Below are 121,896 nucleotides of genomic sequence, written 5' to 3'. Positions count from 1 at the left end.
TCTATGCTGACGATGCAGTCCTGCTGTCCCTCTCCAAAGCCGGGCTGCGTCTTCTTCTAGCCAAATTTCAAGACTACTGCTCCATCAACGATCTTAGCATAAATTGTTCCAAAACTAAAATAGTTGTTTTTTCTAAATCTAGCCCTCTATCCACTTGGACAGTTGGTACACAATCCTACCAACAAGTGCCAACCTTTAAATACCTCGGGCTCACTTTCCATTTCAAACTAAACTGGGCCTCACACAAAAAATCGGTCATTTCTACATCAACATCCCAACTCAATGCAATTTCTAAATTCCACTACTTCTCGGGCAACCAGTTTGTCCCAGCAGCCTTGCATATTTTCCAGTGCAAACTCCTATCCCACCTTTTTTATGGGGTCCCCATCTGGATAGAGGCTGTAAACCACGACATTGACTCCATTGCCGCTGTCTTCTTTAGAAAGATCTTAGGTGTTCCCAGTATGATTCGCCTCTCCACCATGGTACTTGAATTGGGAACCCACCTTCCTTCTACTCTTGCCTGGGTCTCCACTTTCAAATACTGGCTCCGTATTCATCTCCACTCTAATTCCAGTTCTCTTCTCTTTGACCTTCTTAGTGACTCCTACACTTCGAATTGGTTTAAACTGATTGACTCCAAACTTCTATCCCTAGGACTGGACTTAGAATCCCTTTTCGACCTGGGATTACAACAGGCCCATTCCTTGATCAAACACAAACTTTGGCAGCTTGAGTTTGAGTCACTTTCAGCTGACTTAAACCCCACTTGTTCTCCCCTTTTTTTCAGTCTTCCTCCTTCCCTAGGACGCCCTTCTAACTATTTCTCTTCACTGACCAACCCTGGTCAGAGAAGAGCATTTATGTTAGCTTGCCTCAATATCTTCCCTTCGGCGGTTCATGCAGGCCGATTCGCTAAGATCCCCCGTGCAAATAGGCTCTGCTTTTTCTGTCATACCCTCCCAGATTCCCTGGACCATATTTTATTTCATTGCCCGGCGCATTCATCTCTGAGAAAGCTGTTTCTCGAACCGTGGCTTTCTCTTTTGCCCAACTCCCTATCCTTTTTCCTGAATGATTCTTGCCCGCGGATTACATCTGCCGTTGCAAGATATCTTTTGGAAATTTCCAATTTAACCCATTACCTATGATACTATTTGTTGAGTGTATCTCCTATTTTACGTTTACTCTGATCATCGCTTGGCTTGTACCTATGTTTTGTTGTTGTCCGTTTATATGCCAATAAAGGTTTCGAAATCGAAATCGAACAGTCAATATGGTCTACAGGATACCCTCTGATACTCACTACTGTTCATACTTTTTTGAAAAACAGCCCTGAGAATTGCTTTGTTTGGATGAGAAGTGGTTAACAGATGAAAAAAGGAGCCAGCTTCTTAGATTTTCCCTTGCATTGAGTCTCTTTGTGAATGGTAGTGGTGCTGGGGGACTCCTGTTCAACACCTTGACCATTAGCCTGTGGAATGTCTCAGGCTTCCATGATTTCCCCTACTGTTTCACATATTCATGAAAACCTTGAAAGAGACTGTCCAGAATTTTGTGGTCTACTACCACCAGTGTGCTGATGACATTCAACTCCATCTGGTTTTTAAGATTTTCCATCAGGCTCTTCTGCCAGACTAATCTGATCTCATTTTTTGATTGGATAACCTCTCTGATAGACAGACGGAATGTTATAAACATAGTATATATTGACTTCAGCAAAGCCTTTGACAGAGTGCTCCATAATATTCTGATTAGCTGTATAATCAGCTCCCAGATGGCTGGGAAGCTCGTTGAAAGCAACAAGTCAAAATCTCTGGCTCGCATCCATGCTCCTGACTACCTTGTTCTCTGGACCCCTGGCTTTGGACTCTGACTCTGGACTATGTTGTGTGATTTTGCTTTGGACTATGACCCTGGACTACGTTGTGTGATTTGGCTTTGGACCCTGACCTCGGATTATGGTTTGTGATTTGGCTTTGGCATTTTGATATCGGCTCTGCATTCTCTGAACTTTTGACATTGGACTGGCTTATCGGACTCTGCTGTTGAAACCCCTGGGAATGTGACACTTGTACAATTATGCTAAAAAGAAAGATAAAAAGAAAAGCAGCAAATTAACCAGCATTACTGTAGTTCCTATTAGACCTTCACATCCTTCTTTAATCTATGCTTTCCAGACTATCTTTCTAGTTATGAAATTATTCCCTATATATCCACCAAACATAATAAAAGTCTCCTCCTGTGTTTTACATTTCTCACACTATTTAAAAACATTTTATATCTTTTTTAAAACTTTGTTGAGATTGTGTACCATCAGTAAATCATATCTCATCTATAAAACATTTTATTTGCATTTTCTTTAATCATTACTGATTTTTAAACATTAATATTCTTCTACCATTTTATACACATTATATCCTAAAGTCTTTAATCATTTTATTCATTTACTCCATTTTTATTGTTGAAGTTTTATTTCCTTGTGACATGGTTCGTCTTTGGCCGGGGGGGGGGGGTTGCATAGTAAAGGCGGGAAAAAGGCGAGGAGGCGAATCCATTTCTTGTGAAACAGCAACTTTATTTGCATGCACACTCAACTCAACCGGATCAAACGGATCCTTCAACACTTCATCCGTTAACAGGGTATATCTTTTTGGTCTAACAACTGGTGGGTTGGTCTCGTCCCCTACCAAGGGGCCGGGCTGAATCGTTCGCGGTCCATCAATGGTCTTAGGGGCGCACTCCGCACGGCACATATGGTCCCACAACAGGGATGGCAGGACCAATCCCCCTCTGGAGGCTTCTGTTGGAATTCTGGGCCCGGGCGGATAACCCTCCGGCCCCCACCATGGTAGCCCACTGGGAAAACCGAGACCCTCCATTCTAAGGGCTCATATGCCCTACCGCGTCCGCTGGGTAAAGAAGGCTCCGGCAACAGTCCTCCTCCTTTCTTTATACTTGGAAAGCCTTGAGCCAAGTCCGCCTGGCTCCTCACGTCTGTTAGCCAGTCAGTCTGCACCCCTCTATTATTGCATCTGCCCAGCTCGCCTTCCCCCAGCCAATTGAACTCCCGCGCATTTGATCCTTCCCCTTTCACCTCCTCCCACATGATCAGGTCCATTTCGGCTCCTCCCTCATCAACCAGGCACACTTCAGTAGGCCTCCTTTGTGGCTCTTCCTCGCATTCTATCTCCACTAAAATCCCTTTTGCACAACCACTCTCTTCTTTCGGGCTCTCTTCTTCTGAGGACGGCACACTTGGTCCTACTCCTTCACACGCCCCCCTCTCTGAGTGGGCCGTCCTCCAGGGAAGGTCCTCTTTTTCCCCTTCCTGTCGAGAGAAATAGTCGGCATTAGAGTGAGCCTTCCCTTTCCTATACTGTATCTGAAATGAGAAAGTTGTAGGCTAAGATACCACCTTGTTAAGCGGGCATTGGTATCCTTCATCCTATTGAGCCATTGGAGAGGTGCATGATCCGTCACCTATATGAAAGGGGCTCCTAACAGATAATACCTCAGAGCTTGCACTGCCCATTTCACCGCTAAGGCCTCTTTCTCAATTGTGGCATACTCTTGTTCCCAGCTGCTCAACTTTTTACTTAAGTACATTATAGGGTATTCCACCTCACCTTTCCTTTGAGACAGTACAGCGCCAATACCCCTATCAGAAGCGTCTGTTTGTACCAAAAAGGGTAAATTGAAATCCGGAGCGTACCTGGAGGGTAAGGCTGACAACGTTTCTTTAAGTTGTCTAAAAGCATGTTGTTCAGCCGCACCCCATATAATACCCTTTCCCTTCCTTTTCCGTGTCAAATCCATTAGGGGGGCCGCTACTTCTGCGAAATTGGGCACAAATTGTCTACAAATTGTACACAAATTGTATCCGGCCAACCCCAAAAATTGCTGGACTTCCTTCTTATTTCTGGGTACCGTCCAGGAGACTACCCTGTCCACTTTATCAGACACCGGTTGTATTTTTCCACCTTCCACCTGAAACCCTAAGAATTGCACACCCCTTCACGCGATCTTACACTTGTCGGGATTCACTTTCAATCCGGCCTTCTCGATTTCTCTAAGTACCCTCCTTATGTGTTCCAGATGTTCTCCCCAGGACTTGCTATATATCAAGATATCATCGATATAAGCCCCGCAAATTCTTTAACTGGGGCTAAGACTTGATCCATTAATCTTTGGAACGTTGCGGCTGCACCGTGCAACCCGAACGGCATTTTTTTGAATTGAAACAACCCCTTGGATGTTACAAAGGAAGTTTTCTCCTTGTCTTCCTCCCTCAAAGGTATTTGCCAATAACCTTTAGTGAGGTCAAGCGAGGTTAGATATACTGACCCACCCAACTTCTCTAACAGGTCATCCACCCTGGGCATGGGGTAAGCGTCAAATTTAGAAATTTCATTCAGTTGCCTTGAATGGGGCCTTGCCAAGTCCACACACAACCTCATCTTTCCATCTGCCTTTGGTACCATCATGGGATAGCTGTGCCAAGGACTACGCAAGGGTTCTATAATTCCCAACTGTAACATTTCTTCAACTTCTTTACTTATGGCATCCCTAAGATGGTATGGCCAAGTTCTGTTTCCAGACCTAGTAATTACCCCCGCTGGTGTATGTATCTCGTGTCGTATTAATTGAGTTTCGCCCGGGACTCCTGAAAACAAGTGTTGAAATTCTCTTTCCAGCCATACCAAATCTTGTTGTTGTGCAGCAGGTAAGGTCTCATCTATAGGTAACCTGCCTTCCGCCCATCCCCAGGAATTAACCTCTGGTCCAAATTCATGCTCCTCTACTTCCCCCCACAAAGCCTCTCGTTCTTTCCACTCCTTTAGTAGGTTAACATGGAAGATGCCCTTCTTCTTGGTCTTGTCTGGCATATATATCTCGTAATCAACATCACCTACTTTTTGTACCACTTCATAGGGGCCTTGCCAAGTAGCGAACAACTTGGCCTGCTCAGAGGGCATCAACAACAAGACCTTCTGGCATCGCACAAATTCCCGAACCTTAACCCTTTGGTCATATCTCCTCTTTTGCCCCGTTTGGGCTTGGCCAAGATTTTCCTTAGCCAGACCCACTGCCGTCCGGAGGTGTTCCCGCATTTCTATCACTTGCTGTATAGTTATCCGTGCTTCATCTGAACCTTCTTCCCACCTCTCCTTTACCAAGTCCAAAATGCCCCTAGGGTGCCACCCATACATCAGTTCAAACGGAGAAAACCCTGTAGAGGATTGTGGTACCTCCCTTATGGCAAACATTAATGGTGCCACCAACAGGTGCCATCGTCGGGGTTTCTCCATGACCAATTTCCGCAACATACCCTTTAGGGTTTTATTGAAGCGTTCCACCAAGCCATTACTCTGAGGATGATATACGGCTGTGTGGATAGGTTTTACCTCTAGAAGGCGCCATAATTCCTTTAAGGTTTGGCTCATGAAATTCGTCCCTTGGTCAGTGAGTATTTCCTTGGGAAACCCCAGCCTAGAGAATACCTGCATCAACTCCCGCGCTAGCACCTTGGCTGTGGTGGACCTAAGTGGGACAGCTTCGGGATACCGGGTGGCGTAATCTATGATCACCAAAATATGGGTATGTCCCCCTTGAGATTTAAGCAGCGGTCCCACAATGTCCAATCCGATCCTCTGGAAAGGGTGATCCATGAGAGGGAGTGGGATTAGCTCCGCTCCCGCAGGTGGTTTTCTTTGGGTTTTCTGACATTGAGGGCACGTTACACAGTATTCTTTCACCTCCCTCCTCAAGTCAGGCCACCAAAACCGCTGCTCAATTCTTGCCCTCATTTTTTCCTCCGCTAAATGTCCAGCCAGGGGAATATCATGAGCCAATTCCATAACCTTTAGTCTCCATTTGGAAGGTACCACTAACCTCCTGCTTCCATCATCATGCACGTAATATAGCAGATTATTATCCATCTCCCATCCCATTTGTCCTCTTACAATAGTTCCCGCTGGCTGAGCCGCCAACAAAGGCTCCTGCAGCGAAGCATCATCCTGCTGCATGGCTCTCACTTGCTCCCGCGACGCTCTCTGCAAAAAATCGGACTGGTCCTTATCATTCTCATCATCCCCTTGCAGCCCTTCCTTAATCGATCCCACATTGCGGGAGCCCACCCAATCCCGACCAAGCAACATTTCGCGAGTTAGTCCTGGCACGACCCCAATATTCATGCGCCTCTCGTCGTTCCCCACTTTCACCGTAGCCCACATGGTTTGGTACTTCTTAAGGTCCCCGTGAATACATCGTACGGACAGTCCTCCGTCCTTCTTGTCGCCTGGTAGATCTCTCACCAGGGTCGTCCCGCACCCCGTGTCTATAAGGGCTTTCTTTTTCACCCCATTCACCCACGCGTCTATTTCCCATCGCTCCGAGGACGGGCCCCTAGGCTCCACTGTTTGCGTTAATCGTCCCACCCACGAACAATCGGTCCCTGGGCAATTTTTCCTCACGTGGCCCGGAACCCCACAGGAAAAACAGATGATCCGCCCCTCTTTGCTGTCCTTCCCTACTGCTCCAGGGGTATAGATGGGGCGCCCGTCCTTGCCCTCTTTCCAGCCTGTGCCCGGCGCGTAAATCCGTTGGTCCACCGTAATAGGCCTGACGGGCTTCGGTGTAAATGGCTCAAACCCTTTCCCGCGTGATCTAGCAGGTCCGCTCATGTCCGTGCCCGCCTTCGCAGTAAAATTAGAAGTTGAAAGCGAAACTTCTCCTCTGCGTGGTCGTTGTTTCTCCGCCCAGGGGGCGGTCACTTCCTTGTTCGCTTCCTCTGTGTTGCTGTAGTCCTCCAACAGCGTAATCGCCCTCTCTAGCGTTTTGGGATTATTCTTCTGCACCCAATTCTTCGCGTTGGTCCCCAAGGATTGTACAAGCTGTTCTGGCACAACTGTATCCACCAGCTTTTCGCCATCATTCTCAGACGGTTTCAACCACCTCATTGCGTTGGCTCTCATCCTTTGCGCTACAGTACGTGGATGGGTCCCCGGTTTCCACTTCAATTCTCTCAGTCGCTTCCTATAGGTTTCTTCCGTTAGGTTTAGGGTGCTCAAGATAGCGTTTTTTACCGCGTCATATCGCGTCACCTCCTGAACTCCAAGGGTATCAACCACCTCTTGCAGCAGGCCAGTGAGGCATGGTATGAGCACTAAAGTCCACTGGTCTCGCGGCCATCCCGCCGCTGTGGCCACCCTCTCAAACGTATGCAAGTATGCTTCAGGGTCATCTGTGTTGGTCATCTTCTGCATTCTAATTGGTGCCGGCCCCGCTACTAGACTACCCCGCACGCTGGCAAGGTTCCTCGTAGCCCTTTCATCTTCGCTCTCTCTCGCGCGCATTTGCCTCGCCATCAAAATCTGTTGCTCGGTCAGGTTCTCTATAAGTCTAGCTTGTCTCTCCATGGCCTCTCGCAGTTTGGTCACCTCTTCGTTTTCTGCCAATTCCGTCCCCCCAGCCCCACGTTGGGCGCCACTGTGACAAGGTTCGTCTTTGGCCGGGGGGGGGGTTGTGTAGTAAAGGCGGGAAAAAGGCGAGGAGGCGAATCCATTTCTTGTGAAACAGCAACTTTATTTGCATGCACACTCAACCGGATCAAACGGATCCTTCAACACTTCATCCGTTAACAGGGTATATCTTTTTGGTCTAACAACTGGTGGGTTGGTCTCGTCCCCTACCAAGGGGCCGGGCTGAATCGTTCGCGGTCCGTCAACGGTCTTAGGGGTGCACTCCGCACGGCACATATGGTCCCACAACAGGGATGGCGGGACCAATCCCCCTCTGGAGGCTTCTGTTGGAATTCTGGGCCCGGGCGGATAACCCTCCGGCTCCCACCATGGTAGCCCACTGGGAAAACTGAGACCCTCCATTCTAAGGGCTCCTATGCCCTACCGTGTCCGCTGGGTAAAGAAGGCTTCGGCAACAGTCCTCCTCCTTTCTTTATACTTGGAAAGCCTTGAGCCAAGTCCGCCTGGCTCCTCTCGTCTGTTAGCCAGTCAGTCTGCACCCCTCTATTATTGCATCTGCCCAGCTCGCCTTCCCCCAGCCAACTGAACTCCCACGCATTTGATCCTTCCCCTTTCACCTCCTCCCACATGATCAGGTCCATTTCGGCTCCTCCCTCATCAACCAGGCACACTTCAGTAGGCCTCCTTTGTGGCTCTTCCTTGCATTCTATCTCCACTAAAATCCCTTCTGCACAACCACTCTCTTCTTTCGGGCTCTCTTCTTCTGAGGACGGCACACTTGGTCCTACTCCTTCACATTCCTCCTCCTGGATCCTCTTGTTTCTATAATGCAATTTGCTTTAGGGCTTCTTGCTTGCTCTTCTGCTCCAGTTGAGCTCCTTTCTGCCTCTAATCCTGATGGTCCACTCTCTTTTTGTTTCTCATCTCCTTTTTCCCTCCTTTTTTCTACCCAGACATTTCTCCTTTGTTTTCATAAAATATTCTGCCTTCAGTTTTGAGTTAATATAATAACTCTGTCCCTGGAATTCAAAGAGGACACCTTCAGGCATCAACCACTTATACATAATTGAGTTTGTTCTCAAGAGGGATATCAACTCCTCATATTGTTTCCTTTTCTGTCTTTTTTGCCACAGAATATGTTTCAAGATTAGTTTCTTTGTCTCTTCTTTTAGGTTCCTTGCCTTGTATATTTCTTAAGATTTTACCTTGAAAGATTTTTCTCATAAATTTAACATGAATTTCCCTGTGGAGATTTTTATTCCTGGTATATTCTGTATTAATTCTTCATGCTGTATTTATACTTTGTTGAACATCCTCTGGTTGCATCTCCATGAGCGATGCTAAAGAAGTAGCAATCACTTGGGCTGTGTCTTCTCCCTTTTGTTTTGGTACATTCTGGAATCTAAGTATGGCATTGGCTCTTTCCATTTGTAGATTTAACAGAGTAATTTCATCTTTCTTTCCTGTTTTAGTTCTCCCATCTCTGTATACAAGGTCTCCACTCTTGCTTCTTTTTGATGTCCCATCTATTCTGGCTATTTGTGTTTTATTTTCTATAATTTGATTTTTAATATCAGTGCATCCCTAAATCTTTCATTTGTACACATAGCTGAGCCATCCCTCCTTATAGTTGTTGTAGTCCTGTTGACAACATATCTTGAATACTCTGTTGCCAGTCCTTAAATTATTGCCCCAATATCCCATTGAGACTCTGTTCCTGTGCTGGTGAGCCTCTTTGAGTTCTCTCTTGTCCATCTTTTGTTGTCATATTTGGTTCCCCCCCCCCCAGCTCCTTCTTCTTAGGTTAAGTCAATAGGGGATGCTGTTTAAGTCTTCTGTCAGCAGCTGTTTTCTTTTTCTTTAAGGGGTGCTGTTTAAGTCTTCTGTCAGCAGATGTCACTGTAACCTTACTTTCCTTTCTCAGTCTTATGTACATGTCCAATCCAGGAGTGGGGTGAAGTGTCCCTCCAGGTAGAAAGTTCTCACAGTCACCAAGTCACAACAATAACAACTTAAAGGATCTGCAATGCTTTGAAGTAAATAGGATTTGATATCAATATTTCAGATAGTCATGGGAGCAAGGCTTTTATCTTGGATTGCTCTACTTTCATGACAAGGTAATTTTCTCCCCCTTCTCCCTTTGTCTCTTCTCTCCCCTTCTTCTCCTGACCCAAGCTGTGGGTGGGGAGGCTCACTTCTACCATAAGATTTTTTAAAAGGCAAAGTCTATTTTGCTGATACTTTATATTTGTCTGTTTTCTGTATAGTTATTTGGGTCCATGGAGATTTTCCTTACATAAACAGATATTTGAACTTAGAGTCTCTGGTTGAGATGTTTTCATCATTCTTTTGCACTCTCTCACTCTCTGCTTGGAGTGTTCCCACCTCTTTGCCAAGATGTCTTCCTCCTTGGTCCATGCACACAGATGTGACTTCGGAGGGGGAACCAGCCTTCACTGATCCAATTCCCCATTTTTGTCATCTCTGCTGCTTCAGATGTTGCTTCTGCTAGTGGACTGTCCTCCCCCTCTGGTTTGGGGGGGGGCTGGAACCGAGGGGTTCCGGTCATTTTCAGAAGCTTGCCTGAAACCTGATTGGTTCTCATCATGATGAAATCCCGCCTTCTGCACCGAGCATGTTCCAAATCGAGGATGATGGAAAGAGGGTTGGCAAAACAATAAGCTGATTGGGTGAAAATCTGAGACCATCCTAGGTAGAAAGGTGATGTCAGGATATAAGGTAACTTTATCTGGATGGAACTGGTGATATGAAGGATCAACACATAAGGCAGTGAGTTCATTAGCTTGATGAGCAGATTTGACTGCAATGAGGAAAAGCATCGTAAAAGAGGGAAGCTATTCATGGACCATAGCAAAAGATTCCAAAGGAAGTAAAGGTAGATGGTGAAGGAATAGCTGCAAAGAAGACCACTGTGCAGGTGGTGTTTTAAGTAGGGGATTCAGGTTCCTCAGTCCCCAAAGAAATCTCTTCAGCTTGGGATGAGAGAAGATTTTGGACAGTTCAGAAACTTGAGGTTGATTGGCTACTGTGGCTGGCACATAAATCTTAAGTGTGGAATGAGGCAGACCTTGTTTGAAGAGATGCAGGAGGAATGACAATAAGGCATCCACTGTGGTAGGTATGGCAGGAACTCTGTTAAATTGTGTGAAGTTGGAGAAGGCCCTCCATTTTTAAGAGTAAAGAAGAGACATGGAGGGCTTCCTGGCCTGAGAAAGAACAAAATCTATCAAGGGTGAATCCTTCAAGTGGGGAGGTGGAGAGGTTGGAGGTCTATGTACATGATGCTTCTGTTGCCCTGGGTAAATGAGGCAGAGGTGGGAGGTGAAGAAAGCCTGTTGCCATGTGGTGAACCATGGTTGGTGTGGCTACCATGGGAGTAGCTTGTGCCGTTGTCTTGACGAAGAATGATCACTGCTTTTTGTAAGAGTGGTATGGGCAGAAAGATGTACATGAGGCCTGGAAGCCTACTTTGTCATGAAGGTGTCTCCTCAGGCGTATGTGCCCAACCCTGCTCTGGAATAATAGTAGCAGCTGCATTTTGTGTTTGTAGAAGTGGCAAAGAGGTCCATGCAAGGGGTGGCCTATTTTTTGCACAGTTGGAGGAACGCATCTTTATTGAGCTTCCACTTGTGTGTCTGCCTGCATAACCTGCTCAGTCGGTCCACTATTTGTCTTCAGTGGTTATGTGGACTGATACTGGGAAGATGTGGTGGGCATAGTTCCACTTCCAAAGGTATATGGTGAGATATAGGAGGGACAGTGAGTGTGTTCCTCCTTGTTTGTTTATGTAGAAGAGGGTCATGGTGTTGTCCATGGTGATCTGGACTCCCTGACCTGTGATGAGTAGTTCAAATGCCTGGAAAGCTGCAATCAGCACGAGTAATTCTAGTTGGTTGATGTGCATTTGTCTTTCTGCGGGTGACCATAAGGTGTGTATCTGGTGACCTCCGCAGTGTGCACTCCAGCTAGCTGGACTGGCATCCATAGTCACTTGCTTAGTGAGGTGAAGAGGTCAGAAAGACAGTCCCACCACAAGTTTGGCCATGGTGTCCCTCCATATCAGTTGGGATGCCAGCTCTGGTGGTGAGATGGAGGAGTTTGGATGGGCTCTCATTGAAAAGTGTGAGGTACCAAGACTGCAGCAACCATATATTTAGTCGGGTATTTTGTATGACCAATGTAATGGATGCCACTAGTGGATGCCCCTACAACTGGGGCAGTGGAAAGGTCAAATGGGAGCACTTCTAACTTGAAAAAGTATCATGGAGATTGAACTGGAGATATTTTCAGTGGTTGGGGTGAATGGTGATGTGGAAATAAGCATCTTGAAGATGATATCCACAAACCAATCTCCCTCAAGGAGGAGTGGGATGACATTTTCCAGTGTGACCATTTGGAAGTGCTTAGGTGAGATGTCACCTAATACTCCAATACTTTGGCCGTCTCATGAGAAGAGAAGACTCCTTGGAAAAGACCCTGATGTTAGGAAAGTGTGGAGAAGGGGAAGACAGAGGACGAGATGGTTGGACAGTGTCATCAAAGCGACCAACATGAATTTGACCCAACTCCGGGAGGCAGTGGAAGACAGGAAGACTGGCATGCTCTGATCCATGGGGTCATGAAGAGTCGGACATGATTAAATGACTAAACAACAAAAATGAGATGTAGACGTTGAGATCATGGAGACTGAGGATCAGTCGAAGGCCACCATCCTTTTGGGGTGAATAAAATCCATTGCTGTGATTGCTGGTAGGCATCCTCTGAATGGCATCCTTCTGGAAAAGGGATGTAATTTCCTTGTCTAGAGCAGAGGATCAGGTTGTTTGTTTGAAGTATCCAGTGAGTGGAAGGGAACTGAATTCTATACTGTATCCAAATTGGATTGTTGTGAGGACCTAAGAGTCTTTTGTAGTGTGAACCCAATTTGAGTGGGAGAATGCAAGCCTTGTGATGGTTGGAGATGTGAGAAGAGGGTGAAGGGGACGGAAGAGTCAAAAGTGCTGTTTGTTCTTGCCTGAATGCCTGACTTGCGGGCTTGCGGTTTGTATGACTGCGGCTGATAGAACTGGGAGGAAGGCAAGGCAGCCGTGTTCCTCTGTCCACAGAGGGAGGTTTGAAAGGTTGGTATGTGAATGGGCAGTGCCATTGGATACAGGGTTGTCTAGAATATTGTTGAGTGGAATATGGTTGAGCAGTTTTTCTTAGCTTGTGCAAGTTATCCTTTACCTCATTAGTCTTGTCATTAAACAGCCTGATATCAAAGGGCAGGTCCTTGATACAGGACCAGGCATCTTCTGTGAGACCAGTGGACCAGAGCCAAGCATGTCACCAGAGGGCAATTGAAGTGGCCATATGTTTGTATGCCACATCTGCCATGTGTCAGGCTGTGATCTGCTCCTGGCAAGCAAGTGTGATGACCTCCTGATGGACATTGAGGGTGAGAGGGCGGTGATCTCCCTGTGAATTGGTAAGACTTGATTCCAAAGCTGCCTATGGTATGCATCCATAGCCACTTGGTAATTGGCTACTCTGATGATAAAGGAGGCAAGGGAGTACATTGTATGTCTCATGGCATCCAGGTTTTTGCCTTTGCAATTAGTAGGCACTACGTTGGAATGGTTCCTGGATCATGCCTGAGTAGTTTCCACAATGACAGAATTAGGAAGTTAATGTTTATCGAGGAAGGTAGTGTCATCCCTGTGGGTCTGGTACGAGGTTTCAACTTGCCTAGAGATCTGAGGAGGTGATGCCGGTTTAGACCAGGGCTCCTTAATATGTTTAAGCAGGGATGGGATTTTTAATGTGTCAGGACTGAGGCCTTGCTGGAACCTGGCAACCTTAGTGCAGGCAGGATCGGCCCGATACCTCTGGGGAGAACTACTCTAAGGATTGCAGGACTGGGTCAGGACAAGGCAGCTGTAGCCCAGCTCCTAAGGAGCGCCACCTGTGGAAGCTGAGGACTGGGCTAGATAAGAACAGGCCTTCCCCCACAGCCCCTTACCTTAGCAACAGTCTCTGGCTGTGTTGTGGTGGTATTCCTGCCTCGCCTGTCAACCTCCTTGTTCCTGCTTTGCCTGGTGATTCCTTGCCTGCCTGTTCCTGCCTTGCCTCTCCTGTATCCTTAGAACCTGCTGCCGGGATACGGTTCCTCCTGGCTTTGACCCCTGCACTGTCTGACCACGATTTGCATCATCCTTCCACCTGGCTGCTGTTTGGACTCAAAACCCCAGCCGGTTGGCCTCTGCTTTGGCTGTGGGGTTGGTTTCTACCTTGTTCCTGTGGTCTTTCTGTGGACTGGGTCCTGGTGCCTCTTCTACCAAACTCTGTCAGTATCACAGTTGACATGGAGGTAGTTTGTCCTGATTGATGTCATTGAACACAAGATCCGAGGTAGGTGGATTAAGTTGTTCCACTTCCAACTCTGAGGCTTTTGCTATTTGGAGGATAAAACCAGAATAAGAGCTAAAGTCCTCTGATGGAGGCAGGAAATTAGTGTTGGCTACATCGGAATCTAGAGTGGGGAGGATAGTTGTGATTTTTGGGAGGCATCTGAAAATGAGTTTTCAGTACCAGACTGGGGAGTAGTGGAGTCCCCTGGATATGAAGGGAAATCCGCAGTAGGAGGCTGGGGCAGACGCTTCAGCACCGAGTGTTGGGTCTCTCTCAGTGTGTGTTGTCAAGGAGGAAGGGGATGCTTGGTATCGAGGGGTACAGGAGGAAGACCTCAGTATGTTATTGTGACGTGCAGGGTGGATGCTGTAGCCTGCTGAAGGGTAGCCTGAGAGCATGCTGTTCCCAAAGTACCAGTCTTTGTTACCTTGTGGGCCGATTTCACAGTTGTTGGCTTGTCAGTGCTGTCATTTGCCAGGGTGGGCGTGTGCCTCTTCAGTGATGCCGGCGTTGCATGAAGGAGTCTTCAGTATATTGTGGCTCAGGGTAGGCCTTGGGATGGTATGGGTGAGATGTAAGATGAGTCCAAGAGATACCTACAGTGGTCCTGTTTTGGTTGCTTATAATACGTGACAGTAGGATAATAACTATAACGTTCATGGCACTGGTGAGATCGGTATGACCTGTGATTGGTGTCAGGCTCCACAGGGCAGTAGGATTCTGGCTGGTGTTGAGCAGGCAGGAGAGGGTGTATGTACCACATTTCTTGATATTGAGCAGAGGAACAATGAGCCTTGGTGCTCCTATCTGGGGAAGGTGATGTCTCATGAATAGTCAAGGCCAAGTTAGATAGCCGGACAGTTATGTCCTTCTCTGAAAATGCAAGCCTTGAATGTGCAGAAGCCAGGCTGGCAAGGAATGCAACTGAAATGTGACCATAGTCCAGTGACCTGCTGGACACTGGGGACTGCACATGGCCAGACACTGGCAGTGGGGCAGATTCACCCTCCAATCCAGAAGCGAGACATACAGGTTCTCCAGAGGCCTCTTCTGGGATAGGAGATGGTAGACATGGTGGCTTTGGCATGGGGGAGCCTTGGATGCGTTCTTCATCTTGGAAAACGATTTACCCTTTTTAGCTCCTGAAGATTCAGGGAGATTAGTGATTTTATTTTTATTTTTTAGAAGTGGATTCCCTCACACCTGAAGTTGAAGATGGTTTCAGCGTCATTGTCGAGGCTTTCAAGTTTGACTTTGATCTCCTAGATGTTTAGGGTCAGGCAGGGGCCATTTTTAGTGTTGATACCAGTGAATGTCAGTCCACTGAAACAGCATCCCTATGTGGGATCAAGGCTGGGCTGACCCTAAAGTCTTCACAGATCAATGCTGAAGGAGCATTGGTGAATGGTTTCAGGGACTGTTCCCCCAAACAAAATAGAATGTCCATATGATGGGTGACCTTTATTAGAGCAGGAGATGCACCTTCTGAAGGTGCTAAAAGAGGGCATAAATGGCAGGAAGAAAGGGAGGGGAAGTCCTAGGGAAAGTATTTGATTTTTTTAAATTCACAACAGGATCAAAGAGAATGGAAAGGAAGGATATTGAAGATTGCCCCCAAAACAGGTGAAGAATGAATGAACGCAGCTCTAGCATCGAGATGATCTAACCTCAGCGGCTGCAGAAAGGAACTGAGGGACTCTCAGAGATGGTTTGAGCCTATACACAAGCAGAATTGTGCTCCTGAACATGTGATTGAAACTCTAGTTCGGAGGACCTCTGCACAGGCACAGGCTTAACTCAGAGTGTGCATTCACAGAGACCACAAAGATGAACTGGGCATGTTTAGCCTTTAGAAAAGAAGACTGAAGGGAGATATGATAGCACTTTTCAAATACTTGAAAAGCTGTCATACAGAGGAGAGGCAGGATCTGTTCTTGATCATCCCAGAGTGCAGGGCATGCAACAATGGGCTCAAATTATAGGAAGCTAGATTTCAGTTGAATATCAGGAAAAAACCTCCTAAGTATTAGAGCAGTACAGCAATGAAACTGATTACCTCGAGAAGTAATGAGTGCTCCATCACTGGAGACTGTCACAATCAGCCTCCTCTAAAGGAATGCTTGACCGGTCAGACAGAGAGTAATTAGAAATCTGTGCACCCTTATACAGCTGGGGTGAGTCCTGGATGCCCTCAGCCAAGGCCTACCACAAACTTCTTCTTACAAGTCTGCCCTAGAAAGAATACCTGTTCAACCTTAGGCAAAATAAAAAAAAATTGCACATGAGCTTTGTAGTCCTTAGATCTATGTTGCCCAATAAAATAGGACTCAGTAGCTTAATGTGGCCTTGCTTTCTCCTTAGGGTATTGCTAAGACAGCTACACTGTTCAAGAGACCAAAAGATTTTATAATTATTATTTTATTAAAAAATATATATTTACAGAATAAAGTCGGTTTGATGCAAAAGCAAAGCATATTATCATTATCATTATGTTTGGCCAGGAAGGAATTAACTGCTTAATTTCAGAGTCTGTTCAGAGTGGAAGGGTCACACTTTCAATCCATTTAGAATTTTGGGAAGTAAGAGAAAGCCATAAACTCAGTGTGGGTTTTTTTTTTTTTGCTTCAAAAGTACTAATTGCTAAAGATCTGTTAGAGCCAAGAACGGGTTAATTTGTGTATAATTAAAGAAAAGCACACAGCGGGATACTTTTTCCCCGGGTATGCTAGTTTTCTCTCATCAATATATTTGATCTGTATTAAATTGGCCAGAGACTTCTGATCGCTTATTTCTGCACAGGGTAAATTAACAGTATTACTGTATTAAAAATCATAACTTGAACACTTTTTGCCCAAATGTCTCCAATCTTGGCACAGAGCAGGAGCAGACTGTCTTCTCCCACTGTACCAAATGTGGTGCTAATCTGACTCCCAGGCTTTTCATTAGAATTTTTTGTTTGGATTGCTGCTCTTTTTAGAGTTACTGGGGAGAATGTGCTTTTTTAAAGCTCTGCAAATATCATGACTGGGCTCTTATCCAGTCATAGTTTAATGTTTTCTATCAGTTCCTTGAAGCCTGCACATATTCAGATTTTAAATAAATGTGAAAAATATTGATATGCTTATTCAATGGAACAAGTGACTGTCTCAGCATCCTCTGGTAATGTTACCTGTTACATGAATTTAATTTTCACATACAAGACATCAACTAAGTAGATTTATTGAGAGGGTTACAGTAGAGTTCCCTCACAAGACCTGCAACAGGGTACAGTATTTCCTAGTAAAGGGAGGGAAGAGATTAGAAAGACAGCTGTACTGAAGAAGATGATGTACAGCTAGTTTTGTGGTTTAATAAAAAAGTAAGCCGAGTATGGACATTCAATCATTTCCCACAACATTTTTATCTGCATCATGATCCGCTTGTGGTCACCTGGCAAAACCAAAAGAAAAATAAAGAGAAAAATGTTATGGCACTGTAAAGATTCTCTGCTCTATTTTAATGTGAGCTTTCATGGACAAATAAGATGAAATGCCAACACATGACATCACTCCTGTCTGTCCATCATGAAAGTTCCAAAGGGAGGAGCCAATGATAGGGCAGGAGGGGTGGGGTCAAAAGGGACAGTTGAGTGAAAAAAGACCGTGAAGAGTTAGAAGCAGAAGATAGATAGTGATTTGGAGAGGAAGAGTTAGGAGAGTGAATTGAGAAGGTTAACACATAGATTGAACAGTTGGAATGATAAAGAGAATAGAGAAAGAGTTATAAGTAATAGAGAGTAGATAATTAGTAAAAGTATATTGTTGTTCTGAATAAAAGTACAATCAAACCAATGCATAAACAATTCTATTTAATGAATGATACCGAGCATCTGTGATTTACCCGTTGTGATTTACACATCTGTAATTTAAACCTCTGATTCTCAAACTCAAGAGTTCCATAAACCTTTTATAATTGGCAGCACACGTGACTGAAATGCATAATTGGTATTAGGTGAATAATACCTGGTGGCAGCGTGTAAATTGGAAACGCATCCAGAGGGTGAACCTATGTTTAAGGGAGATTAAACAGGGGCACTGGGTGGACGCGACAAAGTGGTGGCAGCGAGAAGAGAAAATTACGTGAATCTTTGTGAGGGCAAAATAAGCACGGGCCACAGCGACGAACGCCACAGACTACATGGCAAATCTTTATACATGGGATCATTGCCAGAAGTGAATGTATTTTCTAACAAAGAGAAGTGTCCCCCCCCCCATGCACAAGATGTTGATTGTTCAACATATTAACCTACAGGGGGAGCCAGAGGGCAATCTATCCATGGATTATTTTTGGCAGGGTTTTGTTTGTTTAACTGAAGACTAACAAACATTTCTATGATGTGCTTCAACATAAAAGATTGTATCACATTAGATTCTCTCCCCACCCTCAGTTCTAAGTTACTCTAAAGGCCCTGTAAATTCTCACTGCAGATGGTGACAGCAGCCCCGAAATTAAAAGGCGTCTGCTTCTTGGGAGGAAAGCGATGACAAACCTTGACAGCATCTTAAAAAGCAGAGACATCACCTTGCCAACAAAAGTCCGAATAGTTAAAGTTATGGTTTTTCTGTAGTGATATACGGAAGTGAGAGCTGGACCATGAAGAAAGCTGACCACTGAAGAATTGATGCTTTTGAGTTGTGGTGTTGGAGGAGGCTCTTGAGAGTCCCCTGGACAGCAAGGAGAACAAACGTATCCCTTCTAGAGCAAAACAACCCTGAGTGCTCATTGGAAGGACAGATTCTGAAGCTGAGGCTCCAATACTTTGGCCATCTCATGAGAAGAGAAGACTTCTTGGAAAAGACCTTGATGTTAGGAAAGTGTGAGGGCAAGAGGAGAAGGGGACGACAGAGGACGAGATGGTTAGACAGTGTCACCGAAGCTACCAACATGAATTTGAACCAACTCTGGGAGGCAGTGGAAGACAGGAGGGCCTGGCATGCTCTGGTCCATTGGGTCATGAAGAGTCGGGCAAGATTTAACAACTAGACAACAAGCACATATCAGCTCCTGCATCATAATGGCTATAATTTAAACAAAATGAAAATGCAACACGAGGGCCACCTTTAGGACAGACTGCCCATGTCAACTCCCGCATCATAAGTGCAAACTTTAGGACAGACTATTCATATCTACTCCTGCAACACGAGCGGAAAACCTGCCCATGTTAGCTCCTGCATCATAAGGGCCATCTTTTGGACAGATGACCATATCAGCTCCTGTATAATAAGTGTCAACATTTGGACAGAATCCCCCTGACAGCTCCTGCATCGTAAGGGCCAACTTTAGGGCAGACTGCCTATGTCAGCTCCTGCATCGTAAGGGCCAACTTTAGGGCAGACTGCCTGTGTCATCTCCAGGATCGTAAGAGCCAACGTTAGGGCAGCTACTACATTATAAGGGCCACATTTAGGGCAGACTGCCTATGTCGGGTCCTACATTATAAGGCCCACCTTTAGGGCAGACTGCCTATGTCATCTCCTGTATCTTAAGAGCCACCTTTAGGGCAGACTACCTATGCCAGCTCCTACATAATAAGGGCCACCTTTAGGGCAGACTGCCTATGTCAGCTCCTGCAACTTAAGGGCTACCTTGAGGGCTGACTTCCTACGTCAGCTTCTACAAGAAAAGGGCTACCTTTAGGGCAGACTGCCTATGTCAGCTACTACATTATACGGGCCACATTCAGGGCAGACTGCCTATGTCATCTCCTACATCATAAGGGCCACCTTTAGGGCAGACTGCCTATGTCAGCTCCTGCGACTTAAGGGCCACCATTTGGGCAGACTGCCTATGTCAGCGTCTATATTATAAGGGTTACATTTAGGGCAGACTGTCTATGTCAGCTTCTACATCAGAAGGGCAACCTTTAGGGCAGACTGCCTATGTTAGCTTCTACATCAGAAGGGCAACCTTTAGGGCAGACTGCCTATGTCAGCTCCTACATCATAAGGGCTACTTTTAGGGCAGACTGCCTATGTCAACTCCTACATCATAAGGGTTACCTTTAGGGCAGACTGCCTATATCACCTCCTGCAAATTAAGGGCTACCTTTAGGGCAGACTGCCTATGTCAGCTTCTACATCATAAGGGCTACCTTTAGGGCTGACTGCCTATGTCAGCTTCTACATCATAAGGGTTACCTTTAGGGCAGACTGCCTATGTCAGCTACTACATTATAAGGGCCACATTTAGGGCAGACTGCCTATGTCAGCTCCTACATCATTAGGGCTACCTTAAGGGCTGACTTCTTATGTCAGCTCCTACATCATAAGGGCCACCTTTAGGGCAGACTGCCTATGTCAGCTTTTACATCATAAGGGCCACCTTTAGGGCAGACTGCCTATGTCAGCTTCTACATCATAAGGGCTACCTTTAGGGCAGACTGCCTATGTCAGCTCCTACATCATAAGGGCTACCTTTAGGGCAGACTGCCTATGTCAGCTTTTACATCATAAGGGCCACCTTTAGGGCAGACTGCCTATGTCAGCTCCTACATCATGAGGGCCACCTTAAGGGCAGACTGCCTATGTCAGCTCCTACATCATAAGGGCCACCTTTAGGGCAGACTGCCTATGTCAGCTCCTACATCATAAGGGCCACCTTTAGGGCAGACTGCCTATGTCAGCTCCTACATCATAAGGGCTACCTTTAGGGCTGACTGCCTATGTCAGCTTCTACATCATAAGGGTTACCTTTAGGGCAGACTGCCTATGTCAGCTACTACATTATAAGGGCCACATTTAGGGCAGACTGCCTATGTCAGCTCCTACATCATTAGGGCTACCTTAAGGGCTGACTTCTTATGTCAGCTCCTACATCATAAGGGCCACCTTTAGGGCAGACTACCTATGTCAGCTTTTACATCATAAGGGCCACCTTTAGGGCAGACTGCCTATGTCAGCTTCTACATCATAAGGGCTACCTTTAGGGCAGACTGCCTATGTCAGCTCCTACATCATAAGGGCTACCTTTAGGGCAGACTGCCTATGTCAGCTTTTACATAATAAGGGCCACCTTTAGGGCAGACTGCCTATGTCAGCTCCTACATCATATGGGCTACCTTTAGGGCAGACTGCCTAGGTAAGCTCCTACATCATAAGGGCTTCCTTTAGGGCAGACTGCCTATGTCAGCTTCTACATCATAAGGGCCACCTTTAGGGCAGACTGCCTATGTCAGCTTCTACATCATAAGGGCCAACTTTTGGGCAAACTGCCTATGTCAGCTCCTACATCATAAGGTTTACCTTTAGGGCAGACTGCCTATGTCAGCTTCTACATCATAAGGGCTACCTTTAGGGCAGACTGCCTATGTCAGCTTTTACATCATAAGGGCCACCTTTTGGGCAGACTGCCTATGTCAGCTCCTACATCATAAGGGCCACATTTAGGGCAGACTGCCTATGTCAGCTCCTACATCATAAGGGCCACCTTTAGGGGAGACTGCCTATGTCAGCTCCTACATCATAAGGGCTTCCTTTAGGGCAGACTGCCTATGTCAGCTTCTACATCATAAGGGCCACATTTTGGGTAGACTGCCTATGTCAGCTCCAACATCATAAGGGCTACCTTTAGGGCAGACTGCCTATGTCAGCTCCTACATCATAAGGGCCACCTTTAGGGCAGACTGCCTATGTCAGCTCCTACATCATAAGGGCCACCTTTAGGGCAGACTGCCTATGTCAGCTCCTACATCATAAGGGCCACCTTTAGGGCAGACTGCCTATGTCAGCTCCTACGTCATATGGGCTACCTTTAGGGCAGACTGCCCATGTCAGCTCCTACATCATAAGGGCTTCCTTTAGGGCAGACTGCCTATGTCATCTCCAGCAACTGAAGGGCTACCTTTAGGGTAGACTGCCTATGTCAGATCCTTCATTATGAGGGCCACTTTTAGGGCAGACTACCTATTTCAGCACCTACATAATAAGGGCCATCTTTAGGGCAGACTGCTTGTGTCAGCTCCTCCACCTTAAGGGCTACCTTTACGGCAGACTGCCAATGTCAGATCCTACATCATGAGGGCTACCTTTAGGGCAGACTGCCTATGTATGCCCCTACATACTAAGGGCCACCTTTGGGGCAGACTGGCCACCTTTAGGGCAGACTGCCTATGTCAGCTCCTATATCACAAGGGCTACCTTTAGGGCAGACTGCCTATGTCTGCCCCTACATACTAAGGGCCACCTTTGGGGCAGACTGGCCACCTTTAGGGCAGACTGTCTATGTCAGCTCCTGCAAATTAAGGGCCACTTTTAGGGCAGACTGCCTATGTCAGCTCCTACATCACAAGGGGTACCTTTAGGGCAGACTGCCTATGCCAGTTTCTGCAATTTAAGGGCCAACTTTAGGGCAGACTGTCTATATCAGCTCCTGCATCTTAAGTGCCACCTTTAGGACAGACTACGTATGTGAGCTCCTACATAATTAGGGCCACCTTTAGGGCAGACAGCCTATGTCAGCTCCTACATCATAAGGGCTTCCTTTAGGGCAGACTGCCTATGTCATCTCCAGCAACTGAAGGGCTACCTTTAGGGTAGAATGCCTATGTCAGATCCTTCATTATGAGGGCCACTTTTAGGGCAGACTACCTATTTCAGCACCTACATAATAAGGGCCATCTTTAGGGCAGACTGCTTGTGTCAGCTACTACAGCATAAGGGCTACCTTTAGGGCAGACTGCCAATGTCAGATCCTACATCATGAGGGCTACCTTTAGGGCAGACTGCCTATGTCTGCCCCTACATACTAAGGGCCACCTTTGGGGCAGACTGCCTATGTCAGCTCCTGCAAATTAAGGGCCACTTTTAGGGCAGACTGCTTATGTCAGCTAGTGTATCTTAAGGGCCACCTTTAGGGCAGACTGGCCACCTTTAGGGCAGACTGCCTATGTGAGCTCATACATCATAAAGGCTACCTTTAGGGCAGACTACCTATGTCAGCTCCTATATAATTAGGGCCACCTTTAGGGCAGACTGCCTATGTCAGACCCTACATCATAAGGGCTACGTTTAGGGCTGACTGCCTATGTCAGCTCCTGCAATTTAAGGGCCAACTTTAGGGCAGACTGCGTATATCATCTCCTGCATCTTAAGGACCACCTTTAGGGCAGACTACCTATGTCAGCTCCTATATAATTAGGGCCACCTTTTGGGCAGACTGCCTATGTCAGAACCTACATCATAAAGCCTACCTTTAGGGTAGACTGCCTATGTCAGCTTCAGCAACTTTAGGGCTACCTTTAGGGCAGACTGTCTATGTCAGATCCTTCATCATGAGGGCCACCTTTAGGGTAGACTGCCTACTTCAGCTCCTACATAATAAGGGCTACCTTTAGGGTAGACTGCCTGTGTCAGCTCCTGCATCTTAAGGGCCACCTTTAGGGCAGACTGCATATGTCAGCTCCTGCATCTTTTTTTTTATTGAAGTACAACTCCCTGAAATCCTTTTTTTTCCTTTTTTCTTTTTTTTTTGGGAGATGCGATCAAATTTGTTTTTATTAATTTTATGTTCAAAACTATTGGGTAATGGGGAAGGAATACAAAAGGCAAAGGGCAGTGGGGGGATGGAAAAAGGGTTTTGAGAATAAGAAAACTTCAAATGCATAATCATTCAATCTTTCATATCAAATATATAAACATCTAATCTATTCATGTTCCAATAAAGGTTCATCTTTCTTCTTCTTTTTCTTCTTCTTCTTTTGACTATTTTGTCTATGTATTAACCTCTTTAGCTTTCAACTTATACGTGTAATACAGCTTAAATCTATGTTCCCACAGCATCAGAACACCAAGGCCAATTGTGAAATATATCCCCTCTTTCACCCTCCTTTTTTCTTGAGAATACACTCAACAGACCCAAAATAATATAAATTCTGCTCTCCCCTCCCCTTTCCTCCCTGTGCTTGTTTTGTTTCTGCGACTCTTTTTTCTTTCATATTTTAAAAGGGGGAACAATATCATTCAAAGTTTGCTTTTCAACCTCAATTTTCTTATCTGCTATCGCTACATCGCTTACTGGGTGGCCCTCCATCCTTTGTATATTATCTGATATCTTCATCAATACAGCTGGTTCTGAGATCTCTTTTTCGTGTAATTTAACCTCCGCTACCTTCCCTCCCCTAGAGCCTCCAATCACGTCTTCCATCTGGTCAATATAATAATTTACCTGCATGAATTTTTGCAACAGTGACATCTGAAAAGAGTTTTTCCAGTCTATCCACCGATCTGTAATTTTCTCAGGGGGAGGTTCCATTTTCTGTTTCCACTATTTTCACTTAAAATTCCCTCTCCCCTTTACCCCAATACACATCCAATATTTCTAATATTTCACCTTGCAACTATACAATATTAGCAATAAGATAGCAGGTACATTCAAGTAAGAGATGGAATCTAAAACATGAATCTCTCAAGTGTCTTTGTAGTCCAGTCCTTTTCCACGTCGCTGATAACTTTCAGACCGGTTGCTTCTTCTTTTCCCTTCTTTTCTCTTCTCCAAGTTTGTTTTAACCTTCACCCGGCAAGACTCTATTATTAGAATGTCATTTGTCAAGATCCCAGTTCAGTTCAAACCACATAGCTCCCAGTTCACAGCTCACAGTCCATTCTTCTCCCTTTTACTTCCAGAGGCTTCCTTCTCCTCCCCCAAAAAGGGAGGTCCAGCAATCAGGATCCTGGCAAATATATTATCCACGGAAAGCAGAGTCCCACACAGTCTAAAAATATATATCCAAAGAGGAAAAGGGTCCAAAGTGAACAGCTTGCAAAAGAATTTATTTTTTCAAAGCTTGTCAGTTGATTCTTCAAGAGTTATTTTTCCTCCTTTAATGGAGACACGAGCTATTTCTGCCTGGCTGTTCCTTTAGAAATGACTCGACCTTCAGCTTGAGTAAAAGCTGGTATGCTAAGAATGCCACTCCATATCTCATTTGGTCATAAATTTGCACACAATCACTTGTTCTTTATTTAATGAGGTTTTTCATAGAACAAGGGCTTCCACTTACTTTGATGTATACTTTCGCCGTGCTTCTGTTTTCTTATTCTCGGCAAACGGAGCTGTCTTTGGCTAGTTGCCAAAAATGGTGCCCGTCTTCGTCTGTGCTGATGTGAATTTCCAGAAGAAAGAAAAATCAAGTTGCTGCCCAATCTTCTGAATTCTGTGGCTCACCAACTGCTGCAGAAGGGTCTCTCCTGACTCTTCCTTGGTTCCCCCATTTCTGGGAGGGTCCCAGACCGAAGTGGTTCTAACTTTTCCCGGGAGCTATTCCCGAGAGCTGCTAGCTTCACCAAGACGAAGCACCTCCTTCCTGCTCCTGCATCTTAAGGGCCACCTTTAGGGGAAATAGCCTATGTCAGCTCCTACATCCTAAGTGCCAACTTCAGGGCAGACTGCCTATGTCAGCTTCTACACCACAAGGGCTACCTTTAGGGCAGACTGGCTATGTTAGCTCCTGCAACTTAAGGGCCACCTTTGGGGCAGACTACCTATCTCAGCTCCTGCAAGTTATGGGTCACCATTAGGGCACAGTACGTATGCCAGCTCCTACATAATAAGGGCCACATTTAGGGCAGACTACCTATGCTAGCTCCTACATCAGAAGGGCCACCTTTAGGGCAGACTGCCTATGTCAGCTCCTGCAATTTAAGGGCGACCTTTAGGGCAGACTGCCTATATCAGCTCTTGCATCTTAAGGGCCACCTTTAGGGCACACGGCCTATGTCAGCTCCTGCTGCGAGCAAACACGGTGTTCGAAAACAACCGCGTAAGCCTGGACAGAGAGCAATCAGGAGTTTGCACATGCTCAAATGGGCTGAGTGAGTCCAAGCTCAGCTAGCCATGCCACAACACTCCCTCTTACAAGTCTGCCCACATAAAAACACCCTTGTACTCTCAGATATTACTGTGAAAAGATCAAGTGGGCTTTGTAGTCCTTAGACTTAACTTGCACCACTGGCTGGACTCCTTAAGTATGCTAGGCCGAGGCAGCACTCTCAGATGACCCTAAGACAAGTGTACTGTTCAGGAAGCCAATTGAGTTTTATAATCTTTAATTTATTAAAGAATAAGCATGTTACTAGGTATCAAAACCAAACTAAGTTAAGGCAAGTAAATAAGCATTGTGTTAGTTATTTACAACTCTGTAGTGAGGCAAAGAAAACATGAAAAATATGCAAATGTCCAAAAACCTTACAAGAATACAAAAAGCCATTAAAAAGAATAAAAACAGTTCCAGTCCAGTATTTCAAGAAAAGAAGTTCATAAAGGTTACAGTCCATAGGAAATAGTCCATGCATAGTCCTTAGGAAAAAGCCTATCAGTCCAAGGGTAATCCAAAATAGTAAAGGTTAGTCCCATGTGTCACGAATGAATGAAGAGTCGGTCTTGAATGACAATGTCCATAGGCAAAAAGTTCCTTTTTCAAGAGTAACTGGCAAGGGCTTATCGCACCTTCCCACGATGTCATCCAATCAGAGTTCGTTACTAGGCACACAGTCCTGTTACATCACATGACTTCTTTCCCATACACAGCAGATGTTATTTGGGTTTACTGTGGTTTATCAAAGAGTCACAACAATTCCCATCTAATCACACCGAGTCCGTTTCTCAGGCTATCAGAATAACATTCTCTCCGCTCGGCACGAAAACAACCTGTCAGCATAGCAAAGATACTTTATACAAAGAAACAAGATGGAACCTCTCTGGCTCATTTCTTAATTACAAAACCCCATATTCCTTACAAGGCTTTCACTCAAAAACCCATCTCATCACACCTGCATCTTAAGGGCCACCTTTACGGCAGATTGCCTATGTCAGCTCCTGCATCATAAGGGCCATCTTTAGGAGAGACAGCCTATTTCAGCTCCTACATACTAAGGGCCACCTTTCGGGCAGACTGCCTATGTCAGCTTCTACATCATAAGGGCTACCATTAGGGCAGACTGACTATGTTAGCTCCTGCAACTTAAGGGCCACCTTTAGGGCACACGACCTATGTCAGCTCCTGCAAGGTATGGGCCACCATTAGGGCACAGTACGTATGCCAGCTCCTCCATAATAAGGGCCACATTTAGGGCAGACTACCTATGCCAGCTCCTACATCAGAAGGGTGACCTTTAGGGCAGACTGCCTATGTCAGCTCATGCAACATAAGGTCCACCTTTAGGGCAGACTGCCTACGTCAGCTCCTGCATCTTAAGGGCCACCTTTAGGGCAGACTACCTATGTCAGCTCCTACATAATTAGGGCCACCTTTAGGACAGACTGCCTATGTCAGCTCCTACATCATAAGGGCTACCTTTAGGGCACACGGCCTATGACCGCTCCAGCAACTTAAGGGCTACCTTTAGGGTAGACTTCCTATGTCAGATCCTTCATCATGAGGGCCACCTTTAGGGCAGACTGCCTACGTCAGCTCCTACATCATAAGGGCTACCTTTAGGGTAGAATGCCTGTGTCAGCTCCTGCATTGTAAGGGCCGCCTTTAGGGCAGACTGCCTATGTCAGCTCCTACATCATAAGGGCCATCTTTAGGGGAGACAGCCTATTTCAGCTCCTACATACTAAGGGCCACCTTTAGGGCAGACTGCCTATGACAGCTTCTACATCATAAGGGTACCTTTAGGGCAGACTGGCTATGTTAGCTCCTGCAACTTAAGGGCCACCTTTAGGGCAGACAACCTATGTCAGCTCCTGCACGTTATGGGCTACCATTAGGGCACAGTACGTATGCCAGCTCCTCCATAATAAGGGCCACATTTAGGGCAGACTACCTATGCCAGCTCCTACATCAGAAGGGCCAACTTTAGGGCAGACTGCCTATGTCAGCTCCTGCAACATAAGGTCCACCTTTAGGGCAGACTGCCTATGTCAGCTCCTGCAGTTTAAGGGCCAACTTTAGGGCAGACTGCCTACGTCAGCTCCTGCATCTTAAGGGCCACCTTTAGGGCAGACTACTTATGTCAGCTCCAACATCATATGGACCACCTTCAGGGGAAACTGTCTATGTCAGGTCCTGCATCATAAGGTCCACCTTTAGGGCAAACTGCCTATGTCATCTCCTGCAATTTAAGGGCCAACATTAGGGCAGACGGTCTATATCAGCTCCTGCATCTTAAGTGCCACCTTTAGGGCAGACTACCGATGTCAGCTCCTACATAATTAGGGCCACCTTTAGGGCAGACGGCCTATGTCAGCTCCTACATCATAAGGGCTACCTTTAGGGCAGACTGCCTATGTCATCTCCAGCAACTGAAGGGCTAACTTTTGGGTAGACTGCCTATGTCAGCTCCTACATCATCAGGGCCACTTTTAGGGCAGACTACCTATTTCAGCACCTACATAATAAGGGCCATCTTTAGGGCAGACTGCTTCTGTCAGCTACTACAGCATAAGGGCTACCTTTAGGGCAGACTGCCTATGTCTGCTCTTACATACTAAGGTCCACCTTTGGGGCATACTGGCCACCTTTAGGGCAGATTGCCTATGTCAGCTCCTACATCACAAGGGCTACCTTTAGGGCAGACTGGCTATGTTAGCTCCTGCAACTTAAGGGCCACCTTTAGGGCAGACTGCCTATGTCAGCTCCTACATAATAAGGGCCAAATTTAGGGCAGACTGCCTATGTCAGCTTCTGCATCTTAAGGGCTACCATTAGGGCAGACTGCCTATGTGAGCTCCTACATAATAAAGGCCACATTTAGGGCAGACTGCCTATGTCAGCTGCTGCAATTTAAGGGCCAACGTTAGGGCAGACGGCCTATATCAGCTCCTGAATCTTAAGGGCCACATTTAGGGAAGACTACCTATGTCAGCTCCTACATAATTAGGACCACTTTTGGGCAGACTGCCTATGTCATATCCAGCAATTTAAGGGCTACCTTTAGGGCAGACTGCCTATGTCTGCTCCTACATACTAAGGGCCACTTTTAGGGCAGACTCCCTATGTCAGCTTCTACATCGTAAGGGCTACTTTTAGGGCAGACTGCCTATGTCAGCTCCTGCTTCTTACGGGCCGCTTTTAGGGCAGTCTACCTATGACAGCTCCTACATCAGAAGGGCCACCTTTAGGGCAGACTGCCTATGTCAGCTTCTACATCTTAAGGGCTACCATTTGGGCAGACTTCCTATATCAGCTCCTACATCATAAGGGCTACATTTAGGGGAGACTGCCTATTACAGCTCCTACAATTTAAGGGCCAACTTTAGGTCAGACTGTCTATATCAGCTCCTGCATCTTAAGGGCCACGTTTAGGGCAGACTGTCTATGTCAGCTCCTACATAATTAGGGCCACTGTTAGGGCATACTGCCTATGTCAGCTCCTACATCATAAGGGCTACCTTTAGTGCTGACTGCCTTTGTCAGATCCTTCATCATGAGGGCTACATTTAGGGTAGACTGCCTATGTCAGCTCCAGAAAATTAAGGGCCACCTTCAGGGCAGACTGCCTATGTCAGCGTCTACATCATAAGGGCTACCTTTAGGGCAGACAGGCTATGTCAGCTTCTACATCATAAGGGCTACCTTTAGGGCAGACTAGCTATGTTAGCTATTGCAACTTAAGGGACACCTTTACGGCAGACGACCTATGTCTGCTCCTGCAAGTTATGGGCCAACTTTAGGGCAGACTGCCTATGTCAGCTCCTACATAATAAGGGCCAAATTTAGGGCAGACTACCTATGCCAGCTCCTACATCAGAAGGGCCACCTTTAGGGCAGACTGCCTATGTCAGCTCCTGCAACATAATGTCAACATTTAGGGCAGACTGCCTATGTCAGTTCCTACATACTAAGGGCCACCTTTGGGGCAGACTTGCCACCTTTATGGCAGACTGCCTATGTCAGCTCCTACGTCACAAGGGCCACCTTTAGGGCAGACTGCCTATGTCAGCTCCTGCAACATAATGTCAACATTTAGGGCAGACTGCCTATGTCTGCTCCTACATACTAAGGGCCACCTTTGGGGCAGACTTGCCACCTTTATGGCAGACTGCCTATGTCAGCTCCTACGTCACAAGGGCCACCTTTAGGGCAGACTGCCTATGTCAGCTCCTGCAACATAATGTCAACATTTAGGGCAGACTGCCTATGTCTGCTCCTACATACTAAGGGCTACCTTTAGGGCAGACTGCCTATGTCAGCTCCTCCAACTTAAGGGCTACCTTTAGGGCAGACTGCCTATGTCAGCTCCTGCATCATAAGGGCCATCTTTAGGGGAGACAGCCTATTTCAGCTCCTCCATACTAAGGGCCACCTTTAGGGCAGACTGCCTATGTCAGCTTCTACATCATAAGGGCTACCTTTAGGGCAGACTGGCTATGTTAGCTCCTGCAAATTAAGGGCCACCTTTAGGGCAGGCGACCTATGTCAGCTCCTGCAAATTATGGGCCACCATTCGGGCACAGTACGTATGCCAGCTCCTCCATAATAAGGGCCACATTTAGGGCAGACTTCCTATGTCAGATCCTTCATCATGAGGGCCATCTTTAGGGCAGACTGCCTACATCAGCTCCTACATCCTAAGGGCTACCTTTAGGGTAGACTGCCTGTGTCAGCTCCTGCATCTTAAGGGCCACCATTAGTTCAGACTGCCTATGTCAGCTCCTGCATCTTAAGGGCCACCTATAGGAGAGACAGCCTATGTCAGCTCCTACATACTAAGTGCCACCTTTGGGGCAGACTGCCTATGTCATCTTCTACATCATAAGGGCTTCCTTTAGGGCAGACTGGCTATGTTAGCTCCTGCATCTTAAGGGCCACCTTTAGGGCAGACTACCTAAGTCAGCTCCTACATAATTAGGGCCACGTTTAGGGCAGACTGCCTATGCCAGCTCCAGCAAATTAAGGGGTACCTTTAGGGCAGACTGCTTATGTCAGCTCCTACATCATAAGGGCTAGCTTTAGGGTAAACTGCCTGTGTCAGCTCCTGCATCTTAAGGGCCCCCTTTAGGGCAGAGTGGCTATGTCAGCTCCAGCAACATAAGCGCCACTTTTAGGGCACACTGCCTTTGTCAGCTCCTGTATCTTATGGTCCACCTTTAGGGCAGACTACCTAAGTCAGCTCCTACATAATTAGGGCCACGTTTAGGGCAGACTGCCTATGTCAGCTCCAGGAAATTAAGGGCTACCTTTAGGTCAGACTGCCTATGTCAGCTCCTACATCATAAGGGCTAACTTTAGGGCAGACTACCTATTGTCAGCGCCTGCAACTTAAGGTCCACCTTTAGGGCAGACTGGCCACCTTTACGGAAGACTGCCTATGTCAGATCCTACATAATGAGGGCTACCTTTAGTGTAGACTGCCAATGTCAGCTTCTACATCTTAAGGGCTACAATTAGGGCAGACTGCCTATGTCAGCTCATACATCATAAGGACTACTTTTAGGGGAGAATGCCTATGTCAACTCCTGCAATTTAAGGGCCAACTTTAGGGCAGACTGCCTATATAAGGTCCTGCAGTTTAAGGGCCACGTTTAGGGCAGACTACCTATGTCAGCTCCTATATAATTAGGGCCACCTTTAGGGCAGACTGCCTATGTCAGACCCTACATCATAAAGGTTACCTTTAGGGCAGACTGCGTATGTCAGCTTTAGCAACTTAAGGGCTACCTTTAGGGCAGACTGCCTATGTCAGATCCTTCATCATGAGGGCCTCCTTTAGGGTAGACTGCCTGTTTCATCTCCTGCATCTTAAGGGCCACCTTTAGGGGAAACATCCTATATCAGCTCCTACATACGAAGGGCCACCTTCAGGGCCGACTGCCTATGTCAGCTTCTACATCATAAGGGCTACGTTTAGGGCAGATAGGCTGTGTTAGCTCCTGCAACGTATGGGCCACCTTTGGGGCAGACTACCTATGTCAGCTGCTGCAAGGTATGGGCCACCATTAGGGCACAGTACGCATGCCAGCTCCTACATAATATGGGCCACCTTTAGGGCAGACTGCCTGTGTCAGCTCCTGCATCTTAAGGGCCCCCTTTAGGGCAGACTGTCTATGTCAGCTCCTGCATCTTAAGGGCCACCTTTAGGGGAGTCTGCCTATGTCAGTTCCTACACACTAAGGGCCTACATTATGGCAGACTGCCTATGTCAGCTTATACATCATAAGGGCTACCTTTAGGGCAGACTGGCTATGTTACCTCCTGCAACTAAAGGGGCACCTTTAGGGCAGACTACCTATGTCAGCTCTTGCAAGTTATGGGCCACCATTAGGGCACAGTACGTATGCCAGCTCTTACATAATAAGGGCCACATTTAGGGTATACTACCTATGCCAGCTCCTACATTAGAAGGGCCACCTTTAGGGCAGACTGCCTATGTAAGCTACTGCAATTTAAGGGCCAACTTTAGGGCAGACTGCTTATGTCAGATCCTTCATCATGAGGGCCACCTTTAGGGTAGACTGCCTGTGTCAGCTCCTGCATCTTAAGGGCCACCATTAGGTCAGACTGCCTATGTCAGCTCGTGCATCTTAAGGACCAACTTTAGGGGAGACAGCCTATGTCAGCTCCTACATACTAAGGGCCACCTTTAGGGCAGACTGCCTATGTCAGCTTCTACATCATAAGGGCTACCTTTAGGGCAGACTCGCTATGTTAGCTCCTGCAACTAAAGGGCCACCTTTAGGGCAGACTACCTATGTCAGCTCCTGCAAGTTATGGGCCACCATTAGGTCACAGTACCTATGCCAGCTCCTACATAATAAGGGCCACATTTAGGGCAGACTACCTATGCCTGCTCCTACATCAGAAGGGCCACCTTTAGGGCAGACTGCCTATGTCAGCTTCTACATCATAAGGGCTACCTTTAGGGCAGACTCGCTATGTTAGCTCCTGCATCTTAAGGGCCACCTTTAGGGCAAACTGCCTATGTCAGCTCCAGCAACTTAAGGGCTACCTTTAGGACAGACTGCTTATGTCAGATCCTTCATGATGAGGGCCACCTTTAGGGTAGACTGCCTGTGTCAGCTGCTGCATCTTAAGGGCCCCCTTTAGGGCAGACTGCCTATGTCAGCTCCTGCAACATAATGTCAACATTTAGGGCAGACTGCCTATGTCTGCTCCTACATACTAAGGGCCACCTTTGGGGCAGACTTGCCACCTTTATGGCAGACTGCCTATGTCAGCTCCTACGTCACAAGGGCTACCTTTAGGGCAGACTGCCTATGTCAGCTCCTGCATCATAAGGGCCATCTTTAGGGGAGACAGCCTATTTCAGCTCCTCCATACTAAGGGCCACCTTTTGGGCAGACTGCCTATGTCAGCTTCAACATCATAAGGGCTACCTTTAGGGCAGACTGGCTATGTTAGCTCCTGCAAATTAAGGGCCACCATTCGGGCACAGTACGTATGCCAGCTCCTCCATAATAAGGGCCACATTTAGGGCAGACTTCCTATGTCAGATCCTTCATCATGAGGGCCATCTTTAGGGCAGACTGCCTATGTAAGCTACTGCAATTTAAGGGCCAACTTTAGGGCAGACTGCTTATGTCAGATCCTTCATCATGAGGGCCACCTTTAGGGTAGACTGCCTGTGTCAGCTCCTGCATCTTAAGGGCCACCATTAGGTCAGACTGCCTATGTCAGCTCGTGCATCTTAAGGACCAACTTTAGGGGAGACAGCCTATGTCAGCTCCTACATACTAAGGGCCCCCTTTAGGGCAGAGTGGCTATGTCAGCTCCAGCAACATAAGCGCCACTTTTAGGGCACACTGCCTTTGTCAGCTCCTGTATCTTATGGTCCACCTTTAGGGCAGACTACCTAAGTCAGCTCCTACATAATTAGGGCCACGTTTAGGGCAGACTGCCTATGTCAGCTCCAGGAAATTAAGGGCTACCTTTAGGGCAGACTGCCTATGTCAGCTCCTACATCATAAGGGCTAACTTTAGGGCAGACTACCTATTGTCAGCGCCTGCAACTTAAGGTCCACCTTTAGGGCAGACTGGCCACCTTTACGGAAGACTGCCTATGTCAGATCCTACATAATGAGGGCTACCTTTAGTGTAGACTGCCTATGTCAGCTTCTACATCTTAAGGGCTACAATTAGGGCAGACTGCCTATGTCAGCTCATACATCATAAGGACTACTTTTAGGGGAGAATGCCTATGTCAACTCCTGCAATTTAAGGGCCAACTTTAGGGCAGACTGCCTATATAAGGTCCTGCAGTTTAAGGGCCACGTTTAGGGCAGACTACCTATGTCAGCTCCTATATAATTAGGGCCACCTTTAGGGCAGACTGCCTATGTCAGACCCTACATCATAAAGGTTACCTTTAGGGCAGACTGCGTATGTCAGCTTTAGCAACTTAAGGGCCACCTTTAGGGCAGACTGCCTATGTCAGCTTCTACATCATAAGGGCTACCTTTAGGGCAGACTCGCTATGTTAGCTCCTGCATCTTAAGGGCCACCTTTAGGGCAAACTGCCTATGTCAGCTCCAGCAACTTAAGGGCTACCTTTAGGACAGACTGCTTATGTCAGATCCTTCATGATGAGGGCCACCTTTAGGGTAGACTGCCTGTGTCAGCTGCTGCATCTTAAGGGCCCCCTTTAGGGCAGACTGCCTATGTCAGCTCCTGCAACATAATGTCAACATTTAGGGCAGACTGCCTATGTCTGCTCCTACATACTAAGGGCCACCTTTGGGGCAGACTTGCCACCTTTATGGCAGACTGCCTATGTCAGCTCCTACGTCACAAGGGCTACCTTTAGGGCAGACTGCCTATGTCAGCTCCTGCATCATAAGGGCCATCTTTAGGGGAGACAGCCTATTTCAGCTCCTCCATACTAAGGGCCACCTTTTGGGCAGACTGCCTATGTCAGCTTCAACATCATAAGGGCTACCTTTAGGGCAGACTGGCTATGTTAGCTCCTGCAAATTAAGGGCCACCATTCGGGCACAGTACGTATGCCAGCTCCTCCATAATAAGGGCCACATTTAGGGCAGACTTCCTATGTCAGATCCTTCATCATGAGGGCCATCTTTAGGGCAGACTGCCTATGTAAGCTACTGCAATTTAAGGGCCAACTTTAGGGCAGACTGCTTATGTCAGATCCTTCATCATGAGGGCCACCTTTAGGGTAGACTGCCTGTGTCAGCTCCTGCATCTTAAGGGCCACCATTAGGTCAGACTGCCTATGTCAGCTCGTGCATCTTAAGGACCAACTTTAGGGGAGACAGCCTATGTCAGCTCCTACATACTAAGGGCCCCCTTTAGGGCAGAGTGGCTATGTCAGCTCCAGCAACATAAGCGCCACTTTTAGGGCACACTGCCTTTGTCAGCTCCTGTATCTTATGGTCCACCTTTAGGGCAGACTACCTAAGTCAGCTCCTACATAATTAGGGCCACGTTTAGGGCAGACTGCCTATGTCAGCTCCAGGAAATTAAGGGCTACCTTTAGGGCAGACTGCCTATGTCAGCTCCTACATCATAAGGGCTAACTTTAGGGCAGACTACCTATTGTCAGCGCCTGCAACTTAAGGTCCACCTTTAGGGCAGACTGGCCACCTTTACGGAAGACTGCCTATGTCAGATCCTACATAATGAGGGCTACCTTTAGTGTAGACTGCCTATGTCAGCTTCTACATCTTAAGGGCTACAATTAGGGCAGACTGCCTATGTCAGCTCATACATCATAAGGACTACTTTTAGGGGAGAATGCCTATGTCAACTCCTGCAATTTAAGGGCCAACTTTAGGGCAGACTGCCTATATAAGGTCCTGCAGTTTAAGGGCCACGTTTAGGGCAGACTACCTATGTCAGCTCCTATATAATTAGGGCCACCTTTAGGGCAGACTGCCTATGTCAGACCCTACATCATAAAGGTTACCTTTAGGGCAGACTGCGTATGTCAGCTTTAGCAACTTAAGGGCTACCTTTAGGGCAGACTGCCTATGTCAGATCCTTCATCATGAGGGCCTCCTTTAGGGTAGACTGCCTGTTTCATCTCCTGCATCTTAAGGGCCACCTTTAGGGGAAACATCCTATATCAGCTCCTACATACGAAGGGCCACCTTCAGGGCCGACTGCCTATGTCAGCTTCTACATCATAAGGGCTACGTTTAGGGCAGATAGGCTGTGTTAGCTCCTGCAACGTATGGGCCACCTTTGGGGCAGACTACCTATGTCAGCTGCTGCAAGGTATGGGCCACCATTAGGGCACAGTACGCATGCCAGCTCCTACATAATATGGGCCACCTTTAGGGCAGACTGCCTGTGTCAGCTCCTGCATCTTAAGGGCCCCCTTTAGGGCAGACTGTCTATGTCAGCTCCTGCATCTTAAGGGCCACCTTTAGGGGAGTCTGCCTATGTCAGTTCCTACACACTAAGGGCCTACATTATGGCAGACTGCCTATGTCAGCTTATACATCATAAGGGCTACCTTTAGGGCAGACTGGCTATGTTACCTCCTGCAACTAAAGGGGCACCTTTAGGGCAGACTACCTATGTCAGCTCTTGCAAGTTATGGGCCACCATTAGGGCACAGTACGTATGCCAGCTCTTACATAATAAGGGCCACATTTAGGGTATACTACCTATGCCAGCTCCTACATTAGAAGGGCCACCTTTAGGGCAGACTGCCTAAGTAAGCTACTGCAATTTAAGGGCCAACTTTAGGGCAGACTGCTTATGTCAGATCCTTCATCATGAGGGCCACCTTTAGGGTAGACTGCCTGTGTCAGCTCCTGCATCTTAAGGGCCACCATTAGGTCAGACTGCCTATGTCAGCTCGTGCATCTTAAGGACCAACTTTAGGGGAGACAGCCTATGTCAGCTCCTACATACTAAGGGCCACCTTTAGGGCAGACTGCCTATGTCAGCTTCTACATCATAAGGGCTACCTTTAGGGCAGACTCGCTATGTTAGCTCCTGCAACTAAAGGGCCACCTTTAGGGCAGACTACCTATGTCAGCTCCTGCAAGTTATGGGCCACCATTAGGTCACAGTACCTATGCCAGCTCCTACATAATAAGGGCCACATTTAGGGCAGACTACCTATGCCTGCTCCTACATCAGAAGGGCCACCTTTAGGGCAGACTGCCTATGTCAGCTTCTACATCATAAGGGCTACCTTTAGGGCAGACTCGCTATGTTAGCTCCTGCATCTTAAGGGCCACCTTTAGGGCAAACTGCCTATGTCAGCTCCAGCAACTTAAGGGCTACCTTTAGGACAGACTGCTTATGTCAGATCCTTCATGATGAGGGCCACTTTTACGGTAGACTGCCTGTGTCAGCTGCTGCATCTTAAGGGCCCCCTTTAGGGCAGACTGCCTATGTCAGCTCCTGCAACATAATGTCAACATTTAGGGCAGACTGCCTATGTCTGCTCCTACATACTAAGGGCCACCTTTGGGGCAGACTTGCCACCTTTATGGCAGACTGCCTATGTCAGCTCCTACGTCACAAGGGCTACCTTTAGGGCAGACTGCCTATGTCAGCTCCTGCATCATAAGGGCCATCTTTAGGGGAGACAGCCTATTTCAGCTCCTCCATACTAAGGGCCACCTTTAGGGCAGACTGCCTATGTCAGCTTCAACATCATAAGGGCTACCTTTAGGGCAGACTGGCTATGTTAGCTCCTGCAAATTAAGGGCCACCATTCGGGCACAGTACGTATGCCAGCTCCTCCATAATAAGGGCCACATTTAGGGCAGACTTCCTATGTCAGATCCTTCATCATGAGGGCCATCTTTAGGGCAGACTGCCTACATCAGCTCCTACATCCTAAGGGCTACCTTTAGGGTAGACTGCCTGTGTCAGCTCCTGCATCTTAAGGGTCACCATTAGGTCAGACTGCCTATGTCAGCTCCTGCATCTTAAGGGCCACCTATAGGGGAGACAGCCTATGTCAGCTCCTACATACTAAGTGCCACCTTTGGGGCAGACTGCCTATGTCAGCTTCTATATCATAAGGGCTAACTTTAGGGCAGACTGGCTATGTTAGCTCCCGCATCTTAAGGGCCACCTTTAGGGCAGACTACCTAAGTCAGCTCCTACATAATTAGGGCCACGTTTAGGGCAGACTGCCTATGCCAGCTCCAGCAAATTAAGGGGTACCTTTAGGGCAGACTGCTTATGTCAGCTCCTACATCATAAGGGCTAGCTTTAGGGTAAACCGCCTGTGTCAGCTCCTGCATCTTAAGGGCCCCCTTTAGGGCAGAGTGGCTATGTCAGCTCCAGCAACATAAGCGCCACTTTTAGGGCACACTGCCTTTGTCAGCTCCTGTATCTTATGGTCCACCTTTAGGGCAGACTACCTAAGTCAGCTCCTACATAATTAGGGCCACGTTTAGGGCAGACTGCCTATGTCAGCTCCAGGAAATTAAGGGCTACCTTTAGGGCAGACTGCCTATGTCAGCTCCTACATCATAAGGGCTAACTTTAGGGCAGACTACCTATTGTCAGCGCCTGCAACTTAAGGTCCACCTTTAGGGCAGACTGGCCACCTTTACGGAAGACTGCCTATGTCAGATCCTACATAATGAGGGCTACCTTTAGGGTAGACTGCCTATGTCAGCTTCTACATCTTAAGGGCTACAATTAGGGCAGACTGCCTATGTCAGCTCATACATCATAAGGACTACTTTTAGGGGAGAATGCCTATGTCAACTCCTGCAATTTAAGGGCCAACTTTAGGGCAGACTGCCTATATAAGGTCCTGCAGTTTAAGGGCCACGTTTAGGGCAGACTACCTATGTCAGCTCCTATTTAATTAGGGCCACCTTTAGGGCAGACTGCCTATGTCAGACCCTACATCATAAGGGTTACCTTTAGGGCAGACTGCGTATGTCAGCTTTAGCAACTTAAGGGCTACCTTTAGGGCAGACTGCCTATGTCAGATCCTTCATCATGAGGGCCTCCTTTAGGGTAGACTGCCTGTTTCATCTCCTGCATCTTAAGGGCCACCTTTAGGGGAAACATCCTATATCAGCTCCTACATACGAAGGGTCACCTTCAGGGCCGACTGCCTATGTCAGCTTCTACATCATAAGGGCTACGTTTAGGGCAGATAGGCTGTGTTAGCTCCTGCAACGTATGGGCCACCTTTGGGGCAGACTACCTATGTCAGCTGCTGCAAGGTATGGGCCACCATTAGGGCACAGTACGCATGCCAGCTCCTACATAATATGGGCCACCTTTAGGGCAGACTGCCTGTGTCAGCTCCTGCATCTTAAGGGCCCCCTTTAGGGCAGACTGTCTATGTCAGCTCCTGCATCTTAAGGGCCACCTTTAGGGAAGTCTGCCTATGTCAGTTCCTACACACTAAGGGCCTGCATTATGGCAGACTGCCTATGTCAGCTTATACATCATAAGGGCTACCTTTAGGGCAGACTGGCTATGTTACCTCCTGCAACTAAAGGGGCACCTTTAGGGCAGACTACCTATGTCAGCTCTTGCAAGTTATGGGCCACCATTAGGGCACAGTACGTATGCCAGCTCCTACATAATAAGGGCCACATTTAGGGTATACTACCTATGCCAGCTCCTACATTAGAAGGGCCACCTTTAGGGCAGACTGCCTATGTAAGCTACTGCAATTTAAGGGCCAACTTTAGGGCAGACTGCTTATGTCAGATCCTGCATCTTAAGGGCCACCATTAGGTCAGACTGCCTATGTCAGCTCGTGCATCTTAAGGACCAACTTTAGGGGAGACAGCCTATGTCAGCTCCTACATACTAAGGGCCACCTTTAGGGCAGACTGCCTATGTCAGCTTCTACATCATAAGGGCTACCTTTAGGGCAGACTCGCTATGTTAGCTCCTGCAACTAAAGGGCCACCTTTAGGGCAGACTACCTATGTCAGCTCCTGCAAGTTATGGGCCACCATTAGGTCACAGTACCTATGCCAGCTCCTACATAATAAGGGCCACATTTAGGGCAGACTACCTATGCCTGCTCCTACATCAGAAGGGCCACCTTTAGGGCAGACTGCCTATGTCAGCTTCTACATCATAAGGGCTACCTTTAGGGCAGACTGGCTATGTTAGCTCCTGCAAATTAAGGGCCACCTTTAGGGCAGGCGACCTATGTCAGCTCCTGCAAATTATGGGCCACCATTCGGGCACAGTACGTATGCCAGCTCCTCCATAATAAGGGCCACATTTAGGGCAGACTTCCTATGTCAGATCCTTCATCATGAGGGCCATCTTTAGGGCAGACTGCCTACATCAGCTCCTACATCCTAAGGGCTACCTTTAGGGTAGACTGCCTGTGTCAGCTCCTGCATCTTAAGGGTCACCATTAGGTCAGACTGCCTATGTCAGCTCCTGCATCTTAAGGGCCACCTATAGGGGAGACAGCCTATGTCAGCTCCTACATACTAAGTGCCACCTTTGGGGCAGACTGCCTATGTCAGCTTCTATATCATAAGGGCTTCCTTTAGGGCAGACTGGCTATGTTAGCTCCCGCATCTTAAGGGCCACCTTTAGGGCAGACTACCTAAGTCAGCTCCTACATAATTAGGGCCACGTTTAGGGCAGACTGCCTATGTCAGCTCCAGGAAATTAAGGGCTACCTTTAGGGCAGACTGCCTATGTCAGCTCCTACATCATAAGGGCTAACTTTAGGGCAGACTACCTATTGTCAGCGCCTGCAACTTAAGGTCCACCTTTAGGGCAGACTGGCCACCTTTACGGAAGACTGCCTATGTCAGATCCTACATAATGAGGGCTACCTTTAGGGTAGACTGCCTATGTCAGCTTCTACATCTTAAGGGCTACAATTAGGGCAGACTGCCTATGTCAGCTCATACATCATAAGGACTACTTTTAGGGGAGAATGCCTATGTCAACTCCTGCAATTTAAGGGCCAACTTTAGGGCAGACTGCCTATATAAGGTCCTGCAGTTTAAGGGCCACGTTTAGGGCAGACTACCTATGTCAGCTCCTATATAATTAGGGCCACCTTTAGGGCAGACTGCCTATGTCAGACCCTACATCATAAGGGTTACCTTTAGGGCAGACTGCGTATGTCAGCTTTAGCAACTTAAGGGCTACCTTTAGGGCAGACTGCCTATGTCAGATCCTTCATCATGAGGGCCTCCTTTAGGGTAGACTGCCTGTTTCATCTCCTGCATCTTAAGGGCCACCTTTAGGGGAAACATCCTATATCAGCTCCTACATACGAAGGGTCACCTTCAGGGCCGACTGCCTATGTCAGCTTCTACATCATAAGGGCTACGTTTAGGGCAGATAGGCTGTGTTAGCTCCTGCAACGTATGGGCCACCTTTGGGGCAAACTACCTATGTCAGCTGCTGCAAGGTATGGGCCACCATTAGGGCACAGTACGCATGCCAGCTCCTACATAATATGGGCCACCTTTAGGGCAGACTGCCTGTGTCAGCTCCTGCATCTTAAGGGCCCCCTTTAGGGCAGACTGTCTATGTCAGCTCGTGCATCTTAAGGACCAACTTTAGGGGAGACAGCCTATGTCAGCTCCTACATACTAAGGCCCACCTTTAGGGCAGACTGCCTATGTCAGCTTCTACATCATAAGGGCTACCTTTAGGGCAGACTCGCTATGTTAGCTCCTGCAACTAAAGAGCCACCTTTAGGGCAGACTACCTATGTCAGCTCCTGCAAGTTATGGGCCACCATTAGGTCACAGTACCTATGCCAACTCCTACATAATAAGGGCGACATTTAGGGCAGACTACCTATGCCTGCTCCTACATCAGAAGGGCCACCTTTAGGGCAGACTGCCTATGTCAGCTTCTACATCATAAGGGCTACCTTTAGGGCAGACTCGCTATGTTAGCTTCTGCATCTTAAGGGCCACCTTTAGGGCAGACTGGCCAGCTTTAGGGCAGACTGCCTATGTCAGCTCCTGCATCATAAGGGCTACCTTTAGGGCAGATTGCCTATGTGAGCTCCTCCCACTTAAGGGCTACCTTTAGGGCAGATTGCCTATGTGAGCTCCTCCCACTTAAGGGCTACATTTACGGCAGACTGCCTATGTCAGATCCAACATCATGAGGATTACCTTTAGGGCAGACTGCCTATGTCATCTTCTACATCTTAAGGGCTACCTTTAGGGGAGACTGCCTATGTCAGGTCCTGCAATTTAAGGGCCACCTTTAGGGCAGACTGCCTATATCAGTTCCAGCATCTTAAGGGCCACCTTTAGGGCAGACTACCTATGTCAGCTCTGATATAATTAGGGCCACCTTTAGGGCAGACTGCCCATGTCAGACCCTACATCATAAGGGCCACCTTTAGGGGAGACTGCCTATGTCAGCTCCCGCAATTTAAGGGCCAACTTTAGGGCAGACTGTCTATATCAGCTCCTGAAAATTAAGGGCCACCTTTAGGGCAGACTACCTATGTAACCTCCTATATAATTAGGGCCACATTGAGGGCAGACTGCCTATGTCAGATCCTTCATCATGAGGGCCAAATTTAGGGCAGACTGCCTGTGTCAGCTCTTGCATCTTAAGGGCCACCATTAGGTCAGACTGCCTATGTCAGCTCCTGCATCTTAAGGGCCACATTTAGGGGAGACAGCCGATGTCAGCTCCTGCATCTTAAGGGCCACCTTTAGGGCAGACTGCCTATGTCTGCTCACACATTCTAAGGGCCACCTTTGGGGCAGACTGGCCCCTTTAGGGCAGATTGCCTATGTCAACTCCTGGAATTAAAGGGCCACTTTTAGGGCAGATTGCCTATGTGAGCTCCTTTATCTTAAGGGCCACCTTTAGGGCAGACTGGCCACCTTTAGGGCTGACTGCCTATGTCAGCTCCTATATCTTAAAGGCTACCATTTGGGCAGACTGTCTATATCAGCTCCTACATAATTAGGGCTACCTTTAGGGTAGACTGCCTGTGTCAGCTCCTGCATCTTAAGGGCCCCAATTAGGGCAGACTGTCTATGTCAGCTCCTGCATCTTAAGGGCCACCTTTAGGGGAGACAGCGTATGTCAGTTCCTACACCTTTAGGGCAGACTACCTATGTCAGCTCCTGCAAGTTATGGGCCACCATTAGGGCACAGTACGTATGCCAGCTCCTCCATAATAAGGGCCACATTTAGGGAAGCCTGCCTATGTAAGCTCCTGCAACATAAGGTCCACTTTTAGGGCAGACTGCCTATGTTTGCTCCTACATACTAAGGGCCACCTTTGGGGCAGACTGGCCACATTTAGTGCAGATTTTCTATGTCAGCTCCTACATCCTAAGGGCTATCTACTGTATAGGACAGAATGCCTATGTGAGCTCCAGCAATGTAAGGGCACTTTTAGGGCACACTGCCTATGTCAGCTCCTGTATCTTAAGGGCCGCATTTAGGGCAGACTGCCTATGTCAGCTCCTACATCATGAGGGCTACCTTTAGGGTAGACTGCCTATGTCAGCTCCTGCATTTTAAGGGACACGTTTAGGGCAGACTACCTATTTCAGCTGCTGCAATTTAAGGGCCAACTTTAGGGCAGACTGCCTATATCAGCTTCTGCATCTTAAGGGCCACATTTAGGGCAGACTACCTATGTCAGCTCCTACATAATTAGGGCCACCTTTAGGGCAGACTGCCTATGTCAGCTCCTACATCATAAGGGCTACCTTTAGGGCAGACTGCCTATGTCAGCTCCTACATCTTAAGGGCTACATTTAGGGTAGAATGCCTGTGTCAGCTCCTGCATCTTAAGGGCCACCTTTAGGGTAGACTGCCTATGTCAGCTCCTGCTTCTTAAGGGCCACTTTAAGGGCAGACTGCCTATGTCTGCTCCTACATACTAAGGGCCACCTTTGGGGCAGACTTGCCACCTTTAGTGCAGATTGTCTATGTTAGCTCCTACATCATAAGGGCTACCTATAGGACAGAAGGCCTATGTGAGCTCCAGCAATGTAAGGGCCACCTTAAGGGCAGACTGCCTATGTCAGCTCCTACATCATGAGGGCTACCTTTAGGGCAGACTGCCTATTATCAGCTCCTGCAACTTAAGGTCCACCTTTAGGGTAGAATGCCTGTGTCAGCTCCTGCATCTTAAGGGCTACCTTTAGGGTAGAATGTCTGTGTCAGCTCCTGCATCTTAAGGGCCACCTTTAGGGGAGACATCCTATGTCAGCTCCTGCATGCTAAGGGCCACTTTTAGGGCAGACTCCCTATGTCAGCTTCTACATCATAAGGGCTACCTTTAGGGCAGACTGGCTGTGTTAGCTCCTGCAACTTAAGTGCCACCTTTAGGGCAGACGACCTATGTCAGCTCCTGCAAGTTATGGGCCACCATTAGGGTACAGTACGTATGCCAGCTCCTACATACTAAGGGCCACCTTTAGGGCAGACTACCTATGCCAGCTCCTACATCAGAAGGGCCACCTTTAGGGCAGACTGCCTATGTCAGCTTCTACATCTTAAGGGCTACCATTTGGACAGACTTCCTATGTCAGCTCCTACATCATAAGGGCCACCTTTAGGGCAGACTGGCCATCTCTAGGGCAGACTGCCTATGTCAGCTCCTAAATCATGAGGGCTACCTTTAAGGTAGACTGCCTATGTCAGATCCTTCATCATGAGGGCCACCTTTATGGCAGACTGCCTATGTCAGCATCTACATCTTAAGGGCTACCATTTGGGCAGACTGCCTATGTAAGCTCCTACATCAGAAGGGCCACATTTAGGGCAGACTGCCTCTGTCTGCTCCTGCAACATAAGGTCCACATTTAGGGCAGAATGCCTATGTGAGCTCCTGCTTCTTCAGGGCCAGTTTTAGGGCAGACTGGCCACCTTTAGGGCAGACTCCGTATGTCAGCTCCAGCAACTTAAGGGCTACCTTTAGGGCAGAATGCCTACGTCAGCTCCTACATCCTAAGGGCTACCTTTAGGGTAGACTGCCCGTGTCAACTCCTGCATCTTAAGGGCCACCATTAGTTCAGACTGCCTATGTCAGCTCCTGCATCTTAAGGGCCACCTATAGGAGAGACAGCCTATGTCAGCTCCTACATACTAAGCGCCACCTTTAGGGCAGACTGCCTATGTCAGCTTTTACATCATAAGGGCTTCCTTTAGGGCAGACTGGTATGTTAGCTCCTGCATTTTAAGGGACACCTTTAGGGCAGACTACCTAAGTCAGCTCCTACATAATTAGGGCCTTGTTTAGGGCAGACTGCCTATGTCAGCTCCAGCAAATTAAGGGCTACTTTTAGGGCAGACTGCTTATGTCAGCTCCTACATCATAAGGGCTAGCTTTAGCGTAAACTGCCTGTGTCAGCTCCTGCATCTTAAGAGCCCCCTTTAGGGCAGACTGGCTATGTCAGCTCCAGCAACATAACGGCCACTTTTAGTGCACACTGTCTTTTTCAGCTCCTGTATCTTATGGTCCACCTTTAGGCAGACTACCTAAGTCAGCTCCTACATAATTAGGGCCACGTTTACGGGAGACTGCCTATGTCAGCTCCAGCAAATTAAGGGCTACCTTTAGGGCAGACTGCCTATGTCAGCTCGTACATCATAAGGGCTAACTTTAGGGTAGACTGCCTATTGTCAGCGCCTGCAACTTAAGGTCCACCTTTAGGGCAGACTGGTCACCTTTACGGAAGACTGCCTATGTGAGATCCTACATAATGAGGGCTACCTTTAGGGGAGAATGCCTATGTCAGCTCCTGCAATTTAAGGGCCAACTTTAGGGCAGACTGCCTATATGAGCTCCTGCAACATAAGATCCACCTTTAGGGCAGACTGCCTATGTCAGCTCCTGCATCTTAAGGGACACTTTTAGGGCAGACTGCCTATGTCTGCTCCTACATACTAAGGGCCACCTTTGGGTCAGACTGGCCACATTTAGGGCAGATTGCCTATGTCAACTCCTACATCATAAGGGCTACCTTTAGGACAGACTGCCTATGTCAGCTCCAGCAACATAAGGGCCAATTTTAGGACACACTGCCTATGTCATCTCCTGTATCTTAAGGGCCACCTTTAGGGCAGACTGGCCAGCTTTAGGGCAGACTGCCTATGTCAGCTTCTACATCTTAAGGGTTACCATTAGGGCAGACTGCCTATGTCAGCTCATATATCATAACGGCTACCTTTAGGGGAGACTGCCTATGTCAGCTCCTGCAATTTTACGGCCAACTTTAGGGCAGACTGCCTATATCAGTTCCTGCATCTTAAGGGCCACCTTTAGGGCAGACTACCTATGTCAGCTCCTACATCATAAGGGCTACCTTTAGGGCCGACTGCCTATGTCAGCTCCTTCATATTAAGAGCCACCTTTAGGGGAGAAAGCCTATGTCAGCTCCTCCATCATAAGGGCTACCTTTAGGGCAGACTGGCTATGTTAGCTGCTGTATCTTAAGGGCCACATTTAGGGGTGATAGCCTATGTCAGCTTCTATATCATAAGGGCTACCTTTAGGGCAGACTGGCTATGTTAGCTCCTGCAACTTAAGGGCCACCTTTAGGGCAGACTACCTATGTCAGCTCCTGCAAATTATGGGCCACCATTAGGGCATAGTACGTATGCCAGCTCCTACATAATAAGGGCCACCTTTAGGGCAGACTGCCTATGTCAACCCCTGCAATTTAAGGGCCACCTTTAGGGCAGACTGCCTATGTCAACCCCTGCAATTTAAGGGCCACCTTTAGGGCAAACTACCTATGTCAGCTCCTACATCATATGGACCACCTTCAGGGGAAACTGTCTATGTCAGGTCCTGCATCATAAGGTCCACCTTTAGGGCAGACTGCCTATGTTAGCTCCTGCATCTTAAGGGCCACTTTTAGGGCAGACTACCTATTTCAGCACCTATACAATAAGGGCCACCTTTAGGGCAGACTGCTTGTGTCAGCTCCTACATTATAAGGGCTACGTTTAGGGCAGACTGCCTATGTCAGCTCATGCACCTAAGGGCTACCTTTACTGCAGACTGCCTATGTCAGATCCTACATCATGAGGGGTACCTTTCGGGCACACTGCCTATGTCTGCTCCTACATACTAAGGGCCACCTTTGGACCATACTGGCCAATTTTAGTGCAGATTGCCTGTCAGCTCCTACATCATAAGGGCTACCTTTAGGACAGACTGCCCATGTCAGCTCGTGTAGATTACGGGCCACCTTTAGGGCAGACTGCCTATGTCAGGTTCTACATCTTAAGAGCTACCATTAGGGCAGACTGCCTATGTCAGCTCCTACATCAGAAGAGCTACCTTTTGGGGAGACTGCCTATGTCAGCTCCTGCAATTTAAGGGCCAACTTTAGGGCAGACTGTCTATATCAGCTCCTGCATCTTACGTGCCACCTTTAGGGGAGACAGCCTATGTTCTCTTCTGCATCTTAAGGGCCACCTTTAGGGGAGACAGCCTATGTCAGCTCGTACATACCAAGGGCCACCTTTAGGGCAGACTGGCTATGTTAGCTGCTGCTACTTAAGGGTCACATTTAGGGCAGACCTCCTATGTCAGCTCCTTGAAGTTATGGGCTATCATTAGGGCACAGTACGTATGCCAGCTCCTACAGAATAAGGGCCACATTTAGGGCAGACTACCTATGCCAGCTGCTACATCAGAAGGGCTACTTTTAGGGCAGATTGCCTATGTCAGCTCCTGCAATTTAAGGGCCAACTTTAGGGCGAACTGCCTATATCAGCTCCTGCATCTTAAGGGCCACCTTTAGGGGAGACTACCTATGTCAGCTCCTACATAATTAGGGCCATCTTTAGGGCAGACTGCCTATGTCAGTTCCTACATCATAAGGGCTACCTTTAGGGCAGGGTGCCTATGTCAGATCCTTCATCATGAGGGCCACGTTTAGGGCAGACTGCCTACGTCAGCTCCTACATCATAAGGGCTTCCTTTAGGGCAGACTTCCTATTGTCAGTTCCTGCAACTTAAGGTCCACCTTTAGGGCAGACTGCCTATGTCATCTCCTGCATCTTAAGGGCCACTTTTACGGCAGACTACTTATTCCAGCATCTACATAACAAGGGGCACCTTTAGGGCAGACTGCCTGCGTCAGGTCCTACATTATAAGGGTACCTTTTGGGGAGACTGCCTATGTCAGCTCCTGCAATTTAAGGGCCAACTTTAGGGCAGACTACCTATGTCAGCTCCTACATAATTAGGGCCTCCTTTAGGGCAGACTGCCTACTTCAGCTCCTACCTCATAAGGGCTACCTTTAGGGCAGACTGCCTATGTGAGCTTCAGCAACTTAAGGGCTACCTTTAGGGCAGACTGCCTATGTCAGCTCCTCCATCTTAAGGGCTACCTTTACAGCAGACTGCCTATGTCAGATCCTACATCATGAGGGCTACCTTTAGGGCAGACTGCCTATGTCAGCTCCTACATCATAAGGGCGAACTTTAGGGCAGACTGCCTATGTCAGCTCCATTTTAAGGGCCACCTTTAGGGGAGACTACCTATGTCAGCTCCTACATCATAAGGGCTATCTTTAGGGCAGGCTGCCTATGTCAGATCCTTCATCATGAGGGCTACGTTTAGGGCAGACTGCCTATGTCAGCTCCAGCAACATAAGGGCCACTTTTAGGCCACACTGCCTATGTCAGTTCCTGTATCTTAAGGGCCACCTTTAGGGCAGACTGGCTATGTCAGATCCTACATCATGAGGGCTACCTTTAGGGCAGACTGCCTATGTCAGCTCCTACATCATGAGGGCTACCTTTAGGACAGACTGCCTATGTGAGCTCCAGCAACATAAGGGCCACTTTTAGGCCACACTGCCTATGTCAGTTCCTGTATCTTAAGGGCCACCTTTAGGGCAGACTGGCTATGTCAGATCCTACATCATGAGGGCTACCTTTAGGGCAGACTGCCTATGTCAGCTCCTACATCATGAGGGCTACCTTTAGGACAGACTGCCTATGTGAGCTCCAGCAACATAAGGGCCACTTTTAGGCCACACTGCCTATGTCAGTTCCTGTATCTTAAGGGCCACCTTTAGGGCAGACTGGCTATGTCAGCTCCTACATCATGAGGGCTACCTTTAGGGCAGACTTCCTATGTCAGCTTCAGCAACTTAAGGGCTAACTTTAGGGCAGACTGCCTATGTCAGATCTTTCATCTCGAGGGCCTCCTTTAGGGCAGACTGCCTACTTCAGCTCCTACATCATAAGGGCTACCTTTACAGCAGACTGCCTGTGTCAGATCCTACATCATGAGGTCTACCTTTAGGGCAGACTGCCTATGTCAGCTCCTACATCATAAGGGCTACCATTAGGGCAGACTGCCTATGTCAGCTCCTACATCATAAGGGCGAACTTTAGGGCAGACTGCCTATGTCAGCTCCTACATCATAAGGGCGAACTTTAGGGCAGACTGCCTATATCAGCTCCTGCATCTTAAGGGCCACCTTTAGGGGAGACTACCTATGTCAGCTCCTACATAATTAGGGCCACCTTTAGGGCAGACTGCCTATGTCAGTTCCTACATCATAAGGGCTACCTTTAGGGCAGGCTGCCTATGTCAGATCCTTCGTCATGAGGGCCACGTTTAGGGCAGACTGCCTACGTCAGCTCCTACATCATAAGGGCTACCTTTAGGGCAGACTGGCCAGGTTTAGGGCAGATTGCCTATGTCAGCTCCTACATCATAAGGGCTACCTTTAGGACAGACTGCCTATGTCAGCTCCAGCAACATAAGGGCCACTTTTAGGCTACACTGCCTATGTCAGTTCCTGTATCTTAAGGGCCACCTTTAGGGCAGACTGGCCACCTTTAGGGCAAACTGCCTATGTCAGCTCCTACATCATAAGGGCTTCATTTAGGGCAGACTTCCTATTGTTAGTTCCTGCAACTTAAGGTCCACCTTTAGGGCAGACTGCCTATGTCATCTCCTGCATCTTAAGGGCCACTTTTAGGGCAGACTACTTATTCCAGCATCTACATAATAAGGGGCACCTTTAGGGCAGACTGCCTGCGTCAGGTCCTACATTATAAGGGCTACCTTTTGGGGAGACTGCCTATGTCAGCTTCAGTAACTTAAGGGCTACCTTTAGGGCAGACTGCCTATGTCAGATCTTTCATCTCGAGGGCCTCCTTTAGGGCAGACTGCCTACTTCAGCTCCTACATCATAAGGGCTACCTTTAGGGTAGACGGCCTATGTCAGCTCCTGCATCTTAAGGGCCACCTTTAGGGCTGACTTCCTATGTCAGCTCCTCCATCTTAAGGGCTACCTTTACAGCAGACTGCCTGTGTCAGATCCTACATCATGAGGGCTACCTTTAGGGCAGACTGCCTATGTCAGCTCCTACATCATAAGGGCTACCATTAGGGCAGACTGCCTATGTCAGCTCCTACATCATAAGGGCGAACTTTAGGGCAGACTGCCTATGTCAACTCGTGCATCTTAAGGGCCACCTTTAGGGCAGACTACCTATGTCAGCTTCTGCATCTTAAGGGCTAATATTTTCTTTTACAGCATTTTTTCTTTTGTACAGGATTTTTCTTTTTACAGTATATTGAGGGACTTTGGACTTTTTCTTACCTAATTGGACTATTTTGTTTTTCCTAATGGATTACCTGATTGGAACTGTTGCTATTCATTTTCTTGGCTTTTTCAATTCTTTTACTGTTTTTGGACACTTTTATATTTTTCATGATTTCTTTACTTCACTGCAGTTTTGTGATTAACCAGCATAATGTTTATTTGCTTGCTTTTACATAACTTGTTTTTTTTACTTTAAGGAACTTAATTATTCCTTAATAAAATATAAAAATCAATTGGTTTCTTAAACAGTAAACTTGTCTTAGGTCATCTGATGGTGCATGCCGCGGCTTTGCATACTTAATGATTCCTGCCTGTGGTGCATAAGAAGTCTAATGACTACAGAGCCCACAAGTTTATTAACGTACAAGGGTGTTTTTATTAGTGCAGACTTGTAAGATGGAGAGTTGAATACGCCTAGCTGAGCTATAGGACTCTCTCAGCACATTTTAGGGTATGCAATCTCCTAATTACTCTCTGTCCGACCATTCACAAGTTCTCTAGGGAGCCGTGGATGCTTTCTGACTCCCACAGCAGCGTTTTTGGAGGTTTCTCTGCACTGACCGTTCTTTGCAGAGGCTGTGATGCTTTGGAGACAATGACAGACAAGGAAAACCAAATTCCTAAGACATGCCAAAAGGTTACGGGGAGATCCAAAAGAGAATGTGCTTTTTAAAAGCTCCACAAATATCATGACTGGGCTCTTACCCAGTCGTAATTTAATGTGTTCTGTTGGTTCCTTGAAGCCTGCACATATTCAGATTTTAAATGAATGTGAAAAATATTGATATGCTTATTCAATGGAACAAGTGACTTGGTCTCATCATCCTCTGGTAATGTTACTTGTCATCCTCCACATGAAGATGAGATATCATATAAACAAAAATGTGAACATGAATTTAATTTTTACACACAAGACATCAACTAAGTAGATTCATTGAGAGGGTTACCATAGAGTTCCCTCACAGGACCTTCAGCATGGTGTTTCCTAGTAAAGGGAGGGAAGAGATTAGAAAGACAGATGTACTGAAGAGGATGATGTACAGCTAGATTTGTGGTTTAATAAAAAAGTAAGCTGAGTATGGACATTCAATCATTTCCCACAACATTTTTATTTGCATAGTGATCACCAGGCAAAACCAAAAGAAAAATAAAGAGAAGAATGTTATGGCACTGTAAAGATTCTCTATTCTATTTTAATGTGAGCTTTCATGGACAAATAAAAGTGGGACTATGTGGCGAAATGCCAACACATGACATCACTCCTGTCTGTCCATCATGAAAGTTCCAAAGGGAGGAGCCAATGATAGGGCAGGAGGGGTGGGGTCGAAAGGGACAGTTGAGTGAAAAAGGACAGTTAAGAGTTAGAAGGATGATGACAGTTAAGAGTTAGAGAGAAGCAGAAGATAGATAGTGATTTGGACAGGAAGAGTTAGGAGAGTGAATTGAGAAAGTTAATACATAGATTGAACAGTTGGAATGATAAAGAAAATAGAGAAAGAGTTATAAGTAATAGATAATAGATAATTAGTAAAAGTATATTGTTGTTCTGAATAAAAGTACCATCAAACCAATGCACAAACAAATCCTATTTAATGAACGATACCAAGCATCTGTGATTTACCCATTGTGATTTACATGACAATAAAAGAACATCTGTAATTTAAACCTCTGATTCTCAAACTCAAAAGAGTTCCATAAACCTTTTATAATTGGCAGTACACATGACTGAAATGCATAATTGGTATTAGGTGAATAATACCTGGTGGCAGCGTGTAAAGTGGAAACACATCCAGAGGGTGAACCTATGTTTAAGGGAGATTAAACAGGGGCACTGGGTGGACGCGACAAAGTGGTGGCAGCGAGAAGAGAAAATGACATGAATATTTGTGCGGGCAAAATAAGCAGGGGCCACAAGGGCGAACGCCACAAGTGATGACACGAGTGATAATCCAGTAAGCCAAAGGGATCCGGTGCCATTAATGGTATAGCAAGCGAAAGCAAAGGTGAATTTACAGAGCTGAGGAGACCTATTGGTCAGGGATGGTTGTGAAGGAGGAGTGGGAAAACCCTCTGTTTTGGTGAATAACTTAGGGACTCCTGATCACAGATCATGAGACTGGAATAAGAAAAAAGCTCTGAGGAAAATTCAATGGTTTAAGATTACCTCATGCTTTAAGTGAAGACCACTAGGCTAGCTTGAGATCCCAAACTCTAAGAGGGAGTACTGAAGGGACAAGTGGATGCCAGGGTTATAATAAACTAAGGTGACTGAAAACAATAAAGGCTGTGACTATTTAAAATGAATATTTCTGATTACTTTCGGTGGCTAGAGGCAAATAGAAACAATGTCTCAGGCCAAGGGACTGGATGAGTGTCAGAAGAAGAAACAGAGTAGCTGTTCCGTGGCTGCCAGCGGAAAAGCTACAAAGTAACAGTAACTCTCTAACTCAGTAAAGGAAAAAAAGTGTTTTAAACCAAGGCTTGACAATTTAGCTCAAGAGAATATAGAAATAAACATGCCTTATCAGCAAGGGAAAAGGGAGGCAGTAGAGGAATCACATCCTCAAGATTTACCTCATGAGGAGGAGCAAATCTCAGAACAGGAGATGAAATTCAGGAGGGTAATGTTTCAAGGGAAGAAACAGAGTTAACCTCCCAGGATTTGGTGAAATGGAAGCTGCAGCAGGAATTTAAATTAAGAGAATTGGAGATAAGAACTAGGGCTGAGGAAAGACAGCTTGAGGCTGAGGAAAGACAGAGGGAATTTCAACTAGAAATGAGACAAATGGAATTATCAGCCTATGACGACGACGACTCCTCCAATCCTGAGGGGGGAAGTTTATCAAAAGCAGACCTTAAGAAATTCCTTATATTTAGAAAGGGTGATAACCCAGAATCATTAATTATTTTGTTTGAATGCGCATGCTGGGACTTTGAGGTGAGAGGGGCAGAGCGCATTAAAGTGCTAAGGTCTTAGATAAGTGGAGAGTTCGTTTCGTTTCGTTTAGTCGTTTAGTTGTGTCCGACTCTTCGTGACCCCATGGACCAGAGCACGCCAGGCCCTCCTGTCTTCCACTGCCTCCTGGAGTTGGGTCAGATTCATTTTGGTTGCTTCGGTGACACTGTCCAGCCATCTCATCCTCGGTCGTCCCCTTCTCCTCTTGCCTTCACACTTTCCCAACATCAAGGTCTTTTCCAGGGAGTCCTCTCTTCTCATGAGATGGCCAAAGTACTGGAGCCTCAGCTTCAGGATCTGTCCTTCCAGGGAGCACTCAGGGTTGATTTCCTTTAGAATTGATAGGTTTGTTCTCCTTGCAGTCCAGGGGACTCTCAAGAGCCTCCTCCAGCACCACAATTCAAAGGCATCAATTCTTTAGCGGTCTGCTTTCTTTATGGTCCAGCTCTCACTTCCATACATCACGACAGGAAAAACCGTAGCTTTGACTATTCGGACTTTTGTTGGCAATGTGATGTCTCTGCTTTTTAAGATGCTGTCAAGGTTTGTCATTGCTTTCATCCCAAGAAGAAGGCGCCTTTTAATTTCGTGGCTGCTATCTCCATCTGCAGTGATTATGGAGCCCAAGAAGCTAAAATCTGTCACTGCCTCCATATCTTCCCCTTCTATTTGCCAGGATGTGATGGGGCCAGTGGCCATGATCTTAGTTTTTTTGATGTTGAGTTTCAGACCGTTTTTTGCACTCTCCTCTTTCACCCTCATTACAAGGTTCTTTAGTTCCTCCTCACTTTCTGCCATCAGAGTGGTATCATCTGCATATCGGAGGTTGTTGATATTTCTTCCGGCAATGTTAATTCCGTCTTGGGATTCCTCCAGTCTGGCCTTTCGCATGATGTATTCTGCATATAAGTTAAATAAGCAGGGAGACAATATACAGCCTTGTCGTACTCCTTTCCCAATTTTGAACCAATCAGTTGTTCCATATCCAGTTCTAACTGTTGCTTCCTGTCCCACATATAGGTTTCTCAGGAGATGGATAAGGTGGTCAGGCATGCCCATTTCTTTAAGGACTTGCCATAGTTTGCTGTGGTCCACACAGTCAAAGGCTTTTGCATAATCAATGAAGCAGAAGTAGATGTTAGAGTTAGCAGAAATTTATTCCCAAATGCCATTAGACCAAACCAGAGACTACGAGGCATACAGACTGGATGGACACGACAAAGTGGTGGCAGCGAGAATAGAAAATGACGTGAACCTTTGTGAGGGCAAAATAAGCATGGGCCACAAGGGCGAATGCCACAAACTACATGGCAAATATTTATACATGGGATCATTGCCAGAAGAGACTGTATTTTCTAACAAAGAAATGTGTTTTTTTCCCGTGCACAAGATGTTGATTGTTCAACATCTTAACCTACAGGCGGAGCCAGAGGGCAATCTATCCATGGATTACATTTGGCAGGGTTTTGTTTGTTTAACTGAAGACTAACAAACATTTCTATGATGTGCTTCAACATAAAAGATTTTATCACATTAGATTCTCTCCCTGTCCTCAATTCTAAGTGACTCTTAAGACCCTGTAAATTCTCACTGAGGTTGTGTTGTGGATATTAACCAACCACTAAAACCTGAGGGCCAAGAGGAAGAAGGATACAAATACGAAGTAGTTAATAAATTTATTCAAACTTAACAAGCAGACAGAAAAAGCCAGCAAATTAACAAAATGAACAGAGAGTTAGAAACAAGCAAAGAAAAAGCTACCTACGGACTTCCAGCTTGATGCTGCAATGAGACAGCAGCAGGAAAACGGAGCTCCGTCCCCTGGGCTGAATTCCAACCTGTTTGGGACCCCTCAGGAGGTTAAAACCATCCCAAAGAGGTGGTGAAATGGGGGAGAAACTTGTTGATCATAGAGGGGGGATGGTGGTTACCCACATTTGATCCAGAAAACTCCCCAATCAACCAGCGGACGGAACCAAGCAGCTGAAACAGCTTGCTTGCAAGTTAGAAGAAGCGATAAATTACCACTGGATGAGATATAAAATCTTAATTATATTGTTCTATTGCAATCCCTGGACAGAATAATCCCTTTAACAGAAAAAACTTGTATTTTAGCTCAACCACTAAATTGAGCAGTGGTGGATCTGGAGAAGGGGATAGAGATGCAAGAATGCAAAGAAAATAAATTGGACATTAAGTAAACAATTATACTTCAAGGAAGGAAGTTTAGTAGTATTTTGGAGTTAAAATTATAAAAATTCTCTTCAAACTATTTTAGCCTAACAACGTTGGTAGTTTTAAACTGTTTTGATTATCTACAGAGTTGACAAAAAGCCCAGAACATGACATTGAATACTCAAACTTGGAACTTTTGTTTTGACTCTCCCCCCCCCCCGAGAACTGACCAAAGCATAGACAATTAACTTTGGAAAGTCTAATAGAAGAATAGAGTGAACAGGGCTGCCAACTTAAGTCAAAGACTGGTTTCAAACTAACTCTAAAGTGATCAACTTTCTAAAGTGACTTATTGAAGGAATTATTGGTGAACTGAACTGATTGCTCTAAGCTACTGGACATATTTTACTTAGAATACAAATAATTGGCATCTTGGGACATAATGTTTTAACAAGGACATTTTTAGGATGAAACAAAATCTACCCTTCAAGCAATCTTAAAATCAGTGAAAATGTGAAATCATTCAAGGCGCAACTAAAGAACAACTATATTCAACAGTAGACTGGGAATGATGAACAAGGAAATGTGAGGGTGGACGACGATGTATGGCAACCAAAAGAAGGGCTGGAGGAAAGTAGAGGGGAAAAGTCAAGAGATTTAACCCCAACCCTAAAGCCGAGGAGAATCTTGGCTGTGCTAAAGGAAGATAAGGGGAGAAAACCAGCAGAATTAATTAAAAATACCCTGGACTATTTAATGGAGATAGATCAAGTGCATAAAGATCTATTTGAGATAGATCCACTGTATAAAATGTTCTCAGATGACACAAGGAATGGCAGAATCTTTAGGGAGATAGAAACAAATATTGGGAAATGTGGGGGTATCATTCCCAAGGTTGCTAAGCCACATGGGTGTTCTAGTGAGGGAAAACTCTCCTAGCATCCTGTGGCTGCTTCTGAGGGAAGGAGCTGCCACCATTCCTCCTCTTTCTCATTATCATAGAGAGCTTGCTATAGAAGCCTTTCCTTATGCCAATCAGAGCGCTTGATTAATTGCCTTTCTCCAGACCAACCCTAATGTAGCCATTGTCCTATCTGGACCCTGTCTACTATCTGTAATGCTGTCACTACTTGTGACCTTGTAATGTTAATAAAAGGACAGTCTCCTGGGGGCAGGGGAGACAGAGCAGAACAGCAGAACGTCACAGACAGAAAAGACTCACCCCTGTGATCCCTTAGGATGATTTAGATGTCTTAGACCTGGCCGGTCGATGGGGTGAGCTGTGGGATCGCGCACTGGCGATGTTAGTCTTTCTTTCCTTGGAAGCTCCTGTCCTTGGAAGCTTCTGTTGCCAGAAGGCTAGAGGCAGTTCCTCAAGCCTTCCTCGGGAGCCTGTTTTACGTGCCTGAATTAAACTTGCAATGTCTCTTTTTCTGGCCCCACGTTGGGCACCAATTGTTGGGTTCAGGCAATGAGTAGGCTGATGGGCTTTGTGGTGATCACCAGATAATAGTATAGCAAAGAGTCTCTTAGCAATAGATTGAAGAAGTCAGCCAAACACACAGATGTCTGCCAGCAGTACTGCTGGTGGACAAGTCAGCAAGGAAGCAGAATGAGAAGTCATCTGGCTCTCTGTGATGTTCTGCTGTTCTGCTGTTCTGCTCTGTCTCCCCTGCCCCCAGGAGACTGTCCTTTTATTAACATTACAAGGTCACAAGTAGTGACAGCATTACAAATAGTAGACAGGGTCCAGATATGACAATGGTTACATTAGGGTTGGTCTGGAGAAAAGCAATTAATCAAGCGCTCTGATTGGCCTAAGGAAAGGCTTCTATAGCAAGCTCTCTATGATAATGAGAAAGAGGAGGAATGGTGGCAGCTCCTCCCCTCAGAAGCAGCCACAGGATGCTAGGAGAGTTTTCTCTCACTCGAACATCCATGTGGCTTAGCAACCTTGGGAATAGTACGCCCACAGGGAAAAGACAAACAACAGAAGGAATTGCTTAGACACATGAAAAAGGGAAAAATATTAAGGTGGACCTCAACACTGAAAGCATGTATATACTTATCTTCTGGAATTCTAACCAGGCATTCCTTATACATTAAAAAAGGGAATTAAACTGAAATAGGGGATCACAAATCAGGGTAAAGGCATAACACGGTGGTTTTCAAGATCAATTGAAGCTAGATATAAGGATGGGGCAAAACAAATAGTACTTAATGAATATACACTAGATAAGATATTGCTGTAGACATGATAGAAAATGTGGAGATACAAAGGGCTAAGCAATTATATAAAGAAAATTGGTATTAAATGCTTCAGATAACATCTATAATGTGTTAGGAACCTACTCAGTTATTATTGGTATAAAATATAAAGTTTGTCAGTTAATTCACCTCAAACCTATATAGATTTGGAACTGGAATTACTTTTGTTGGATATATTTCAAGAGGATTTTGAGAGCATTGTATACTCTGAGAGCAATATCATGATAGTAGCAAATACTGTATATTAAAATACACCAATGAATGGTTTAGATGTTTAAAAAAATGTATAGATTTTGAAGAGAGAACCAAGAAGACATCAAGATGCAGAAAACAAATAGTTATGAGCAATCCATGTAACACGATGTTTAACAAGCACGGATGGAATCTAGATATACTGGAAAATTAATATAATTTTTTTTTAAAGAAAGAAAGAAAAAGCTACCTATATGTGCATTCAAAGTTCTTATATAGGTTTAAATTATGACTTGCCCAAACATCACATCAGAAAAAAAATTCTCCAAGAGAATAGAGAATAGCCAAGTTAGAAATAGGCAAGAAGACATGCAGCATAAAAAATGGTCAGAGAAGATATGGAACATGTAGGTGTTAGCTATAGTTATCTATCCAGCCTTCATTCTTTAGGCGTTTTCCTGTGTACCCATGTCAAAAGTTCATTCTCTTAGTTCCTTATCTCAATGGAATGGAACATCTGCCTCTGGCTAATGCTCCAAAAAGTGGTCCAGTTGCATTCTAAGTATTATTACCTTAGCTTAAGGATCTAAGAATGTGAAAAATAAAGCCAGATATATAAGAATATTGCAAGGCAGGGAAACAAACATAACAGTTTGGCGCAATCAAACTTTGCAAAATGTACTCTTATGATGAGAGTTCTCATAATCCCCCAGCCATTGCCAAGTAATACAGTCGGTGTTTTTTCAAAATTGTCCCCCAAACTCCCTTGGTTTCCAAACTTAAGTCAAGATTTGGTAAACTATAGATGTATTTACTTGGTACAGATTCATATTGTGTTATGTTAAAATGATTTAGGATGCAGTCTAAGGCAGCAATGTTAAAAGTGAGATTATGCTCCTTAAATTAAAAGCATTGGACTATGACCATAACAACATCTGCTTGTAATAGATTTATTTACTTATAGCTTTTCCACATTGTAGTGTTGTCCCAGGTTGTTCTTTGGTTGGTGGGGTCATTTTGGTACTTTTTGTTACTTTGACTAGAGTATCCCAATATTGGCTTCCAGGCATGGGGAAGGGTCTGCTGCTGAAGGTGCTGAGATGCATTAGGTCTTCCTGGTACTTCCTGTGAACACACATCCAGAATTGCCTCCTGGGAGCACAAGCCCAACATAGATTGCCATCCTCCTTTGCTGATCTTCTGTGTTCGTTCTCTCTCTCTCTCTCTGCTTCCCTTGCTTTCAGTTCCTAGTCCTACTAATTTTACCTACCTGCTGTTCTAAAATCTTCCTTTTTTGTTGCAATACTTTATAAGTTCTTTTTGTTTACTAGAACAGCTGGTATCTTCTCCAGCCCTCCCTGCCTACTTTACTTTTTCTTCCCTCCACTGTTGCTCCAGGCCATTGATGGAGGCAGTGAGATTAAGTGTTTCTGTTGCCTGTTGACAACCCAGGGTTCTCTATTTTGTAAATGGGAAATAAATGTTAGGATGCAGCAGTTCTATACCTTTACTAGTAGTGAGTCAGAGGAGTTTCATCAAACACCACTTGCTTGACAAGCTACAGCTCCTCAGATGCCATCTTCCGCACTAATATTAAAGGTACAGGACCCCTGGCATCTTTCACACCCTCTGTCCCTTGGGGGCTTGGGGCTTATCTGAACTTTCTTTTTGAAATTCATAAATTTGGCCCATAGACAGTCATTTGATTTTTGGAATGTCTCCCAAGTTCCACAACATATCTATCATACTTTGGTAAAACAAGCATCTGGGAAACCTCTCAGTCACCACAAAGGATATGTGGAGAATGATAGAAAGAAGATACCTGTGGCATCACAGTCCTGTTGGTATCCTTCAAATGTACCTTTATTGGTCGGGTGACATTTCCTTATTCCATAACCCTTGCTTAGCAAAATCACAATGGGATGAATCACCAACCTATTTTAATAAATAATTACAATTATGACATATTAGAATTTCACAGAAGGGTATCCAGGAAAGAATGTTTATCAATGAGATGTGGGATTTTCCCAAATGGGAAGAGTCAATTTAACAGACACACCTAGCTTTGGGGCAGGCCAAGGCACCTTAGAGGAGTGTTGGGCCTCTCGGGTACTCTGCAAAGTCCACTGTTGCTGAATCTGGCCAAACTCTTCCAGGCTCCGGCTGGCAGATTGGAAGGAGGGAACTTTTCTTCCGGTTTTTAAAAGATAGCAGTATAAATGCTTTCCTGTGCTGATAGCAGGTTGAGGATTAGGATCTTACCAAGCAGGTGTTCCTTGCTTTGTCCATACTAAGCCTCCCGTTGTTCCCTTCCTGGTGTTTGTGTTCCACCTGACATTTAAGAGGTGGGAGGCATGTATCCATTCACAAGAGCAAGGGTTTCCTTCTCCATAATGGCCTAATTAGACACTATTGTTGTTAGAAGAAGCAGCTCTTTCAGTGTTAAAAACTGTCTGCTCCTAATCCTATGGCTTTTGCTATATTATATATTAGTTTGCTTTGTTTTGCGGTTGATCATCAGGAGTCAAAACAATGGCTTGATCTGCATTCTCACTGCTCAGGATATTGAGAAGGAACTGTGTAGCCAAAACACCAATATATTTTCATCTAATGATATGCTATGTGAATGCCCATAAAAGTGCTAGAAATGGGGACTATTAATGGCATTCTATGAAAAGCTCCAAGTCTTACATCTCAGCACTAATCTACTTCTGAAGGTTTTCTTCTTTTTATGAATAAATTCCTGATACTCAGCCCTGACAAGTGACTGGCAAACCTTCTTACAAACCACATTGAAATCATAGGAGATTTGACTAGAATGGTCTTGTCATTGCTGTTTATGGGCCCAGGGCTATCGCACACTTCTGAATCTCTGTTTTATTCTGATTTCTTGGCTGCAGCTTCCATTCGGATTGATGATTTAACCAAGATATACAAAATTGTTGACTTTCAGTTTCTTCATGGTCAACATTAAAATTAAGCTAAATATTGTTAAAGTTCTGTAGTCATGATTTTGGTCTTCTTAATGGCCAACTGTATTCCAGCTTTTGAACTTTCTTCTTCCACATTCATTAGGAGTTCTTTCAATTAGCTGATGCTTTCTGCCAGTAATATGGTGTGATCTGCAAAATCTTAAATCATTGATGTTTCTTATGCCAAGTGTGAAGGCAAGAGAAGAAGGGGACGAGAGAGGACGAGATGGTTGGACAGTGTCACTGAAGCTACCAACATGAATTTGACCCAACTTCGGGAGGCAGCAGAAGACAGGAGGGCCTGGCGTGGTCTGGTCCATGGGATCATGAACAGTCGGACATGACTTAATAACTAAACAACAAAAATGCCAATTTTTATTATTCCTTCATCTGAATCTAATCCATTTTTCCATGTGATATGTTTGGCCTAAGATTTGAATATAGAAGGAAATACTATACATCCTTGACACTGTGTCCTATGGAGTAACAGGAAATATTGAGATTGCTAAAGGAACAAGGCAAGGATGTCCACTTTCCCCATTGCTGTTCATCTTTTCATTGGAAATATTAAACAGAAAATTAGACAGAACCAAGGAATACAAGGAACAAGGATTAAAGATGAAGTTTATAAACTTCAAGCTTTCGCAGATGACCTGGTTATTTCAGAAGACCAATTAAAATCAGCCCCAATTTTACTTCAGCAAATTGAAGAATTTGGCAAGGTAGCTGGATTGAGAATCAATAGAGAGAAGATGAAATTCTCAATTAAAAATTTAACCGAAAAACAAAAAAGCCACATTATCTTAAATACAAACATCCAAACAGCAAAGAAAGTAAAGTATTTGGGAATTTGCTTGACAGCTAGATGTTCTTCATTGAAAGAAGATAACTATGTGAAATTGCTTTCGCAGATGAAGCAAGACTTGGAAAGGTGGGAGAAACTACTACTCTCTTTTCTAGGAAAAATCACAAAGGGTTAAAATGAATATCCTCCCAAAACTACCCTTTCTCTTCCAGAATTTACCAATTAAACTAGAGCAAAGGTTGTTTTAAAGAATTAAACAGCCTAGTTTCAAAGTTCATATAGCAGAAGTAGAAACCAAGAATTAAATGCAAATTACTACAAGACGCCAAAGAAAGGAGAGGATTCGGCTTGCCAGATTGGAATTTATATTATCAGGCAAGCGCATTAATGTGGATTAGGGAATGGACAAAGCTAAAAAATAAAAGAATACTATACTTAGAGGGACACGATCTGCAAGTAGGATGGCATGCGTCTTTATGGTATGGAAGGACTAAAACTCATAAATATTTTGAAAGAAATATAATAAGAAATTCTCTCTTAAGGATTTGGGAAAAATTTATATCTAAAATATATGTGAAAATACCTAGATGGGTCTCACCAATGGAAGTGTTTACATACCCAGATTTGCTAAACTTTGAACAAATAATTACTTATAATGAACTTTTGAATTCTGAAGGACTTTTGAAGACAAAAATTAGAGGACTAATCTTTCCATGGAGGGCTCAAATGCAAATACAATTAATTTATAATCAAGATAAGAAGGCTCAAGGTTTTTTATAAAGAATATACAACATTTGACAAAATATTACTTAATATGGAAGAAAAACAAATTCAGAAATTGTATAAATTGGGGGGCCCTGGTCTAAAGGATCACATTGTAACTACTAGTCATATCAAAGAGCCTGACAGACTCGGGCAGGAAAGGGAAAAAACAGTTTCTACCCAGAATAAAAAAGCAAAAAGCATGCTGCTTATCTCTGGGTGGTTTACCAGTTAATTATGCAGGCTACACATTGCCCCCCCCCCGCAGCAATCTGGGTACTCATTTTACCGACCTTGGAAGGATAGAAGGCCGAGTCAACCTTGAGCCGGCTACCTGGGATTTGAACCCCAGGTCGTGAGCACAGTTTTGCCTGCAGTATAGCATTTTAACCACTGCGCCACAAGGCTCTTCTAACTGCAGGTGAATATGTTCTATTTCTATGCAGTAAAGTGACTACTGACTTACAGCAACCCTAATAGGACTTTCAAGGTGAGATATTTAAAAAGTGACTTTACCAGTTCCACACCACCAGTTTCAATCGCTGAGCAAGAATTTGAATTCAGACCTCCTGAATCCTAGTCAGTCATTCTGCTCACTACACCGTTTTGGTGTCTCAGGTGAATATAGAAGGAAATAAAGCTAGATGTTTAAGCATCTGGGATGCAAAATATGAGCTGATGCCCGTATTTAGACAAGGAAGGTAAGTCTAGCTCACTGGTCCCCTACCTTTTTGGCTCTGCAGACTGTTTTTAGCATGCATGTGGGGAGGCATGCAGATGTCCATGCATGCACGGGTGTGCCCGTGTGTGCATGTGGATGTTTTTGTGTGCATCCATGCATGCTTGGGGGGTGCAGGTGAGGCGGGAGATCTGTCTCAGCGGCCCAGTCCTGCCAAGGCCACAGCCCAGTACGGGCCGCGAACCAGGGGTTGGGGACACATAGCACCTAGATGATTAGCATACAGTTCTGGTCACCGCCTCTGAAAAAAGACATAGTGGAACTGGAAAAGGTGCAGAAGAGAGTAGCTAAAATGATTACTGGTCTGGGGCATGATTGAGTCGTATAAAATTATGCAGGGCGTGGATAAAGTGGATAGAGGGAAGCTCTTTTCCCTCTCACGTAATACCAAAACCAGGGGACACCTACTCAAACTGAGTGTTGGGAGAATGAGAACAGACAAAAGAAAATATTTCTTTACCCAGTGTGTTGTTAGTCTGTGGAACCCCTTGCCACAGGAAGTGGTGATGGCATCTGGCCTTGATACCTTTGAAAGGGGACTGGACAGATTCCTGGAGGAAAAGTCCATTCTCAGTTACAAGCCATGGTGAGGATGTATAATCTCCAGGCTTAAAAGGAAGGTACCTCCAAATGCCAGATGCAAGGGAGGGAGATCAGGAGACAGGTATCTGGTTGTCTTGTGTGCTCCCAGAGGCATCTGGTGGGGCCACTGTGAGATACCAGAAGCTAGACTAGATGGACCCTTGGACTGATCCAGCAGGGCTCTTTTTATGTTCTTATGGTTTTTATTTTTATAAGCTTATGTGTATACAAAGGTATTTCTTCTGAGAAGACAATACCTGTGCTAATCGGGTGGAGGAAGCCACTGTTAAATGAGGCAGGACACAGAGCTTCAAGGAAAAGCAGCATGACACACTGTACTCTGTCATATGTAATTTGAGAATTTCTCTTACACAATCACACCTACCAGTATTTCTAAGTAGAGCTATGTGGAAATTGCAAAGGAAAGCAGGAAGACACAACTTTCAATGCAAGGCACCTCTGCTCACCATTATCGGTTCCGTTGCTAAAACCTGTTCTCTTTAGACTTTCTTTCTCACTGCCAGACTGGCTACTTTCAGAACAATGCCACCTGTCAGATGGGAGTTATGGATTTATTTATTTGTTATCTCGTCTTCTCTTAGGATTGACAAGGAAGGTAAGGTGTTGGTGGGTATGTGTTTACAAAAGAGATGTTAAGACATTGACAGAAGAGAGGGCCCGAGGGCCTGTGGGGGAATTTAGAGTGGTCTGGTTTGCCTTTAAAAGGTTCTTATCTTCAATCTATCTTATCTTGTATTTGAGCAATCCATCCGTTCACACTGAAGATGTTTAATCACCAGTGAGAAGGATCCAGACAGGTCTTTGGATTGCCAGTTTACTCTTCAGTAAATTGGGGGGAGGAGCAAAAAACAGTAGGGTGGGAATGTGAACGTTGAGGAGACAGAAAGGAAGTAACCTCGCCAACCTTTTCCCTGATTTTTTCCTCAGCTGAGGCTGTGCTGGGGCTGCACTGCCTTTTGAGATGTACAGTAGAACTCTAATAGATGACCCAAAGATTGGTGCTTTATTCTTCATGTGTGCGTGTGTGTGTTTGAGGAAAGCCAGTGTCCAATCCAGCTCTTTTCCCAGTAGTTGCTTTTATTTACTCCCCACACATCTCCTCCCCTCCAAACATTCATTAAGCCAAACTTAATGGGAGGGAAGGGAGAAATGATATGCATGTTGATGAATTTTGGGGGTGGGTAGACCCCTTTCCTTGGCTGCCATTCAGTGGGCTGAGGTGACTTTCCAAAACATAGTTTTGGAGGAAGTGGCTTTATTTCCACCTTCATAAACAACAGAAATGCATCTACCTAGCACAGTACCCAAACTGCCACCAATGTATCTGATTTATCCAGAATTCTGCTGCATCGATAGAAAATAGTTTTGAAAAATAAATCTGTAGAGATAATGAAAATAAAGGAAGGGGCTTCCTGTTGTCCATTAAAATATCAGGTAACACCACTCATAGCTCCATTAAGGTGTGAACCAATTATCTGCACGGACTAAAGATTGGGATAATTAGAATCATTCTGAATTGCGCCAAAACATTGTAGACCTAGCAGTGTGCCACAAAGGAGTGGGGCAGCTCTAAAAAGAGACAGTATGGAGCACTCTAAGTCAATACATGTGTGGATGCCATCATTCGATTCCAACCAAAACTCACCATAAAGCAATCAAAATAGCGAGCTATATACCTATCTGGACAGGCTCTCATTAAGAAACAGAAAAAATTATTTAAACTTAAGCTATAAATTAACTCCTAGAAATAAAGTATATAGTTACCCGATTCCCTATTTATCTTGCCTTATCATACTGAAAGAAGCTGTACTGATGGCTTCATTCTGCAAAGTTCTTCCTGATGCCATGCCCAGTGGCTTCACATCCCAACCTATTTCCTCCTGCTCTCTAGGGGTTCTCATCTCCTTCAGAGGGGCTACACCTGTGAGCACAGTCTTCAACTAGCCCAGCTCTAATCCAGTGACTGATTCTGAGTCACTTTTTAAACAGAGTCAAAAATTTCCCACTCAAAGTACAGCCAGAGGCTATGCTATGTGCAACTTCTTCAAGATGGGAGGAGAAAGAGGATTTTCTTTTCTACTTTTTTTCTGATGAGGGTTTCTTCTTCTCATCTAAGGTGCAGTCACATGTGCCAGAATAACCCCAGTTAAATTGACTCTGCCGCTATTTAACTTATTTTATAAATTTTCATTCACAGAATGCACGGGTAATATTGACTCATTTGGCCAGCAGTCACTTCAGTCCTTATCATTTCAATGTGTGGGAATGATGTTGTTGATTTGTTTATTTTATAAATGTTTGGGGTTTCTGAGTGCCATGTACACTTTTAAAAAAACTTTTGAAAATGTTTAGTGATAAATAACTTACTTTTAATTTTATATTCCACTGTGTCACTTACCTGATATCTTCCCTGCTGTAAGTGCCGTCCCCTGCTTTTGTGTAGCTTATAGTTAAAAAAATTTCCCTAGCTTTCCAACAACAATTCGAGTCCTTTTTAATGCTGCCCTACATTTATCTACTGACATATCTCACCAGGAGGCACAGCAGCTAAAAGTTGGCAGTGACAGGAAAATAGAGATTTATCACTTATGATTTTTTAATGAGACATATGGCTGGGCAGTGAAGGAGGCCGCAGTGTTATTTTACACCACCTGGCATCTAAATACTCTTCCCTTAAAGGTGGTGCTCTATATGCACCTATAGGATGTATAGAGAACAGAACTTGGCTGGAATCCCAACAGATTGGTTTATGCTTAAGAAGAAGTATAAGGCTCTGGTAAAAAGAAAAAAAGCTTTAAGCACAGAAAGAAACCTGGCAATGTTTGATAACTGCTTTCATTTTGAAGGACATGGCTTCCTTCTGGAAGATAGTAACAAAGGGAATGCTAACTTATACTCCCAAACAAGATTTCTATATATTGCCTAGTATATGGGAAGAACATTTTCGAAGTATCTACACAGTCCATTCAGCTAGCACTTCAGCTTCTCAGATACCTGAATGGCCTCGAGTCGCTCCAGGGGAAATTTTAATGCTAATTAAGCAACTTAAACCAGGCAAGGCTCCTGGAACTGATTATATTCCACCTGACCTTATAATGTCTAACTCTGACTGGTGGGCTCCAGTACTTGCCTCTTTATTCACTTGGACTGACAAAACAGCATGTTTTCCTGAGGATTGGGGCCTAGCCATTGTAGTCCCAATTTATAAAAGAGGAAATAGAGGGGATCCTGCCAACTATTGACCAATTAGCCTATCAAATACTATTAGTAACCTATATGCAAGGCATTTATTGGGTAAATTGCAAGACTGGCTACTTAAGGAAAACCTACTTGCAGAGGAACAAGCTGGATTTAGGCTGGGAAGATCCACCATAGACCAGGGTCTTATTCTACACCACCTGGCATCTAAATACTCTTCCCTTAAAGGTGGTACTCTATATGCAGCCTTCATAGATTTCAAATCTGCTTTTGATCTCATACCAAGGCAACGCCTCTGGTCTAAATTTGAGACCACAAGTATTGATAAATGGCTTCTCCTGTTGATGCGTCGACTTCATGAAAATACACACTTGCGGGTTCTTTGTAACTCCATGGGGATTTTATCCAACCAAGTCCCTGTGCTTAATGGAGTGAGACAAGGTTGCATACTAGCCCCCACCTTGTTTAATTTCTATATCAATGGCTTCGTTAGAAATTTAGGTAACCCCAATTTTCACCAACTCAAACTTGCCTCTCGCCCAATTTCAATTTTACTTTATCCTGATGATGCCGTTTTATTGTCAACTACATGTGTAGGATTTAGAAGACTTCTGAGATCCTTCTCCACCTACTGTAATGAAGAACAACTAATAATTAACTATGCTAAAACCAAGATTATGGTTGTGAGTAGAAGGAGAATAAAACACAAATGGTCTCTAAATGGACACCCTATAGAGCAGGTAGCATGCTATAAATACCTTGGCATAGTTTTTCCTTCTTCAGGATCCTGGCTTACTCATGTAAACCACACAGCAATGAGTGCTCAGAAAATACTGGGGCAATAACAAGATTTTTTCATACTGTTGGGGGTAAGCATGTACCATCGGTAATACAAGTTTTTAAGGCCAGGATTATATCTCAAATGCTTTATGGTTCTGAACTATTTGCTTACACTAATCGACGACCTCTGGAGATTGTTCAGACCAAATTTGCCAGAGCCATTCTTGGAGTTCCACCTTGTACTTTCAATGTGGCTCTTCGCTTAGAGGTTGGGCTAATATCCATTAAAGCACGGGCTAAAGTCCTTATGCTGAAGTACTGGCTTAAACTGTTTTTCTCATTAGAAGGCTTGGCCCCACTGATCCTACTAGATTCCTTTCAGTCGGAGTGGAAGAAGCATATAACTGAAGAAATATCGAAAATTGGCTTTTCTCCCAGTATACTTATAGCAATGGGTCTTACGGATGCCATTAAAGTGGTGAAGTTAAGGGTATGGGACATTGAAATACAGGACCATGTTGGCCAGTTAGGGAAATATAACTTTCTTAAGAAATCTTCTTTTATCACATAGCTAGGCTCAATGTCTTTCCTTCTAAGCTTCTGGAGGGAAGATTTCGAGGTTTGCCGGCATCAGATTGTCTCTGCCCTTGTAGTAATGATAAGGTTGAATCAGTTGGTCCTGTTCTTCTTTTCTGTTCCTGCTTTTGGGATCTTCGTATGGAGCTTTTATCACCCATTATTTGTAAATCTCCCGGGAGATCAGAGGAGATTATGTGCAGTGGCTACTCTCAGACAATGCCCCTTATATCACCAGACAAGTGGCCAAATTCTGCGCTGCAGCAATGATTGTTCGTAAACAGATGTTTGGGTAGGTGATTTTAGATGGATAATATGTTTTCAATATAACACTGCCAGAAGTTTTACCAATATTAAGGATATATGATGTTATTAATTGGAAAGAAGGGGTTGTTTTATCATGTTTTATCATGTTTTAATTGAATTTTATTATCCTGCCCGAAACAATAACTGTGTCTATTTTATACTGTCTTGGTTTTACTGGTCTTAGACCGTAATAAAGTACTACTACTACTTATGATTTTTTTTATGAGATAGCGCATGTAGCTAACAGAAACGGTACCAATAGCAAGAAATGTACTGATTGAAATGACAGCCACATGAACATGCCCAGTGGTATGTATAACACATGACTACATAAATAAATGTATCAATATTTAAAAAGGAGGAAAGAGAAATGATTTGAATTGTCTGTGTGATTAGGCCCTAACTTAAAAAATTAACATTGACTTAAAAAAAATTCCCTTGTACTGTAATTTAAAAACTCAATTAAGTTAGATTTACCTCAAATGTTATTCTTTTCCTGCTAACTTTCCTGTCTTGGGGCTGCAGAGAAAGGACTGCAGAAGAATAAGACCCACAAAATGGAATCTGCGATGACGGAGAGCAATGTGATTCATCCTAAGAAGAATGAGAAGCCACACAGGAGAACTTGGGATCAAGAGATAGCAGGTTTATTTCATGGCAGGGAGCTGAAACCAGGTGAAAAAATCCATCACTTTTTCCTAGTTGTCTTGAGGAAGTTTCCAAATTATAACACCCAGGATTTCTGAACTCCTGAAAGCCTTCACCAGTAGCTGTGCTGGCTAGAATTTCTGGGAGTTGCAGTCTGATAAGATCTCAGGACCCAAGGTTGGGAATCCTTGCTTTAATCGATCGATTCTGTCTCAAATTAGCATATATTCTCTTCCCCATTCAACGATGTAAACTATTTATGGTATCAAGGCCAGGAAGACATCCTACTGTGTCTCAATTAAATGTTCAGATTTAGTTTCATCCTACACTGTAACTAGCCATGAGATTCCCACAGCTTTTTGACTACAGGTCCCGGAATTTGCTGGGAATTCCCCCTGCCAGAATTATGGGAACTGTTTCCAAAATTTAAACTATTTCTATGAGCTCTTAATCAGGCACAAGTGTTCACAGAAGTTTTCAATGAATCGTGTTTAGCAACTTACTCAGTGGCACAAACCATGAAACTCAATGCATAATCTTATGCTTGTCTTTTTACTCAAGTTAATCTACCTCAGGGCGGTTGTTGGCAGGGCAACATTGGGAGAAGGCATGCCATGTGCCCTGCATTAGATGAAAAATGAGCTCTGTTTATTTCCTAATGAATAAATGAAGAACCCATACGTTGGAATGCAAAATGTAACTTACTCTATAAAAAGCATCTCAGAGTTCACAAACAGTGAGATGGGGCAATGGTGCAGACCTCTGTCAATATTTGTAGATCTAGCACTTCCGTTCTCCCTTCTTTGGCTTCTGAGATTTCTCCTGCTGTCCCATGACTCTTGAGATTGTATTCTGAAAGGCTTTAACGGCCGGGATCTGATGGTGGTTCTTCCTAATGTTTCATCAGTCTCTGTGGCCAGCATCTTCAGAGGACAGGAGTCAGAACTCTGTCTGTGCTCTGGTGTACTTTGTTTGGATAGATGAGTATTTATAGCTCTGGGATCAGCTTTTCAGGAGATGGGTGATTGTGATGATCAGTGTGTTTTTTTAACATGCTGATGTTGTTGCTTCTGATTCTGCCTTTTGGATTTACACTTTTGACTTCTGGCTGCTTGCCATGCAATGTTCAATTCTGGCCTCCAGCTTTGCAAAGCAGCATGTGAGCTGGACTCCTCCTTCCCCTTCAGACTCTTGGCTTTTTAGCATTTTGGATCTCTTTTGCTTACCTTCACTTTAGGATGTCCTGGGGGGTGGGGACAGAGATTTTGCACCTATACCTTAAAACTATCTCAAGCTCCAATTCCTCAATGAGAAGGATTTCTAAAATCTGCTGCCGACACACAACTGCATGTGCGTTTTAATGTGCCTGTGTTCTGTATCCATAATTTCCCTCTCCAGACAATTTCACATATGCGCCTGTTAAAGAAGAAGGGCCTAGATTTTACCGAATTTGGGATGTTAACCAGAAAACCATTATTCTGATGAACAACAGGCTGATAGCAACTCCACGAAGTTCCAATAAACCGGGTAATTGATGAAGTTTTTAATTCTGTCTCCACTCCTCTCCCTGCCCATCTGAAATCTATCAATGGAGCATCCATAGATTCTATGGCTGACTAGCAGAGGTCCAAGGTTTGCCTCTTGTACATGGACTTGATGACCATTTCTATTGCTGCTGCCTTGCTGACTCCCCTAATTCAGAGGAAAAGAGCTGAACCCTCCATTTTATACAGAGCCTCATGGTGCAGTGGTTAAACTGCGCGTCCAATAATCTGCTCACGATTAGAGATGGGGACGAATAGAAAAGAAGTGATTTGTTATGATTCATAATTCATCAAGGTCAATGAATCAATGATGAATTGATTTGTTGATTCATCTTCATTTTAAAATGCTATAAAACATTCCCCCAAGCTCCTACAGATACCAAATTTACAATGATATTTCCTTTGATTCTCCTTTACAAACACTGGAAGTTCAGTAAAGTTTGGGTTTCGGATGTCTGAGTTATACACCCACAAGGAAGGCCCCCCAGAAAAAATTTCCCCAGCCACACAGAGACACCAAAAATCACACAGAAGCTTCTGGTATCTCTCTTCTAAAGGCCCACGAAGTTTGGTGAAGATTGGGCTTCAGATGTCCAAGTTATGTACCCATGAAGTGGGTGACTATAGGAAAGTGACAGAGGCAAATGGCATTGAGGTACTTTATTTTATGATCAGGCATGGAGACATTTGGAACAGATGGACCTTAGTTTGCTACCAGGCGTGAAGGTGTTTAGCATTGAGGCAGGGTTTGCCCCTAGCAGGCACAGAGGCATTTGGCACAGAGGTAGGGTTTGTCTGCAGTAGGCACTGAAGCATTGAGCATAGAGGTGGACTATATCTCTCAAGATATGGGAATCAGACACTCAAATGCAGGTTTTGGCCTGAAAGGGCCAGTTGGAGTTCAGGTTTCGGCTTGAGAATATGAATGGCAGTCACTCCACAGTTATGGAATCCAAATGGGAATGGCATTGTCAGAGCATGTATCCAAGATGGGAGAACACGTGCTCACTCCCGGATGCTGGTGGGAGGAATGGAAAGGAGGTCTATGGCCACAGTGGACAGTTCTGGCCATATGACCACTTTCTGGGACCAGAACTGGAGGGGATCTGGTCATGTGTGCTCTATGTGTGTGTGTGGGGGGGCTCTGCCAGGTACACCCGCACCATAGACTCTGTCGGGTCCTTGTCTGGTGCCTGTTTGTCCTCCATTACAACTGCCCAGGTCGCCACAGAGCCCCAGTAATAGGGACTGGGGCCCTTGTCAGCAGAAGTCCCTGCCTGTGTCTCCTGCAAACTTCCCTCCGTCTCCTCTGACTCAAGCCCTGGTCTACCTGGCTCCTCATGCCCTTGTTGTGCTTCCAGCACCCTGTGGACCTCAGTGGAGAGATCCATTCTCCACTCCTCAAACTCCATAGTGTGTGCCACCAAGCTGTCCTTAATGCAAGGAACACAGGCAGGCCATGCGGTAAGCTCTGTCCCTGTCTGCAATCTCTTTACCAAGGCTCTGGTCCATAGAAGAAGGGAGGATTCTTGCACTAGGGCAGACTCCTGGGACTGATCAAGGACATGAATCAGCTGGATGGCCTGCCTCTGACTGGCCCTGTGACTGCACAGGACATCAGTGGTCTCTTCAAAGGGCTTGAGCACCTCCACCATCGGGGAGAGAGCCAGCCAATCCATTGCACTGATGCCCACCTCTCTTCCCCCGGCAGAATGGGCATGGAGGACATGATGTCCTCCAAAATAACTTCTGCTCCATCAGGTGGAACTAGTTCCGACAGGAGAACATGTGTCTTCTGCTCCAACTTTTCCTGTCTCTCGCACAGCCAGTGGGCAATTTTCAGGCTGCATGAGAATTGGCCCACCAGTTTGGCGACATTGCTCCAGGAGTGCCTGTGTTTCCTGGGTGCCTTTGTCCCACTCAGGATTGACATGGCTACATGTCAGACCAATGTCATCGCACACTACCAGGTGTAATTTGTGCAACATGCACACAATGCCTGCCCTGCCATTACCGGTTCTGAGGACTGGGAGGTTTCTGTATCCTCCAGAACCAGTAACTCCTCAGATTCCTTGAGGAAGAGGAGCAGCAGATCTTTGGGCTCTGCTGGAAGCTCTGCTTACATGCCTGCCGGCAAGGTCACCAGAGGAGGAATGGTGGTGGCAGCACCACTGCCTATGCAACTTCACCGGCGGCTTCTTCTTGGATACCGCATGGTGGACAGCGCCTTTCATTTTTACCTGCCCTATATCTCTGCCTGCCAAATCACTAAACAAATAAATGGGAGGGGAAGGAAAACTAAGAGGGAAAATAGAGAGGTTGTAATAATTAATTTTATTTTTAAAATGACAAACATGATGGTGGGGGAGGAACTGAAGAGTCTTTAAAATTTTTTAAAAGAGTAACAGGGGGAGGGGAAGTAGCAGGAAAACTAATCCTATGCCCACACAGGCACCAGCAAGCAAAACCAGCCAGTACCACAGAGAAAGCAAGCACTCAGGCAGGAAATCCATTTGTGGGAAAGGGTGAGAATCCACTCACACAAAATCCGCCCCCCATAGATCACACACCCTATCCTAACCCTAACCTTAAACAAATAACTAGCCTCTCACTGAAAAGTATTAACGGCTATAGGAATCTCTCCCAAAATTCTCAATATTCTTTAATAATAATAATGAAATGAATTAATTGAATGAGAAAAAGTGTTTGCTTTGCTGCCACAAAAGAGAAAGCCAGCACCAACTGAGCTACCCTCAGCCAAAGACTCAGAACAGATGTGCAAAATAGCTGCAGTGCTATTGGCTGTCTCCCATGGCAATCATATTTCTCTGGTTCTCCAAAATAAGTGATGAATATGCGATGAATCAGCAATATTAGCCAAAAAAAATCAGGATTCATTTTTATATTTATTTTACTTATTCTCCAGAGCAATTAATTTACGTGCTCCCAAATACAAACTTAGATCCAGAAAAGCAACCCATCTTTATGGCACCCAATAATAGACGCAGCCTATCCTGCATAAAGTCTGGCAGCCGTCCACAGCTGCAGTTAGTGGTGAGTTTGAAAACATGATAGTTATTATTCTTCATTGTGATTTGGGTTATCTATATTCTGTTGGAAAATGCAACCTTGTATACTTCTCCTCTTATCTCTGCCCTATATCACCTATTCATTTTGGAGAATGTTACTTTCCTTCTTCTTGCTTCCTTCGTTCACCTAATTTGTGACACAGCCTCATTTTCTGTGATAGACCAATCATTTTCCTCTTCAGATCCAAGTGAAACTTTGGCAGGTTTCACCACACTTTCTCTGCACTAAAAAGGGGGAAACCACAATGCAAATCTCTCCAGTTACCCAGATGAGAGTGTTATTGTGTTCAGGAGAGAAACAGAAATTTAGCTATTTCCCCCCCAAACTGCAATCCCCTCCCCTCCTTTTTACCTGAGAGCGGTAATCGAACCTTGAATTTGGAAAGCAAGGATAGTTTGGGGTCATACTACAAGCTTTACTGGGAAGCTTCCTGGGTTAAACAATGCTAATTTTTCCCTAGTCAACTGCAAATTCAGGTTTTAAAAACCTGAGAAGCATTCTGCATTGAACAGCCGGAGCCAGGGAGAAACAGACATTGAACAATGAAAGAAGAAGGTGGTAGTATTTGAGAATCCAAACTGTGACCTCAATTAAAGATTGACAGTCTCGTAATCTTATGGATTTACCAGTTTTAAATCAGAGTTTGCATACAGGAACTTTTAAAATATGGCTTGATGAAAAGAAAAATTAGGAGAAACATGTTGCTACTTTGATTACAACATTTGATTATTTGAAGTTGAGATGGGCTTGGCGTGAATGATTAATAAACAATGGGCATTCTTATGGCAGACAGCCCATGCGTCACTACTGTCATTCATTTTAGAGCTCTAGTGCAGGAGCCTATGGCAGGACAGCAGGGGCGGAGTCAACAGAACTGGGAGAGTCAGTTAGGGAGAAGATTGTGAAGTGTTTAGACAAGAGATTGGAAAGTTGATGTGTTAGAGAATATAAAAGAGTTAAATGTAGTAAGAAATACACTCAGAATATATTGAGACCTTGATTAAAGTGAATGAATACAAGCAAGTGTATATGTAAACAAATCCACATTTATTGAATGAATAATGAAAGAACATCCATGATTCTACTTCTGTGATTTACCTACCAAACCATAAATAAACCTTGTTATATTTGGCAGCAATAGTCTGAGATTCATATTTGGTACAGTGAGTGTAATGTCCTCTGGTGGCAGCAAAAAGGGTGAAAAGAACAAGTCGTGTCTGAAGGTGAACCTGTGTGAGTGGGGGAAAAAACAGGGGACACTGCGGTGTGTGTGACAATTCTTTATAGGAACTTTTACTTTCATATTGGATGGGGAAAAGGAGATGAATCAGTTGTATTTAAATTTCTTTATTCCTTCCCTCCTTCCTTCCTTCTGAGCTGGCCAGGATTTCTGGGAGTTGTAGTCCAAGAACAGCTGCAGACCCAAGATTAGAAATAACTGGACTAAAGGAAGAAAGCTACCATGCAAAGCCAGTCACAATGTTGTTACAATTGTGGTAGGAAGGACCATGTAGACAAAGTTTGTTCCTCCCCCAGAGACTCTTAATCATTGCAAGCTATGATGTTTTTGTACTGAGGAAACAAAGACAGTTCCTGATGGTAGATTTTAAGTACAAGTCATCAGGAATAAAAAGCAGCAAGACTCCAAAGGATAAGCCTACATGGCTAATGATTGCAAACAAAAGTCAAATGCTTGGATTGCAGAGAGTGGGTGCTCTAGTCACAGTACTTACTCTAAATAATACAGTGGTGCCTCGCTTAATGGGCGCCCCATTTAACGACGAATCTGCATAGCAACGAAGACGTTTTAGATAGGAAAAATCGCTTTGCAATGATCGGTACCCTGTTTTGCATACCGATTATCGCATAGCGATGATTTTCCAACAGCTGATCGGTGGTTCCAAAATGGCCACCGGGTAAAAACATGGCCACCCGCTGTGTTTTCGCCTGGATTCCTCACTTACCAGCAGTGAAAATGGCCACTGTATGAAGAATTTTCGCTTAGAGGTGAGTTTTAAGCCCACAGGAACGCATTGAAGGGTTTCCAATGCATTCCTATGGGCTTTTTAAAACCGCATAGTGACGAAATCGCTTTGCAGCGATTTTTGCTGCACGGATTATCGCCGCTATGCGGGGCACCACTGTACTTGAATAAGAAGGACAAAAATACTACTGGAGAAATCCAGATAATGAATGGTGATTTTATGGGCATAAAAGATAAAAGAAGTGGCATTTTAAAATGTGAATTGCCCAGGAAATCAGCATCCCAGGAGTAAATGATGTTCTGTGTGTACAAGCTGAATTGCAATACATGTGTCTCAGATGTACGCAAGAAAAGGTTTGTATTTCTTCTTTCCATGCAAACATTCCATGTCTTCTCATTATATTTATTCCTTCTTTTCTCCCTTTTATCTTGATCAGAGAAAACATCCCCTCTCTTGATCTTCCAGCAATTTCCCTTTAATATCTTGAATTTTTGTTTGTATTAGCAAATGATTATTTGTACCACATTGCTCTCAAAATCTTGATTTGGCAAAGAGATCAGGTCTTCTCCATCTTCCACTTTGCATTCCTATGTAATTTGTTTATCCTCATCCAATGACATTGATCAATGCAGTGGTTTAAGTTGCCTGGAGCATATATTTATATTAAGGAAAGAGATGGTTTCACATTATATAAGTAGTTATATAAACAAATGGTTGGCTTAATTCTTCTGCCTCCTTTCTGACTTCTAGTCAAAATTCTCCAAATTGTATAGTTCTCTTTATTTTCTGCTGTTCTATGTGAGTCATCTATGATTATCAGCACAGCCTGTTTTGGTCAGTAATTGGTTTCTTCCTGGATACTTACACAAAAGCTTCTGAGTTCTTTCTTACTCCCAAGCTTTTTCTGCAGCACTTTTTAGGTGGAATCTAGATCATGGATTTGGCCTTTAAATATCATCTCTCTCAGTTTCTTACCATTTGTCATTCAGAGTGGATTGATGAGACCTGTCGATCATACCTGGAGAGAAGGACATAGTAGTAAAAAAAGCTGTCATGGTGGTGAGCAGAAGCCTTGTGAGAACCCATTCACCCACACCTATTCTGTTTTATTGATGCAACTTTTTCTTCTTCTTTAGGAGCAAAATATTGTGGAGCTTTACAAGAAAAAGGAGAAACTATCGAGTTTCTCTTTCTACAGCAAGACAGATGGGAGCCTGGAGACTTGTTCTTTTGAATCAGCAGAGTTCCCGGGTTGGTTCCTAAGTACATCTCGGGAACCAAACAAACCTGTTGGTCTAAGTCAGCAAGGAGGCACTGAGAACACCTTGTTTTACTTTGAAAGAAAAGAAGAAATCGGTTTCATCACTCACGACCATCACTTATAAGGAAATGTGAAAGTTCAAGTTCCAATTTATACATTACACAATTTGTACACTAATTGTGTGATAAGATGGAGCCTTGTGCTAGCTTATGAAGTGTTGTTGCTTGGGTAGTGGAAGAAATGGCTATCCTACTCTTCTAGTCAAAGTGTATACTAAGTGAGCTTGGCAAGGAATGTTGACTAATCAGGGGAAAAATAAAGGAGCATCTCTTGCTATCTTTCAGTAAAATACACTGTTAATAAAGTTTCCAGAAGCACGAGTCTTAAGTGTATGTTTAGCATTCTTTGATGTCTGGCTTCTTTAGCAATATGTCATTGAATCTGGAGCACAAACTAGCTCCTTGAGAATTTTATTTCAATCTTAGTTTTCTTCTGACGATGACAACGATGTTGATAAGTAGAGCGAGGATTCCTATGACATGTCATATTTTTCTGCAACTTTTATTTGAGTAAAGGTTGAGTAAACCAGGTAAATGTACTCACAAGTAAACTAAGTAAAAGTTGCTTTGTGATCATCCTCAGCCACAAAGCAAAAAGCAGTTACATCACAGCTTAAATGAATGAGGTGCTACATATTATTACCTATTTTTAAAAATATCTTTTAAAATATTTTCACAGGCTGAATTTAAAAAGATTTGGACAGGAAGGAGTTCAATGCTTTCACATTGAATGCCACAGCAGAGTTAAAAGTGACAGATTTCTGACACCTGCCATTTATAGATTTCTGGCTGACTCCAGAAACATTCTTATGGGTCAGAATACTATGTTAGTCCAGTCCTTTAGAATGTTGGAAGTTAAAATGAAGCCAGCAACTTTCAGAGCTTTTCAGGCTTTAAAAGTCCTACTTGAATACTATGATGTAGTCATTAATGGCTCGATTCTTATGAAGGAAAAAAAAGGAGCTAAAACAGACCCCCCCAAAGCAATTTCCTTTATAAATATTGGAAGCCACCTAGAATGGTCGTATAGACCAGATGGGCAGGGTACAAATCAAATCAAATCAAATCAAATAAATAAATAAATAAATATTTAATTGGTCTTAAATCTGTGGGAGCTCCAGGTTGCTTGGTTCTCCATGGGGGTAAAAAAGTTTTAATTTAAAAAAAAATCATAACTCAAAAACCCTTTCCTGAAATCTGGCATAAAGCAAGAGCAGACTTTCTGCTATATCTGTTCCAGATTTGGTTCTGAGGTCCAGTTTCATAATTATAATTTCTTGTTTGGGGCATCCCTATTTTTGAGTTAGAGACGCTTAGAGAATTCTATATGGTGCTGGCAGCATAATAAATAATGAAAATTCTAGTCAATATAGGGACGTGGTGGTGCTGCGGGCTAAAACGCAGAAGCCTGTGCTGCAGGGTCAGAAGACCAAGCAGTCGTAAGATCGAATCCACGTGACGGAGTGAGCGCCCGTCGCTTGTCCCAGCTCCTGCCAACCTAGCGGTTCGAAAGCATGCAAATGCAAGTAGATCAATAGGGATCACCTCGGTGGGAAAGTAACAGCGTTCCGTGTCTAAGTCACACTGGCCATGTGACCACGGAAAGATTGTCTTCGGACAAACGCTGGCTCTATGGCTTGGAAACGGGGATGAGCACCGCCCCCTAGAGTCGAACACGACTAGACAAAAAAAATTGTCAAGGGGAACCTTTACCTTTACCTAGTCAAAATGATGGAATAATTTGTAACCAGTCAATAATTTGAGTGTGAGGTTTGCAGACCAGAGAGGTGAAGCCTGAATTGTTTGCCCTCAACAGAACGTTGCATGCTGGGTGCCAGTCCTAAAGGGCAGTTGAAGTTTGCCAGTTTCACTTTCAGGTATATTAGAATTTTTCAAAACCTTAGGTTCATTTCCTCCAAGTAACTGAAGACATTTGGTAAGTAATTTTTTTAAAAAGAGACTCACAAAATTCTAAACCATCTGCGCTGGTAGACAGGCAATGATACTCTAAGTCAGAGATTACATTGTAACTACATGCCATATAGTTAACAAAGAGCCTGATAGATTAAGGCAGGGAAGGGGAAAAAAGCAATCACTACCCTAATTTAACTACAGGTTAATACATTGTTTTTATATGCAGTACAGTCAGTACTGACTTACAGAACCCTAATAGGACTTTCAAGATGAAATATTTAAAGAGTGACTTGGGCCTCCTGAATCTTAGTCTGTCATTCTATTCACTAACCATTTTGGTATCCCAAGTGAGCAAAGAGGAAATTAAAGCTTTCGATTCCTGACTCTGAACAGAGCACAGCTGAGGAATAAAGCTGAGGCAGACCCAGGGAGCTCACGGCCAGAGCGAGCAAACTTTAGGAGCAAACAGGTGTTTCCTGCCAACAATCATGTGCTGAGTTCAGTCCTCTGGTATGGATGAGTTGACTGTCCTCCAAGCACAAAATAATACTAGATTACACCCTTTCAATTAATTCCTTCTCTTCTTCATCAGGGGAGTCAGGTGGAGTATCAACTACAAATTCATGTTCTCTCTCTCTCTCTTTCTCTTTATTTGGCTTTTATACTGCGTATCTAGATAAATCTACTCTGGGCGGTTTACAGTCTTCAAAAAAGTCTCCATTTTTAATGACCATGACATGTATTTAATGACCAACATGACTTTGACCCAACTCCAGGAGGCAGTGGAAGACAGGAGGGCCTGGTGTGCTCTGGTCCATGGGGTCATGAAGAGTCAGACACGACTAAACAACAACAAAATGACATGTAGTTGTTTCCATTTAACTTCATTAGAAGAAATCCTCCCATAGCTGCTGAGTTAGACTGCATCTTGGAACTTTAAATTATGTTCCTTCTGTCTCGAGCTGTTCTCTTACCCCTCCTGGGCTTAACATGCAAGACACTCACCTTCTCTGGACCTCTGAAAGCTCCCAGCATTTCTGAATTGCTCCCTCCGAACCCACAAATCATTTACCAGTGACTCACACACTCCCTTGCACAGTAGAAGCATGGTGGCCCCATATCCTTGTCAGGAATTCAATACCAGGAACTCCTGCATCAGGATTCGGGATGCACTGAGCAAAGCAGAGTTACCTCCAGCCTCCAAGGTCCTTGCAGAGAAGTGAAAACACAAGACAACAGCTTCTTCTTATAAACTTAAATTGCATATGTACAGTCTTCACAAAATACTCCAGCAGCATGTCCTCTTAACAGTTCTCCAACTCAATACATGTGTGCCCCTATGTGCAATATACAGTAAAAAAAAAAAAACCAATCAGGTAACATTACCTCATCCTAGGTGATCTCATCAGCTTTCTGCCTAGTCAGCATGACTCAACTTTATACACAGCTGTACAACATGGCTGATTAACAAGTTCCTTTATACTGTACATTCAATCTAAGATGTCCATTTCTTCTATTACAAAACTTGTAATTTCCTGACAGGTCCCTAACAATTTTTTTTTTTTTGGATATAGTTACAAAATAAAAGTAACAAAATAAAAGGGATGGCATTCATAAACAACCAATTGAAAGCAAAAGGCTAGCAGGGATTATGGAGATTGAGGCCAATTCAGTTGTAGTAACCTACAAAGTTTGTGCTACGTTTGTCTTTGTTCCTGAGTGCAACATGGCATACAAATGTAAAAAGTGCAAATTAGTGGCACTGTTAGAAGAAAAAGTGAGAGAACTGCAGCAGCGAGTAGCCACACTGAAGGCTATAAGGCAGTGGTCCTCAAACTTTGGCCTCCAGATGTTCTTGGACTACAACTCCCAGAAGCCTTCACTACCACCTCTGCTGGCCAGGATTTCTGGGAGTTGAAGTCCAAGAACATTTGGAGGCCCAAGGTTGAGGACCACTGCTATAAGGGAAGATTAAGCATACATAGACAGAACTCTTGAGCATCAGCAGCTATCATGGGGGCACTGGAGATGGAAGCAAAGCAAAGCAAAAAAAAACAGTGGTGGAGTGCACTGAGAAGAGTACAAACATAGTGGAGGAACCACGATGGAATAGAGTCACTGTTAGGAGCAAAAGAAGGAGAAGTATCTCTTCACTGGTGGGACTGCAAAACCACTTTCAGATTCTTGAAGAGGAGTCTGCTGGACAACATGCAAGGAGACCCCACACGAGGACATGAGAAGGACTGAAGCACAGCAAAATACAGTAACTGAACCTGCACCCTACAAAGAAGAAGAAGAAGAGAAGAGTAGTTGTAGTATGAGACTCCCTACTGCGTGGAATTGAGACTGAAATGTGTCGGGATGATCCATGGACTCGCCAGGTATGTTGTCTCCCTGGAGGCCAGATAAGGGATGTGATGGAAAGACTGACATCACTCATAAAACCCACAGATACATATACCTTTCTTCTTGTCCACGTGAGAACAAATTACAAAGCCAAGAGGAGGTTTGACCTTGAAGCTCTGGGAAGGAAAATCAAGGACTTTGGGGCCCAGTTTTTTTATTCGTCCTACCAGTACTGGGAAAAACAATAGAAAGGGAAAGAACAATACTCCAAGTAAATGATTGGCTATGAAGGCAGTGTCGACGTGAGGGATCTGATTTTTGGGACCATGAACTAAGCTTCCTGGAAGAAGGACTGCTAGCAAGAGATGGCTTGCACCTAACAAGGACTGGGAAGAATGTGTTTGGCCACAGCATGAAGAACGTCATCAGGAGGGCTTTAAACTGAGTTGGAAGGGGGAGAGATACGCAAGCACAGAGTTCAAAATAGATGAAGCCTTATTCACAATAAGTGAACATGAGGAAAATGTTCAAATGGGCGTCAATAATAACATTAACCTTCATATTAATATTCCTAAAAATGTATAAAGACAAACAGGCCAGAAATCATACAATCTCTGGTGTCTATATACAAATATCAGGAATATGGGAAACAAACAAGAACTGGAAATTTTAGTTCAGGAGAGCAAATGTTACTTGATAGGAATAACTGAAACTTGGTGGGATGACTCACGACTGGAATACAGCAATTGAAGGATATAAATTGTTCAAAAAGAACAGAGAGAATACTGTAGAAAGGTGAGGTGCCAGATGATTGCAGGAGGGCTAATGTTGACCCTACCTTCAAAAAGGGCAAAAAAGAGGAACCTGAGAACTACAGGCCAGTCAGTCTGCCATCAATCCAAGGCAATATTATGGAACAAATTATAAAACGGTCTCATCTAGGAGACAATGCAGTAATAACTAGAAGCCAACATGGATTTGTCAAGAAAAATCCTGCCAGATTAATCTGGTATTTTTTTTTTGATTGGGTAACCTCACTGATAGACAGAGAGAATGCTGTAGATATAGTATATCTTGACTTCAGCAAAGCTTTTGACAAACTGCCCCATGATATCCTGATTACCAAGCTAATTAGGTGTGGGATGGATAGATCAAGTGTCAGGTGATACACAACAGAATTATGTTCAGAGGGTGATGATTAATGGCTCCTTCTCCAACTGGGAGGAGGTAACAAGTGGGATACTCCAAGGCTCAGTCTTGTGTCCTGTGCTCTTCAACGTATTTATTGATGACTTGGATGAGAGAGTTCAGGGGATGCTTGTCAAATCTGCAGATGACACAAAATTGGTTGGAATAACTAATACCATGGAAGACAGAAACAAAATTCAAAATGATTTTAATAGGCTAGAGTACTGGGCTGAAAACAACAGAATGAAATTCAACAGGGGTAAGTGCAAAGTACTGCACCTTGGAAAAAGAGACCAAATTCAGAATTAGAAGATTGGGGATACCTGGCTCAGCAATACTACAAGCAAGAAAGATCTTGGAATTTTCATAGATCCCAAGCTGAATATGAGCCAACAGTTTGATGTGGCTACAAAAAGGCAAATGCTGTTTTAGGCTGCATTAGCAGAAGTATAGTTTCCAAATCCCATGAGGTGCTAGTTCCATTTGGCACTGGTTAGATATCATCCTGAGCATTGTGCCCACTTCTGGATAATGCACTTCAAGAAGGATGCTGACAAATTGGAACAAGTTCAGAGGAGGGTGACAAGGATGATCAGGGGGCTGGAAACCAAGCCTTATGAGGACAGGCTGAAAGAATTGGGCATGCTTAGCATTGAGAGAAGAAGACAGAGGGGTGATATGATAGTACTTTTTAAATACTGTATTTGAAAGGCTGTCATACAGAGGAGGGGCAGGATTTGTCCTCAATCATCCCAACATGCAACAAGTTCAAGTCACAGGAAGCCAGATTTCGAGTGAATATAAGGAAAATATCCTAACTGTTAGAGCAGTAAGACAGTGGAACCAATTACCTCGAGAGGCAGTGGATGCTCCAACACTGCAGGCATTCAAGAGAAACTTAGACAAACATTTGGCAGATATCCTTTGATTTGTATTCCTGCATCAAGCAGGGGGTTGGACTTGATGTCCTTATAGACCCCTTCCAACTTCACTATATTATGAAAGCTAAATGTTTAAGCACCTGGGACTTAGAAGACTAACTGGTTTTTATTTTCATAAGCATTTATGTATACAAGATATTTCTTCTGAGAAGACAATGCCTGTGCTAATCGGGTGGAGGAAGCCACTGTTAAATGAGGCAGGACACAGAGCTTCAAGGAAAAGCAGCATGACACACTGTGCTCTGTCATATGTAATTTGAGAATTTCCCTTACACAATCACACCCACCAGTATTTGTAGGTATAGCTATGTGGAAATTGCAAAGGAAAGCAGGAAGACACAACTTTTAATGCAAGGCATCTCTGCTCACTATCGTCGGTACAGTTGCTAAAACCTGTTCTCTTAAGACTTTCTTTCTCTCTGCCTGACTGGCTACTTTCAGGACAATTCCACCTGTCAGATGAGAGTTACGGATTTATTTATTTATTACCTCATTTTCTCTTAGGATTGACAAAGAAGGTAAGATGTTGGTGGGTATGTATTTACAAAAGAGATGTTAAGAGGTTGAGAGAAAAGAGGGGCTGAGGGTTTGTCCTAATGGGGACCTTGGAGTGGTCTGGTTTGCTTTAAAAGGTTCTTATCTTCATGCAATCTATCTTATCTTGTATTTGAGCAATCCTTCTGTTCACACTGGAGATGTTTATTCACCAGTGAGAAGGATCCAGACAGGTCTTTGGATAGCCAGTAATGTTGGTAATGGCACAAGGGGAAAATGTTGGGGTGAAAGTTGGGGAGATAGAAAGGAAGTAACCTCTCCACTCTTTTCTCTGACTTTTTCCTCCGCTGCGGCTGTGCTGGGGCTGCACTGCCTCTTGGGAGGTAGAGCTCGAAGAGGTGACCCTAAGATAAGTGCTTTATTCTTCAGGTGTGTGTGTGTGTGTGTGTGTGTGTGTGTGTTTGAGGAAAGCCAGTGTCCAATGTACCTGCTTTCCCCAGTAGTTGCTTTTATTTACTCCTCACACATCTCCTCCCCTCCAAACATTCATAAAGCCAAATTTAATGCGAGGGAAGGGAGAAATGCTATAAATTTGGGGGGGGGGGGGCTGGTAGATTCCAAACAAAACTCACCATAAAGCAATTAAAAGAGTGAGCTATATACGCATCTGGACAATCTCTCACTAAGAGACAGGAAAAAATATTTAAACTTAAGCTATAAATTAACTCCTAGAAATAAAGTATAGTGTATATGGTAAACTGATTTTCTATTTATCTTGCCTTATAGAATTATAGAATCATAGAAAAGTGAAGTTGGAATTCCACTGTCGTACTGCTCTAACAGTTAGGATATTTTCCTGATATTCAACCAAAATCTGAGCCCATTGTTGCATGTTCTGCACTCTGGGAAGACTGAGTCCTATTTAAATGAGCTGTTGTGAGTTCTGAGGAATCACAAAGCCCATGTTGAAGTACTTGCAAAGTGCTGAGTAAAGTAAAGTGTTATTTAAGGGTCAGGCTTGTTCAAGGCACAGATGCTATTCACTGCTTAAGGTTGAGGACTTGCCTCAGCGTAAAGTGGTAGATTTGTGGACTGTGGAACTCCCTGCCTGAATGCCATATGCTCCTTAGGAAGACTTGAGCATCACAACATAAAATTCCGAACAGCGCTGTTCTATATCGGTCACAGTACAAAAGTAACCTGACCACCTTTATCTGAGGGCTTTCCTCCTGTAGGACAGCCAAAATGTTACCCAGGAACTTATCTCTAGGGTTTTGATAGAGCTGACAGTTAATAGTGGACAACATCCTCTATCTCACCTGTTCCACAAATACATAGCCTTGTGCTTAGGGACATTCATGTACCTGCCATCTAAGACAGCAGTTGGCATGGTTTGAAAATGGAGTTCTGTGAATGCGGTTCTCAGGGAGGCAAAAGTAAGTGTAAGTAAGTATTGTACCCTTGAGTGGTTTGTTTTCAGCAGATGGAACCAGTGAGAGAAATTTGAAGAGTCTATTAAGGCTAAGTCCTGGTCGTTATCCAGTTTGGAGATCCAGTCCCTCAGCATTCTTTTAACTCCAGAATAAACAAAAATGTCAGTGGAGAGGGATTTAGATTTTAGAAGGGGTTGAACTGAAGTTAACAGCTGCCACTCTTCCATTGCTCAGTGTTTAGGTAGATGGTGATCGGACATATCCATCGCCCTTAAATAGTAGGAGAATATAGCTAGCGTTGCCCTGGCTTTAATGGACACCATGCCTGTCTCTGTTCTAAGAAAAGCTGCCAGAGTCCCCTGGGGTGCCGTGAGGATGTGCCTCAGAAACTTGTTCTGTCCTCCTTCAAGATGGTGTAGTTTGTTCGGATTCATACTCCAGATCTCAATTCCATAAAGCATTTGAGAGATCACCCTCCCTGAAAAGACTTTTAAAGCTGGAGTTACTGTTTTACTACCTTTAGAATGGAAACATTCGGCCAGAGCATGGCTAGATTTCTGAACCGATATTTTTGTGCTCCGTATCTGGGATTTCCAGCCTTTTTTCCTCATAAAAATGCACTCCTAGGTACTTAAAGGTCTGGACTTGTTCTATTTTATTTTTGCCTATAGTCCAGCTGAATTTGGGGGAAAGCTTCACATCAGTCTACCAGTGTAAACTTGGCTCACACCTTCTACATTATAACCGTTGTCTCCCCTTTTTTGTGTAGCTTTTTCCATTACCCTTTCAACAACAATTTAAGTCCCTTTTAATGCTGCCTTACATCCAACCAGGTCACACATAAACTAAAAGTTGGAAGTGACAGGATAGAGATATATCACTTATGCCTTTTTGAAAAATAAAATTTCAGAGCAGTGGTGACCCAGAAACTCAGACACAGGATGGGAAATGAATCAATTTATATGAGATGGTATGTGTAGAACTGTTACAAATAGCAAGAAATATACTGATTAAATGGACTGTGTGATTATGCCTAACTGAAAAATTTAACATCAACTTAAAGAATTTATCTTTGGAATTTAAAAACTCAACTGATGTAGATTTACCTCAAATGTTATTCTTTTCCTGCTAACTTTCCTGTCTTGGGGCTGCAGAGAAAGAAATGCAGAAGAATAAGACCCACAAAATGGAATCTGTGATGACGGAGAGCCATGTGATTCAACCTGATAAGAATGAGAAGCCACACATGAGAACTTGGGATCAAGAGATAGCAGGTTTATTTCATAGCAGAGAGCCAAATACAGGTGAAACAATCCATTAGTTTTTTAAAATTATCTTAGGGATCTTAAGTTCCCAAACTATAACACCTTTACATATTTCCAGTAGGGGTTCAGGTTGGGAAACCCTGTTCAATAATGGGAAGATAAGTTTAGCTGCTTCTGAGTACTGTACTAAGTGAAAATTCTAAACTCTTTCTGACACAAACCTAGAATTCAGCCCAACTATCTGTGCTATTCACGAAGGCTTTCCCAGCAGGGCTCTAATGGTTGTTGTTGGTTTTTCGAGTGCTGTCCTCTGAAGATGCCGGCCACAGAGACTGGCAAAACGTTCTGAAGAACAACCTTCAGAACATGGCCAAAGAGCCCGAAAAACCCACAACAACTATCTGTGCTATGCTTGTTGGTCTTCTGCATTACTCAGTCTGGAAGGATTCCTTCCTTAAGGCCTGGTCTTACATTACTCCCCCACCTTTAATGTAAAAACCTTAGAGAACTACTGTCCATTTCCATCTTGCCAGGAAATTTTAGTTGGCACTCATCCTCTCGAAACACTGGATTTCCTTACAGTATGTGAGAAGAATAGACTACACTTGCTCTGCCACAGAAAATGTCCTGAAGTCCTTTTCCCCTGTTCTTTTCTCCTTGGTGCATTTGTCCAGTTCCAAACTTGAGTTTACAGGGTCAATTTTCTTTCTCTTGCTGCCCAGGCATAACGATCATATCTGAGTATGCCAGGGTTAGATGCCCTTACAGTTGGGTGTAGGCCTGGCTAATACCCTTTCAGTTGTCCAAGGATATATGTCATGAGATACAATGTGCAGTATACGAATGCTTTAATCCAGTGGTTCCCAGCCTTGGATAACCCACATGTTCTTCAGCAGCAATTCCTGAAAGCCTTCAATAGTAGCTGTGCTGGCCAGAATTTCTGGGAGTTGCAGTCTGATAAGATCTGAGGACCCAAGGTTGGGAATCTCTGCTTTTATCGATCAATTCCACCTCAAGTCAGCAATCATTCTTCTCCTCATACAACTATATAAAATATTTATGTTATCAAAGCCAAGAAGACATCCTATTATGTCACAATTAAATGTTCAGATTTAGTTCCATCCTACACTGTAACTAGGCATGGGATTCCCACAGCTTTTTGACTACAGGTCCCAGAATTTGCTGGGAATTCCTCCAGCCAGAATTATGGGAACTGTTTCCAAAAATTTAAACTGTTTCCAAGAGCTTTTAATCAGGCAGAGGTGTTTACAGAAGTTTTCAATGAGCTCTATTCAACAACTCACTCAGGGCCACAAAACATTAAATTCAATGCATAATATTATGATTGTCTCTCTCACTCAGCTTAGGTTGCAGTGATACCCACAAAATGTGCCCTTATGTTACATGCCTTTTAAATGCATTCCTGTGACACTGTATGTTTCCATGTGCTTGCTATGTATGCAGATTTTTCCTCTCCAGATGCTTCCATAATGAGTGAAGAAGGACCTAGATTGTACAGAATTTGGGATGTTAGTCAAAAAACCATTAAACTGATGGAAAACAGGCTGATAGCAACCCCACGTAGTTCCAATGAACCAGGTAATGGCAAAGCTGTTAATTCTGTATCCATTCCTCTTCCTGCCCATTCGAAATAAATTAACAGGACATCCCCGTAAATTCTGTGGCTGACTAGCAGAGGTCCAAGACATGCCTCCTATATATGGTGACCATTTCTATTGCTGCCGCCTTGCTGACTCCCCTAATTCAGAAGAAAAGAGCTGAACACTCAATTTCTTTGGTCACCTTTCCCCCTGCTTGTCATTCAGCCCCCTAAAGAAGTATAGTCTTAAAAAAGGAGACACTCTGCTATATTCAACAGACAACTGAAAAACATAGAGAGACTTCATATTCAACAAAAGCTGTATGGCTGACCTAGGAGAAAAGTCTAAACTGGAACCCAAGCATCCCATTTCTGTCTTATTGTCTCTGGTTTTCTTTCTGAGCTGGAAACTAGGTGGAGCTAGGCTTAGCTAGGCTTCAAAAACTAGAGATGGGATATTCATATTCATACATAAATACAAATATCCTGGACCCAGGTGGATCTGATCCCCAGTCCAGCCTCCCTTCACTTACAGGTTGCCGTGCAGCATGCCCGGCTGGCTTTGTGCTTATTGTGCCAATTTAAGACGAAGCCCGGCTGATGGTTCTCCACCTTGCTACTCTTCTGGCCCCTTCAACCAGGGGACAGAATAGTGAGTCTCCCCACTCAGCTGATGAGTGGCCAGAAGAGCAGGAAGCACCCATCACTATTCAAAACTTTTCAGATTAGGCCTCCCAAGTGAACCACATTTAGGAGAATGGAGAAAAAGGAGTTACTTACCTGTAACTCTGGTTCTTTGAGTGGTCATCTGTGAATTCACACTAATGGGTTAATCTGTGCTTGTGCAGAGCAATCTTGGAATCTTCTACAGCTCAGGCACATGGTGCTGGGACCTCCCCCATGCTGCCTATAACTCCGCCCTGGTACTGAGTGCCTTAGTTCCATAGAGCTGTCTGCCATTGCTCAGCATGCCAAGAGGCACACATGACGGCTAGCGGGGAGGTAGGGCGGGATGGGACGTGTGATTTCACAGATGACCACTCAAAGAACCAGAGTTACAGGTAAGTAACCTCTTTTTCTTCTTCGTGGTCTCTGTGAATGCACACTAATGGGTGATTAGCAAACTGACTTACCAGGTGGCAGGACGTCACAAAAGGACAGATGCTAAGACAGCACAGCTGACAGCAGCCTCGGCTTTAGCTCGGAAGTCCAGGTGGTAGTGATCTGCAAGGGTGAGTGGCATGGCCCACATGGCCGCTGTACAGATGTCTGTCAAGTCCACTCCTCTGAGGAAGGCCATGGAGGAAGCCACAGCTCTGGTGGAATGGGCCCTTGCTGTACATGTCAAAGGTCTCTTGGCCAGCTCATAGGCCAGGCGGATCATGGAAACTATCCATTGAGAAATTGTCTGTGAAGAGACCAGGACTCCTCTTGATTGTCCGTGGAAGGAAACAAACAAGCGTTGCAATGAGTGGAAGGCAGCAGAGCATGAGACATAGTACGCAAGGGCTCTCTTAATGTCCAAAGAGTGAAGAGCCCATTCCAGATTAGATGTAGAGGATGGAAAAAAGGTTGGCAGGACTATTGGCTGGTTTAAGTGAAAATTTGACCTTTGGGAGGAAAGAGAGGTCTGGCAAAAGAGTCACCTTATCTGGGAGAAATTGGAGGAAGGGTGGCTCGACCCTAAAGGTGGCTAGTTCACTAGCCTGCCTCACAGAGTTTACAACTAGAAGGAATGCAGTCTTCATGACAGGAACCTGTCTGCTGCAGAGGCTAGTGGCTCAAAGGGTGGACCCATGAGTTTGTTGAGGACTAGCTGGAGAGACCACTGAGGAGTGGGAGGCTTGTAGGGAGGGCACAGTTTCTTCAATCCATTCAAAAACTGCGTGAGCATTGGATGTTGCAAAAGCCCTGCAGCCTCAGAAGAAGGTGGCTGATGGGCCACTATTGCAACTACGTAAACCCTGAGAGTGGAGTGTGAAAGGTCTCAACAAAAAAATAGAAGAAGGAACTGCAGCACCATGTCCAGTGAGGTAGGTAGAACAGGAAAACCATGTGCAGGGGCAAACGCGGAAAACGCCTTCCATTTGCAAGAATACATGAGGGTTGTGGAATGGCGATGTGCATGCCCAAGGGAATAAATCCATCTCCCAAGGATATCCAATTTCCAGCTCTCCTTGTTGTTGGGTGTGGAGGTCGATCGTTTCCTTGCCCTGTTTTGTGTAGCATCCACTACAAATGAATTAGGCAGTGGATGCTTGGAGAGGAACTCTGTGCCAGAGCTGTGCCTCTTGTCTAAGTTTTCCACTCTCCTGGGTATTTGATAAGAGGTGAAAGGCTTTTCCCAAGGTTCTTTAGCAAGCTTCAACAGAGAGGAAATGAAGGCTATGCAAAGAGGAGGGGGCTGGTCTTTTGTAATGTCTTCATAGACCTTGTCCACCTCCTCCACAACAGGTTGATCCACTGCCAGGTCCATGACTTTCACAATCCTGCGTATCAGGTGTGAATAGGCTGTGTAATCTTTTGAAGGACAAGGCAGGTTGATCTTTGCAACTTCGGAGTGTGGTGTGGGCAGGTTTGGAGGAGAGTCTTTATCAAGCTCCTCAACCAAAGCATCCAAGTCAGATGCATAGGCCTCCTCTAGGCCCGGAGGGCTCGGGGTCAAGGCTCTCATTGAGGTGCATCCGGATGAGCAGGACACTGAGGTATGAAGTCCTCCTTGATCCCAGGTGAAGGAGTAACTGGAATCTAGTCCACAGTCGGGCATTGTATATGCACCGGCATCAAGCAAGACCAACCAGCCTGTCAATAATACAGGATCTTCCACCGTTGGCCTGAATGCCCTCGGCAAAGAGTTGTGTCCGGGCTCATCCACCGGTTAATAGTAGGTGCTAGGATGTCTTCAATATCCAGGAGGTGATGGCGGGGGAGAATAAGAGCCATAATATCTGGACCACTGACAAAACCTGTAGAAATCAGGGTCATAAGACGACAGAAACTGATGACGGCCGAACCCGAAGTCCTCAGGCTTGAGGAAACACCTGTAGTCATCCCAGTGAGATCTGGGGTAGTCTCAACATGGCGAGGAGTCCTCCGGCCAGGGACATCGGTGTTGATACATTTCAGGCTCAAGCACCGGCTCCAAGTGCCTTGTCTTTTGCCTCCTCTTCCTAGGCAACTCGCCTAGAGACGTAGGCGGAGATGGAGATGCCTGTCTCGACATCGAGCCCAAAATGGAACCAGAACTGACTTGCATCACTATCTGAACCTCAGCCGAAGTGTCCACCAAATCTGGGGAGAGGGACAAGTGCGGAGATGGTGCAGCCAGTGGTCTGGAGGCTGAAAAATCCTTGTCACCTGACAGCACACTCAGGCCCAAAGAGTCTCTCCATGGCTGGGGCTGGGGCAATGGTGATGGCAAGGCACAACAAAAACAGCTGATGAAAGGGAAAACAAGCTAGTTGTATGCTTTTTGTTGAACCCACAAGCCAGAAGGATCATCAAACAGTCCAAAATCGTAGAAACCAGGAGGTCCAAGAAGATAATAATGAAAGGGAAAAAGAACGCTATGCGAAAGTTCCGACTGAGATGCTGCTACAGCGACGGCAGAAACGGACCTGAGGCACCCGGTGCTGGGGCAGAGTTATAGACAGTGTGGGGAGGTCCCAGCACCATGTGCCTGAGCTCTAGAAGATTCCAAGATTGCTCTGCGCAGGCACAGATTAACCCATTAGTGTGCACTCACAGAAGACCAGGAAGAAGAATTATGATATCTGTAGTTTCAAAACAATCTGAAAATCTCATCCCTAACATCCCTCTTTGTGTAAAATCAGTGACCATGAAAGGTCGGGGCTAGAATACTCTCTGTGGTTATGCTTTCAGATAAATTCTTTCTGAATGCCTTTCTGAATGCCTTATAAAGGTTTCTGTGGGCCAGAGCCTCTCTTTCAAATCCCCGGTACCAGCACAAGACAATTGATTTAGTTCTCCCTTATGCCAGTATTTCTATTTATTGTTTGTTATTCTCCAGAGCAATTAATTCGGGTGCTCCCAAATGCAAACTTGGATCCAAAAATGCAACCCATCTTTATGGCACCTAATGATACACACAGCATATCCTGCATAAAGTCTGAAAGCCGTCCACAGCTGCAGTTAGTGGTGAGTTTGAAAACATGATAGTTTATTATTCTTCATTGGGATTTGGGTTATCTATATTCTGTTGGAAAATGCAACCTTATATGCTTCTCCTCTGATCTCTGCCCTATATCACCTATTCATTTTGGAGAATGTTACAGGAGACTACACTTTCCTTCTTGTTGCTTCCTTCCTTCACCTAATTTGTGACACAGCCTCATTTTCTGTGATAGACCAATCATTTTCCTCTTCAGATCCAAGTGAAATGGTGGCAGGTTTCATCACACTTTCTCTGCACTAAAAAGGGGGAAACGACAATGCAAATCTCTCCAGTTACCCAGATGAGAGTGTTATTGTGTTCAGGAGAGAAACAGAAATTTAGCTATTTTTCTCCCAAACTGCAATACCCTCCCCCCCTTTTTACCTGAGAGCAAATGTCAAATGTTTTGATTGCAGATAGTGGGTGCTCTAGTCACGGTACTTACTCTAAAAAATTCTTCAATAAGAAGGACAAAAATACTACTGGAGAAATCCAGATAATGAATGATTTCATGGGCATAAAAGATAATGGAAGTGGCATTTTGAAATGTGAATTGCCCAGGAAACCAGCTTCCCAGGAGTAAATGATGTTCTGTGTGTACGAGCTGAATGGCAATACATGTGTCTCAGATGTACACAAGAAAAGGTTTTTATTTCTTCTTTCCATGCAAACATTCCATGTCTTCTCATTATATTTCTTCTTTTCTCCTTTTTATCTTGATCAGAGAGAACATTTCCCTCTCTTGATCTTCCAGCAACTTCCCTTTAATGCTTTGAATTTTTGTTTGTATTGGCTATTGATTGTTTGTACCTCATTGCACTCAAAATCTTGATTTGGCAGAGAGATCAGATCTTCTCCATCTTCCGCTTTGCATTCCTATGTAATTTGTATATTCTCCATCCAGTGACATTGATCAATGCAGTTGTTTAAGTTGCCTGGTGCATATATTTATATTAAGCAAAGAGATGGTTTCACATTATATAAGTAGTTATATAAACAAATGGTTGGCTTAATTCTTCTGCCTCCTTTCTGACTTTTAGTCAAAATTCTCCAAATTGTATAGTTCTCTTTATTTTCTGCTGTTCTATGCAAGTCATCTATGATTATCAGCACAGCCTGTTTTGGTGAGTAATCGGTTTCTTCCTGGACACTTGCACAAAAGCTTCTGAGTTCTTTCATACTCCCAAGAGTTTTCACAGCACCTTTTGTCAAATGGAGATGGTCTTCACAAAATACTCCAGCAGCATGTCCTCTAGCACAGGGGTCCCCAACACTGTGGCATTAGAAGGATTGGGCTGCTTATATAAAGGAAATAATATACCGAAAGAAGATATAGAATGTTATATTAAAAAAATGTAAAGAGTAAATTATTAGAGAATGATGAAAGAAAATTAGAAAAAGAAATAAAGGTTATCAACAAATGTAAAAATGGCTTTGATGGAATGGGTGCAGAACATTATAAATCTTCTAAATCAGTACTGATCCATGAGTTGAAAATACTCTATAATTGAATATTGGAAGGAGAGAAAATACCAGAATCTTGGAAATAATCATGAACAACTCTTATCCCAAAACCCAATAACTATCTGACAGATCTAGACTCGTATAGGCCTATCTCATTATTAAATCAAGATGTAAAGATATTTACAGCAATTTTAGCAAATAGAATAAATTGATTACAAAATATATTAAAGAGGATCAGAATGGTTTTATAAAGGGATGACAAATGGTGAATTTAATTAGGAGAGTTTTGAATATTATATTTAATATAGAAAAAATAAGATAAAGGCAGGTATTTTATCATTAAATATTTTAAGGCATTTGATTGTATAGAATAGTCAACATTAAAGATTCTTTTAAAGGGTTGGGGTTTTGGAAAGAAATTTATGGGAGTAATAGAGAAACTATATTTGGAGAACACTTCAAATTGCCCTCTTTTCCCAGTTCTGTTTTGTTTTATTATTGAAATGTTAGCAAATGCAATAAGGAATGATTATTTAATTATTTAATATATAACAAAATAAAGATTAACTCATTCCCTTTTGACAGTTAAAAATCCATTAGAAAGTGTGGATAGAATTAAAAATAATTTAGAAAAACATGGAAAAATAACTGGATTATGTGTAAATTGGCAAAAATCTGGAATAATGTTGTTTAATCATAATAAATTAGAACAAGAAAAGTTTGCTGATAAATACGATTTTAGGATATGTAAATTTGTTAAATGTTTAGGTATAGATTTAGTAAAGGATACTGAGAAAATAAAATAGAATAATTATAATAAATTAAAAAGGGATATCAGAATGAAACTACAGAAATATTCCAGTTTGAAATTTTCTTGGTTTGCTAGGATTGCGTTGATGAAAATGAATATTTTACCTAAGATTAATTTTTCATTTAGGATGTTACCAGTACAATTGACAGAAGAAGATTTTAAATTTTGGCAAGGACTGATTAATAGATACTGTAATGAAGGGAAGAAAGCCAGAATAAATAAAAGGCATTGGTATAAGACAATAAAAAGTGAGGGATAGGTATACCAAATATTAAAAAATTACTATATGGCTAATCAATTGAAGTTTATAAGGGAATTTATATATAACTCAGAAAGGTTACTTTGGTGGAAAATGGAATAATCAGAAGTACAATTTGATCTTGAAAAATATTAAGATTATTGACTGAAATAGAGAATTTTCCTGCCAATACGAAAGTCTATTTAGAATTATTTAAAGAAAAAAAGTGAGTAGATTAAAAGATTAGTTGGATAAAATGAGATCGAGAGATCAAATAAAACAATTTTTTTTCAAAATAGGAATATATCATGGTTGAATTCTATGCAGTTAGAAAGATGGACTAATGAATGTGTAAAGAATTATAACAAAGGTAAAGAATGTACAAAGTATGAACAATTTCTATCATATGAAGATATTCAAATGAATAAGTCAGTAAAGGGTATAGTAAGTAAAATTTATAGGCTCCTGCCAGATTTAGAAGAAGAAGAGATGGAGAATGAAGGATTGAAGTTTGTGTGTGAACAAGATTTAGGAAAAACAATACACAGTGAAGAATGGATGAAGATATGGAAAACGACGGTTTTACGATTTATGTCAGTGAGAATAAAAAATTTAAGCTAAGTTTAAGATGGTATTTGACACGGATAAAATTGAATAAAATTAACTCTTATCTGAATGTCTGCTGGAAATCTGAGAAAGAAATTGGTATATACTTTCATATGTGGTGGGAATGTGAAAAAGTACAAAGATTTTGGAAATTAATCTTTAAAGAATTAACTGATATATGTGAAATGGATATAGAATTTAATCCTGAGATAGCTTTGTTATCAGTATTTATAAATGTGGAATATGATATGATGACTAGAGATTTGATTACCAATTAACAGCAGCTAGATTAAAAAACCCAGGAATTGGAAATCAAAATTTAAATTTTAAATGTAAGAATGGTATAATGAAATATGGAATGTTGCTATAAATGAAAAATTAACTTGTAATTCAAAGGTCAAGAAAGGAGAGATTTAAAAAATTATTTTTATTATATATGGGACAGATTTATTGAATATGTGCTAACAAAAGGGAAAGGGAAAGTTCCAAATCAGGAATCAATGCAGTTCTGGAGAAGACAATTAAGGAAGAAGAATAAAGACAATGGAAGAAGATTATTGCAAGAAGTCCCGACCAGGCTGGTGGGGAACACAATTGATTTGTATTTTAGTTTATGTATTTTATGTCGTACAGTGGTGCCTCGACTTATGAACATCCCGACATATTCCGGAACCAATTAAGTTCGTAAGTCAAGGTACCACTGTAGTTTATAATTTATTAAAATAAATTAAATTAAAATCAGGACTAGGCAGCTGAGACAGATTTTTGAGGGCTGAAGGAGTGTGTGTTTGCACGCACACTCCCACCCATCCGCATGTGCACATGCACACACACCTGCTTGCTCCTGTACGCCTGCACATCCCATACATGTACACACCCCACCATCTGCCCCCCCACATGCACAGATGCACGCAAGCCGGCCACACTCATGCACACATGCTTGCCACCAGCCTACCCCCTGCATGTATGCCCACCCACCCCCATGCGCACGCGCGCGCACGCACGCACGCACGCACGCACACACACACACACACACACACACACACACACACACACACACACACACAGAGTCTTGGGGAGAATAGTCTTCAACTAAACCAATCCCTGGTGTCAAAAAGGTTGGGACCCACTGCTCTAGCAATTCTCCAACTCTCCATGCTACATGTGTGTTCCTATGTAAACTATATAGTACAAGTGACCAATCAGGTAACTTTACCTCATCCTAGGTGTTCTCATAATAATTACATCAGCCTTCTGCCTAGTCAGCATGACTCAGCTTTATACACAGCTGTACAATATGGCTGATTAACAACTTCCTTTATACATTCAATCTAAGATGTTAAATTCTTCTATTGTAAACCTTGCAATTTCCTGACACTCTTTAGGCAGAATCTAGATTTTGGATTTGGCCCTTAAATATAATCTCTCTCAGTTTCTTACCATTTGTTAGTCAGGGTGGACTGATGAGACCTGTAGATCATACCTGGAGAGAGGGACAGAGCAGCAAGAAAAGCAGAAGCTTTGTGAAGACCCATTCATTGCTAAGCTCACACCTATTCTGTTTTATTGATGCACCTTTCTTTTTTTCCCCCCTAGGAGCAAAAGATTGTGGAGCTTTACAAGAAAAAGGAGAACCTGTCGAGTTTCTCTTTCTACAGCAAGACAGATGGGAGCCTGGAGACTTGTTCTTTTGAATCAGCAGAGTTCCCGGGTTGGTTCCTAAGTACATCTCGGGAACCAAACAAACCTGTTGGTCTAAGTCAACAAGGAGGCACTGAGAACACCTTGTTTTACTTTGAAAGGAAAGAAGAAATCGGTTTCATCACTCATGGCCATCACTTATGAGGAAATGTGAAAGTTCAAGTTCCAATTTATACATCTTGTATACTAATTGTGTGATAGGATGGAGCCTTGTGTGGAAGGGAATCAAACGGCAATCAGATCTAAGGTTTACAGTCCTATCTCACAAATATATTTGAATTCCAGAAGCTGTAGTCTAATGCAGCCACATTCTCAATCCCAATGAATGCAAGTATATCAATCTCCTGTTCAGATTTACTTGAGTGTAAAAAACCTTTAACTTAATAACACATCTGGTGAATCAGTTCCTAAGGCTACATTGTTGCTCCCAAGAAATGCCCTCCCCTCACCCTCTCTGATAATTTTTTAGTTTTTTTTAACATTTTTTTATTATATAAATCTATCCATACTGATTTAACATCGTGTCCCCAGGGTACAGCTTATAATCATTTGTAAAACAACTACTACACACATTACACTCCTAATCTATACAACATCCTTCTAACCATTGATAGAATAAGTCCCATGTTTGATAATATTTGTATCTTCTTTTCCTTTGATTTTCAGTGTTAATCTGTCCATTTCGGCGCAGTCCAATATCTTTTTAATTATTTCTTGATCCATAGGTGTCCCTTCATTTTTCCAGTACTGTGCATAAATAATCCTCGCCGCTGTTAGAATATGCAGTATTAAATATACATTCTGTCTATCAACACTTTCTGGTATTATACCTAACAGAAAGAGCTCTGGCCTAAAATCTACATGTTTTTTGATTATTTTATCAAGCCATGTATGTATTTTGTTCCAAAATTTTTTTTGCTTTATCACAAGTCCACCAGAGGTGATAATAGGTTCCAGTTTTTTAATGACATTTCCAACATTTACTTGACCTGTTAGAATACATCTTAGCCAATCTATCAGAAGGTAAATGCCATCTATAAAACATTTTATATAGATTCTCTTTATAAGATGTTGCCATTGTCATCTTATAGTTTCTAGACCACAGCCCTTGCCATTTTTCTAAGTCAATATTGTACCCAAAATTTTTTGCCCATTGAACCCTCATTTCTTTGACCTGTTCATCCTCCATTTTCCAGTTTAAAAGGAATTTATATATTTTTTAAATTAATTTATCATCTGATGTTAACAATATTTGGTCAAAAGTTGTCTGTTCTTTATAAAAATCATACATTTTTAGGTCCCGTTCATATCTTGATTGTATTTGCATTATAGACCACCACGATGCATCTAACCCCTGGTCTATAAGATCTTGTTTTGGTTTAATCTCCTATCTATGTCTAAAATATCTGTATAAGTCAAAATTTTTCTAACATTCAAAAGGTTGGGATGAACAAATGTTTCTATGGGTGAAACACATCCTGGTATTTTTGTGTACATTTTCATTTTTATTTTTTCCCATATTATATACAGGGAGTTTCTAATATAATGATTTTGAAAATACCTATGAGTTTTGGCTTTCTGATACCATAAAAAGGCATGCCAACCCAACTGTAGATCATGTCCTTCTAAATACAGAAATCTCTTGTTTTTCAGGCTAATCCATTCTTTCAGCCAAGTTAGAGCAGATGATTGGTAATATAAGGTCCAGTCCGGTAAACCAAATCCTCCGTTTTCTTTGGATTCTTGGAGCATTTTTAGTTTGATTCTGGCTTTCTTCCCTTGCCAAATATATTGTAATATCACTTTGTTTAGATCATCAAAATATTTCTTCTCTATTTTCACTGGCACTGTTTGGAACAAGAAAAGTAGCTTTGGCAAAATGTTCATTTTGATTGTTGCAATTCTTCCTAATAGTGATAGTTGTAAGTTTTTCCATTTTTCTAGGTCTATTTTTATTTGGTTAAGTAGTTTCATATTATTATCTTCTTTTATAGTTACACATCTAGCAGTTAAATATATTCCAAGGTACTTAACTTTTTTAACTATTTGTAAATCTGACATCTTTGAGAGTTGATTTTTTGCTTGGCTGTTAAGTTTTTCACTATAACTTTAGTTTTTTCTTTATTTATCTTCAATCCTGCTACTTTCCCAAATTCATTGATTTTGTCCAGTAGTCTCAATGTTGTTTTCAGTGGGTCTTCCAATATAAACACCAAGTCGTCTGCAAATGCTTGTAGTTTGTAGCTCTCGTCCTTTATTTTGGTACTTTTAATCTTAATTTTTTAGTTTTGAAGAACTAATCTGAAGGATCTTTTTGGAAATGAATTTTTTCTGGCTGAAGAGGTCTTGTCTCATTGTGGAGAGGGCACAAACTTGTTGATTAGTAAAGCAAAAAGAAGGCAAGCATGAAGGTAGGCTAGAACTGGGTGAGATCATATTGTGTCAACAAACCTAGAGTCAAAATTCCAGCACATCATGGTGTCATCAACACTCTGGAGCCTGGCAGGCCAGAAATAACCAGCAGGGGTCAAGGAATCTGCAGGCTTTATTGAAAAATGAAATGGCAGCCAAATTGAAAACTGCTGCTTTAGAGTTCCAGGTAGAGGCAGCTTCAGGGGAGACTTTGAAATGCAGACCTCAATTTCTCATCTTGTTAAACAATGGGGAGAAGAGACCATTCAGGAGAATAATTAATTATCTGTCTTAATCAAGGGAAGGGGATTGAAGTGGGTTATGTTCTCAGGACAGCAGACCTAATGCCTGAAGCCTTTTATCATATTATAAAAAGAGACCTGTTAGTATATTGCCTGAGAGCTGAGCTGAACAGAACAGATCTGAGCCCAGAGACATGTAACGTAGTCTTCACTCCAGGGCTATCCTCTAGAGCAGGTATCCAGTAGTCAGGAGGGCTAGAATAGTTGTTATTCTCTAAGTGTGACTTTTTTTAGCCAAAGTCCAATGCCTGTTTATTTTTCTATGCACTACATCCCCATAGCTGGCCATATAATTCAGTTTAGGTAACTAGCTGCAGAGCCGGGAACTGGGAGTTCAGTTCTCACTGTGCCTTTTGAGAGCAGAGCCAGGCTGTGAGGCCTTCGACAAGATGGTAATAATAATAATAATAATAATAATAATAATAATAATAATAATAATAATAATAATAATAATAATAATAATAATAATAATAATAATAATAATAATAATAATAATAATAATAATAATAATAATAATAATGAACCAACAACTGTGTCACACTTCATCTGTGAATGTCCAAAGACTGCACAAACATATTACAAAGTTAGACATGGAGTGGCAAAATTATTGCCCTGGTCATTATGCAAAAAATAAAACTTGCCAGCCTCCAAAAACCTGTGGGAATATCAGGTAGAGAAGGTGTCAGAAAATGAGGAAGTCAAGATCTTGTGGGATTTCCAGATTCAAACTTATAGATACCTTGAACATAACATACCAGACATAGTAGTAATAAAACAAAGAAATGTCTGGAACATTGACATTGCAATTCCAAGGGATGCCAGAGTTGAAAATAAAGAATTGGAAAAACTAACAAAGTACAGAGACCTGGCAATTGAAACATCTTGCCTCTGGAAGAAAGACACTTCAGTGGTCCTCATAGTCATTGGGGCTTTGGGAACACTGTCAAGAAATTGCACACATTACTATAAGCAGTTGTAGATCTCAGAAATCACACCATCAGAGCTACAAAAATGGCAAGATTAAGAACAGCATATACTATGCTGATGCTTAACATATAGGTTTTTGGTTAAAACTTGTATCTGATATAATACCAATCAATGTTTTTATATGTATTCTTGAAGGCTTTCACGGCCAGGATCCGATGGTTGTTGTAGGTTTTTCGGCCTGTTTGGCAGTGTTCCGTAGGTTTTTCTTCCTAATGTTTCACCAGTCTCTGTGGCAGAGTTATACAGAGTTATAACTAATGTCCTCTGAAGATGCCGGCCACAGAGATTGGCGAAATGTTAGGAAGAAAAACTTCCAGAACAGGCCAAACAGCCTGAAAAAACTACAACAACCAATGTTTTTATAATTTTGATTGACTATGCATAGATTTTTTAACCAACAACAACAACAACAATTCATTGCCTTGGAATTATTTTGATGTACAGAGGACATTCACCAGTTCTGAATCAAAATCCTTGTCACTTGGGCACTGTCGGGAACCCCATGTCCCTTGTTCATTATTCCCTCACAAAGGTCCACAGGCACATTCCATTTATGATGCCACCAGTGGATTATCTGAATCCACAATAACAACATATGACTGGACACTTGTCTTGTGAACAAACAAAATGTATTTATTAAAGTGAACCAGTATTTCAAACAGTATTAGAAATCTTTCAGGTAATCAATGTTCATTGGCCTTAGCTTATCAGTTATCTCATTACTTTGTTTCTCTTTGTTTAGTTTCATAAACACATCTCCAACCTATCTCTTTCTAGCCAGTTCTTTTTATCTCCTCATCAGTTCCCTAAGTCATCTCTATCTGACTGCTCCTCCTTCAGCCAAGCCTCATATATCAATTGACTCCGCCTCTCTAGCTCTTTGATAGGCTCATGCAAATAAGCTCTTGAGCGTGAGTGGCAGGAGTGACAGGGCCAATTGCCACAGGCACCTACTGTGTATTTTTGTGTTTTATGGGCAGATCCTGCTCTAACAGTTTCCTAACAGAGTTGAGGGGGGTCTCCAACCCCTGGTCCACGGCCTAGTGCTGGTCCAGGGGCTTCCTAGAACTGGGCCGCAGAGATGGATCTCTGCCCCCTGCATGCACACACAGTGGGCGTGTCATGATCGTGGGTGGGTGTGTCATGCCCCTCTGTGAGTGCAACACACCCACCTGTGAGCGCGGGGATGCCCCTGCCCCCCCCACATGGAGCCCACACACCCCAAGCGGTCTGTGGTCCCAAAACGATTGGGGACTGCTGCTCTAGAATACTTCTTGGGTTTTCCCCAGCCTGAGGGAAAAGGTACTGAGGACCACAGAGAGCACTGGGTAAGGACTCGAAAGATGCAAGACTCATGACAAAGAGACACTATTGAGTCCAGCCCCTGTCAAGGAGACACAGTGGGGAACTGAACTTCCAACCTTTGGCTCCACAGCTACATACCTAAACCACTGAACTGTCCAGCAGTTTTTATCTATGCCAGACAAATGGAGTACATAACCCTGGATTAATGAGATGGCTGTTGGTTGACCATCTTCATTGTCGCACCAGAAGTGGACTATTTTGTCTAGGAAATCCTCTCACCAAATAACACAGTCAGCAGGATGGAGAGAAATTCAAGGAATGTCAGATCCTTCCTAGTATTTGAATTCAACTACACTTTAGCCCAGCATCTTGCAGGGACAAGTCCTTATCCAAATGCTCATGCCAAAATGACACCCTGCTAAGATTATCCAGGAAGCTGAGCCACACCCACATGTCCTCCTTCTTCCCTCTACCAGTCTGCACATGTTGGTGGGTAGCAGAAATCACTGCTGTGGCCCTTTCAAAACAAGCACAAAACCTGAGGAGGCCATCCGGAGCATTGCAAAGTTTAAGTGACCAGGGATTGCTTAGAGAGTGCCTAGTCCTTTTCACTCTAGGTGTCAAGCATGTAAGCTGGGAGCCAGGACAAACTACTGCAAGAATCTGATTCAGTCTCCAGAAAGCTAAGCATCATATGCTGTACCCCAATTGCAGCAGTAGCTTGGCTGCCGCAGCCCCACTTTCTTGCTTACCCAGCCACTCCAACAAGGAGGTGGGAGGACGAATCTCCCTGTTCAGTTGCACAGTGGCTGCATGAGCAGGGAGGCAGGTCTGTGGCAGCCGGGCTACTGCCATGATTGGGATGCAGAAGATGATGCTGGCCATGCGTGCCATGCACTGTGCAGTAAGTGGTCTGGCGGAGCCTGGGTGTGGGAGGTAATCGAGCCAGCTACCTGTGCCAGCCGGCTTCATATTTGTATATGACTATGAAGCCCCCATCTCTAATGCCTACCCCAAATTAAAATTCAACGAACAGAAGTTTGCATGAACTTCTGTTTTGCACAGGCAAAACTCAGAATGAAGATTGCATGAACACTTCACCATCAATGCCCCAGGGGCCACACACTGACCATATGAATTGCCTGGTCCAGAGATGTTTACCCAACAGAGCAGAGCTCTGGACAGTTTAAGAAGAGGTAGCCATGTTAGTCTGAGCTAGCATGTCAGGCAAAAACAAAAGAAAGATAAACGTAATCTTAAATGGTTTTCATACATTTGCAGTTGGGGCAGAACCTGGAGCAAAGCATGGAAGAGCAAAAGGTGGTTTGGGAATCTTCGTCTCTACTACGCTATGGGCCACAACAAGGCCCCTCCCCCTACGGAACCCATGTGCCATGGTAGTATTAACTCAATTCAAGCATCATACTTTGCTGATAATAAATATTTATATGCCTCCTCTGAGGAAGATCCCCCAGATTAGGAAATTGCGGGCTGATTTAGAAGACAGTGTTGCAGGCCTTATAGTGCAAAACTCAAATGCATCTGTAGTCTTGGGAGGAGACCTTAATGCAAGGTTGGGTCCTGATGACCATAGCCTCTATATAGCCTGTAAGTGTCTCCCTCCCAAACTAGAAGATGATGGTCTCCTCCTTCCTTACTCCTCAAAAGATCCAAAAACAAATTTTGCAGGTTATCGTTTGGCTCAAACAATGTACAGGCTAAACCTTCACACCTTAAATGGTGCCTTTGAAGGTGACTATCCAGCTGAATTTACATATCTATCCGGGTCTAAAATGAGTGTCACTGATTATATAAGCACCTCTAGAGATCTTCTCCCCCATGTCAAAGCCCTAGAAGTTAAGCCTAAATTTGACAGTGATCATTTTCCAATTTTGCTCCAGCTAAATATTTTTACTCAGGAAATGTGTATTGAGGACTGTTACCAACCTTTTATACTCCCAGTAGGAAGAACTGCTGTGTGTTAAGTTTGATGGCCTGGGCAAGCTGGGCTTTAATGTTGAAATACGCTGGGGGAAGTCTGGAGCTTCCATTGTCCTTGTAGTCCTTGTAGATTTGATGAAGGTTATGTTTGAGATTCTGACAATGATTGTCAAAAACTGTGTGGCTGCCTTGCGGCGCGTTTTTCACCTTGGGAGAGTTGTGATGTCCTAGTTCGTTCAGCAAAACGTCGATTAGTAAATTGTAGCTATCCAGAATGTCCCCAACAGCCGGCGGATCAGTTAGCGTGGTATAAGAAGTCGGGCTACCCTTCGATATCAGATCGAAAAATAGATGCATGATTAAGGAGCCCCATCGCTCAGAGATTATTGATGGCCATAAAATTGAGCAGATTTCATCTTTCAAATACATGGGAGTAGTCCTCCATTCTATTGGTAGTAGAAAAGCCCATGGGGACCATGCTGCTGATGTGGCACAAAGAAGCTCATTGGCTATTCTTGAATACCTCAAGTCAAGAGGCGGTCAGTATATACCTGCAGCACTTAAATTGTTGGAAGCCAAGGCAATAGGCCAACTATTGTGTGGAGCCAAGTTAGGCCCCCTTTCCAATTTTGCACCACTAGAGCTTGTGCAATCCATGTTTATAAGATCAGCCCTACAGATTCCAAAATGTGTCTCCAATGCCACTCTGAAACTAGAGCTGGGCCTTATGAAAATGGAGGCCAGGGTGTGGGCGGTCATCCTTAATTACTGGCTTAGATTATCTCTTCACCCCTTGGGCCTTGCCCCACTAATTTTAAGAGATTACTTTAAATCCACCTGGAAAAGGGCTGTGGTATCAAATCTTTCATCCTTGGGTTTTCCCCCAGGTCTTCTACTCAGCGTGGGGTACGACCAGGCCAAAGTGCTCATCAAACAGCAGGTAATAGACACAGAGTGACAATTGGATTTAGCCAGATCTCCAATTTTTATTATCAATTAATCCAGCAGGTATTTTGCTTCCCCTATGATATATCTATCCAAACTGGGGATACCAAACCATTGGAGGGCATTTACTCTGGCATGATGTCATGCCCTCCCCTCAGCTGTTCTTGAGGGCCAATATTGGAGGATCCCCTACTTGGAGATACAATGCCCTTGTGACTCTGGCCACATAAAGTCAACAGAGTATGTGCTCCTTACTTTTTATGACTGTACTTTTTCCTTTAAGACACACTAACCTCTAAGTGTCACAATACTTATTTAATTCTTTAGAATCCTTTTCTTTTTACTCACTGCCTCCTGGATTCCTACATTCCAGTTATATTAGAATGAATGTGAGGTCACTTTTTAAATTTTACATTGATGTTCAATTTTGGGTTATGGTTTAATTCGAGTTTGTACTGGGCATATCAACTGACCGTAATAAATACAATACAAATACCTGTTGTGTGGATTGTTCCAGGCTGAGGTTGATGTTCAGATGAAAGTTAATGAAATCCCAGTAGGATTTATCTAGTAATTCCTTTCCTTGGGTCCAGATCAGAAAAAAAGGTGTCAATATACCTCAAATAGAGGAGTGGTTTTTTGGTGCCATGCAAGTACCCATGGCAGTTCTGTTGATCTGGAGATAGGTTTTATTGTCAAAGGTGAAATAGTTGTGTGTTCGGGAAAGTTGCAGAGAATGGTGATTTTGTGGGCTTCTTCCTTGGTTTTGATAGTCTGCCTCTGTGTGGAATGTTAGTGTAGAGTGCTTCTACATTTATTGTGGTTCGGGGTTTTGTTGTTTGGGAGTTCATGTATGGACTGAGATTTCCTTAAAAAATTTGTGATGTTTCTTACGTAGATGCAAAAAAAAAAAAAAAAAAAAAAAAAAAAAAAAGAGGTGACTAGGGAGAGGATCTTCTGTCACCCCAAGTTGCCAAGGTGGCCACTCATTTCCTAGATGGTGAGCTCAGACCAAGCCCTTCCTAAGAAGCAATACCCAACTCCCTGGTGATCCCTCAAGCGATCATCCTAACTGCTGCACCTCCAACCCCTCTCAGAAACAATGCTGTAAGGGGCCCGCATCAAGCTTTCTCCCCTGAGTAATGAGGGGATGTGGTAGAACTACCCAATTCAAGAGGCATCCTGGAGCCCTCCCATGAGGCAAAGAACTGCCTGAAACTGACCTCATAGCCATCCTGACCAAGAAATGAAAAGACACACAACTCTATAATATCAAATAGGCTTTTTATAAGAAAAGATTAACAGTACATTTTCCTCCAATATATTTTCCTCCATCAGAGTACATGTGCATCATTTTTGTTTTTGACTTAAATTTGAGAAGCTGATGGATCATATATGGGTTAAATCATATAAATTTGAAATGTACTCATGATACTTCCAGACATAGCTCATGGATTGGGTAAGGGAGCACCTCACCCTAAAATTTCTGGTGTGGCCCCTTTCATGGAGACATGTCTTCTATCATATTCAAATATTATCGAGGTGCTGATGAAATAATATTCAGATGTTACAGAGATATATGAAACTTTACGTAATTAAAAGAGGAGCCTTAATTACACTTAAGGAGTTGTTTATGATTACTCATCCTTTTACATTGTAAGTAGGCCACATTTTTATATTTCCTGGAAGACTTTTTTGGAACAGTCAGGTATAATTTCTGCTGAGAGCATAAATGAGTTGGTGATTTGAATATAAGAGGTGTGGTGCTCAAGTTCTTGCCTTTTGTCAAATAAGCTACAAGTTCCTTGCAAGTACAAGGTGGTGGTGAATGTGTGTGGCAGTGGTGTCAGAAGCTGATAAGGACACCTGACTCTCCCAGGAGTGCTATAGAAATGTATAGACCTCCCAGACAAAGAACAGGTTCTATAATTCATTATAGCTGACATGTCCCAATGAAGGGTTAATTCCAGAATGAAGTAAGACAATCAGTAACAAGTAGACATGGGGACAAATAAAAAATGAATTGTGATGTTCATCAGAAATCGCTGATTTGTGTCATATTTGTTACTTTTTAATAGTCAATTCCAGAAGCCTTGATGAATACCAAGGGACACATATTTACCTTTTTAATTCACCCCTTTGTTGGGCCTGGGCCCAAAGAGCAAGCTAGGGTGCTGTGGAATGGCTGTTCCAGCAGCCTAGTTTGCTCGCTGTCCTTATGGACCCACCAAACAGCTGCTTGGAGGGTCCGTGCACTCTGCCCCTACAGCCCACCCCTGCCCTCCTCTCACTGCCCCCCATCACTTCCCTGCCTTGTCTTGTCCCTGTTGCCACCACCCTCACTGCTGGAGGAAAGGAAACCACCATTCTAGTGGGCTAGCTTGGCCTCTCTGCCTCTGTGGGCGCCGATCAGCTGATCGGCACCCGGGGAAGCAGAGAAAGTTGTGCGCCCAGCCCAGGCTGTCTTAAAAAAAAGATGAACCAACAAACTGATTGGTTGTTTGTCGTAAATTCCTAGGGAAATTCGTGGGTTGTGGGTCATCAACCATTTTGGTGGTTCATGTCCATCTCTAGTAACAAGCTGCTCTGAACTCATGATAAGACTTTCTTTTTTGCAATAATTCCAGCGAATTCCAAAAATTGTTTATCATGCACAAGCTCTATTTTCATCATCTCTAGGTTCCATATAAAAAGCATTTAAAAAATGAAAGATATTCTTACTGAGGAGAAAACTGTAGGCACATACGCTTAAATCCAAAAGTCATATAGTTATGCAAAATTGTAGGCTTACCTAAAATGCATCCTTGCAACTTACGAAAAAGAAGAAGCAGGTAGAAATTTAAGTTATAGGCAAAATTTAAGCCATATTTGAATAAAAAAAATTCAAAAGCATTAAAACACAGGAGCTCATAGCTTACAAAAGCAGAGAATACATCTCCAGAAAACATCAAAGTTCTTAAGAATAAAATTATAAAAAACTAAAAGTTTTATAACCTAAAGTGAAAAGCATAAAAAGTATTTAATCTTTAAGAGTAAAAATATACAAAGTAAAAAAGCATTACTTAGCTCTAAGCATGTTATTAACACACAGAGAAAAATATTTTACTTAAAAAGTCTTGCCAGCCAAAGTCTAAGTAGGAAACTTCATGCTGCTTGTTATTTCCAGTATCTTTTTCTTCCAATAAGATGTTTCTCCATTCAATAACAGTGTTTACTTTCTCCCTATTTATATACTTTGTTCCACACTGGTAGTCAAAATAAAACCTCCCCAAGGTTTGGCTTCCACTAGCCTTGGAAGGTCCTATCCTTGGGGATCGCAGCTCTGGGCCTGCTCAGCCTTGCAGCTTCAAGGTTGGAGTTAAATTCCCTTTGAGCAATACTGGCTAGAATGATGTAATTTACTGACAATACAATACAAATATCTGTTCATTCATATACAGAATATCAAATGATTTCATAAAATAATAATTATTGTTACCATGCTGAATTAAGGAATTCTTAATTGTCTAATGACACATTTGCTTTCTCTTCTCTACTTGCTTATTTTATTTGTTTGTTTATTTATTTATTAGATTTATATACCACCCATCTAGAATGGGTCTACTCTGGGCGGTTTACATATAATATTAAAAAATAAACTAAGATAATTATCATTAAACAGCTTAATATAACATCCATGCTTTTCTCCTTTTACACTACTCTGTAAAAGCTTCTATTGTACAATATTATTCTCATTTGTTTAACACATGTGTTTTGTGGCACCTGTTAATTGGCATTATAGGTAAAACACAACACAAGTGGCATATTAAAATATATTTCCATTTTTTTCTGTTGTTTTCTGTGGTTGTCTCTGTTTCACATTACATAAGTGCTCAGTTGTTTACTTTTTCATGCAAAAACTGGCATGAACTGAATGAGCATTGTTACCTTACCAGTAACTACGTTCCATAACAAGCAAGGTGTTTGGGTTTTGTATATAAACAATTTTCAAAGAGCATTTTTCCAATTGTACTTTCACTTTTAATGCATCTCTCTGATGTATCTTTTAAAATGCACTTTTCATTTTAGGGCAACATATTTGCACCCCATAAACAATGTTTTGAATATTAACAGAAGTGGAGATGTCAAAGCAGCAAACTAGCCGCCTAGATAGGCAGGGTATAAATCAAATAAATAAATACATACATAAATACATAAATACATAAATACATAAATACATAAATACATAAATCTTTTTAATAAATAATAAATTTAATTGGAAACCTGAATCTCTTGTCTGATAGCTGCTTCTCCTCATCTTAAGATGTGCCTTGCTCATGTGTTGGATAACAAGAGTAAACTAGGCTCCATGGAAGCAGTTAAAAGCACTGGAAAAAACTGACAAAATTCTGAAGTGAAATGAACAAAATCTGTTTATTGGCAAAGCCCAATCAATACAAATACAGTGGTGCCTCGCATAGCGAGGTTAATCCGTTCCCGATTAACCTTCGCTATGCTGAAGCATTGTTGAACGGGGCAGGGATTTCCATTGGAACGCATTAAACATGGTTTAATGCGTTCCAAATGGCCCAAATACTCACCGTTCAGCGAAGCTTCTTAATGGCCGGCAGCCATTTTCGCGCCCTCGCCTTGCTTAACGAGGGCGCGAAAACACTGCGCGCGGCCATTTTGGGCCATTTCCGGGCTTCCGGTGGCCGTTTTGGCCGCCAAACAGCTGATCGTCGGGCTTCGTTTTGCGAAGATCGGTAAGCGAAACGCTTACCGGTCTTCGCAAAGCGAATTTAGCCCTATTAAAAAGCGTTAAGCGATCGCATTAGCGATCCGAAAAAACGGATCGCTATGCGATTTCGTCGTTATGCAGTGCGCTCGTTAAGCGAGGCACCACTGTATTTCATTATTGTCTTTTTAGTTGTGATGCTGCAAGGTCAGTTTAAGCCATTTTACTGATATTTCAATGCAACTTTACTCTCCATTTCATCTACAGAGGCAGTCATAATGGTATGGGAGGGTCTAATCACATGGACCAACTGAATAATTTCTTTCTCCTCTAATTTATTTATTTATATCCATCCATCCATCCATCCATCCATCCATCCATCCATCCATCCATCCATCCATCCATCCATCCATCCATCCATCCATCCATCCATCCATCTATCTATCTATCTATCTATCTATCTATCTATCTATCTATCTATCTATCTATCTATCTATCTATCTATCTATCTATCTATCTATCTATCTATCTATCTATCTATCTATCTATCTATCTATCTATCTATCTATCTATCTCACCCGTGTGAGTAACCAGACAAGTGTCTGACTGAAATCTTTTACATTGTGGATAAAGGAGATCCACTGATGGCAGTGAGAAAAAGAGGGAACGTCACAATTGGTATCTGCTGGTGGAAGGACATAGCGCCAGCTCTTTATGTTTGGTGAAACAAGCAGGGGCCACGAGGTAAACACCACAATATGTCACTGCACCCAGAGGTAGAAATAAAATTACTTTTCTTGAACTACAATTTCCAGAACCTCTGAGCCAGCATGGCTAGTGGCCATGGTGGCAACAGATTCTGAGAGTCTGTTTGTGTTCATTCTTAAGCTTTCTTCTGGCATAGTCTCCATCTGATCTGCAGGCAGATAACAAAGATGTAGCAAAGTTTGTGAAATGTCCTGCAAAATAATTACCCACACCTCCTTTAGGGAGCTATCCCACTGCCTGGTCACAGGACTAGCCCCACAGCAATGAAAGGGTACAGGCTTCTTAGCCTTGATGCATACTGACTATTTCACTCTTCAAAATATGCACTTGACATGGCAAAAAGACTCCTCTCTCTTTTCCCAAAGAAGATTCATCAAATTATTTTTAAAAATTGGTTGTGTGAGTTAATCCATAGGTAAAGGCAGTTCTGTTCCTCAACACTTACAGCCTTCAAGGTTCTTTTAAAGTCTGTGGATCAGGTGGTTCTTGCCTGAAAAACATGTGTCGTCTGACATCATTCTATAAATGTGTCTATACTTCTACTGTTTTTAGTCACAGCTTCCCAAGCTGGTGCCCTCTGTATGTTTTCACTACCAATTCCAGCAACTCCAGTCAGAATTAAAAAATGGAAATAATGGAAGATGTGTTCCAAAATAATTATAAAGCACCAAGTTAGGGAAAGCTCCAGTAAAACTCACAGGTTCAAGAAATAGCAGCCTACCAACAGATGTCATAACAAAATTATCTCTACTAAGAATTCCTATGCTTAAGCAAGCAAACCACACCTACTAGTGTCACAGAACACCTACCACATATTAAATATTCTGGAATTTCCTGAAGAGATCACAGAGGAAAACGTCAGTCTGAGGCAGTGCTACATTTCAGGTACTGTTTGATCATTTACCTTTCTGTTTTTACTTTGTGTCAGATCATCTGCTTCCAGAGCTAAACCACTTACAGGAAAGCAAGCTGAGGTTAAATTCCATTAGTGTGCTCAGTTAGTACAGTGGTTCCTGACCTTGGGTAATGCAGATGTTCTTGGACTGCAGTTTTCAGAAGCCTTCATCACCAGCTGTGCTGGCTGGGGTTTCTGGGAGTTGCAGTCAGAGAACATGTGGGTGACCCAAGCTTAGGAACTATCATATTAGCATATTTCTTTTCCATTCTTTTAGTATATGGCACGGTAGAGACAATATTTTTCCGAGGTTCTAAAATTGCCTGTGACAAACAGTGTGTTAGCACTCCAAAGAGTTTGCAAGATACTGTACCATTTATTCAGACTTCTCAGAAACAGAGTAAAATTGACATGTGAGAATCAAAACTTTTACTTAAAAAGAATAAATTTGAAGAACAGGCTTGTTTTTCAGAGCTTTTAAAACTTCATTCAAACCCAGGAGTGTATGTTTGTCAAATTGTCCAACACATGAGGGAGGAAATGAAGAGATTCATATTTCCAGTTCATTATATTTATTAAAGAGCTAAGTAGATAAATTGAGAAATTGTTGCTTTCAAGATATAATGCACATAAAATTAACTAATTTTTTATATACTGCCAGGAGGTTTACTCGGAACAGAAGACCACATTAATACAGCTTGGAGGTGATCTAAAAGGAACATAGGGGAACAGTGAATCAAATGAACCAAAGCATTTTCACCAATACGTAATGAATAAAAACATTTTCTCTCACAGCTTATTTGGATCCAGAGCAATGGTTTGAAAAGTTACTTTTTGGAACCCTGGCCATGTTAGCTGTGGAATTCTAAGAATTGTTATCCAAAAGAGGAATTTTTTTCATGGTCTAATACAGAGATACTGAACAGCCCTGAAAAGAGCTTTTGCAGAGGAAATCCATAACTTCTTCTAGGAGCTATCAGATGGATGAAAGTCAGAGATCTGCATCCAAACTGAGATGCTGCTGCACTTTTTACAGCAAAATTCTCGCTATATTCACTGGACTAGTATGTTGATTCATGACTACCATCCTCCAGCTGCACTTGTTGAGACAAATGAGGAGCTTAGATAACAAGGAAGGAACAACATAGCTTTGCAACTTCCTCCTCTCTGTAGTACCACAGCAGAGAAGACTGTCAGAGGAAAACACTTCTGGAGTTTTCTTTCTTTATTAAGATCTTTCTGTGTTTCTCATATACTAAAGTGACAAATAAAATTGAAACATAAAATAAAAATATTTCCTTTTTAACACAGAGAAAAGCATGGTGAGATCTGCCCACTCATAATAACCACTTACAGTTCATGCCTTTTTTCTTACGATACAGCCACATGAATCCACAAGTATATCTTCAGAGAACAGGAAATGTATAGCACAGGGAAGACAGCTATGGAATGAAGCAACAGGAAGGAAAGAGTGGCCTCAGAGGTGTGAGAAAACAATATCTCTAACTTTAGTGGCAGGTTCAGAGCGTGCTCTCTGCTAAGATTTAAAGGACAGGAATGCAAGACTGTACTTTTTCCAGCAGCTCTTCTTAAGACTGAGTACAAGATCCCCTAAGGCTTGACTTGCAGGTCAAATATAGAGGGGGGTAGGACCTGCTATCAATTCCAGCACAGGACACCTAATAATGGGCTCTATTTATAGGAAACCTGATTTTTGTTGAATATCACAAAAAACTTTCGAACTGTTACCAATTGTTTGGGGAAGTGGTGAATGCTTCAACACTCAGGAGAAAGTTAAGACAGCCATCTGGCAAAGATACTTTGATTTGGATTCAAGCATTAAGCAGAGGGTTGGCCTTGATGGCTTTATGGGCCCCTCCCAGCTCCATTGTTCTGTGATTCACTAAAGGTTTGGTCAGATTATCTGCAATCATCTCTGCATTACGACAGTAGATTATTTGGATAATAACTTTCAAGTCAAGTTGCAAACCAAATGGCACAACAATGTTCTCACTTGTCACTGATGCACTTCTGGTTATCTTCCATCATTTGCATTGGCCTCTCTTCATTTATTCCTAAATTCCTGAATAGCTTTAGAGCTGTTACACTCTGCTACAGCAGGGCATCCTGATTCTGTGGAAGACTAAATTGCTTACATTTTGTCCACAGGATACATCCATCCATCCCCACAGAGAAATGGGAAGTCCCAGATTGGCAATCTGTGCTATCCTCGACTCAGTTTGCTTCTTTAGGCTATTGATGACAGGTAGTCCTACCTTGAAGTTCACAGTTCTTTTCAAATAACTAACCACTGTTTTAAAAGTTGTTGGTGAATTATCTTTTCCGCTCAGTATTCCTAGAGCAGTGGCTGTTAGGTCTAGTGAGTGGTAATGAGACACAGAACTTTTCCTATAGTTGTTCTCTAATTGTTGGTTGGCAGCAATTCCACCCTCTTCTTTGCCTTTCAGCTTGTCATCATAGGTACTGTCACAATGTGGGCAATTTTGAGACTTAGTGCTTCCATAAATTCCATTACTTTTCACTTCTGACTGAGAATGGGTGGTTTTACCAGTTCCATCCTCACCACCCGTTCTCAGTCATAATGCCTAAATAAAACACTGTTTCACCTAATTCATTTATTTCCACTTCTTCACTAAGTTGTACTATCTCATTGTATTCCTGGTTCCTTGGGGCTGAAAGCCATCAACACAGGCCAAAATAAATGTTAGGTGTTCTTTTCTGGGTTTAGTGCACAAGCTCTCATCTCTTTGTAGCCCTGCTGGAGCAGCACCTTGTTCAATGTTTCATTCCAGGTCTTTGCAGTTTGCTTCAGTCGATCTGCATAGGCTTCTCTTTCATTTTTGTACTAGATCAGTTGCTTCTGGTTGATGAGGCCTTTCATGTACCAGCTTCATGGTTGCCCTACTTTGCAAAGTCAGCACTGCCTTCTGAGTCAGCGAACTGGAGAAGGTTTAATAGATGTCAGCAGCTGAAGCTGCCAAATGGAGAGAAACTACAAAAGGAGAGATGGAAGACTGCACAGAAGTGAGACATGGAGCCTGACCAATCTACCACCAGGCAAGAGAGACACTGAGTGCAAGTTTATCTTGTAGGTGAAGCACAGGAGGGTGAAGCAACATGCCACAAAGTAAGACAAGTGCCCAGTGGGCTCTTGCAAAAGTATGGAGATGTCAATGAAACCTTGTTTGTTTCTGACGATGATCTCAGTGCTTTGTGTAGCTGAGGTGCCTCTTCCCACTGTCCTGATAGCTCCATCTCCGTCCCTTTCTCTTGGTGCACTGGTCTGACACTCTTTGTCATCTTCTTCTTGTTCTTTCTCTAAGTCAGCTTCAAAATGCCTTGGGACTTCTATTACATTGTACCAAATACAGTGTAGTGACCTGCAAGCCATCTAACACAGTCCCTTGGTTGTTAGCTTTGCTTTTCCTATCAAAGTAGACCGCAATGTCTCACACTTACTATCTTTTCTCAGGTTCACTACTGTTTCCAGGAGCATAGCAAGTCAAAATAATCTGTTCTGAGCTTTTCTGAGTTGGTATGTTGGCACAGTCTATGCTTCCAAATTTGGCATTCTGCCATTTTATAGATGAAATGGGTTCTTTGAGGTGATCTTGCTTGGCAATCAGTCCAACTTTGGACAGTCATGATTGCATTGCCCATAGCTGGGCAGTTCTGGACTTGCAAGCATGTATCTTGTCATCTCTAAAACAGATCTTAGTTTTCCTTCAGTCATTCTGTTTTGCTGAGGAGTGTGTGCCACACTCGTCCTGTGTAAAATGCACCATTTCTTCAGGAAGGCTCATGTGTGGTGTGACATATACAGTAGGTCCCCCCATATGCTGGATCAGCATCTGCAGAGTCACTTATCTGCTGCCTGAAAATATTAAATAAAAAACCACAGAAACTACAGTAGTTATACGTATTTCCATGGTGTGTTTACCAGATATAGCCACTAGAGGCAGACAGCCAAGTATAGTCTTCGCTACATCTGTGTTTTTCAGCATATGCCGGGGGGTGGTGGAATCCTGTACTTTTAGTCTACAACAATCCTTTATCCACTGCCCATTGTGTCTAAGGCTTCTGGGATCAGAAGTACAAAAGTTCCATTGGATCAAAAGTTCTCTGTCTTCGGTCCAGAGTAAATTAAACATTTCTGAAAATTTCCTTTTTTAAAAGAAAAAAGGAGGTCCCCCCCAATTTTTCCAGAAAAAATGGATTTTTTTTTGGAAAATTTACATCTCTAGTCCAGAGGATGTTTCCTTGGATTAAAAACACAATACCAGATTTGCACAGCTGCTTTCAGTGTGATAAGGGATGTGGAAGATAGTGGCCAAATCTTTTCCTAATCAATAATAATCATGTGGTGTCAAGTCAATTCTGACTTACAGTGATCCTTTTTAGGGTTTTCCTGGTAGAGAATACCCAGAATAGTTTGACATTTCCTTCTTCTGGGACATCTGGAGACTGTGCAGCCTGCCCAAGCCCACACAGACTGGCTTTTCTACTAGGAGGCACAGTGGATCACCAAACTTCCAACCCCAGGCTCCGTAGCCAGATACCTAAACCATTGAGCTATTCAGCCTCGGCCAATTCTTTTTCTAACATACAGCTTATTATGGCTGCAAAGCAGGGTATAATTCATTAGGCACAGCTTCTCTTCTTACAATGAGAAAAAAGAGCAGTCTTACTGAATTACTTCAACTGGGTGGATAGCTCAGTGAGCTGGGTACCTAGCAGCAGAAGCAGATGTCAGCAGTTTGATTCCTCACTGTTGCTTTGTGGAGAAGAGCCAGCCTATGTTGGCTGGAGCCACCTGTGCAGTCCCGAAGTACCCCCAGAAAAAAAGGGATTAAAACCCTGAAAAACCCTGAAAATGCCATACCTTGGAATTATCTTGACAGCATACAATTATAGTTATTAGTGAATTTCTTACTGAAGTTCCGCCCACAGGGATTTTGAGCAAAATGGGAACTTTAACACAAACGACAGCTATATACCTGATGATTTATCCTGAAAAAGAAAAAAGTATGGCCAAAGAGCTGATTTGCTTGGGAAATGATTCTAGAAGGCTAGCAGGGATCATTCACTGTGCAAGACAAGGAATCCAGTAGAAGTTTAAAGTCTGCTTTATGATGACAGTTCCTTCCTTCACTGCAATACCAATTAGATACTCTTTGAAAATGTTGACTTCCCTTTTGTGGTTCCCTTGTTGTTCTTGTGACAGCCTGACCATTCAGTCCATCCACTTCCCTCTAGGTAAAGTGTTAACGTGAGCCATGCACTTCTTGTGCCCCTCCAATTCTCTTTCCATCTGAGAGTTCCCCTCCTCTCAAGCACTGTCTCTGGTTAAGGATCCATAGTACATCTATAAGTGAGATCATGGCTTTAAAAAAGAAACTCCCGTCCTCCGTTCTTCCTCTGGTTCTGTCCATCTGTACAATGCTGCTTCCTCTGATTTGTTAAGCTATTTGTCATTATTAGTTTTCTGCTAGAAAAGAAGTGTCGCTAATGGTGGCTCTCTCTTACAACAGCTGTGTCTGCAGAAGAGACAAAGAAAACTCTGAAAACCTGTTCTCAAGAAAGAATGGAGAAAATAGATGTGCCCGTAATGATGAAATCCAAGACGAGTGCAGCCCAAAAACTGGCAGATTTATTTGATCACTTTGAAAAACCAGGTGAAGTATGATATGGTTGTTTTTTGGTTTTTGTTATTCTGTACATTTTGTACTTTATACCTTTAATTTATGGTATGCCGACCACAGAATTGAGGTGCAACAAAACAAAACAGCACACCACTGTCACTTATTTCTGTCTGAAAGTTTATACCCCATGATAATGGCTGATAAACATTCAAAGTCTCTCTGAGATGAATGGAAAGGACAGAAAATATTACAAATATCTGAAACAATTACAAAACAATATTACACAGTTTAATATATTATAGTGCACTCTGATGTGATAACAGCAACTTAACATAGGTGTCAAAAAGCTTTGTTTCCCTTGAAATATATTAATGGGTTGCTCCAAGCCAACAGCTCTGCTATTAACTAAAAGAAAAGGAAAAGGAAAAGAAAAAGGGAAGTAAAAAAATTATAGGGCAGATACTATTTTTTTGGTGTAAATCTAGCTAAGGTATCTTCTAGATGGACCATTTATTTTTCTTATAGGTTACATGCTTCAGCACTAATATTCTCAGTATTTTTCTCACCACCCAGATGACATTCCTCTCATCTCAGTACAGCAACTTTTTCCATGCTATTTTGTCCTTCCTGAAAGCATGCTTCATTGTTAGCACAGTTGTGTTCTGGGGGATTTGGGGGACAAATTTTAACACTATGCTGCTTTCCAGTAAATAAAAGAGTGCAGTCCACTCAGGAAGATAAACCATTTGCAGGTTGAAGGCCTGCAAAAGGCTCCTTGTCAGAAGTTTTCAGTTACATCCCAAACAGGCAAAAGTCCGTGATAAATGAGCAAAGAAGCTGATTCCTTAATTATTTTTACATATTTCTTAAAGATTTCCTAAAGATAATCTTCTAATTTCCAGTGAGCTTTCAAGTGCTGTCATGAGCTCTTGGTATCTACATTGTGATCCTACACATTTGTTGGGCAGGACCATGACTGTATCAACTAAATTAAATGGTTTATCTTTCTGAGTGGATTGCACTCTTTTATTTACTGGAAATGAAGCATTGCTTATGTTATGCACCACACCTGAAGAACTGAGTGCATTCTGGATACATGCCAGCAATGACACTGTTGCGTCTACCCTCGTGCCCCTTTTGCTTCAAGCCTCAGAGCACACAAAGGTAAACACTCTCTTCTTTTCACTGCTGCTACCAGGCGATCTCTCAGAAAGATTCAGGTCCACACTTCAAAGTCTTTTAAATAAAACTTTGCTTTATTGATTACAGAGATTGTTTCATTGATATCTTCAGTAGCTAATCACACCTCAGAATTTCCCAAACTACACACTCTATTATGTTCTCTGACTCTTATTCTCTACTGCCTGACTGACTCCGACTTACATTTCTCTTACTGACTCAATCTACCCCTTGACTGACTCAGGCTCCGCCTTTTATAGCATCTCTCTCTCAGCTCCGCCTCTCAGCAACATTAATATGCATGAACCATTTCCATTACATAACAAACATGAACCATAGATCTAATAAATGGAGAATGCTACAGACACATATTGTGGAAAAGGGAAGGAAGTAGGATGCCAGCCAGGTCAGTCCACAGTTTTAGGCAAAGTCAACTGTAGCTGCAGCGCAGAAGGAAAATATGATAAAGTTTGCTCAATGCTGAGCATATTGCTTATCATGTTTAGAATAGCCTATGCTTTGTTTTCTTATGGATATATATATGTATGTTTTATTTATTTCCAAAGTTATACCAGTGCAAGAAGGTCTGAAAAAGCCTTGGCTTTTCAGAATTTGGGATACCAACCAGAAGTTCTTTGTCCTCCTGAACCAGACCCTGGTAGCTGCTCCACAGGATTCCAACTCCACAAAATTTGAACCAGGTAATAGTTCATACACTCATTTTGTACCTTTCCCACTCCACCTACCAACCAAAATGTTGGTGCTATGCTAGTTCAGCTCCAATTAAATATATTTCAAGAAGAGCACCAATGCTATCCTGTTAACTTGTTCCTAAGAAACAAGATTTGCCATGCTATTTTTGTGTATACAGTGGCCAGAATATGGCAACAAAAACAAAAGCAGACTTATTTACTTCAGGATTAGGCTCTTTGGAATTGCTGTAAAATTGGGTGACTGCATGATGCATGTGTAAAAAGGTAAAGGTAAAAGTTCCCCTTGACAATTTTTGTCCAGTCATGTTCGACTCTAGGGGGCGGTGCTCATCCCCGTTTCCAAGCCATAGAGCCAACATTTGTCTGAAGACAATCTTCCGTGGTCACATGGCCAGAGCGACTTAGACACGGAACGCTGTTACCTTCCCACCAAAGTGGTCCCTATTTATCTACTTGCATTTGCATGCTTTCGAACCGCTAGGTTGGCGGGAGCTGGGACAAGCGACGGGAGCTCACTCCGTCGCGTGGATTCGATCTTACGACTGCTTAGTCTTCTGACCCTGCAGCACAGGCTTCTGCGATTTAGCCCGCAGCGCCACCACGTCCCTTGATGCATGTGCAAGAGCAGATTAATTTGATGGAGAATCCTGCGTTTTGGAGCAGCAGGGAATTATTTTACTTCTCTGTCAGAGGTTTGTTTATTTTAATGTGGGTGTGGAATTGACTGTTTAAATTGATACCCCCTGTCTGCATTAATCAGACATTTGCCACGGCTATTATTGTGTGAAGAGTGGGTGGTGGGTGGGGGTGCAGGAGCCCCCGACCCTCACTTGATTGCTTGCTCAACCAAATCTTCTTCCAGGTCTGGGATACTGTAGGGTGGGGACAGCTAAGGCAAGATCAACTCAAGGAGGTGTCTCTTCACTGAGCTGGCACACAAACCCCAGAACCAGCAGCTGAAAGGCAAGCAAAACACCACCATCACCTCTCTCTTGTCCCCTCCAGCCCATGTCTCCATTAGCCTGGCTGTGTACATGCGGGTTTTTGTGTGAGTGTTTGCAGCATGCATCAGCCACCCATTGCCACTGGGCTCTCCTGTGAGCGCCAGTGCTCACAAGGTGCCACTGCACACACAAAGGCTTTCCTAGCACCGGCTTGGTGTACTTCCCTCCTCTGGGCATGTACACCTGCCCCCCTCTCTGAATTCCAGCCTTGGGTTGGAGAGAAAGTGCATGCATCTGGTGAGGTTATCCCTTCAAAAACACCAGATTAAATGTTTGTTTCAAGGGAACACAAACTGTGATTCAAACACCATGTGATGCCACATGGCTCAGAACTGATGTAAATTTACAACAACACATATTCCAAACGATTGCTTTAATGAAGAGATGTGCATGATTGTTGTGGGTTTTTCGGGCTCTTTGGCCGTGTTCTGCTGGTTCAGTGGTTTGGCCGAAGCAGTGGTTTGGTGGTTTGTTTACTGGCCCTACGGAGGTTCCACCATCTGGTGCCTCACCCTCTCCGCCCCTTGGGAGCAGGCTGGGGGGCCAAGCTGCAGAACACCCATGGGGCTGGTAAATGAACTGTGTTGAACTTCAGAAGCTGCAGTTCATGTCCATCTCTACTTTAATGTAAACAGACCCCTAACTAAATTGATCATTATGAGTTGTGGTCCAAAACAAGAGAAAATAATTTCTCCAAGTTCTAATTTAAAAAAAAAACATTATTCAACTACAAAGGCTAAGAGTTCTGGCTGGTTTGAAATACTGGGATGGTAGATGGGCTCAGAATAAACACATATGTTTGGAACTTTCTCATGTGTTCTGCTTTGTTGCTTCCTTACCTGATTAACCAATTCTTCCTTTTCATTTTATGCCTTTTCAGCTGTAGGAAGCAGACACCAGAAAGTTAACTGTTAATCAGCCCAGACTTCCAATTCAACTGAAATCTGGCACTCTACACATGTAGTTTTGTTTATTTATTTGTTATATATACAGTTAGTATTTTCACCAAATGCAAATATTTTCTGTGAATATATTAATTTTTCAATAAAATACAAATTTCTGGAGATGTATGTGGAAGAAGGGAGACTATGATACACTGATGATACACAACTCTATCTTTCCATCACCACCTCTGCAGTGGATGCTGTCCAGACCCTTGAGCAATGCCTGCCTTTGATTTGCGAATGAACCAGGGCAAACGGGTTCATACTGAATCTGGACAAGACAGAGATCTTGTTCCTGGGACATCCCTCAGCAAGGATGGGGAGGATTATCTCTGAACTGGATGGGGTTGCCCTCCCATTTAGGGACGAGTCCATAACCTAGGTGTTCTTCTGGACTTGGACTTGTCTTGGGATTCTCAGATTGCAGCTGTGTCCAGAGCTGCCTTTAATCATCTGAGGTGTATTGTCCAGCTCCATCCCTACCTGGATGAGGTAGCTCTTAGGATGCTGGTGCAGGTACTGGTCATCTCCTGGATTGACTATTGTGATGCTGGCCACATGAGGCTTCCCTTTAAGCTGACCAGTAAACTTCAATGGATCCAGAATGTGGTGGCCAGACTTGGGCAAATTTGAACACAAATCCCCAGTTCTGTCCTGCCTGCACT

At 43.5% G+C, this 121,896-nt stretch overlaps 3 protein-coding genes across 7 annotated transcripts in view; 2 read left to right on the top strand and 1 right to left on the bottom strand.

Annotated features, from left to right (window-relative positions):
• Positions 1–2,502: 2,502 nt before the first annotated feature.
• On the bottom strand, positions 2,503–7,446 carry LOC144584189 (uncharacterized). Its single transcript, XM_078379755.1, has 2 exons — positions 5,967–7,446; positions 2,503–3,331 (listed from the first exon to the last, which is right to left on the bottom strand). The coding sequence occupies exons 1-2, from the start codon at positions 7,419–7,421 to the stop codon at positions 2,687–2,689; spliced, it is 2,100 nt and encodes a 699-aa protein (XP_078235881.1). The 5' UTR covers positions 7,422–7,446; the 3' UTR covers positions 2,503–2,686.
• A 785-nt stretch (positions 7,447–8,231) lies between these two features.
• On the top strand, positions 8,232–99,014 carry LOC110089344 (interleukin-1 family member 10-like). 4 transcript variants are annotated; one of them, XM_078379754.1, is made up of 5 exons: positions 8,232–13,895; positions 69,219–69,368; positions 70,740–70,868; positions 73,812–73,939; positions 77,097–82,440. In XM_078379754.1, exons 2-5 carry the CDS (start codon positions 69,251–69,253, stop codon positions 77,343–77,345), a joined length of 624 nt encoding a protein of 207 aa, XP_078235880.1. In that variant the 5' UTR covers positions 8,232–13,895; positions 69,219–69,250; the 3' UTR covers positions 77,346–82,440. The 4 variants fall into 4 exon arrangements, with proteins under 4 accessions (XP_078235880.1, XP_078235878.1, XP_078235877.1 ...); XM_078379752.1 differs by lacking the exons at positions 8,232–13,895; positions 77,097–82,440 and adding exons at positions 63,632–64,428; positions 97,352–99,014; XM_078379751.1 differs by lacking the exon at positions 8,232–13,895 and adding an exon at positions 63,632–64,428.
• Positions 99,015–111,667: 12,653 nt separating this feature from the next.
• The window catches only part of LOC110089345 (interleukin-1 receptor antagonist protein), a 12,149-nt gene continuing 1,920 nt past the window's right edge, over positions 111,668–121,896 (top strand). Inside the window, exons 1-3 of one of the 2 annotated variants that reach the window (XM_020812332.3) lie at positions 111,668–111,718; positions 117,281–117,424; positions 119,137–119,271. In XM_020812332.3, the coding sequence (XP_020667991.3) occupies positions 117,334–117,424; positions 119,137–119,271 (226 nt within the window). In that variant the 5' untranslated portion in view covers positions 111,668–111,718; positions 117,281–117,333. Of the gene's footprint in view, positions 111,719–117,035; positions 117,121–117,280; positions 117,425–119,136; positions 119,272–121,896 lie in introns of those variants that run through there. The other variant, XM_020812333.3, reaches the window with a different exon arrangement.

The sequence above is a fragment of the Pogona vitticeps genome, chromosome 8 (genome assembly GCF_051106095.1).
Source record: "Pogona vitticeps strain Pit_001003342236 chromosome 8, PviZW2.1, whole genome shotgun sequence".
Classification (NCBI taxonomy): domain Eukaryota; kingdom Metazoa; phylum Chordata; class Lepidosauria; order Squamata; family Agamidae; genus Pogona; species Pogona vitticeps.
Note: the sequence above shows the minus strand (reverse complement) of the source record. Positions and strands in the feature narration are given on the sequence as shown.

Excerpts from the sequence above, each read along its gene's own strand:
- LOC144584189 (XM_078379755.1), bottom strand. The coding sequence starts at position 7,421 with ATGGAGAGACAAGCTAGACTTATAGAGAACCTGACCGAGCAACAGATT. Across the intron at positions 3,332-5,966 it reads CTCAGCCAGCGGGAACTATT|GAAGGGGAAAAAGAGGACCT; the intron begins GTAAGAGGACAA and ends TTCTCTCGACAG.
- LOC110089344 (XM_078379752.1), top strand. The coding sequence starts at position 64,356 with ATGCCACCTGTCAGATGGGAGTTATGGATTTATTTATTTGTTATCTCG. Across the intron at positions 70,869-73,811 it reads ACGAAGTTCCAATAAACCGG|AGCAATTAATTTACGTGCTC; the intron begins GTAATTGATGAA and ends CTTATTCTCCAG. Across the intron at positions 73,940-97,351 it reads GTCCACAGCTGCAGTTAGTG|GAGCAAAAGATTGTGGAGCT; the intron begins GTGAGTTTGAAA and ends TTTCCCCCCTAG.